The sequence below is a fragment of the Poecilia reticulata genome, linkage group LG22, assembly GCF_000633615.1.
Source record: "Poecilia reticulata strain Guanapo linkage group LG22, Guppy_female_1.0+MT, whole genome shotgun sequence".
NCBI lineage: Eukaryota > Metazoa > Chordata > Actinopteri > Cyprinodontiformes > Poeciliidae > Poecilia > Poecilia reticulata.
In genome coordinates, this window is record NC_024352.1 from 22525688 (window position 1) to 22651505 (window position 125818).

General features: G+C 37.5%; 8 protein-coding genes across 15 annotated transcripts; 2 read left to right on the top strand and 6 right to left on the bottom strand.

The window, feature by feature from the left end:
• Positions 1-10983: 10983 nt before the first annotated feature.
• Positions 10984-32574, bottom strand: rpap1 (RNA polymerase II associated protein 1). 3 transcript variants are annotated; one of them, XM_008399990.1, is made up of 27 exons: positions 32501-32574; positions 31417-31607; positions 31190-31338; positions 30809-30901; positions 30144-30276; positions 29283-29429; positions 28960-29184; positions 28220-28335; positions 27334-27432; positions 27158-27259; positions 26912-27079; positions 25962-26141; positions 25752-25886; positions 25506-25676; positions 24727-24884; positions 23616-23777; positions 23334-23529; positions 22617-22726; positions 22343-22538; positions 21459-21605; positions 21179-21321; positions 20129-20558; positions 19430-19548; positions 18508-18739; positions 18258-18434; positions 14938-14994; positions 10984-11614 (listed from the first exon to the last, which is right to left on the bottom strand). In XM_008399990.1, the coding sequence occupies exons 2-27, from the start codon at positions 31601-31603 to the stop codon at positions 11474-11476; spliced, it is 4173 nt and encodes a 1390-aa protein (XP_008398212.1). In that variant the 5' UTR covers positions 31604-31607; positions 32501-32574; the 3' UTR covers positions 10984-11473. The 3 variants fall into 3 exon arrangements, with proteins under 3 accessions (XP_008398212.1, XP_017158125.1, XP_008398213.1); XM_017302636.1 differs by having other exon boundaries at positions 31417-31604; positions 32501-32565; XM_008399991.2 differs by lacking the exon at positions 32501-32574 and adding an exon at positions 32249-32475.
• An 851-nt stretch (positions 32575-33425) lies between these two features.
• On the top strand, positions 33426-36280 carry iah1 (isoamyl acetate hydrolyzing esterase 1 (putative)). The gene is made up of 6 exons (XM_008399988.2): positions 33426-33541; positions 33643-33695; positions 34488-34639; positions 34728-34889; positions 34969-35090; positions 35347-36280. The coding sequence occupies exons 1-6, from the start codon at positions 33479-33481 to the stop codon at positions 35521-35523; spliced, it is 729 nt and encodes a 242-aa protein (XP_008398210.1). The 5' UTR covers positions 33426-33478; the 3' UTR covers positions 35524-36280.
• A 160-nt stretch (positions 36281-36440) lies between these two features.
• On the bottom strand, positions 36441-55834 carry adam17a (ADAM metallopeptidase domain 17a). 3 transcript variants are annotated; one of them, XM_008399986.2, is made up of 20 exons: positions 55584-55834; positions 55187-55319; positions 54495-54628; positions 54280-54368; positions 53572-53758; positions 50835-50962; positions 49973-50059; positions 48834-48956; positions 47901-48045; positions 47731-47822; positions 47068-47217; positions 45599-45798; positions 45425-45528; positions 45181-45315; positions 44696-44823; positions 43547-43625; positions 43351-43439; positions 43202-43258; positions 41211-41244; positions 36441-38307 (listed from the first exon to the last, which is right to left on the bottom strand). In XM_008399986.2, the coding sequence occupies exons 1-20, from the start codon at positions 55684-55686 to the stop codon at positions 37919-37921; spliced, it is 2586 nt and encodes an 861-aa protein (XP_008398208.1). In that variant the 5' UTR covers positions 55687-55834; the 3' UTR covers positions 36441-37918. The 3 variants fall into 3 exon arrangements, with proteins under 3 accessions (XP_008398208.1, XP_008398207.1, XP_008398209.1); XM_008399985.2 differs by having other exon boundaries at positions 41211-41247; XM_008399987.2 differs by lacking the exon at positions 41211-41244 and having other exon boundaries at positions 55584-55833.
• A 975-nt stretch (positions 55835-56809) lies between these two features.
• Positions 56810-67088, bottom strand: ywhaqb (tyrosine 3-monooxygenase/tryptophan 5-monooxygenase activation protein, theta polypeptide b). Of its 2 annotated transcripts, none has more exons than XM_008399984.1 (6): positions 66982-67088; positions 66197-66582; positions 59667-59790; positions 59387-59550; positions 59203-59298; positions 56810-57713 (listed from the first exon to the last, which is right to left on the bottom strand). In XM_008399984.1, exons 2-6 carry the CDS (start codon positions 66488-66490, stop codon positions 57642-57644), a joined length of 750 nt encoding a protein of 249 aa, XP_008398206.1. In that variant the 5' UTR covers positions 66491-66582; positions 66982-67088; the 3' UTR covers positions 56810-57641. The 2 variants fall into 2 exon arrangements, with proteins under 2 accessions (XP_008398206.1, XP_017158119.1); XM_017302630.1 differs by having other exon boundaries at positions 66197-66513; positions 66982-67067.
• Positions 67089-70027: 2939 nt separating this feature from the next.
• lrr1 (leucine rich repeat protein 1) lies at positions 70028-76032 on the top strand. Its single transcript, XM_008399983.2, has 5 exons — positions 70028-70582; positions 71590-71688; positions 72685-72937; positions 73820-74294; positions 75010-76032. Exons 1-5 carry the CDS (start codon positions 70400-70402, stop codon positions 75263-75265), a joined length of 1266 nt encoding a protein of 421 aa, XP_008398205.1. The 5' UTR covers positions 70028-70399; the 3' UTR covers positions 75266-76032.
• Positions 76033-76965: 933 nt separating this feature from the next.
• Positions 76966-80375, bottom strand: dnaaf2 (dynein axonemal assembly factor 2). Its single transcript, XM_008399982.2, has 2 exons — positions 78438-80375; positions 76966-77813 (listed from the first exon to the last, which is right to left on the bottom strand). The coding sequence occupies exons 1-2, from the start codon at positions 80085-80087 to the stop codon at positions 77448-77450; spliced, it is 2016 nt and encodes a 671-aa protein (XP_008398204.1). The 5' UTR covers positions 80088-80375; the 3' UTR covers positions 76966-77447.
• A 1434-nt stretch (positions 80376-81809) lies between these two features.
• Positions 81810-87369, bottom strand: LOC103458867 (Krueppel-like factor 11). Its single transcript, XM_008399981.2, has 4 exons — positions 87191-87369; positions 86219-86518; positions 83958-84891; positions 81810-83408 (listed from the first exon to the last, which is right to left on the bottom strand). Exons 1-4 carry the CDS (start codon positions 87203-87205, stop codon positions 83107-83109), a joined length of 1551 nt encoding a protein of 516 aa, XP_008398203.1. The 5' UTR covers positions 87206-87369; the 3' UTR covers positions 81810-83106.
• Positions 87370-96614: 9245 nt separating this feature from the next.
• grhl1 (grainyhead-like transcription factor 1) lies at positions 96615-118905 on the bottom strand. 3 transcript variants are annotated; one of them, XM_008399979.2, is made up of 16 exons: positions 118726-118905; positions 115603-115792; positions 115361-115428; positions 114042-114178; positions 112527-112762; positions 111922-112004; positions 110668-110821; positions 110442-110553; positions 109561-109655; positions 107129-107372; positions 105674-105801; positions 101536-101564; positions 101353-101438; positions 99374-99459; positions 98860-98924; positions 96615-97908 (listed from the first exon to the last, which is right to left on the bottom strand). In XM_008399979.2, exons 1-16 carry the CDS (start codon positions 118743-118745, stop codon positions 97794-97796), a joined length of 1848 nt encoding a protein of 615 aa, XP_008398201.1. In that variant the 5' UTR covers positions 118746-118905; the 3' UTR covers positions 96615-97793. The 3 variants fall into 3 exon arrangements, with proteins under 3 accessions (XP_008398201.1, XP_008398200.1, XP_008398202.1); XM_008399978.2 differs by having other exon boundaries at positions 101353-101441; XM_008399980.2 differs by lacking the exon at positions 118726-118905 and adding an exon at positions 118470-118547 and having other exon boundaries at positions 101353-101441.
• Positions 118906-125818: the final 6913 nt, after the last annotated feature.

Genomic DNA, 125818 nt, shown 5'->3' on the forward strand with positions numbered 1-125818 from the left:
CACATACCATGCAACCACATGCACGGAACTTTGATAACAACTTGGGTTATCCTTGTCCTCTCTGGTCCGGATGACGTGGCGTCCCAGTGTTCCATAAAGAACTTCAAATCGAGACTCATCTGACCACAGAACAGTCGTCCATTTTGCCTCACTCCATTTTAAATGAGTTCTGGCCCAGTGCTAACGGCTGAGCTGGTGGAGCTTAGAAATGGCTTCCTCTTTGCACTGTAGAGTTTCAGCTGCAGCAGCGGATGGATTGTGTTAACTGACGATGCTTTCTGGAAGTATTCCTGAGCCCAGGCTGTTATTTCCTTGACAGTGACATTCCTGTTTGAGGTGCAGTGACGTTTAAGGGCCCGGAGATCACGAGCATCCAGTAGAGTTTTACGGGCTTGGCCCTTCGCACAGCGATTGTTCCAGATTCTCTGAATCTTTTGATGATGTTAATCACAGTTGATGATGATAACTTCAAAGTCTTTGCTATTTTACGCTGGGTAGCACCATTCTGGTATTGCTGCACCATCTTTCTGCACACAATGGTGGAATTGGTGATCCTCTTACCATCTTGGCTTCAGAGAGACACCGACACTCTAAGAAGCTCTTTTTATACCCAATCATGTTGTCAATTGACCTAATTAGTGTTAATTGGTCTCCCAGCTGTTTGTTATATGTTCAATTTCCTTTTTCCAGCCACTTATTGCTACTTGTCCCAACTTTTTTGGGATTTGTAGACACTGTGAAATTGTAATCAACATATTTTTCCTTTAAAATGTTACATTTACTCATATTAAACTTTTGATCTGCCTGTTCTATTACAAATAAAATATTGACATTTGCCATCTCCATATCATTGCATTTAATTTTTATTCATAATTTTTTAGTGTCCCGACTTTTTTGGAATCCGGTTTGTACATAGAATAATCACAACATTTGACGCAGTACTTATAATTAGGGCTGCAACTCGTTATTGATTATTTTAGTTATTGATTAATCTATCATTCCTTCAATTAATCTGATTTAAAAAATCACATTCTCTAGCTTTTTAATCAAGCCTTTTTTCATACAGTATAAGAAATGCACTGAAAGATGCAAATAAATATTTAAATTCCTTTTTTAAATAGGAAAATAGACATTTTATTTTATAGCCTAAATGCAATAAAAACATTCAATCATTTAAAATATTTCTAACTTTAACATGTGAAAAGTTAGCTTGACTTAACAACCATGCAGTGTAGGGTTGATTTATTATTAATATTATTATTATTGATTAACCAAATAATATTTGGATATTAAAAGGTGCTTGACTTTTTTCTTTCAGGGGAAGCTAAGCATAAGTTCCTTTTTTTTTTATCTTTCATAATGCTGTGCTGAATGCGATATCCCAATGACGAGGCGGTGAGCAGCGCTGCGCCCCATGCTGGCCAACTGCATCTTTACACCTAAAATAAAATTATTTAGGTCGGGCTGAAAGAAAATGTGTGTTTTTTCCAAAACAACTCAAGCCTACTTTTCTTTGATTATGTTTCTAAATTGCAAATAGCCCTAAAATGCACACAATACTTGGCAGAAAATAACTTTTTTGATTTCCATGTGTTTGCTATCATCTTGGAGTCCATACTTTCAGGATCTGTAAATAATTCAAAATGCCCTGAGTCAACTTTTTCATGGTTTTATTGTGCCCACATTTACAAAACAGCGCCACCCTTCACTTTAGTCCAGTGGTTCTTAACCTGGGTTCGATCGAACTCCAGGGGTTCGGTGAGTCGGTCTCAGGGGTTCGGCGGAGCCTCTGTAGCGGACATAAAGACACACTTGTGTAAAGTCGTGATGACGCCCCGCTTTGCCATCACTTGCTGCAGAGGATCACGTTACATTGCTTAGCCAATCAGAGGATCACGTTACATTGCTTAGCCAATCAGAGGATCACGTTACATTGCTTAGCCAATCAGAGCTGCGGAGGAGCCCTGACTGAAGGAGCTYCTCTCTCAGCATGGATTTGAACTTGTGTCTTTATTTACTTCAGCAAAGCTCCGTTTTTACCACATTCTTTAGCTTTTGGTGTTCTTCTAAATCTGCTCCTTAGTCTCATCTTTTCGGGGTTGCTACTGCCTCTAGTGGCGTGGGGGTGGTAACACAACTAATATAATTACATTACTAAATCAGAATACTGCAAAGTCTTTATTATTTATTATTAATTTTTCCTTCTCTTAAGAATGTAGAGCTAATTAAATGATCTAAACAAAACCTTAAAGTGGTTCCAGTTTCTCTCGATGGCCAACCTGTTGAAACTGTGGCAGATTTTAAATACCTTGGGTCGTTCCTGGACAATCAGCTCAACTTTGCTGAAAACACTGATTATATTTTGAAAAACTGTTCTCAGAGACTCTACCTTTTAAGAAGATTTAGTGATCATGGGGTCACCAAACTAGACTCTAGTTGGTTCACTCCTTTGTCTTGAATTTGGGGGAATAATATTTTATTTATCACTACAGAAGGGTTCAGTGAATGCGCATATGAAACTGGTGGGTTCGGCACCTCAAAAAAGGTTAAGAACCACTGCTATAGGAGGAACAAAGAAAATGAGTTAGAGACTCACATTTTCATTTCGGGATGTATATTTTAAGATGTTGCATTATTGTGGGGCTAATTTCAAGTTTTGTGGTCTGTGAGTGTTTGCTAAATGGTCACTGATGTATAAGAGGGTAAACTTGGACTCATCAGACCAAACGACCTTCTTCTGTTCCCCCAGAGTCCAATCTTTATGTTACATTGCAAACTGATGTCTTTTTCTCCGGTTAACCTCACTGATTAGTGGTTTTCCTACAGCAGTTCAGTCCAAATTCTTTATTTTTACTTTCACTGTAAAAATACCTTCAAGTTCTGCCAATTTCAGCATTTTCTTTCCAAGCTCTTCCTCAAAGATAATGCCACCACTATCCTTCCAGTTTTAACAAGCGTTGGACTCATTCCTGTAATCTAGAAGGTTTTCTCTGCTTGATGCATGCAAACTATTTGGACTTTTCTTTAAACAAAATCATCTTTTCCACGACCGCAGGATGTAAAACGTGTCTTTTTTTAAATCAGATATTCATTGGATCAGTTGGGGATAAATAACTTTAGTCAGCTGGAAGATAGTCACCCTGCAGTAATTATCCAATAAGAGGCTTGTGTCCATTTGCTTAGTTATAACAAATCGGTGACTTGTTTTTTTATCCATTATTGATGAGGCCAACAAAGATAGAAGTGAGACAAATAACAATTTAGATCAATTAACCTTACAGGCAATTATGAACTCTGCTGTATTTTTGTGGATTTTATATAATAGATCATCATAAAGTATTACACAATTAGAGAAATCATTTGTGGAAGTGCATGAAGTGTGGTGTGCCTTTGTTTTTGGCCCCGTTGAGTCAATTTTTTAATAAAACGAAATATTTTTGTTGCTCCAGCTGAAAGCACATCTGCAGACCAAATATTATTTTTTGCAAATGGCCCAAGTCATATTGAATTGAATGCTACTAGGAACATCAGGTTCAAATTTTGAAAAACCTGGACTTGGACAGGATCTTTCTGGGTCATTCTGACACACGGCGATGCTTTAATCCAAAGCATTGTAGCTCTGGCTGTACATTTAGGCCCTTTGACCTGCTGGAAGCTGAATATTCATCCGAGTTTCAAATCCTTTCAGACCCTGAATTAATCTTCCTACTAGACATGCTTTTCAATTCCTACTTGTGTTTGGGAGATTGTTTGTTCTGTCCACGGTGTACTCCACCTCTCACCCAATGACCGCTTGAGAGAAATACCCACAATCCTTCATGGAAATGAAGAAAAACTTCATTTTCTTCCTATTTCTGAATTTTCCACTATTTTATGTAAGTTTGCTACACAGCCTACAAAGATAAATGATTTTTGTTGCAGCATGTAAAAAGTTGGGATCACTAACAGAGTATGAATCCTTTTGGAAAGTATTTTAGATAGTAAGCATTTTTAAAAATACTTTAAAGCAGTACGTAACTTTACAAAAATATGTTTTTTCTCTCACAATGTCGTAGTAGTATGGCATGAGAGGCATTCTGTGGAAAAAAATTAAGTTCCTTCTAGTGCTCAACCAATCAGAGTCAGGAGGCGGGTCTTAGTGCTGTCAATCAACCTCATGTTCGCTGCTCAATATGCTGATGGTGGAAAAACAACTTACCACTAAAGGAAAACTGTTGCTATGCTAACTAGCATTAGCATTTGTGGCAGATTATGTTGTTGTTAACCAGCTGTAGCTTAGCACAGAACAGCGGGAGGAGATGACACGTGAGTGATTGACAGCGCCAAGACCCTCCTCCTGGCTCTGATTGGTTGTTTCTAACTGAGTGGTGTATTTAGTTTGTTAAATTTTTTCACAAATCGTCTGTGAAAAAAATTATCCGTTATATGTAACAAATTACATATTACAACAAATATGCAATTTATTTTTACGTATTTGTAACAAATACATAGCAACATAGTATGTTGTTACAAACATGTAACAACATATTTGTTACAATTATATTGTAACAAATATGTAACAACATATTTGTACACATTTGTTACAACATATTTGTAACAAATTTGTTATCATATGTAACAAATATGCAACATATTTGCTACATATGTAAAAACCATTTTATAAAATCTGCATGCTGTAAGGACTTAAACATCTTCATGAACTGTCTGGGTCTACTTTCCCTTTCTAGAAATGAAAATTCACATATTTCCGTCCTCATTTCGTCAGAACAGCAACATGCTTGTGGTGCCTCCAACTGTCTGGATTGAATTATTTATCTGTAAACAACTGAAAATTACAACAACTGGTCACATCTGTTGGAGTGAAAACTCCCAGCTTATCTGTTATTGGTCAAACATTCAGAGCAGGTGTCAGCGTGGTGTCTTGCTTTTTTTTTTTTTTTTTGAGGGTAATTATTCCGGCAATGAACAGGATGAAAGACAGTCTTTAAATGTTTATTGCTATGTGTGAATCATTACAAACTCTTGCGTTTCCTGCTGTTTTGCAATCATCAAACCAGCAGAGACAGAGTCAATATGTGCTGGGGGGGATATTTTAATATGACGTAGGGGAAACTCTCAGTTGAGTCCTTCATTGGGCACTGAAAGAAACTTCAAGACAGAGAGCAATCACAAGAGCGTCTGCGTCATCCGTAGGTTGTATTGTTGAACATTCGTTTTAAAATGGCTGCAGTTTGGAGAAGAACTAAAATCTTAAAAGCTGCTGTTTTAAGACAAGGTCACCATGACATCGGGCTTTTAGACCACATTTCGTGGAAGTCTTACGCTACCAGCTTTTAAAAATGTGAATGATATGTTGATTAAAATTTCATGAAAAGAACTTAATGTCATAACACAAATATGGTAAATCCAGGGTCAGCAATGATTACTACGTCAGACCAGAGACAACGGCGTTGTAGTTAAGAAGTAGGAATTTCAACATGGCGACGCCCATGAACATCGGCTGTTATGCCTCTTACAAACATAATTTTTAGATAGGACTGCAATTAATGATTATTTTAGTTACCTATTATTATGGTGATTAATCGATTAATCAGATAAAAATATTGGCACATTCTGCAGATATTTTATTTATCATTTCATTTTTATATAGAGTATTAGGGATACATTAAAATGTTCATTTTTCTAGAATAAAAGAATACACATTTTACCACCTGAAATGTCATCACATGCCACTCATTTAGTGTATACGCTTGACCATTTGTAATATCTGCAGTGAAAAAAATACTTCTAACATCAACATGTTACTATTGCGTCTAAAATCACTGTTACATGTAGCGCCTGCAACTATAAAATACTAAAAATTGTGTTTGCTAATGGAAAGTAAAGCTTAAAATGATTAGAGCTGAAACAATTAATCATATTAATAGTCATGATTCAATTATTGAAATTGTTACCTAATTTAGTAATCAATTAATCGTTAACTGGAGAATACAGACTAAGCAAAAGGCAAGGTAGTGAAAGAACAATGTATTTAGAGTATGTATTTAGAGCAGTAATTAAGTAAAAAAAAAAAAATATATATATATACAATTTTCATTTAAGACAAACCCCCACAAAACTTAAATATATTCTACCCAAAACTCAAAGGTAACACTGCTACCAACTGCATCCCTGCTCAGCCTAGAGATGTTTTTTTATTATTATTTTGTTTTTTCTGTGTAGTTTTGTTCTCCTGTAAATTTAGGGAATCGGCCAACTTCAAGTATGACTAATCTGCAGAAAATTCACATGTTAAATCAGTTTTTAAAAAAAATCTAGTATATTTTCAATGCCAATTGTAATTCAATTGAAGCACAATCATCCATCTATTTATTCCTGCACAGCATTGTGATAAAAATAAATTTATTGAGTTCACCTTGCATGCAGCACAGCGGATTTCTGAGGGGGTTTCTGCTTTTTGTCAGCTGTGGGGAAAAAAGGCAGATTAAAATGTGTTTCATGTTATATGCGTTCAGTAGTTTACGTTGATATTCAGCTTGAGTTATCCTTACCTTTTTATGTTGTAGTGCAGTGGTCCCCAAGCTGCGGCCCGCGGGCCGGATCCGGCCCGCAGCCACATTTGGTCCGGCCCCCTGAACAATACCAGAGAGCATTCAGATTTTTTTTCATATATTGTATTTTCCGGTTTATATGTGGATTTTTCTTCAACCACCAGGGGGCTCTTTAGCAGGAAGTGTGTCCTGTAAACTGTGGGCGTTTTGTTTTGCATGAGGCATTGCTGCCATCTGTTGGACTTTTAGGGAACTGCTTGACTTTTATGTTATTTTATCAGTAGGGTTGTTTGCTAGCGGTAGAGCAGATGAACACACGTGTTTGTTATGGACGCCGCATTCCGAGTTTCCCTCAATGAAGTATATACTAGTCAGTCCCAGTGACCGTTTCACTAATGGTTTTTGCCCATGTGCTTTCTGGGTAAAAATCAATTGAGAAACGCGACCCCCTCCCCCCCGCTGAACAGTTTCAACCTTAAAACCCCCCCACCCCCACCCGTCAACAATTTCCGGCAGTGCAGGTGATAAACGTGTCACACTTTTTCTGTTACAAACTGACTCCGGCCCCCTACCAGACCAGAGCAGGGAAAAGTTATGTGGCCCTCACAGAAAAAAGTTTGGGGACCCCTGTTGTAGTGCATTAATGACCATCGGAGGGTGCAGAGATCGACAGCGCTGCTATGGGAACCAGTCCATCATCTGTTCTTCTTTTTGGGTTAAGACATCGATCACCAGCCTTTGAGCGAGCAGATCCAGGAAGTGGTCGACGGGTGGGATTTTAAGAGCTCCGGGAAAAGCCGAAAGCTTGAGGTCAATTAGCAGAAACTGAAGCTGTTCCGACACGTAGTTCGGCTAAATTAGCGCTATTGAGATGTTACATTTTAAAAGTTTGTTGAGTGTTAATATTTCAAAACAGAACCGCTTAAAAGTGAATTTTATATCCCACAACAAACTCTGTTCGAACCGTTTTACTTTCCCGATCTGGATTGGCCCAGCCGCCATATTTGTTCCTGTATGTCGCTCCGTTTAAGGATGACCAGCGGCGCCCTCTGCTGGATGGCGGCCAAACTACAACATTAAAACAAGGTCAAAGCAGATCTTATTAGTTCATCGATTAGAGTCATTTTAATCTATTATTAAACCATTAATTCACAATTAATCAGAGGTCGATTAATTGCTTTTATCCCCACTACCTTTTTACATAATTTATTTATTTATCATGATCACTGAAGCTCAGTTTTATTTATTAAAGAGTTATTTAAATCTTTATTTTGGTCACCTTAATGTGTCTGTCTGCCATTAAGGCCACAGATTTCGCATGTCTGATTAGTTTGTTGGTATCTTATGCCTTTTTTGACCCTAAAGAGGAAGAATTTGAATATATAACACTTGAAATAAATGGTTAAACAATTCCAATGTGGCATCTATTACTGCAACTATATATCCTAACATCTGAAACAGCTGAAATGAAAATATAAATTTGGTTCGTTTTATTGAATTGTAAGCATAAAAAAGTGCATCTTCCCTAAATTAGTGATTTCCCTCAGGGTAAACTTAACAAAAAGGACCAGTGTGCAGAGTGTCACTTCTTTGATATCACTTACAGCCGTTTATAAATTCTCACCATGCTGCAGACAAAATCTCTCTTTGTTTCTCAGTGCCTTCTCGTATTATTGCTTAATTTGCTCCCAGATGTTACCTCTTTGAGATCCTCTAATTCTGTGATCTCTGGATTTCCCCTTTCCCTCTTTTTTCTTGTCAGTAATCGATAAGTTTTTTTTATACCCTTTTCTTTAGAAGTTGGATATCATATATTTTTGTTCATCTTTGAGTGTCGTCTTTCCTCTGTCTCTCATTCAGAAAGCAAAAACACTATCAAAATGTCGGAACATCATATTGCAGGTTGTTTTGCGTTTCTCCTTGCATCACAAGGATGTTTTTCTCACATGAAATTGACATACAGACAGGTATTAAAGTAATTAAAATTTTGTGCAACAACAGTACATGCTGAATTCTTTTAATTTACAAAACTCTCCAAGGTTTTGTTCTTCTAATTGTCTTGTAAAAAGTTGTCTTCACTCGGAGAAAATACAGACAAACGGAAACCAAATGGACCCAAAGCAGGAAAAGCATCATGTTTCTTTTTTAATATGTCAACACAGATTAGTTTAAAATTTCTGACACTTGCTCAGAGCGGCATTAGAAATGGGGTCAAAATCACCAAAAAGCATAAAACTTACGCTTCAGTTCCCCTTCAACAACTTTTTTTTATTAACTTTAAACAAGTTTAAGCAACGTCGAGATGGTTCCTCATGCTTTATTTTGAAAATAAGGAAAATATTTTAAATGTTTTGTGTATAATTGTGCAAAGAATTTATTTTATTTCTTGTACTTTGTATTAGTTGTGGCGTGGCACAAATATAGATGCTTATTTTAAACATGTTTTTTAAATCATACACTGTAATCTGCACTGCAAAAATGCAAAATCTTACTAGTCTGGTGCAAATATCTTTAACCTAAAAGTGAAATAATCTGCAGTGCAATACTTTTTCTTCAATATTAAGGAATTATTGACTCTCATGTTGTAAATTTATCCTCATTGTACATTAAATTCTTTTACCTAATATTAAATATGCATTCTTCCATTTAATTTTAAACAGATCGATCACTCATTTAAATATGAGTTAAGGTACTATTAGAAAATATTCATGTCCACAAACTAAACTCTACTTGTATTTCCAATAATTTTAAGTAGTCTTCAGGTTTTACATGAACATTTAAAGAAGCTTAGCATCATATTTGACAGCTTCAACCCTCTGAGTCAAACACACATTTATGCATTAACCAGTTGTACTTTATAAGAAGAGAAAACTTTACAGTTTCTACATAGAAATGTTCTTTTCCGAGTTGCACTGGACCTCTTTGGGGGTTAAGTTAAAGCAGATTCCTCGCTTATCATCTGCGGACCAGTTTTACGTGTTTCACCCAGTTTATGGGGCCAAATTAAGACCAGATGTGGAGCGAAGCTTGTGATCAGCATTAGCATCCACAGGCTGTCTTTGTCTTTAACCAGATATAAAATAATTACACAGCAGTCTGGACAAAACATATACATACCAAGAATTTATAGAAATAAGTGAAAACAGACTTGAAAGAGAAGTGAGTTTTTTTAAGTATTGGCATTGACTTATAGCTCATAAATTAATTTATAAGCATTTTTACTTTGTTTATTTACTGCTCACATACCAACACAGCATATAAACACAGAACACACCAGAAAGTCACCAAGTAAGCTTTTTATAATGTTGTTTTGATAATTAAAAATAAAGTCAGAAATTTCTAAACATATGAACATTTATGTTGTATGAAAAAAGCTCTCGTAACCCAGATAAATAATAATAAACAGATTACTGAAGTAATTAATTATGGCAACAATGTAAACAAAACACTTAAATAATTTTAGATCTATTTAATCTGGCATAAAGTTACAAAAACATTTATTTCACCCTTATATTCATTTCAATAATTCAATATTTAAATTTGATCATTTGAATAAAACTGGATATTGATACAAACATTTTAATCTATTAAATGTGAAAATAAAAAACGTTTTGTAATATATTTTGTGTTGAATACTGAGTATTTATTTTAGCATTAGTTAAAATTATTACAGCACAAGAAGAAATATTAGAATTATACATGTTTTTTAAAATGCTTAAAATTTTAATACTATGCATATAATTACACATAAAATTATTTAATTATTTAAAACTTTAATTGACCATTTAATAAATTGATATATGGAAACATTCACTATACATATATTTTGTAATTATTTAACACAATTATTTCATTTAAATTAACATGTCGATTTAACAGATTATTTATTAGATAGTGGCAATTTTGGCCTTCAGATTTATTTATTTTAGGAAGATGAAAATACAAAAAAAGGAAGAAAAAATAGGAATGAAACTCAGAAATAAAAAATATATATGCATATTTTTATTTCAGTACATTTTCACAGTTCACAATGAAAAATATCTAACTTTTTTGACTTGTAATTATTATAGAATTTGTGTTTTATTTATTGAGCCAGATGTTGATTAAGGCAGCGATGGGCCTCCATACTTCCATCTGAGAGGTTTTTAATGGCTAAACTGAACATAAAATGGCTTTAAAGGGTGTTTCCTTCTTTATTATGTGATAAGACGTTAAAGCCACGTAACCAAACTGAACTTTAATCAAAAACACGTGGCCAAGCTGGAGCCTGAAGCTGCATTTTAAAACGTGGGTCAGTGAAGTTTTATGAATTTAGTTCAAACAGCTGCTTTCCAGAGTTTCTTTTTCTGCCAGTTTTCACTTTGGTTTCAATTCAAATAAATGTGTTTGATAAGGTTGTAGCACAGACGTTGAATAAAAACAAAATCTCCCATTATGGTCGTCGGAGAGGGACGTTTTATTCACAGATAATAAGAACATTTCAGGCACTTGCAGAGCAGGATATCAGACACCAAACTCTGTCCTGGGCGGCTTTTCAAGTGCAAGAAACCCTTTAGCAAAAAGCTGAAGTCACATGGGGACGAGGACTGCAGCACCTCCGCTCTGTCCCATCTGCATTTCATTTCTCGGCGTTTGTATTTGGCCTTTGGCTGTCATTGAAAAGGGATTTTTCTACTTTGGTGTTCCCTGAATTATTTGCACAGCTGGGCCGGGTCCGGATAGGATTTGATTTGATTCTTCTCTTGCTCGGCTGCTGGAGCAGGACGCAGAAAAATCTCGGTGACCGTGCCATTTCCAGGGCGATTGACATCACACAATCTCCCACTGCTAGCTTTTCCTCCCAACATGCAACCTCACATGTTTACAGCTTCGTCCCGTCTCTTTTTATTCCAACTCCCCTCACGTTACTGGTGTGCATCCAGTCAGGCTCCACTGTCGTCCTGCAGACCGAGAACGGTCTCTAAACGCTTCGCCCTGATGGCGGGAAGCTGTTCATACATGTCAAAGCCGAGCTGGAGGTGCTGTTGGGTCAGACGGAAAAGAAGCAAGTGGTTCTTCAACACCTGGAAATGAAAAACAGAGTGAGGAGGATGTGAGGAAAGCAGCAGGTGTTCGTCTTTATCTGCTTTTCCCTGCATGAGGCGAAGGAGGACAGAGACTTAAAGTGACCTCCTGAAATAACAAACTTCTCCACACAAATTGGTAAATCCACCACACCGGGGAAAATACATATTGAATACTTACAAGATTTTTCTCAGTTAAAGCTGCAGCAACGTTTATAAAGAATTCAGTTTTTACAGTATAATGTGAGAGAAATAATCTAAAAAAAAAAGAAAAGAAAAACAATCTCCTCAACTTCTTCCCTGTGCTACTATTGCCGTCTGAAGAAATTCAGTGCTCCCGACCAAAAACAACCAATCAGGAGCAGGAGGGGGGTCTTAGCGCTGTTAATCAACTTGTGTACATGCTGCTAAACAAATTACCGTTACAGGAAAACAGTTTATCTGCCGTCAGTAGCGGCTATGCTAGCTGCAGAGTAGCAGAAGTCAAATGAGAGAATAAAATGGGGTGATGTGCAGCGCCACACGAGGGTGATTGGCAGCGTTATGACCCTCCTCCTGGATCTGAATAATTATTAAGTAAATAGTTTCCTTTTTTTAATACTAATAAGACATTTTACCCATGGCTTGTGTAAAATAATCTGAAAAATAATCTGACAGTGGAACTAGTAGTTTTTCATCAATATTAAGGCATTATTGGTTTAAAACAAGAGCCTAAATAGATACTTCCAAGTTAACTTTGTCTTATTTCAAGTGTACTGAGATATTTGCACTAGAAACTAGATCAAATATAGATGCATCTTTTAAACATGGTTTTTAAAATCATACTAAAATATGCACTACAAAAACCCAACATTTTACCAAGTATTTTTGGTCTAGTGCAAACCAATCATATCCACTTATAACATGAAAAAATGTCGTTATAAGTGAAATAATCTGCCAGTGGAACTTTTTATATGAATTAGTTACTTTAAATGAGCTCTTAAATCTTCCTGAAAAGTTACTTGTAAGTTAGTTTTGTCTTACTTTGAGATATTTGCACTAGAAGCTGGACTGTTTTTGCAGTGTGGTGAACATTTCAGCAGAAAATCACCACCTTTTCACTCATCCTCGGATCAAAATGTCTGACATCAACCTCTTTCATTTCTCAGACGTGACTTTTATCTCACTTGTCCTCAGCGTCCTTCTGCACATCGCTCTCCCCTCTCTGAGCTTCAACTCTTGTTTTACATGTTTTTGTCCGGCTGAAGACTCAAACGCCTTTTACAAATCACTTCACCCAAACACTTCTGCACTCTTCCTGATTCTCACACGAACGCTTGAACGCATCAGGAAGACGTGAGCTTCGGTGCTTCAACCAAGGACGACAACAAGCGGAACGGATACGCTCCGACTCGAGCCACGGGCGTTTTTTACCCACAACGGCAAAAATAATCAGCATCATGTCGGCTGAGTTACTGTTTATTTATAATAATTAGTTTCAATAGGCTTTCCAAATGCGGTTTGAATCTGATTTTCATAAAATACTGAATCGGCTGAGAGGCCAGAAGCCGTCTAGGACGAATAAATTCTTTCAGTCAGTCACTAAATGTGATTACAGCGGGACCTAATGAGATGTTATGGAGGAGCTGGGGCATAAAAAGAGGCAAATTAATTAAAAGTTTCTGCATTAAAATAACTATTCTTACATCATAACCTTCTCTAACCACGCACAGGTCCGTCTAAATAAATCAGAATTTAATCACAAAGTTAATTTCTTTCAGCTCAAAAAGTGAAAACTCGCATTCATTAAACACAGAGCGACATATTTCAAGTGTTTATTTTTGTTAATTTTGATGTTTATGCTCTATAGTTAATTAAAATCTGGAATCTTATTTCTTTTTCAAGTAAAGTATTACATAAGACCAATAAAACGTTTATATAGAAATGGACCTTGGCGACTAAATTAAAGGCAAAACTTTGATCTGAACAGTAAAAGTTTGGACCACTGAGTAACAGTTCAAGTTTTTTTTTTTTTATCTCTGCTCTAAATAAGATGCAACACCAGGAATGTGGCAGTTCTGGATCATGACCCTGTTCTGTCCAAGTGCAGTTTAGACATGCTCCACTTTTTCCTTCCTCTCAACTTTCCCATAATATGATTGGATGCAGCATTCTGTGAACTTAGGTGAACTTTTGTGGTTTTAACACATTTCTCTTTTGAAAACCCTTTTTAAGTGTTTTTATATAATTTATATTATATTCTTTTCATATGGAAGACGATCAGAGCAAATCTAGACTTAAATCTCAAATCTACCAAATTAATTTGGGACGGGCTTTGAATGTGTATAAAGTTTACAAATCCTACAAAAAATAAAAAACTGTTGTGATTATTTTGCCAGCAACATAATTGACATGAATATGTTTTGTTTTTTGTTTGGAGTTTTATATATATATAAAAATTATTGGAAATTAACCATCCATCCATCCATTTTCTTCCGCTTATCCGGGGTCGGGTGGCGGGGGCAGCAGCTTCAGAAGGGAGTCCCAGACTTCCCTCTCCCCAGCCACTTCTTCCAGCTCCTCCGGGGGAACCCCAAGGCGTTCCCAGGCCAGCCGAGAGACATAGTCCCTCCAGCGTGTCCTGGGTCTTCCCCGAGGCCTCCTCCCGGTGGGACCTGAACACCTCACCAGGGAGGCGTCCAGGAGGCATCCTGACCATTTGCCCGAGCCTCAACTGGCTCCTCTCGACGTGGAGGAGCAGCGGCTCTACTCTGAGTCCCTCCCGGATGACCGAGCTTCTCACCCTATCTCTAAGGGAGAGCCCAGAATTTTTAAAATTCAGAAATTTCCAAGTTTTTTTCTAAAAACATTTCTGAGATTAATCTAAAAAATTGTGAATGTTCAACATTCAAAACTCTTCCGTAATTTCCTTATGGAAAAATCATCAGATTAAATACTTCAAATCTATCACTTAATGTTATAAATCTGTACAGTGTATTAATTCGGATTGAATTACTAAAATAAACGTTTTGATCGTATCCTAAGTCAGTTTGCTTTCACTGCAGAACTAAAGAGACCAGCAAACAAACCGTAGGTGCGACATAATGAGTAAAACTAAGCTGTGATATCAACACACAGCAAGAAAAACTGTTCAGCGAACTGAAAGAAATGAGAAGTGAGCTCAACAAGCTGAGAAACGTTTCAAAACAAACTCGTTTTCCACAAATGTGGGGAGAAACTGAGAGGCCAGAGTCGATGAAATCAATGAACACCTAAAGGCGGAGGAAGAGCAGAGCGAATAAAAACAAGGAGACGAGCAGCGAGTGCAGGGAGAGTAGGAGTACCTCATCAGCCAGGTAGTAGATCTTCCTCAGCATACTCAGTCGAGCTGCTTCGACCTCCTGGAAACAAAACATTTGAATCCAAGTCACAAAGAGTCGTCATCATAAACCGGAGAAATGTCGGCCAAATTTAACAACAGGAAACAAACCGGTGCAGCAAAACTACAGGGCAGCTTCCTTAAAAATCACATTATTCTATTGATTAATCAGAAACACAAAGGGCATTCTGCTAATCTTCCATCTAACCATCTGGGCGTTTTTTAAACAATATTGGAACTGAAAGATATAATTAAACAACTAAATTCATTATTTTAAACAAAAGAAATTAACATTTTATTGTCTACAATGCAATAAAATACCATTCCTGTAGTGAAGACTTGATCATTTGCAGCAAAAGATGCATCTAGACTTAAAAAAAACTTCTAACACGTGAAAAGCTCGGGTCTTTCTGCTTGACTTAAAATCAAGGAATTATCTATTGATTATTGTTTTCCTTAAACTGCTTAATTGGAAAGCAAAAGGTCCTTAATAGGAGATTTTTCTTTGTTAGCAGACTTTAAACCAGGTGAAGATAAAACTGAAGATTTTTGCACCTCAAATGCAAAATGTTGAACAGTTTTGACTTATTTACTGCTTTTGAGCCAAACTGCTGTGTGATGTTTTCCTTCCACTTCACACTCACGCTGTGTCGCATAAAATTAAAAGTTTGCATTCCAGAGGTGTGAATACTTTTTCAAGAGGCTGTAGAAACCCAGTTGGAAAGACCAGAAACAGGATCGAACCGACCAATGAGGTGAGCTCTGTCTGAGACAGCCAGGTGCAAGACAAACTATTATCACTCCTGGACAGCAGCTCTCACCCTTCATTTGGTACAGAGCAACACTGAAACGCTGCAGGAAAACACATCAGCATGCGTTCTTCCTCAGGCAAACCTACAGCCGCAATATCTTTTAATAAAACACGTAAAAATTTACTTTACATTTGTTTTAATTGAGTTTTTGATTATTTGTTTCCTCTTAAACACTGTTAATATCTTTCTTGTTGTAACGATTTGTTTATATATATTAATATTAAAACATTTTTTTTAAACTTTCATCCTGAATGTTTAACCCTGTAGCAGCAAAAGATAATTTATACGTGAGTTTTTTAATAGCGTCACGTATAAATTTGTATATTTATATTGGTGCCCTCTGGTGGACGATTTTAAAACTACAAGTGGAAAAAAGATTTTTGCGTGAAATTTGAGTTTTCTGGGAGTAAAAATTCACTTTTCTGGAATAGTTAGAAAAACATAAAAAGCCAAAACATCAATAACTTAATGATATAGAAAAATGGGTAAAATGTGGAATGTGTAATATTTTAGGTATATAATTGAAATTGAATGAATTTACAAAGTGATTAGATTTGAATGTATTAATGATACATATTTTGATTAGATTTTGAAATCAATTACTGTTGCATATTGTTTATTTAACTACGTACTACAGCGACAATCATGCTATTAAAGCATTTTTTTTCAAGAAACAGCTGTTTTGACGTATTTTTCAGATTTTAAATGAGATTCTCTCCGTGTCTGATTTGGAAAAAGTTGATCAATGATGGAGCAGCTAAGAAAACTGAAGGCAGTATCAGTGGGAAACTTAAACCCAAATGGAGAAACATTCCAAGAAACGACGCACGTTTAAAGGCTTGAAGAGCCACCGAACGCCAGGATATGAAGAAGTCGTTATCAGCAACAGGAAGAAGACATTAAAACTCATCTAAATGTCGACTCTGTGAGTTTTTAATTTGGTGACATCATGTAAAATCCCTGAGGTCTGATCCAGCCTCTGATTCACTGCAGCAACAGCACCCACTGGATCGGAAATAATTACACGGTTTGCTTTTAGCTCACCTCACCGTGGCGTGTAAAAATAACCAAATTAAAACCTGGATCATGCGGCGACACGACTAAGACATGCTCCCTTTCAAAGGGAAATAAAGATTTTTAGCCCAGTCTGGGATGCAAATAACTCAATTTAAATTTATTCCAATTGATTAGTTGATAACGTCCACTTAGTCTTTCTGCTAGTGTGGCAGTTTGGCCTCCATCCAGCAGAGGGCGCCCTAAGGGGATCCAGTTGATACAGAAACAAAGCTGGCGGTCATACCTGATCAGTTTGGGATTAAAAATGCACTTTATGCAGTTTTGATTTGAAATACAAACACTCAACAAGCTCCTTAAGTTAAGTTTCACTCCAAATAGTGCTCATTAATATTTTATTATATACATTTACATGAATACTTTTATTATTATTTATTTATTGTTGGAGCCTGACAACAAAATTTCATTTAATTTGTAAATTTTTTTAAACATACAACTGAATGACAAAAAACTATGTCTATTTAGTGCCACCTTCTCATTCAAAAATGACTGATGTGCTATGAAAACAAAGATGTAAAGACAGAAAAGTGGAGGAAACATTACAGAAAAATTGTAACATGATAGAAAAAAAAAACATGGTTTTGAAGGATGTGGAGCTTTAATGCACTGGAGTGAGCAATATTCAACTGTATGAATATTTCCGATCGTGGGGAATCATGTGCATTTTATTCTTTTCATGTTTTATTTTTCTATTCAGCAACTTAAGAAATTCTTGTTTTGTTATATTTTATAAATATGTCTAGGTTTAATAACATGAGAAAACAAATTTCTGCTTATTTAGTTAGTATTTAAAACTACTGAAAATAATAATATGAAAAATTTGGCCCTTCTTGATACAAGAAAAAACTCAATTATTAGTCGACGAGATCAATCGACTTTAGATTAACTCAATCGATAACTCACAGATCTATCCCATGTAGAGACTAAACTACCATAGACATAGAAAAGAGTAGACACCACACTGGCTGCTCTGGCAGGAAATATGGCGGCCATCTTGGAGCGGTCGTCCCTCCTAATTGGCTAAACCAAAACAGCAGAAGAAACCTCAGCACTGCTGGATATTTTTGTTCAAATCAACAGAATATTGACGTGACGACTCCGGTGATAACTTTTATATATTAGATGAACAAATTATTGTTTATATTTTGTGAATAGAATATTACTATACTGTATTTATGTCCACCAGCAAAACGCCAGCTAATGTTAGCTATAGTGCTTGGTGTAATACACAATGAAGGCTAACTATTTCCTAACATTGAGTTAGATTATCTGACACAAGAGCGCCACCTTAGAAAAACAATAATATTATATATATTACTATAAATATGACCAAAATGTCATCAACAATAGGCAAGAGCATCTATTCTTTATTATGTCTGTGGACTAAAATGCGCTGTACCTGCACCGCGGCATCCTGGGAGAAGACGAAGGAGTTGATGTGAGACACGGCAACCACATAAAAGACGGGACACCAGGACAACTTCAGGGTTCCCGTCACTAAAGCGCGAAAGTACAGACGAAGAAGAGGGAGGGAGTCTTCAGGCGGCGAGGTGAACCGCTCGATGGGGACGGACAGCTTCAGGTCAGGAGAGAAAACATCAGGTTCCAGCAGGTTGTTTTCACATTTAAAAAGCAGGTGGTGACCATACCTGGTCCAGAGTGACACCCAGCGATCTCAGCATCCCCACATGTTCTCCAAAAACAGCCAGCCTCATGGAGGCGCTGTACCTCCTCTGCAGAGGCAGCAGAACCCAGCAGCCAAACAGCCGGTCTCCAAACGACACGGCTTCGTACTGGGCCAGGAGGGCCGAGTACAGGTCCTGGAAGGAGGCCAGGCCTGGAGGAGGCACGTCCAGGTCCAAGGAGTCCAACCTGGACCCCCTGGAAGCAAAGAGAGAAACTCTAAGGCTGCGACTCACGATTATTTGAGAAATCAATTGATCTATAAAGTAATGAGATTGGAAGTTATATTCTACAGATTTTTCATTTGAGCATATTTTATACAATATGAGAGATAAATTAAAGACTCAAATCAATAGATAATACTGTTGCTTTCTTAAATAAGAAAATAAACATTTTAGGAAGATTTTCCCTTTATTTCATGTTTCATTTTTGTAATCCATTTGTAACCTGTGTTTTATATTCCACTGATCGGTGGAGAAAAGACTCCTTGGAGCTTCAGTTCGCCGAATCGTTCGGATGTTTTTGTTCAACTGATTTGTTTGGCTGTACTGATGTTTGTGACTTAATGTGCTAATCATTGAATTTGAATGCAGGACTAACAAAATAAAGTCTTTGTTCAAAACAAATAAATAAATAAAAGCCACGTTAAAGTCCAGAACCCTCCCAAAAAATAAAATAAAATAAAATAAACATTTCATTACCTAACTGAAGTTTTTTCTTTCACCAAATGGTCTTTTTTTGAGTCTATATCCTCCAGTTAACAATCAATTCATTGCTAAATTAATTAACACTTATTTCAATAATTGATTAATCACGATTAATCCGATCAATCGTTTCAGCTCTTGTTTATTCGGAGACTGCAGTGTATTCCAGGTGAGTCGCTCTCACCTGGTGAGCAGCCTGAACAGACCCCAGGTCAGCCTCTGAACGGGTCTCTCCAGGAACAGGTCGCTGGAACAGAGGAAGACGCAGGAAAGGCGGGCGAGTTTGGCGACAGGAAGGACGACCTGCAGATGAAGAGAAGCACCAGAACTGGTCAGTATTGAAGACAACAACTTTACATGAACTGAACTACTGGCTGTGCACTTCAAAGATGATATAAAGATGTAAAATATTTATTTTCTTATTTTAAAAAGAAATGTCATTTATTTGTATCCTATTAATTAGGGGTTGCACTGATTTATTAGCGCCGATTTCCTGATCGGCCGATATTTACATGTGAAGTCGATCGTATCCACTGATCTTATCTACCTCAGCAAACATCTAAAAATCAACCTGCTTTCCTTTGAGAGAGCTTTGACTGACAGACCGGCCCACCGGGTGGGTCATGTCTGCATGTTTATATTTAACAAGTCACTCCGCTGTTACCAACACAGCGACTTTCTTGCTATATTTGGTGACATTTCAGACAAAGAAATGGCATCAGTCGGGCTTTTAAAGATTGGTAACCGGCGGTGGTCAAAAAACTGCAATCGGTGCACCCCTACTCTTAATCAGAAGCTGTATCTAAAGCCTGAATTTTGACCAAAATATGAAAATCCTTTCAAGTCTTTTTAATAAAAATTGTTATTAAGATTTGACTTGTACCTTCAGAGCTTCTTCCCTCCAGACCTCCAGCAGCAGCAGCCACTGCAGACAGTGGGTCACCGCCTGCAGAGATCCATGAGGCAGCTCCTCCACCGCCAGCCCTCCGCCGTCAGACGCCCCGGCCCGCTCGTACAGCCCGATCAGCGGGATGAACGGCCAGTCAGACGGGAGCGTGGGGCCGGTGAGCTCCGGGAGCAGATGGGACCCGATCCAAGGGTTGCGCCCCAGGAAGACGTCCCGGGATGTGATTACTGATTGCTCCAGGTGGGCCAGGTGGGTGAGGTAGCAGCCTCGTATGGAGGGCAGCTGGGTGCAGGCTTCTCTCAGGAGAGCGCCGACAGTCTGGAGGGAGGGAGACGTCTGATGAAGCTGCGTGTGGAGCTTCAGTTCCCCGAGCTCCACAGCCTCTGGTCCGCCGCTGTGGCCCTCCCTGCAAACCAACACAGAAACTAAAGTCACTAGTCATTACCTAAATGCTGAAATCAGACGGGTTTGGATCTAGTTACTAGAGCTGAAACAATTAATCTGACTAATTGTTTCTGAGCTGATTATTTAAATAATCTTTAACCGGAATAATCAGACTCTAATTTCACTAATATATCTCCTGAAAACCCTGAAAACTGTTGATTTCGACTTTATAACAAAATAAAGCCGAGCTGCTGCTGTCACTTTAACCGATGGTTTAATTTGGCCTCTAATTTGTTGTTGCTCCTCCACTGCTTTAAGCTACGTTAATAAGCTGCAGCTTCTGGTCATTATTTCCACCACATTTGAGTCAAATAAATTCAAAGTGCTTATTGAAAATACTGGAGCTCTAGGTGAAGAAATGCTCTTTGTTAGAATCTCATAAGCATGAGAATCTTAATTTAACAAGGAAAAGATAAATGAATCCAGACTGAACTCTGCAATGCAGCTTTATACTTCTCCAAAAGTAATCATGCCTTCTTTTTTAACGACTCTGCTCATTTAAAGACGGTCAGACAGCGAACGAATGAGGCTTCCTGGAAGCTTTTCAATGATTAAACTGAGAAAATTAAAGGTTTGGCTTACGATAGAAAGTCCTTGCTGAAGATAACAGTGGAAAGCAGCTCGTGTGCCAGGTATTCACTGCCTGGAAGTAACCAGGGAAGAAGCACCAGCGCCACCTGGTGGTAAAGTGAGGCATGTTTGGCAACTTCCGGCTCAACTGGAACCTGAAAACAGAAAAATAAAGAGCAGAAATACCTAAAATATATGAATCTCATGTGCAAACTATTTGTCCTGCAGGTTCAGACTTTGTTTTCACTCAACAGTTGAGCAGGAGTTGGTTTTAAATTGAATCCAGACTCACCAGTCTGTGCGCCAGCCGGAGCAGCAGGTACAGGAAGTGATGTTCGTGGCGAAACAGCCAGGACCTGCTGTGGGACAGAGTGGGCGTGGCCTGGCTGCAGCTGCGCAGGTAACCAATCACAGGCTCTGACAGCAGGAGGCCTGAGAACTGCAGAGGTGAGGAATGGATCAGAGCTGAAAGCATTGTTAAAACTGAGGCCCAAAACAGAGAAAACATGAACCAGAATAAGTAATATTGAAGAAATAAAATGAAATTTCAGATTTTTCATACTAGATGTGATTTTAATTCACTTTCTTCTCTAAAAAAGAGATTAAAAATGACAGAAAATATTTGCAAAAGTGGCTTTCCTTTCAATCATCCTCTCTGTGAGTTGCATGATGGAATATTAGAGACAGGCTCCGAGAATTTTTAATTTCGAAAAGGAATTAGCAAAAAAAAGAAGGAAAAAAGTTGTTTTTCTGAGAAAAAAGATTCAATAGAGTTACGAGAATCCGACCTTTCAACAAAATGGACTCAGTTGTTTGCACAGTTTTTAAAAGTCCTACTAGTGATAATAATTTGATGCTGATGTGTTAAAAGATTAAGTATTTCTATTGAGCATTATCTTTAAATCTTATACCAAAGTACAACTTCACAAGATGCTATTTTTTGTTCTCATCCATCCATCTATCTTCTTCCACTTATCCGGATTCATTAATTTACTACTTTATTCTAACATCAGAACTTTATTCTTGTAATATTTTAACTTCTGTCTTCTGTTGGGCTCAATCAAGTATTTTGAATTTGAGAAAAATTCAGATTTTCCAAAAGTTAATCTTAAAAGAACTCAATCGAAGTCAATTTACCGCCAACACGAATGTGTAGATAACATGACATAGATCTACCTTCCTACTGAGACCTTTATGGATCTCTGTGATGGTTTCAAAGACGAGTCCCAGTCCCGTCAGGAGAGGGAAGGGAGAGCCGGGAGCCGCCAGTCCTGGACGATCCCTCCATCCCGAACACGCCAAACCAGGGAGGCTGGGCGCGACCTCTGGGCTCTGAGGACTGGACTGAAGGTTACACACAACCGAGGACGACCTAGAGTAAACACAAGAGCGTGTTGAATAAAAACATTCTTAAAGAGCCGTTTCTGTGTGGTCGCTACTTGAGCCTTACCTGAGATTCTTCATCAGGTTTTGCACAACATCGTGACACAAGAGAGGCAGAAGAACCTCCGACGTCAGGAGCTCCAAGTCCTGAAGCGTCTCCACTGGCTTGAAGCAGGTCTGAGGAAAACAGTGTTAGTATTAACTGTACAAATACAGGCAGTCTATAGTCTGTATAGATCATTTTCATAAGAGAAAAACTCTGAATGACTTGAAACACCCAGTTCTTGTTTCTAAAAATAATAACTGTATGTTGTGAAATTGCGACAGAGTATTAAAGCCATGCTGGTAGGTTTCTTATTACGAGAAGCCATAATGTGAGGATAAAGTCATATTACCAGAATAAAGTTGTAATATTATGAGAATAAATTCATAATAATACAAGAATAAAGTTGTAATATAATCAGAGTGAAGTAGTCGTTTCATAAAAACTCCTACACAAATAATAATTCAAAAATGACTGAGTTTATTTTGAAGAAAGACCCTGAACTTGCCAAGCTTATCACATCAGATCTTGATAAGCTTTTTTATCATAAAAACAACTCTTTTCTTGTAATATTAGGAAGTTTTTTTTGTGAAATTGAATCTTTATTATTATTATAAATTATTGACATAATTTAAAAAAGTCTTCCTAATACTTCATGGAACATAAAAATGTTAAATAAATAATTAAAACCCCAAATTTCCAACGAGCACACACGTTTTCACAGCTTCCAGGTAAGCGTACCTGTCTGGAGAGCTGCTGGTAGTGAGCTTGTAGGTAGACTAGATAAGCAGGTATCAGAGTCAGGACGCCGTCTCTCTGAACTGGATTATCGAGGCCTTTGACTACGCCCTTCAAATGTCCCAAAAGGAGCGGCTGCAAACCAGTAACGTGACTCCAGGACACGGGCGGCGGAGGCGGACACTCCTCTCCCTGAGCTCTGTGGAAACAACAGAGACAGCAGCATGCAGATGTGGGACTTTCATCAAATAAGGTCAATGTTGCCGCCTTGTCCCTCCTCGGTACCTGACCATGCCGGCCTGCAGCTCCTGATGGCAGCCAGCCGTGTGTGTGACCTGTGTGAGCAGAGACAGCAGAGCAGAGAGACGATGCAGCTGCAGAGGATCTGAGGTTGACAGGATGCTGTTGAGAGCCTGCAACGTCCGCACCAAGGCTGGGTACAGGTCTCTGGAGAGAAAAATAAAATGGCCGACATCTTCAAACAACTTACGATTAATTGTTGATTAATAGTTTATCGGATTAAAATTAGTTCCAATCAAGGCTCTGATTGGCTTAGAGCTTCTTTTAATGTTGTAGTTTGGCCACCATCCAGTAGAGGCCACCACTGGTCACCCTTAAGCGGAGAAACAAAGAAATATAAACACTCAACAAGCTCAAGCTGTTTCTGTCGTACAGTCTGCCGACCTTAATATCTTCCTGTTCAATTTTCATCTTTTCTTTTTCTATTCAGCTGCCAAAGAGGTTTACATTTTGCTACATTTTCTAAATATGTCTAAGTTAAATAATGTGAAACCCCCCCCACCCCACAATTTTCTATTACTTCCATCAGCACTTAATAGATTTGACAATTAAAAAAGAAAAAAATATATATATACATGTGTTTTTTTTTTATTTTTATTCAGCATATTATGAAAAATTAGTCCTTTGTGTTTTGAAATGACGGTCTCTTAGAATTCTTCCGGGGTTGCTAGGTAAATATGGTTGCTAGGTAACTATGGTTGCTAGGTAACAGCGAAGTGCGCAAAGAATGTGACTTAACTATTAGGAGGCTTTTTGAAATGGCTCATTTTCCAGACACCAAAACACATCAACTTATAACCAAAAACCATCTGGGTGGTTTTTTTTAAGCGTTTGGGTTGTTTTTAAAAGCAGTTGAGTCCTAAACGCAGAACAAAAAATGACTTTTTCTTTTAACTTTTCCAAATTTTACTCTGACAGGTTCCACTAATTGACGTTTTCCATTGGACATTAATTTAGTTCTGTGGTTACCTTTATGATGACTGGATTATTACACTGAATTTTCATAAAATACACAGCAAAAAAAAAAAAAAACAATTGTAGCATTTCTGCAAAGATTTGTACCTGAAGCAGCCACTATAAACAGAAAGTTGCTCACATGTACAGTTGGCAGGCTTGTCCGTAGGCGGCTGCTGCGGCCCACAGCCTGTAGGCCTCCGTGGAGATCCGGAGGGCCTCGTTTGGCTCCATCAGCAGCTCACTGGGCTCGGCACTCAGGAGGCAGGACAGGCGTTCCCGCACTCCCAGGGAGTTTAACTGGAGAAGAAGAGCAGACGCGACGCATTCAAAATCAAGGCAAACTCATCAAAGGTGAAAAATATTAAAATAAGAAACAAATTTAAGTCACTCGTAAGAAGGAAAGTATTAAAATTCTAACTTTAAAGCAGTAAAAATGTAACTGATGAAGCATTCATCTTTGACGTTTATGCAGGGTTTGTAGACTTTTCAAGCATTTTCAAGGTAAATTTTCAAACTTTTCCAGAAGCAGAAAAACGATTTTCAATTCACTATTATATGACATCATTTATTACTGTTATTTAATGCATTTTGATATTTTTCTACATTCTACAGGGGGAACTAAACTACAACAAAATCTTATGTTTTGATGTGTCTCTCACAGAGACCTGACCGGTCTGAGAAAGTTACAAAAAAATCTAAAAAGAAAATGTTCTCGCTACGTTTTCTGGCATTCAGCAAATAGAAATAATTTTAGTAATTCTAACAAACCCAAAACGAGAGAAATTTGATCAGTTTTAACTTCAAACAGTGAGAAAAATTATCTTCAAATATCTGGTTTCAGCTGTAAATAACGTTTTCAGGGTTTGGAGATTAAACACTTTCCAAACCTTGAAATCCGAGCATTTTGATTTGACTTACCAATCTGGCGCATGCATGTCTCCCAGACGTCGCCAAAACCCTCAACAGCTTCATGGCGTCGGCCACAGGACGTCCGTAAACAGACGGAGAACTGAGGGACGATGGAGACGTCCAGGAAGTGGGAAGGAACTCGGACATCAGCGTCTCCATCAGGCGAGGACAGTCCAACACCTGAGTGAGACGCAGCACGGCGTGATCCAAACGTCCCGTGTGTGACTCGCTTTCTGTTGCTCATGTTCGTCTTACCTGGGCGGCAGACCATGAGGAGTGCCGTGCGACGCGCGTCAGGACGTGCAGGACGTCCTGCACCGTGAGCGGGGACGGTCGGACCACTTCCAGAATGTAGCGCAGCCTGGGCAGGAGCCTCATCCTCAACAAACCCTGAAACACGGATAGATTTTATCTGCAGAACATAAAAACGTTACTAAGATAAGATAAGGCAAAGCAGAGTGTTACCTTAACGACATCCTGTCTGGCAACATCATAATCACTCTTCCTTTCTTCTTTCTCCTTGGCTGTCTCCCTCATGCTTTCATCCAGCCCTTCGTCCTCCTCATCTTCCTCCTCCTGTGAGGATGGCAGCAGCGGGAAACACGCCAGGCCACGAAACCAGGAGAAGGTGCAGTCCAAGCACTCCTGAAACAAACCGGAGCGTCGAAAAGTAAAAATAAAATCCCAGATCCTATTTTTCTTATCTAAAAAAATTTATTACAAATGATGGAAAATATTTTCCATCCAATCATCCATTCTGTGAGTTTGGCTACGAGAATTTTTGTGTAATTATGAGAATAAAGTCTAGTATCAGTAGTAGTATCAGAAAAAAAATCAGTTTTACCAGAAAAAACGTCTTAAAATTAAAAGAAGCTCAGAGTTATCAGGACCAGAACAATCATTGCAATGTCCTGCTACTGACAATAATTTGATGCTGATGCGTTAAAAGATTAAGTATTTCTATTGTGTTATCTGTAAAACTTATACCAAAGTATGACTTAAGATGCTCCTCATTTTAATTTCTTATTTTTCATCTCAGAGTTCTCATAAAATTACTCATTCACCTAATATTACGACTTTAATCTGGTTATATTGGGACTTTATTCTTGTAATAATATGACTTGTAGTATTTCAAATATTATGTAATACAACACTGTAATAAAAAAAACACAGTCCAAGTAAATACAAGCTGTAAACAAGATGACGTGATGAAATCTCTGTGAACCATGGAGACCCAAGGAGTGAATGGGTGAAAAATAAATCCCAATTTTCCACAAATTAAATCTTCAAAACACCAAATTCAATTAACTGATCAAATCAATTTATCACCCTACCCTGAGTACTTAAAACTCAAAGATGCATTATGACTGAGCCAGGACGATGTTTGCAGTAATCACTGTGCATCTGGATCTTACTTCATCTTCTGCACACACAAGCAGGGCTTTGAGTGCATGAACGGCTGCAGACATCACTCCTTCGATGCTGTCGTCCAGCGCAAAGCGGAGCAGGAAGAGCAGACCGGCATCGAGCAGCGTGGACGTCACGCTGCCTTTCAGAACCGACTGGTACGCTCCACCTCGCGCCTGCAGGATAAAAAATAAAACTGGGTCTCTGCAGGTTTCCCTGTAGCTATTAATCACTCCATGTGCTGGTTTTTATACTTTAGTCAGGATGCAGGCGAGAGTGTTGAGAGCCAGACTTCTTTGCTGGATGAGCTGACTGCGAGACAGAAGGAAGAGCTCCTGCAGGGAGTAACCGGCTCGCTGGGGGAAGAGCCATAAGTCATTGTCAGCGCGACACAGATAAATATAGTAGTTGTATGTTTAATGCCGCAGACCTCGGGCTCGTCTCCATGGTGGTGCAGGCCTAAGTGGGTCGGCAGATCTTCTGAGGGAGGAATTAAGGTCCCAGTGAAGTCAAAACGAGCCTGCATGGCCTTTAGGACACAGGAAAAGCAAACAAGTCGACTAGTACACACCAGGGCTGAAACAATTAATCGGAATAATTGTGATTAATTGATGACTAAAAGAAGAGTCGACTAATTTAGTAATAGATTAATCATTAACTGAAGTATACAGACTCAAAAAACGAAATTTGCTTTAAAAAACAACATTTTTAGAGCAACATTTAAGCCAAAACTGTACAAACCCATATATATTTAGCATTTAAGATTATAAAAAAAACTTTGTCTTATAAAAATGTTCAACCAAGTTTTAGCTTCTCCTGGTTCAAATTCTGAATTAAGCACCTTTAGCTGTCCAATTATTAAGAAGTTAATCCAAAACACAATCAACAGATCAGCCCTACTGATGCTCAGTCAAATAGAAAGGATCGAGCCTTAAACATTCAGTTAGAAGTGTTTTTAACTGCAGATGCATCCTTTCCATCAAGTGTCAAATGAATTCTACGCTATTCTAGTATAACATACTTGTTTATTTGCATCTTTGATTTATAATATTACGTTAAAATATTATATTATGCTAAAAAGGGTAATTGTTGGTAAGAAATCTGCAGAATGTGCAATTTTTTCAATCCAATTAATTGATAAAATATTCAAAAAGAATTTGATTACAACAATAAAATCATTTATTTCAAGACAGCACTTCCATACCAATATCCCCTAAGTGAAACAAATAGCAATAAAAACGCTAAACATGTGAATGTCCGCACATTTGAATGAATAAATCGATAAATAAAGGAGTTCAGTGGAGGACATTGATCACCTGTTTGGTTCCTTTCTTTCTGGGTGAAGGCAAATCTCTCATCCACTCCAACTTCTCCGGCTCTAAGGTGTCCATGTGGATCCATTCCTTCTGGGGTTTCACCGGCAGGTCATCCTCTGAATTCAAACATACCAACACAAAATGAACCAAAAAAGCCCAGCAGTCAAAAAACATTTAATATACAAGAGGAGCTTTTTCTAAATGAAGCAGATACTTTAAAAACAAGCTGATTTGTTGTTTAGCTAACTAGTGAACCCCTAGCAGCTTAGTTAACGTTTGCTGGTAGGTTGTGATGTCAGTAAAGAAAAATCAACCTGTAATGATTTAATAATGATTAGGGCTGGAACGATTAATCGGATTAATCATAATGAACTAATTTAGTAATCGATTAATCATTAACTGTTTACAGACTCATAAGAAACACAACATATTCAGTGCAGTATTTAAGCTAAAACTACAAAATACAAGAACATTTTGCATTTCAGATAAAAAAAACACCTTCATGTCAATTAATTGTCAGAATAACCAACATAATAATCGATTATTTAAATAATCATTATAACTAACTATTATTACTTGCTGCACTAGTAATAATGATAATAATAATGTATTAGATGCACAATAAGGTAATTAAAATTATAACATACATATTATTAATTTTGCAACCTACTCCTTTAGTGAATTTTGGTATTTTGGACCTTATTAGTGGGAGATTATTTAACTAAAACGTAAAACCTTACCAGTTAAAGGTGGTGATTTGACCTCGGTTTCCTCCTCCATCTCCGCCTCCGGTGGACTCTGACCCGACCCGGCAGCGGTTCTGCAGGATTCTCCACTCTCTGCGCCTTCAGCAGGAGGACCTTCTTCGCTGCATGTACCTGCTGCTGCTGCGTGTTCAGACGGGGAACCAGGCGACACGGCACTCTGAGATTTACGAGATCTGATGAACTCCACCAGCCTGGGATCTGGGAAGGACGTTTAGCCGTCAATAAAATCTGTTTCAGTTCTGGAAACTAATTCAATGCAGACGATATTTTTATTTCAAGAGAATTTAACTTCTCACCAAGCTGAGAAAAAAGCTTCTTTTGCTCCTCTAGAATCTCAGATTTGGACATCGCTTGGAGCTTCGCCTGGTTCTCCTGGTGGATCCTCAGGGTTTCTCCAGAACTGTCCGGACCCTGAAGGCCTTCACCGGACACCAACCTAGAACCTGAACACAAATGCATTTACACCTGCACCTTCTTACACTAATCTCACAGTAAATTTCAAGCCCTTTTCAAGCATTTTCAAGGTACGTTTTCAAACTTTTCCAGCACCACACTTTGAAGGTAAAAAAACATTATTTATAATTATTATTAGCAATAATGTTTTGTTGTAGTATTTTACAGTAAAACTAAAACATAACATTTTGAGTTTGAAGTCTCCCACACTTCCTGTACACTAACGAGGTCTGAAAATAAAATAAATGTAACAACAAAAAAAATCCCGCAACTTCAATAATGTTGTTTAGCATACAAAATATAATCCAATCTCATGTTTAATTACATAAATCAAATATTCAAAAATAAAATTGTATAAAACTTTCTCACTCATTTTTATTTTCAAATAGAAATAACCTAAAATAAGAACATTTTAGTCTGATTTAATTTCAGACAGTGAGGTTAAATCAGTCTTTTTATCCGGTGGTTGTAAATATCTGTTCTCAACTGTAAATAATGCTTCACATATTTAGGCTTTTAATCAAACAGTAGATTGAACTTTATTACAAAACTGTGCAGTTTGAATATCAAGCACTTTCAAGGAGAAATGCAAACATTTGTAAGGGTTTCAAGCTCCCATACAAACCTTGATAACAGGAATGTCAAAGGAGAGATTTAGTGAAAGAAAGCAGCTTTTAGAGGAGTTACATTTTAATGCTTCTCACCAGCATCAGAACGGAGGATCTGATCTCTGGGTTCAGCTGAAGATGCTTTCAGTGTTTTGTCCTCTTTTAGTCTCTGAGCTGCAATCTGACGAGCAAAGATGCTCCTCTTCCCTTTGGATGACGAAGACGGAACCTGGAGGTCCATCAGAACAGAACCACATCCGCTTTATTTGTGTAAATATGCTTTGCAAAAATACTTAGTCCAAATTAACTTCTACACATTCTGGCAACTCATTTACAGAAGCTATGGTATTTATTTACAAAATATTCATCTCTAGTGAATACATTTCAATTTTGTTTGGGAATATATCACTCAAGTTTCATTTACCAGCCAGTAAATGTGTTAAGAAACAAAGAAAAATTACTTCAAACTGATGAATGCACTGCAAAACCAAGTAGTTTCTACTGCAAATATCTATAATGATAAAAAATAAGGTACTGGTTCCACTGGCAGATTATTTCACTTATAACATTTTTTTAAAATCAATACTACAGAGTTATTGACTAAAAACAAAATCCTATATCTTGCTGAAAAGTTACTTATTATTAGTTTCATGTTACTTCAAGAATACAAAGATATTTGAAAAACTAGACCAAAAATACTTGGTAAGATCATGTGTTTTTGCAGTGTGAATTTATGTGTTTATAATAAATTGGGACAATACCTGAGAGCTGGTTTCTGAGCGGTGCAGAACTTTTGGAAAAGCCAGGCCTGTAACCGCTGGCAGAGATATTTGAGCACAGCTGGTGTCTCTCTCCTTCAAGTAAACAACAACTTCATGAGGCCCAAAGCAAAAACACTGATGCTTTTATTTAATTTATTAAACTTGGAGAGTGTTGTTACTGAAATTATATTTATTCAGTTGAGCCCAAAAGAATTTAAAAACTACAGCAGATGCCTTTTTTTAATACAAATATGTCCAAAATCCTTACATTTTTTATTTTGACCCAACGATTTTGGCCTACATGACAAAAACTTTGGACACTGATGGCTCATGGTTTCTTATTCAAACCTTTCAGTTGGATGATTTTTCAAGAAAACTCACCACAATCCTGGAGAGAACAGCACTGATGTGGGTATCGTGTCTGTCCAGCCTTTCTCCAGCATCCTCATCCTCAAAAGTCACACGACTGGCTTTAAATCGAGACTTCTTCGGAGGGGCTGGTGTTAAAGACGGCAGCTGGTCTGGAAGATCTGCAGCAGTTACATTCAGAAGTTTAATATTTCTACCGATAGAACTTTAAATATTGATAGCAAACGCTCGTTTTCAACCTTCTATGGTGACTACGTCCTTCTGATTCTCGCTGCTGTCCGCTCCCTCGGCGTCTCCAGCCTCTCCCCTCCTCTTGTCAGGACGGCGGACCATAGAGGCGGCTGACGGCGCTCCAGAGGTCAGGAAGCGTTCCTGCTCCCTCAGGAGGTCCGCCTCAGAGTCGGTCGGTTTGGGACGTCGCAGCATCCTGCTAAAACACACAGAACATGGCATTAAACAGCTTTCTCTGGAAATTATTTCACATTAATCAGGCATACATACAGTAAAGAGATTCTTAAATATGTATGTAAAGAATTTAAAATAAAAGTTGACAGCAAAAAGTAACACACCATGTCTTAATGCAGCAGAACAGTGCTTTCTACACCCTTGATCCCAATTTATATGCATTATTCAGAACTGAACTGAAAGCAGTACAGACATGTCCTGTCATGTATTTTAAATATCTATATTGCCTTTTGTTTTACAGCATTAATTTCCCCACTTTTAGGCCATGTACCACATAATATGTGGCAAAAAAGGAAAACAGTGAACTAAATCGGTTTAAAGCAAACGATAAACTACATAACTACAAAGATTGCTCACTTGTTTCCGTTATAATTATTAAAATAAATAGGTACCAGTAACACCTCTCTTTGCAAAAAGTCTAATTCATGTCCAATATATTGTTGACTGTCATAAATGGTAGTTTTGGACATTAAGCGTTGCGTCTGCTTCTTTAAATGAGCTGAAGCCAGTAAAAACAGTTCCTTGCTTTTAATTAAATGTAAAAGTTTCGGATCATCGTTCCGTTCCGTTCCGAAATGATGTTACAGTTCATCAAGGTTCACGTACAATATGTGGTAGAAAAACCCAGAAGCTCAATCTGATCGGGTTAAAAAAACAAATTCTCTTTTTAAAATGATGTTGATGATGTTGTTTTCACGTGCAGCTTTCATCTGAGCGCGAGAGTAAACGTTGGGCGAACGTTAGCTTTAAATCCTAAAGAATTTCCGGTTAAAGACAAAACACCCCACAACTATACTCCAGTTCATCAAGTAAAAACACCCATTCATGATGTTTCTGATTAATATAGTGCCAGCTAACCTTTATTAAGAGTTAAATCCTGGAGGATCCTAACCGAGGTTGCTAGTTCACACGGAAGGTTTTTAGTGTAGGACAACAGGAGCCTCCTTCAAAATAAAAGCACAATACAGAATATATTTAATAAAAAAAGAAATAGATAACCCATGGTATTTTCTCTCCCTTTTTTGTTTTTTCTATAATGTGTGGGTGTGTTCTAGTTAGTTATTCAAACAATTAAATCTTAATAATCAAAACAGTTATTTAATGGGGTAAATTAATTGAAAATAAAAGAAAAAAGAAGAATTTAACTGGATGATTTGAAAAATAATTATTGATAATTCGTGATTATTATTTGTCCACTGTAATCTTTTATTTATTTATTTATTTATTTATTTATTTATTTATTTATTTATTTATTTTTTATTTACCTTTAAACATACATTAAAATTTTGATCTAAAGTTTGTCTTAAAACCCAAACAGCACAGTGATGGTTTGGGGCATGAGCAGCTTAGTTCGCTTAGGCCTTGGGCACTATTAGATAATAACAAGTTATTATTATTATCATTAGTATTAGTAGTAGTAGTAGTATTCTATCAGTAGAAATGTAATCAAAAATAATTGTAGTAGTGGTGAAAACGTGGTAATAACACTGACACAGTTGTTACTATATTTTTTCACATAACGATTAAAGTTTGATCAAACAATTCTTGACTTTAATTTTTTACATAGCAGGGAAGAGTCACATGAAAAAAGTCTTCAATAAAGTGCACAGAACGGATTCCAACTACATAAAGACACATACAGAGGCATCTGAATGGTCAGATTACAGAACATAGAATTTATTGTTCCAGATTATAACGTTTATAACATTTAATTTGCGCAAAGTTTTGTTAAAACTCCAATACACACTTTAATCCACAAGGTGGCGGTGGTTCGCCTGTTAGCTGTTTGCCAACCCCCAGAGAGGAAGAAGAAAATAAAAGGAGAAGCTTTGAATCATGTCTAAGTTCAGCACAGTAATTTGGCCTAAAGTCGTTTTATTTGGTGACTCCATCACACAGGTCGGTTTTCTGCGGTGAAGACGCAAAGTGTCATTCTGGTTGCTGTCTAATCAGCGTCACCTGCAACATTCCTGTAACATTTATGTCCGTGACTGTTTCAGTTTTCCTTTCAACCCAATGGATGGGGAGCAGAAACTGCAAATAAACTTGCAAGGTGAGGAGATGACAGATTCAGTGATTTCATTTATTTCCAGAATCAGCGATTTATTCTGTATAAAATCAGTTTGTCACAACAGAATGCCACTTGCGAATAATGATAAACCAGGAAGCTTGATTCCTGGTTTATCAGACTTTTACCAGACTTTTCCTTTATAAAATCTTCAGATGCATATTTTATACATGTAAATGTTTACATTTTGGTGAGAAGTCTGCCGTTTCCCCCACCATTTCTGTTTGGACATTGCACTTCTACACGGTGTTTTACGGTGACATCGACAACCTTGTGGCGCGTTCAAGCACACCTCGTACACTACAAAACAATTTTTTAGTGACTGATTTACGATAAAATGTCCCCGAGGTTGTGTAGTACTTTTAAGGTATCCATATCGATTTTCAAGTAGCTTCGCTGTTTTTTTGTTTCATTAAATTGTAAAATATGCTTAAATAAAGGTACTCTTCAATTATGTTTTACACATAATGAAATCAAATATAAATGTTCACATTTTTGTGATGAGTTCGCTATTTTCCCCTCCACTTCTGTTTCTTAGTGTTTTACAGTCACAGCGTAATGCTCATGGTGCATTCAAGTACACCTCGTAAACTTGATAACCAATGTTAAAATACGTTTGTCGTGATTGGTTTATGCAAAAAAATTAAGGATTAAGGAAAAAAATTACTTGACCTGATTGCATTATGGAAATCGCTTAATTTATAAGTTATAAATTTCAACAAATCTTGTTAGTTACATGTTTGATGGATCTGTGAATCTGAATCATTCTGTTTTTAGGAAATGTGACGTTGTGAACAGAGGATTGTCTGGCTATAACTCCAGATGGGCAAAGATGGTCCTTCCTCGCCTCATCAGCAGCCAGAATGCAGCAGAAAATAACATAGCAGCTGTCACCGTATTCTTTGGAGCAAACGATGCTTCGCTGGAAGGTACATCCAACTCCCATCTACTTTCTTCAGGTTTACTACTTTATAAAATACAGAAGTTTAGTGTACAGAGGTTTTCTGTCTCCTTTAGATAAGAACCCACAGCAGCACGTCCCCCTAACGGAGTATTCAGAGAACCTGAAGGAGATCAGCAGGTTTCTGACCTCAGCTGGCGTTCCGGCAGACAAAGTCATCTTCATCACTCCTCCTCCGATTCACGAGCCGGCCTGGGAGAAGGAGTGCGTCCTGAAAGGTAACCTCCGGACCTCTGGGTCGTCCTCTTCCTGGTTTCCTGTGTTGACCCCGACTGCTTCCTGTTGTGTCTCCACCAGGATGTCCTCTCAATCGGCACAACTCGGTGGCCGGACAGTACGCTCAGGCCTGCGTTCAGGCGGCTGGTCAGTGTGGGTCGGACGTCCTGGACCTCTGGACGCTCATGCAGAAAGACGGACAAGTGAGTGCAATCTTGGACATGTAGTACATTTTTCCACATTATCTCATTAGAGTCACAAACGGTTAATGGTTTATTGGACTAAAATTAGCTGCAATTGATGATCTAATAGCCTCATATTCTTCTTTTAGTGTTTTAGTTTGGCTGCCACCCAGCAGAAGGCAGCACTGGTCATCCCTAAGAGGAGCCAGTTGATACAGAAACAAAGATGGCGGGACCATACCACAATAAATTACTGAATTATTTAAATGTTGTCCAGGACTTTACCGCCTACCTGTCTGACGGGCTGCACCTCTCCGAGAAGGGAAACCAGTTTGTGGCGCAGCATCTCTGGAGCATACTGGAGAGCCGCGTGGCTCACCTGCCCTTCATTCTGGCTTACTGGGGAGACGTGGACACCAGCAGCCCAGAGAGCAGCCTCCTCTGCTACTCATGAAGAAGAGGACGTCTCGAAAGCTTAAAAACAAGCAGTGGACTTTAGACTTCCCAAAGTATTAGTTTGTTTTTGGGAATTACAGCAACTGGAGTCCAAACTCTCCTGTGAAGTATTAGGACTACTGTAGGGATAAGGGGAAAAGGACTCTGAAATTTTTAGATTAATCTCAGAAATTCTCTAGAAAAAACAAAAACATTTTTGCTAGAAAGAAAAAAAAATCAGAAACTCAGAATCTCAAATTTTCTAGAAAATGGCTTTAAAATCTCCTAGATTTTAAAAGTAGAAATTTTGGTAGAAAAAAAATCAAATTCAAGAAAAAAAAAAGTACGTTTTTGAGTTTGAAAAATTGCAAATTTGCTAGCAAAATAAGAAATTAAGGATTTCAAATTTCCTAGGAAATGGTTTTAAAAATTGAGTTTTAAAAGTTGAAAATTTGGTAGAAAAAAAAGTATTTTTTTTTTAATTGAGTTTGAAAAGTTGTAAGTTTGCTTAAAAAAAAAAAAAAAAAAAAAAATCAAAAAATTGAGGATCTCACATTTCCGAGCTTGAAATTTTGATAGAAAAATTCAGAAATTTTCTAGAAAAAACTTGGACAATTGAGAATTTATTTTTCAGGCAAGTTTGACTTATAAAAGTTTTTTAGAACATTTCTGAGATTAAATTTAAAAAAACCTAAACTTTTTTTTAATTTCAAACTTAGAATTTTCCAAAAGTTCCTGAAAATTTCTAAGATTAATTAAAAATATTTCTGAATTGTTGGGTGAACATTTCCTTATTTCTTTCTACAATGTTTGTAATACACTTGTAAAAATCAACGTTTAACATGTACATTTTTTCTTACCAAAATCTCATTCATACAAACAAAAACACTCAAATGTGTTTGAGTGTTTTTGAGACAAAAAAAAGAGACAAAATAATTAATGCAAAATGTTTTATTTTTACACACAATAAAATGTTGTACAGCATTACAACAGCAGGTAACTGTGACGAGTCTGCAAACAGATGAATGTGCAGAGCTCTCATTGGCACGAGTTTATAAAACCAAACAGAAGATCTGAGCACAAGCAGCGCTCAGCAGGAAACTCATGAAGGAATGAGGGAAAAAAAGGTTTTATTTTTACTAACTTAAAGCAAAAACGCCACAAGATCAGTGAAATACTTGCTGCTGCTGATATACATGTAAAAGGCTCAAATACACAACCTCAGAAAAACGACTGTGTGCAAAACGTAAATTCTCCAGTGTTTAAAAAAAGTGCTTTTATTAAAAAACAAACCTCAAAATAAGACCAACAATCGGATTCCCCATTCACAGAGTGACTGATATGTAACATGATAAGAGGATGTAGGAGCACACAAATACAGAGAAAAGCTTTTGTTTTTTAGAGATGAACAATCTTAATGCATAAAGATACGTTGGGAAGATTCAGTGAAGGTTTGCAACCAGACGTTAAAAGTATTACCTAAATTATGTTTAATGCAAAAAAAAAATTCATTTTGTAATGTTGCAACTAAAAACCTTAGTGTATTTTAATGGGATTTTATGTAATCGACAAGGTTTATAAATCTGAAAAGTGTGGCATGCGTTTATATTCAGAAACTGCCAGAAAGATCAGAGTTTATTTTAGACTGCTACATTTTCCGTCAGCTTTTATCTTCTTGTTTTTATGTTTGTGTTTTTGTGAAGCACTTTCACTGCAAAAAGAAAATCTCACCAAGTGTTTTTGGTCTGGTGAAAACATCTTAGTACACTTGAAATCAGACATTTCAAAACTGACAAGTGACTTTTCCGGAACATGTAGCAGCTTGTTTTAGGTTAACTCTCTTTCACAGTTATCACAGGCAGTGATGTGCGCCATGTTCCACTTTACTTGGTTAAAAGTGGCTGAACACACATGGATGCAACACCTTTTCTATTTCTCAAATTATTTTTATAAAATAAAAAATGATGCATAATTTAGTGTTGGTTTGTCACATAAAAACCCAGTGAAACGCATCAAAGCTTGTGGTTATGATGGGACGAAATGTGGAAAAGTTTAGTGACAGGTTGTCCAAATCTGGTCCTTAATCTACGGCCACTGAAAAAAATAGACAAAAAAAGAATTCTGACTTTTTCCTCTGAATTCCGACTTTTGATATTAGAATTCTGATTTCACATAATTCTGACTTTTGATCTCATCATATTAAAATCTGAATAACTTTCATTCCCCCAGCGGCCATAATCCTGTTTAAGGTTCTTGATGTAAATCATAAAAAGGCACAGAAAAGGAACCCACAGCTTCAAAGAAGTGGTTCTGTTCAACAAATCTAACCTACATGATTCCACGTGCTTTTTGAGGTTTTCTAAATCAAGATGGCGGCGGCAGCGGCGCCGTCGTTCTCTCAGCACTCCGTCTCCTTACTGTTGAGGCGCTCCTGCCTCTGTAGGCGCCGCCGCTCCTTCGCTGATGGGTTCTGCTCGGTCAGATCCTCGTAGGAGGATTTCGTAGCCGACGAGGAGACTCCTGCGGTTGTGAAATCGCCCGGCCGCGCCTCCTCGGCCAGGTGAGAGTCGTTGCTGGTGTCCTCCGGGATGGTGGCCATCCGCAGGTCCCCGGCGCTGTCCAGGCTGGCGCCGCAGCTCGGGCCGGGGTCCGGGGTACTGCTGGCCGCGGCCGGGGCCAGAGGCCGGACCTGCGTCGGCGGCTGCGGGGGCTGGAAGAAGGGCGCGGTCCGGCCGGCGGAGGAGGAGGGAGGCTGATGATGCTTGACGATGCGGACGGACGTTGACTCGAGCATGTCTTGAGTCTGCAGAGCGACAACAGAAAGGTGAGGATGAAAGTTCACCAGGAGTCTCTGCTGCAGACTGAGGTGGGTCCATTCCTTGTTTACTCCATTCTGCTCACAGAACTTTCCCGAACTCCAAACTTTATGGCAAATATGAGTTTATGATCATAATCCTTATGTTTTAACCTCATATTCAGGTTGGAATGAGTAAAGCAAACCTTTCTGCTTATGGACATTTTGAGTTGACAAACATTCAGTGATGTGGAAAGTATTTGCTCCATGTACACCTTTTCTGTTTTAACTATTTGTCACACTAAAATTTTTTAATCTATTTTCAATTAAAAATGTATTTCCCTCTCTTTTTAGGGTGTTTTCACCTATGGACTCAGTTCGCAGTTCGATTTGGTACAAAAGTTGCAACATTTGTTACATTTTCACACTGAACTGTATCAAATGAGCTAAACTAATTAGAAACCGAGGCTGTACAGTGGTGCAGTTGGTAGAGCTGTTGCCTTGCAGCAAGAAGGTTCTGGGTTCGATTCCCGGTCTTTCTGCATGGAGTTTGCATGTTCTCCCTGTGGATGGTGGGTTTTCTCCGGGTACTCCGGTTTCCTCCCACAGTCCAAAAACATGACTGTCAAGGTTAATTGGTCTCTCCAAATTGTCCCTAGGTGTGTGTGTGTGTGTGTGTCTCTGTGTTGCCCTGCGACAGACTGGCAACCTGTCCAGGGTGACCCCGCCTCTCGCTCGGAACGTTAGCTGGAGAGGAACCAGCAACCCTCCCGATCCCACTGAGGGATAAGGGTGTAAGAAAATGGATGGATGGATGGATAATTAGAAACCTGTTCCCCTCCTCGCCTGTGGGGGCGCTGCACCATGAACTACTGAAGGAAACGACTCAAAAACCTTCGAAGAAGACACTGCCTTTTTGAAATGTTAACAAAAATGAAGAGCCGTCAAATTTTAGCTATTGTAGGATTTCTCTTTTGTCTTTAAAAAAAAAAAAAGCCGTTGCTCCCGCTACTGGTTGTATTTACCCAGAATGCTCTGGGTTTTGGATTGGTGCCCTTTGAATGCGATTTAACAATCGAGAAAGTTTTGAAACTGCCAAAAAAGCATAAACTTAATGCCAAAAACCATCTAGGTGTGTTTTTAGAAGCAGCTGAAACCCAAATGGAAAATTAAAAACAAACAAAAAGTAAATTTTTCATAATGGGTCCCAATTAAAAGCTACTCGAGATGCCAGGCCGTTACTTAAAACAAGCCCATCAAAGCATCCAACATGGCGGAATTAAAATAATCCTACAAAGACGCCCAACCAGATTTTAAGTTACATTCAGTTTTTGTTTATATTGCAGTTTTCAACATTAGTAAATACAAAAAAATATTTAAAACTACATTAGTCTGTTATTTTCTTTGTTATTAGATCTGAATTCAATTATTACAACTAAAAACCAGCGATCAGGCCCGAAACCTGGGAGTAGTGATGGACTACATTAAGACAGTCACAAAGTCGGCCTTCTATCACCTGAAGAACATCTCTAGGATTAGAGGACTGATGTCTCAGCACGATCTAGAGAARCTCATCCATGCGTTTATCTTTAGCCGCATTGATTACTGCARCAGCGTCTTCACAGGTCTGACTAATAAATCAATCAAACAGCTGCAGCTGATCCAGAAGCTGCTGCTGSTGTTCTCACTAAAACCAGGAAGATAGAGACATAACACCAGTTTTAAAGTCCCTACACTGGCTCCCTGTAGCTCAGAGAATAGACTTTAAAATACTGATGATAGTTTATAAATCACTGAACGGTTTGGCACCACAACACATTAAAGATCTGTTATTACTGTACCAACCGTCTAGACCCCTCAGATCTTCTGGTTCTGGTTCTGCTCTGCATCCCCAGAACCAGAACCAGACGAGGAGAAGCAGCATTCAGTTTCTATGCACCACAGATTTGGAACAAACTTCCAGAAAACTGTAAAACAGCTGAAACACTGGGTGCTTTTAAATCTCAACTTAAAACCCACCTGTTTAGAGTTGATTATGGCTAAATTAGGGTTAGAGTGCGGGTTTTGATGTCTTCCATGTTTTTATGTCTTTAATGTTTTTAATTTCTTCTTCTTTCTTTTCGACGTTTTAATGATGTAATGTTTTTTGTTTTTTTTGTTTTTATTTTTTTTTTTTTTTTAAATCTCTCTCTTTCTCACTGATTATTTCTGTTTTAATTTTAATTATGTAAAACACTTTGAAATGCCTTGCTGCTGAAATGTGCTATACAAATAAAATTTGATTGATTGATTGATTGATTGATTGATTGAAACATGTAAGTGTGACAGAAAAGTAAAAGCAGAAGAAATCTACAAGGGAGCAAATACTTTGTGTTGCTGTGGGTTCTATTGGGTCTTTGGATCCAGAAAACATCTGAATCAAATAGAGTCACTATAAACATCATCAAGCTGTGCTTATTGTGAACTGGTGGGTCAAAATGTCAACAAAAAGAAAGGCCACAGAGGAATGTTGCCTCAGTCTCGACACTGATCCAATCAAGCCTAAAGTCAGACAACAAATCCATAAAAATAAAGTCTCATAAATAAAAAAAAAAAGTACTTTTTCTTGTAGCTTTAACAGAACCAGATGCAAACTTAAAATGGCGACACACTCCACCTGATACCACAAAAAGACAACATGTTCCAGTTCTCTTTGCTCTCAGAAAACTCCTAAAATCCAGTCTTGCTTCCTTGAAGTAATTCCTGATCAGATCAGCCTTTGTCTACGTGTCGGACGAAGTGGAGTTCGATCCGGCGGATCAGTGATTACGTCAAAGAGAGCGTGAGTCCAGGAGCATCCCGAACCGGGGCCACTGACCATGCACTCAATGGCAACACATGGCAACACCAGGCAGTGGCACAGAGTCACTCACCTGCAGCAGGAGCTTTATTACAAACCTCCACCATCTGCTGCAGCGGCGGGGCAGAGAGCGATGGACAGGTCATTCAGAAAGCCCGGCATTATCTGACCCAGGTTCCAACTACCTCAGGCACTCTCTTTTTAGACAGCGGGGGGGGTTATTTCCAAAGTTTTGACACTTTAAAGTGAGCAATAACAAAATAAAAGTGTATATTTTTAAATTTTTATTTTTAAAAAAATAAAAATTTAAATATTTTTTAATTTTCCGCACTATAAGGTGCACCTAAAAACCTTCAATTTCCTCAAAAGCCGACAGTGCGCCTTATAACCCGGCGCGCCTTATATATGGACCAATATTGAGCCACAACAGGTCTAGCAACTACGGTAAGCAGCCGCCAACTTCATTTTTGCCTGTAAAAGAAGAAGCGCCCGGTGCATGCTGGGATAGTTGTCAGAACGCTGGTTTGTTAATAAAGTTTGACTGAATGAAGTTTGATAATCAGGTCGTCTGCAGGTCATTTAGCACCACGTTCTCCACCAACATGCTGTGGGCGAACGGAGACGGGTGACCATCGTCCGGCCCCGGCCCAGTAGCAGAAGGCTCTCCTCGCCGACCCGAGTCGGACTGTTTTTAACATTCTTTATGTCAACAAAGTAGCTTTAGGCATTCATCCGGGTGCTTCGACTAGGGTTACCAAGGGACCAGCCCCTATACACTTAAAGCCGGGGGGAAGAGAGACGGAGACTGTGGCGGCAGCGTGTCGGTTGGTCTGTGTTACCCAGAAAGCAGTTGGGCACAATATTGCAGCACCAACACTGTGAGTGAAACAACGACTGGGGCAGCTACTATATAAAGCACTAGGGGACCACTTCTTTACAAATGTAGATGTGTAATAATAGAGAACGGAACAAATTGGCAACCCAAACTGAAGCGTCTATTCTATGCGCCTTATATATGAAAAAAGTATTAAAATAGGTCATTCATTGAAGGTGCGCCTTATAATCCGGTGCGCCTTATAGTACGGAAAATACGGTGTATATAAGCCGTTAACCAGTTCTTAGCCGGTTAGTTTGGATTTGCAGTGATAAAAAGCAACTTTATTAAGTGTTTAGGCTGACTTTACACCAGATTAAAACCATCTTTTTTTGTTTTTATTTATCCTTCTGTCATTTTTAACATTTTCATCAAGTCAAAGAAGAAAAAACACAATTTCTAAATTTCTGTCAATTGTAAGGACACAAAGTTTAAACAGAAAAAAAAATTATTAGAAGAGTTAAATCTTCCTTAAAAATAAAATCTGATTTTGTTTTTCATACCAGATTTATTAAAAAAGGAATTGGAAATTAATTTCAATCCTGCGTTCTGTGATTTGTACCACACAAGCTATGAGAACTTTTATTTAATTTCAACATCGGCAGAATATTAGCAGAATAAAAACACAACTTTACCAGAAAAAAGTCTTGAAATTGCGAGAATTTTTTTTTATTCTAATACCATCATAGAGTGTAAATGATAAACTGTGCAGTGTAAGCAGTTATTTATAACCTTGACTAATTTTTATTTACTGTTTTTTATTAAATTTTTTCTGTATCCACGTTAATTAATATGCACTGTCCCTTTAAATGCATTCAAATTCAGAGAATGGATATGCTTCTCAATCATAACCATAAATAATCTGCCTACATGCAAGAATTGTTCAAAAACATTGCCAAAAACCTGTGAAGAGCATCGTAATTTGGTCTTAATCTGGTGTGAAAGGGGCCCAACTATTAAACGCTCACAAAATCCACTCAGTTTTGTCCAAAAAATGAAATAAATAAACAAGATTTAATAAACGAATTAAAAACAAAACTGATTTCTCAACAGCTGCATGCACTCTTTCCTTGCTTAGTAAAGAAGTCGGGGTTTGAAAAGGCATTTTTGACTTTGATTAGTTTGGTTAGTGTGGCAACAAGGCGAGTGCACAAGACTGCAAACAATCATTGAAAAGATGAGGAGCTTACGCTGGGAGCAAAGTAAATCTTTGTGCTTTCTTCGTACTGCTGATCAAGCCGTTTGTCCTTCAGAGAGAAACAAAAAACAAGGTGAGACAAACGGCGATTTCAATTTGGAACGGAGGATTCACATCTAACTCAGATTAAGAGTTTCCTACCACACAGTGAACCAGGATGCTGAGAGGAATCCAGAAAACGAGGGAAAACACGATGACTGACCCCACGATGTTGTCAGCCAAGAACTTCCCTGATGGAACGGATAGAAACAAAAGAAGAGTTAAAATACTCAAAGATGTAAAACTTATTTAACTCACTAGTGGAAATATTCTCATTTTGATCTCATAACCGGCTTACCAAACGTGTTGATGTCCAGCTTGTCAATGAAATCCCACAATCTCTCTATTACATCCTGCACCTGCTTCATGCATTTGCCCTGTTTTATCAAAGAACGAAATCAGTTGAATAAAGATGAAGCTAATCTGGTATTAAAATAAATGTTTTCTTTAGGACATGTTGGAAAAAAAAAGAAAAAAAAGATTAAGAGATTTTCAACAAAATCAGTAGGACTAAAACGATTAATCATGATTAGTCATGATTAATCAATTATAGAAATAATTGTAAACTAATTAAGAACTAATTTAATCACGCTTAACCGCGATAAATTATGATCAAATTACTACTAAATTAGTTGACGATTATTTTAATAATTGATTAATAATGATAAAGTATAATTGATTAATTGTGCCTGATTATGGAAAAACGATTAATCACAATTAATCATGAACATTTCAATTATGATTAATCAATTATTGAAATAATCGTCATCTAATTTAGTAATTGTTTAACCATGACAAAGTGCGATTAGTCACAATTAATTATGTGTGATTATGCAAAAACGTTTTTGCTTCAGGACATTTTAGAAAAACTAAACAAAGAAGTTAATCAATTAATCAATTATTGAATTAATCGTCAACTAACTTAGTAATAGTTTAATTGTTAACTGCAGCACACAGCCTACAAAAAAGGCTATTAGCTGAAAGAACCACATAGACAGAGCAGTAATTAAGCCAAAACTGTACAAAAAGTTAATACATTTTGCATTTAAGATTGAAAAGCAGCTTTTAACTAAATATATCCCATCCAGAAATAATAAAGTGGCAGTTTAAGCAAATTCTGTAGAAAAAAAATCTCCTAAGCACCTTTTGCTATTCAATTAAATGTTTAACTCAAAAAACAATCAATAGATCAGCACTACACTGCTGTTAGAAGTATTTTATTTTGCTGAAAACGATCAAGAAATGCAACATTGCAAAAAAGTTTAATTTTCTTATTTAAAAAGGAATTTCATTATTCGTTTATTTGCATCTTTCTAATATTGTATAAAGAATATTAGCAGCTAATCTCTTTTTGTCTGATTAATCGTCAGAATAATCGATATATTAATTACTGAAATAAATTAGACTTGTCCATGCAGCTGGCAAACATGCAGATTTTCCCACTCACGTTTCCGTCACAGAAGCCCACAGTGCAGGGTTTGCCTTTGCGAAGGAAAAGGAAAGTGCCATCCTTCTGCGTGAACGGAGAGCAGATCCCGTCTTTCTTGCAGCACACCTTGCAGGAATCACTCGTCTCTGCAAGAGAAAAAACATCCAAATAAAGATGATTTAAACTTTCTCAGCACAACAAACACAACAAGGATGCCTGGCAAAAACAATCACAGTGAAGAGTTTGGCCTCATCAAAGCTTGAAAACTACACAGACGAGCGACAAATGATGAATATAAATAAGTAAATAAATAAATAAGTAACATCAAGAAGATGCAAATATGTTCATCTATAAATGAGAGCAGAGAAAATCTGATTTAAGTTACTCAGACTTGGGGGAAATTACTACTAATTATGTATTCATTATTAATAATAATGGTACAGTAACATTTAACTCACATTGTTAGCCACCGTGTTTTTACTGAACTCAAATCAAACATTTACCGTTGCAGGCGCACGACTGTAGTTTCTGCTCCGCCTCGCAAAACGGGTTACACTCTCCGTTGCGGCAGCGGCCTTTGTCCACACACTCCGTGTTGTCAGGAGCATTTTCAGGCGGCGGACAATCGCTGCTGTTACCTGTGAAAAGAAGGAAATTATTAGGAAACATAATTTTACACAAAATATAGTACCACAGCTGGGATGTGAATGCTGCAGTTCTGCAGCGAGACCAGCAGGGGGCGATCACCTGTGCAGAACGACATCCCTTTACAGGTGGCACTGATGGGCTCCTGGCACTTTGTTCTTGCCGCCTCATACTGGCAGTTCTTGCAGCAGGGGCTGTTTCTGTCGCTGTGGAGACGCAACGTTTATCCCACTACCACAGGCTCTTCTGAAGAATTTCACTTTTCTGATAACTTACCAGCAAATGGCACCAGGATTGAACTTGCAATCTGAAGAGCAACATCTGTCATTGCCGAGATGCAGGAGCCCAGGATCGCAGTCTTCCCCTTCCTCCACTCTGGAGTTCCCACAGACTTTACTGTTCCTCTCCTTGAAGCATTTCGAAGCCTTCAGACTCAACGTCTTTGCCACCGAGTCCCTGCTGCATCTGGAGAAACGCTAAGGGGAAGGAAGAGACGACAAGTCAGATTTAAAGCTACAATTTAATGTTTTATTTGTGCAAATATAGTAAAGCAGTTATTAAAATGACAAAAACAACTGATATTTAAACAATTTTCTGACATTGCCTGTAATTTTTCTACATTTCCTGTTGATGTTTCTGCTCAGTGACACGATTTAAAAAACATTAAGTTTAAATTTAAATGCAACTTTTACAAAAATGTGTTTTTTCATATTTATGAAAACTGTCACCATGTTGTGACAGGATGCTATGAGACAGATAATCTGTAAAAAAATTTTTAAAATAAATCGAGTTCCTCCTCCTCTTCCTGGTGCTACTGGAAAAATGCACCGCTCCCGGTCAAAAACAACCAATCAGAGCCAGGAGGCGGGTTTTAGTGCTGTCAATCAACACCCTGTACATCTTTGTGAACTAATGATAAAATTTGTTAAATCAAATTGATTTTTGTTTCACTATTAGCATTTCCTTTATTATTGTTAATTAGCGAGTGACTCAGATTGTCAGATGCCACAAACTCAACTTATAAAAGAATCCTTATCTCCACCCACGGCTTGAGCCCTTCTTTGAGTTTGATTCAAAAAGAGGCAGGCCCCACAAAACAGGAAACAGAAAAGCTGCTCTAAAACTAGCAAAAATAGAGAAGGTTGCTCTCGTTCTTCATCATTATGCCACTTTCAACAAAAATCAGCCCATACATACGTTTAATTAAAACCTCTGAAAAATGTGCCAAACTGCTAAATTGCTCTGAAAACGGTTCATCATTTCTGCTACTGTTTCTGTCCGTTAACGTCTTTGCAACAGTCGAGACACGTCCTGACTTGAAACTGATGCATCAGAGTCTCCACAGGCTAATCCAGTCTTACGTCTTTCTTGAAACGGTCCAGAAAAAAAACACCGAAGGATTCGAAGTCGACACCAAAACCCTCAGCTTGTGCAGGTTATCAGGAAGCAGGCGAGCGTAAGGAAACGTGGTTCTGCCTGCGACGTGCTGTGGAGGCTGTTCACATTTCTATGTGTCATATTTCACAGGAACAAACGCGACTCAGCAGTCTAGCTTTGTGAAACGTTTTGAAAGAAATTTAAACCAGTGAAATGGACTCGGACACGCAGCGGCTAGCAGAAGTGTTTGTACTCCTACAACTTTGTCACAACACAATAGGACTTAAAGTAAAAGCAGAGCAGATTTATTAGGATACAGATGCATTCAGCCTCCCTGAGTGGATAATGGTTACAGAGCTGTGATGTACCTTGTTGTTGTCATGATCGCCACTGACAGCTATGGGGTACATGACGAACTTGCCGCCTTTCTCGTCGCTGGGAGCGCAGTCGTTGTTGTCGGGGTCGTGTTCTGCTCCGAAGTTATGGCCCAGCTCATGAGTGGTGACCAGGTCCGCTTCCTGCAGAGGAACCAGGCCATCAGGGGAGGAGAACATGGGGTTAAAAATGAAATAAATGAAAATGCTGCTTATATTTAATGATTTGAACATCTACACTGTAAAAGCTCATCATCTTACTGAATAATTTTGCTTAGTTTTTAGAGCAAATATCTTAATACACTTGAAATAAGACAAAACTTACTTAAAAGTAACATTTTAGCAAAAGAAAAGTTTGTTTCAAGTCAATAATTCCTTAATAAGGATTGAAAAAAATAATAGTCTCATTACATTATATATTTCTCATGTTACAAGTAAAACAATCTACCAGTGGAATAAGTACTTTTCCCATCAATGATAAGGAATTACAAGCTTTTATGTTTTGCTGAAGTTACTTGTGTGTTAGTTTTGCCTCATTTCAGCTGTACTGAGATATTTGCACTAGAACCTGGATTAAAAAAAAAACTTTCTGCAACCAAAAAAAGTTAAAATTCAAATGATAAAAGTGAAAAAAGCCAGCAGAAAAGCCCAACAGACCTTTGTGAGAATAGTTTTGCCGTAGTTCTTGGTGCTGGTCAGGCCTGTGTTGAGGTAACTGGCCTTCTTGGCGGTGTGAGATGGGTAGTAAGCTAAAACACAAACCACAGAAATGTCTCACGGTTAACGTTTGTCACTCCGGATGTAAATGTGAAACAGAAGCGACTTGCCTTCTGAGCAGATGCCGCCGAGGGGATGAGGCCTGGGAGGGGCGACGTAGGCCAGGCCCAGCGTCCCCTTGTCGAAATCCTGGTAGGTGAACAGGTGAGCCAGACACACTTTGGAGGCGGAGTCGGCGATATCTGAGCTGAATTGCTGTTGGACGCAATTTAAATTATTTGAGTAAATCGAGTTTTCCATCAATTATACTGATGATTAATCGGTTAACCGGATGAATAAAAATTACCGCATTCTGCAGAGTTTTCATTTAGCTACAGCTTATTTCACACAATATTAGAAATACACAAAAAATGCAAATTCAATTTCTTTTTTTAAAATAAGCACTTTTTTGCCTTGCATTCCTTTAGTGTTTGCTTGATTGATTGTGGCAAAGTTTACATCTGCAGCTAAATACAAACGGGAAAATGTAAGCTTTTTCTGCTAAATTTATCAATACAGCGAATTGTTAATCTGTAGATAGTATTTTTTTATTTATAGAAAAATTTAAAAAATTTGATTTTCCATCTTAAAATGTTAATTTTTGTAGTTTTGGATTAATTACTGCTCCAACTTTATTGTTCTTTCAGCAAATAACCTTTTTAGAGTGTTTAGACCGTTAATGATTAATCAATTACTAATTAAATAAATAATCGATTAATCTGATTAATCGTTTCCGCCCTGCTCTCAGTAATTCTATGGTTTTAATAACTGCACAGTAACATTTAATTCACGTTTAGCCTCAATGTTTTTACTGCAAAGCAAATATTTACAAAAATTAGTTGACAATTATTCCAATAATTGATTAATCACGATTAATTTGATACATAGTTTCAATTATAACCTGCTTCAATAACTGCTTCAGTTCGATTCAAAGTTCTTCAGATTTCACATTTTAAATGCGATCCGATGTATTTATACGCTGACGGAAAGCGTTTGCTTCCCACCTCCAGAAGCTTCTTCACGTCCCAGACTTCCTGGTCCTTCGCTGGGCTGTTCTTCATGTTGTAATGGACCCATCCAGAACCGGCGTCGGAGGGCGGCTGCGTTGGAGCTTTGTTAATGATGATCTGACAACACAAACCAAACAAGTAAGAACAGCTCAGAAAATGTAGCGCAGTTATATTCAGTTAATCGAAATATTATTGACGTTTGTTTAATTCATCATTTAGGTGAGTTACACAGTTTTATGCTTTTTAGCCTTTATTTCTGTTAATTTGGATGATTTTCTTCTTACAGCAGATGGAAAAAACATTTACTATTAGAATATTACATCAGATACCAAAATAAAAACTGCACATTAATTAAAAATCTTGGTATTTCTTAACAGATTTGTACTACAGTGTGACTTTAAGGTCTACTGTAATTGATTATTTTTAAATTTAAAATATAACTGTCTGACAAACATTATTTTTGCTACATATTAAATTTCTTTTATCAGGCTTTCTCAATTATATTCCTGTTTTGACTAAGTGTAATTAATTTTGATTGATGCTAATTAACCTCCAAGCTTCATTAAATGTGTAATGAAACTTTAATAAGCATTGAAATCTTTAAAAGATGAGACTTTTATAGCCATGATTTAGGATTATTAAACAGAACTGATGCCATAAATCCGTCTCTCTAAAATGTTTCTTCCATCACATCATCCACTGGATTCCCAGAAATAACCTACCAGAGAACTGTGGCAACACAGAAAACAAGATTAAAACAGACAAAGAATCCATTCATTCGGTGACATATTCTGGGTTAGACTGCGGTTCTGTCGGACAGAACACAAATTCTTCACATCTACGGGTCAGAATACAAAAAAGATAAGTAAATGCATAATTCTACTATGAGAAAGCGCCAGACTTACAGCAGCAAAACAGAGTTTCTATTCATTCGCAGAGCAAATTAATCCGCGCCTCAGGGGTGCATAAAAAGCTCACAGTTCCTCCTGTTCACACACTAAACAGCCTTTTAATTCGGAACCGGGTTTCCAGGAGTGACGCTACATAAAACGAAGATATTATGCAGCTGAGACAACAAGCGTTTAAAGCCGCACAACACGGCACGGTGGGAAAAATCAAACCGAGCCGCATACCTGTTGGATCTGGACTCCGTAGCCTGTGAACTCCGAGTTCCAGGTTGTGTTTCTGTAAATGTCATCGACTCGATCCATCAGCTCAATCTGGGAAATAACAAAACGCACTGATCAGGATGGAAATCCTTCCCTCCAGGATGTTGAAACATTGATTTTTTTATTTTTTTGGGATTATTGCTGCCTAAAATTACAGATTTTTCAAAAATCTTTAAAAAAAAAAAGTCAGAATTGCTGCACAAAAAAAGATATTTCAAGTTGCAATTAGTGCCGTTAATTGATTAAAGAAAGTAAATCAGATTAATCACGATTAAAGCCCAACTTTGTTAGCATGAAATATGAAAATGCACGAGGTTGTGCAGGTTCCTGCCATGAACAACTCTGTCCTTCTGCTGCACTCCAGCCAATAAAAAGCAAATAATTATCAGATTTTTATTTATTTCGGAGCAGAAAGCAGGTAATTAGAATAACTTAGGGAAATAGAATCGACCAGACATGCAAAGAAATGGAAGCAAATTTGTTCAGGGTACAACTAACATAAAATCTATATTTTATTTTCTAGTTCTTGGCTGCCCCATCCCTTTCTGATGTCGCCCTGGGCAAGTGCCCACATCAAAAACCGCCACTGTATAATGCACGTTTTCAAAAAATGTCTTACCGTCTCAAACCAAACACATTGGAAGATGATCAGTTTTCCAGGAAGCCATTTTGTTTTTAAACATTAATTTAAATTAATACAGATAAAAATTACAAAAAAAAGAAGAAAATGGAGATAGTAGCCTCCTGGAGGGACTGATAAATACCAAATATAATGCTTTCCTGCAGATTAAAGGAAATAAAAGCAGAATAACTGAGGACGTCCCACCAGGTAGTTGATCGTGGTGCTTTCCTGGCCGCGGCCCATGTGTTCGTAGAAGCGGTAATCTGCTACCAGCAGCATGTGGCAGGTGTTCTTCTTGTGGTCGGGATTCTCTCGTTTCACTCTGTGAGGGTCTGCAAGAAAAACCAGGGAGGACAGTACAGTCCAGCTTCAGGCAGAAGCTTCCATCAGAGCCGCTGTGATACAGACTGCTACAGCAAAACTGTCCAGCCAAAAGCCATCAGCATTTACAACAAAGAAGAAGAAAAACTACGATGAACTGTGATAGATGAAGTATTTTCACTGCAAAAACACAAAATATTTCCAAATATGTTAGTTCACTTAAACTAAGACAAAAATAACTTAAAAGTAACTTTTGAGCAAATTTAAAGCCTTGTTTTATATAAATAGTTCCTTAGTATTGATGAAAAAGTAGATAAATTAACTTATAACATCGGAAATGAAATTTAACAAATTCTAATTCAATTCAAATTCAATAATAGTTTATTGATCCCAAAGGAAAATTAAATAACAAGTAGGTATTTATTAATATTAGGGAATTATTTACTTGAATCAAGCCTCTATATCTGGCTAAAGAGTTATTTGTAAGTTAATTTGATCTTATTTCAAAAGCACTAAGATATTTTCACTAGAAACTACACAAAAATTACTTTGTAAGATTGTTTTTGCAGTGTATGGATTGAATAAATATGCTCATATAACAATAAAATGACTTTAAATATGTGAAAATAATGTTCCACAGGAAAAAATATACTGTGTGTGTTTAATGCTGTTAAACACAAACCGTCATCAAGCAAACAGATTTATTATAATCGTCAGATAAAATATCAACTTTGTCATATTTCACCAACTTTATTCTGCAGAAAAGCTTTTGTTTTAAATATAAAAACGCTTTGAGGCGCAACGAAAGCTCCTTGAACAGCAGAGGAACAAAAGGACTCCATTCTGAGCGTTACATCACACACCTGCCTCCACATTATTCAGACGAGTGGGAGCGATCGGCTCCGGCCTCCGCAGCAAGCTGTGGGAGACCAGAGCTGACTCACTGAGCGCCGGGCTGCCGGCCGCGTCCTTATGAATCTTAATGCTTCCTCCACACGAACCCTCACCTCAGCTCAGCTCCTCTGTGGGCGATTTTCTACCAGATTACAGTGGAGTGGTTTACATCTCCTCGGATACATAAACACGCCGTCATGTGACTCTTGCATAATAACGACTCCTCTGAAGCAGAAGCTTACCACTTCTTACTGGAGCCTTTAAACAAAACGTGAATATTTCGTTGGACCGCCTTTAGCTTTGATTACAGCATTCGTTTCAAATCTTGCAAGAGTATAAACTACTGCGATAAATTATAGCATTGTTGCTTTGAGACCATTTTCAAGTAATATATTGGTAATGACATAATAATGCAAGAAAATATTCTCAAAGATCAATAAACTTTAAATTAGGGATGCACTGATTTACTGTTTCACTTCCAATACCGGCACCGATATCTAAGATTTATCATCGGCCGAAAAGTTTCTGATCCGAAACAGAAAAATTGATGAACTGACTTAAAACACTTTTTTTTGTAAACACATAAATAAATGTACTGAATTATACATTTATCTGATATCTCTGCACCAGAACATTACGCTTAAATCCACCAGTAACTTCACCAGCTTGATCAAACATGTACAAACAGATTAGGAGAAAAACAGCCAATATAAAACAAATAATGAAAAAAACTGAAACTGGCAAAACGAAACATGTAAAAAATAAACTGCAACTTCTTTCAAATGGTTCAGAAAGCGTAATTATGAATTCTAAACATGATGTGAAATAAATAATAAAGGACTCAGAAAACAACGTGGAATCACACTGAATAGATCTGCCTTTATATATAAGGCATGTTGTCACTGATGCCTATCAATATTAGGACCGATACAGATATTTATATTGGATCTGTGCATCTCTACTTTAAATTCTAATAAATATTTAACACAAAAACTGGAAGGAATTTTAAATATCCAAAATAAAGAAATAAATAAAAGAAATCAAGCAACAAATGAATTATGAAGTTTCTGCAAATAAATTTGTTCTTAAAAAGTGTTTAATTGAGACCAAAATGCCAGAGAAAAGAGAAACGACAAATCATGCAAATGGAAATTATTTATCTCATTTTATTTTATCATGTAATTAATTCATTTGTTACGTATTGTGACAGGCCTACTCTTGAAAAAATTACCTTGAAATAAGGCTAAACTAAGATATTTTCACAATAAACTAGTCAAAAATGTGTGTTTTTGCAGTGAACTGTCATAATTCTTCAACTTGATTTTACCGAAACTTGAGACGATTCCCAAAGACGACGGTTCCCCTCTTTCTATTAAAGTTGGACAATTCTTAACATTTCAATTCTTTAATTATTTAAAATGCTTTTATTCATAAAATGTCATCTTCCAGAAACAGAAGAACTTTTTAGAGAATTAATAAATAGACAGTATAATCAATTTAATTTTAGTAATTAATCTCTTAATCCCTAATTGCTGCTAGATGAATCTTAATCTGATAAATAGACAGTAATCTACTCCCTTCTTAAAACAGGATTAAGGCTGATTATTAGGCTGATTTATTTATAGATGCTCTCATAGTTTATCACATTTCATCTCTTTTCACCGACTACTCACCAATTTGACCAGATTTAATCCATAATCTGAGCAAACTGGGCAGCAGAACTCACCGTTTTCAGGAACCAGACGCTTGTGCTCTTCCTGTCTCCTGGCAGAAAGAGGTAAAATGTCATCAGCCTCTGCGTGGATGTAGCCACAAACTTCAGGAGAAGCAATCCGGCTCAGGTTCTTGATGTCCTGCGATCGGTAGACCAGCAACCTGCCGTCAACCTGGGAATTTGTGAACCTCCACAGGGGCTGAAACGGAAAAATAGGAAAATAAATTAATTAGAGAAGTTCCCACTGCTAAAAGAAGAAGTAAATAAACCAAATTATCATCTTGTATCTTTAAATAAATGTCAACAAATGACTGCAGACTTGAAATAATCAACATATTTATCTAAAAATGTCATTTAAAGCTACTCAGATTATAATGCACAACATTTATACTGTTCAGACTTATTATAGACTTTAAATAAATTAATCTTTAATAATTTCACTGGAAATATATATTAAAAAATCCACTGAAAAGCAGTTAATGTTTGTAACCAATTTTTAGAAATAGCACCAGCCTTTGTTTCTTCATTTCACTTCATAAGGTTGGACCAAACATTCATGTTTTAAATAAACATTCTTGAATTAACAGATATTTTAATTGCTTGTTTTCATGGGTGTGACTTTACTACTATTAACCATTTTCTGTAATTTGCTGTAAATTATATGTTGTGTGTCTCACTTGTTTTTGAAAATCTATTAATAAAAGTTTAAACATTTCATACCTCTACGTTGTATTCTGCTTCATCCGTCAGGATATGAGCAGAAAACTCGTCTCCGTCGATGTGTGCCTGCACACGCGAGTTTTCCTCTCCTGGGAAGCAAATCGTGAATCTGAAATGGCTCCTCAATCAGTTAGTTTTAACTGTCGGGAGTTAATCTGGGTAATTCTGCACAAACGGAAAGTACATTTTAATTAAAAGCGCCTCCACCAACTCACCAACAACATGCCCAGTGAAATAGTTCTGAAGTGAGACGTCGTATTTCTGCTCCTCCCCGTTTTTATCAACGAACACGGCTTTGAAGTCGTCAGTGAAGAGGGCAGTGTTTGTGGTCAAATAAAGCTTGAAATTTCTGAAGATAAAAGTAAAAAGGACAACAAAAAAAACTGTAGTAAGTTTAATGTATTTGAAATTAAAGATACAGTCTCAAAAGTACCGGCTATAAAACTTAAAAACCTGAAGAGCTTTTCTCTTTTTTCCAGAAATCAATGGTGAAAGAGAAACGGAACAAAATAAATTTAAAAGGCCTAAAATATGTTATGTTATTGCATTTTAGGCAATATAATGTTCAGTAAGTGGTTAAATGAAAAATCTACAGAATGAGCCAAATGTTTTATCTGATCGATGTCAGAATAACTAATTACTAAAATAATCTTTCGCTGCAAACCAAATTCAAACTGAGGGACTTAAATCACTGAGAATTTCCCACTTTTTAAACAATTTGCCTTTGTTTTCAGGTACTTTCTACCTGCAGAAATGAGTTTTGGTTTATTTGGACATCCTTTTAATGCTTCTTCATGTGAAATAGTTAAACCCTTAAAAACTAAAGGCACCAATTACAAATGAGGGTGGAACATTTCTGATGATCTGAAAGAGGACAGGTGTTGGTGTCCATCGGTCAATCCTGTACCTCTGCAGGGCTCTGAAGCTAACCAGGCGCTCCAGGTTGGACTGGGTGTGGACGTCCCTCTTTCTCACAGAGTGCAGCTGGAAGCCTGACACAGGCAGCACCTCATAGTCCGACAGCATGGAGTCCAGAGTTCCTGGAATGTGTGAACAGAAAACAGCCGCTATGAAATAAATAGGGAAGCAGCGAGAGTATCACAGAGCTCCCGGGTCTGATCACAGAAAGACTTAAATATTTAAAACAAATCTCAGAACTCGGAATTAAAGACAGTAAACCTATGTTTTAACTGTGTTTAATAACAACTTCCACTTAATCTGAAAGTGGGAGTAAATCCATTTCAAACCATTAAAATAGCGGTTTGAAATTAGCTAATGGTAGCTAAAGCCACTGCTATATTTACCAAACTCCGGCTCATTTTCGTGATTTTCCTCCGAGGTAATCCTTGATATTACACTGTTCACCGAAAAACAAGCAAAAAAGACTGCTAATAAAACTTTCATCATATTGAAGCAGCTATGTCACACTTAAAAGTTGAAAATTGTGCTGATTGATTGTAAGGATAGCAGAGGAGCTATCCGGAAGTGCTCTCAGTGGAAAACATCCGCCCGAAAGAAATGGGTTCGCTCGTTCACGTTTCGCCGGACAGTGAAGCGGCGGGAGATCACGAGCAGCGGCAGGGAGGAGTTTGTTCACGGAAATACGATTGACGATTGAGATTGATGGCTAATGAAATCTAAAAATAAGAGAGAATAAACTCTTGTATCACATTATATAATTAGGTGTTCTATAAAATTTATTTTTTAACTGAGCTACTTTGAATAACGTTTAAACTATATAGGTATTTATGGCGATACACCGGATATAAACTCAAATTGTCTTTAAATAGTTCTAAATCCAAAATAATATCAAAACATTCACACACTTACGGATAACAGCTTTTAGATACCTTCTAACACTGAAACATCAACAGCCACTAAAGCAAGTTTAGATATTTTTCTGTCTTTTCACAAAATACATGAATTTTGGCTCCTTCAGCCGCTTCTTAAACGTCACTCTGACTGGATGGTTAGAAAGCTGCAGAGAGACACCTGAGTCAGGGATTTGATCCTTTCCCATTATGATTAATGGAAGAAATGGTTTAAATTTCCTTCCTTATTTCTACTGTGTGGTTCAGCTCTGCAGCCATAAAGCATATTTTTCCCCAACTCCTTGTTGCCATGGTGACACATCATGACAACCGTTCAAAAAAAAAAACAAAAACGAGCAAAAATACCTTCAGCCACACGGCATCTAAAACCAAATGGGAATATTCGACCAAAAGAAGCAATGTCTTAACTAAAATGAATGAACAAGTTTACAAAGGCTTCTTTTTTAAAAATGCATATATATATATATAAAGAGTTGTAATATGACTATTTTTGTAATTTTATTTTTTAAATGTTAGTGTAGCCCTAATATTCTATCATACTCTGCAGTTTATTTAGGACATAACAAAATGACTTCCATTTTAAAAGTCATTTAAAGCTGCAATGAAATATGTAAACAAATAAAAATAAGGCAGTGATGCTTTGTGCTTTTAAATTAAAGATAAATCCTAAATCCAAAAGTATAAATAAAGAACGAACATTGACGTGGCTTATAAAATGTTTTATTCATGTTAACATAGTGGATGCATCAGGATTCAACAGTTCCACGAGGCGTTTAAGGACTACCAACTGAATTCATTAGAAAACAAAAAAGTGGTCCAAATCTCAACAAAAAAAAACCCAAAACAAAAACAAAACAAAACATGGTACATCACCAAACAGACCAACAAATTTCACTTCTGTAGAGTGGCTAAAAATAAATTTGTTCCCATTCCAGTGTAAAATTTCAAGAGAAGTGAAGGATCAGGAATGGCTTCTCTCCACTGACAAACTAATTGGCATCAGTAAGTTCACCCCAAGCAGACGTCAGCGAACGCATCACTGGGATCAGGACTGGCAGGGAGTGAACGTTCAAACCACTGGGCAGTACTTGGCTGTGTTCAAACATCTTCAGCCAGCAAGTGAAAGTGCACCGGCTTTTCCCTGAAGAATAAAAAAATTACATTTAGTTCAAATTAAACCCAGAGCAAAAGTAACAGTACCACGTAATCTGGTAGAAAAACTGCGAAACGATGCAATGAGATGATCAGGTTTTCAACTTTCCAGGGATCGGGGTCTCATAAATCAGCTTCCGATTTACTTTTCTACAGCTGAACCTGCACAAGATGGGAAGGCCGAGAGAAAAACTACAGGAATGGAAGGAAGTCTCCAAATCTGATCTGTTGAAAGACTTTATTTCGGTTGTTTAAGATCATTTTTCAGCAATGGAATGTAGCAGTGGAGTGTTATGGAGCATATAACGAGGAAAGTTGATTTATTCGTAATTTCTTTTTTAAAATCATCGTTTTCCCAGCAGTGGGGGCATGCATGCTCTAGTTCTCCGTCTCGCCGGCTTCTCCTTCTCCGGCGTTGCCCTCTTCAGGAGCGTTATCCGATGTCCATAGCTGTGGAGACGCAAAAAATATCTGATTAAAGATCTAAACAGGAGCACAGGAAGTGTTTTATTTTTGAATTTTCTAATGCAATCGTGTGTTTTCAGGATTTCAGGGACTGTTGGACTAAAAAAAAAAAAAAAAAAAATCTTACCAGGTCTAGTTTCTTAGTTCACTAGAAATGAGAACATTTACTTATTTGAAATAGAGAAACTAACTTACAAGTAACTTTTCAGCAACATAAGAGCTTTTTTTTAAGCTAATAATTTCTTAATATTGATGAAAAAGTACCAATTCCACTGGAAAAACAAGACAATTGTTATAAATTAAATAAATCTGCCAGTAGAACTATTACTATCAAGGAATTATTAACTTAAAACAAGCTCATATATTTTGCTAAAAAGTTACCTCTAAGTTAGTTTTGATGAAATAAGTCACATTTTCTTAGTATCCAGAGGAAATATAATTGCGGTAGAAATTAGACCAAAAATACTTGGTAAGATTTAATGGTTTTGCAGAGTGTTGCTATAGACAACCCACCAAAGGTTTTCCAGTGAACGGTTTTCAGGCCAGTGATGACGGGCAGATAACAGTGAATTAAAGAACGAGGAAATAAAAAGATGGAAGTGAAACCGGAAGGAAAACTTCACATGTAAGCAGCGTTCATGTGACCTCGATACAAAGCACATACTGCTGTATGTTACTTTTTTAACCAACAAGTCCCAAGTAACTCAAAATAAATGGATATGATTGAAAAGTATTTAATGCCAGTTACTTAAATCAAAAGGTGAAACTCCTAATATAGATTCACTACCCTTTAAAGCTTTATCTTTATTTATATTTATGACTGCCACAAAATGGTAATTGCTAAATACATTTCTGCATCCAATCATATTGATGGAAGGTTTAGTGGAAGGAAAAAAAAATCTAGCACACGCAGACATATCCAGGATATAATATACAATCTATTCCTTGAGTTGAGTCTTTTTTTTTTCCAGAAATCAATGTCACAAAGTTTGGAAAGGCTCATAATCCAAGTCACTTCAGGTGAAGCTTTCACAATCAGACGTCTGAAGTAAAAAAAAGTCAGACATTTTTATTTATTTATTTTTTTTAAGTGGAATAATCCTCTTCTGTCGGGTTATCTTGAGATATATCCAAATTAAAAGATAAAACACTTTGAGTATGACTCTCTAAAATATTATTTTCCATTTTAACGGTTATTATTTATTGATTTGCCTATTTAAGACACCTGTGTCGGCATATTAGGGTCACTGAACTGTCAAATCTGGCTTTTCATAAATGCTGAAATTTCTATGTTCTTTCTAGATTTTTTTTTTTAGATTAAGTTTCCACAAGCAAATTTTCAAGTTTTCATACTCAGAATTTAACCCTTATTTTTTTTCTAGAAAATTAATTAATCTAAACATTTCTTGGTTTTTAGGGCCGTTCTAGGCACCTCAATGTAATTAAACAGAGTTCATTTGAAAGCAGCGCTTACTGTCAGGTTGTCTCTGAGCAGCTGCATGATGAGGGTGCTGTCCTTGTAGGACTCTTCATGAAGCTGGTCCAGCTCTGCAATCGCGTCGTCAAACGCCTGGAAAAGAAAAGATGCACGGTCAAGCGTTTACATCTGACGTAGCGGAGAGACGGCGGCGGCGGCGGCGTTCGGGAAGCATGCCGACCTTCTTGGCCAGCTCGCAGGCCTTATCTGGGGAGTTCAGGATCTCGTAGAAGAAGACTGAGAAGTTGAGGGCCAGTCCCAGGCGGATGGGGTGTGTGGGCTCCATCTCAGTCTTGCTGATGTCAAACGCAGACTGGTACGCTTGCTGTGAGTTTTCAATAGTTTCTAAAACAAACCAAGAAGATTAAAAGCATTAACCGTTATGCAACTTGGTAAATAACGTTTAGAAGCAGATTAAAATGAAACGGATTACTGAAATTAAAGAAATTTTGTGGTCTTACTCGATTTGTTGTCTCCAGAGGCGACTTCTGCCAGGTATCTGTAGTAGTCTCCCTTCATCTTTAGATAGAAGACTTTGCTCTCTGGGTTTTTGGAGTTGGTGATTAAATAATTATCCAGCAGTTTCTGCAAGAAAGACAGAAATATTTTAATATCAAATTGTACAAAATGCATATCATCACTGAAATAGATGACAAAAATAAAGTTATGATGTGGAAGATCCAACATAAAGCTTTTCAGTATTTAAACCACTGGCTTGATCAGATTTATACGATTTATATTCTTCAGAAAACAAAAGGAGGGGAAAAAGGCAAGAAAAATAAAAAATGTTTTACCAATTTTAACCTAGAAAATGATCAAATTCAACAATAGTTCAGACGGCGTAGGAATCCAGAGCAAGTTTTAGAAAACTGTCAAATTGAAAGTATTTGTAGGAATATTTTATTCCATTTTTATCTGCTCAACAATAAATTAAACGCATATTTCAACAAAACACGCAATCTGTTAATAATTATTGATGCAAAATATATAAAGGGTCTTGCAGGTTTAAAAAAAAAAAAGACAAATAAACTGAATAAAATGTCCTAAACGCCGATTTAGATTTGGTTTCATTTGCATTTTCAGCAACAAGACCAGGATTTGGTTCATTTTTTATTTATTTAGCTCAACATGCAGTTGAACCCAACTGTGTTTTTCAGTAAAAGTCCTATTTACCATTCAATTTAAATAAAAGCGACTTTGTGGTGCATCTTACATTTTCCACTTTAAGACGACTCTGATTTGAATTCATCATTCTTTTAATTGCATCATGTTACATGTTTTCATCAAATTCATGTCAATCTTGAATTGTGAATCTCAAACTCTAAACTTGCCAGGGAAGTTTTGAGTTTGTAGATTTTGTAGTTTCAGAAAAATGCTGAATGTACAAAAACAAAAACTGTACCGCAGCTTTAAGAGACGCCTTGACAGCAGCTAATGTAAATCTAAAGGCTTTAAATAGTAAAATTTGCTGTTTTGGTACAAAATCACAAATCACATGAGGACTTAATCACTTCCTGAAATATCATTTATGCAAGAGTTTCCTTGAACTTGCATGTGAAACTGTATCCAATACAGAAGTTAAATAACTTCAACAAAAGAGAAAAATCAGTTGATTTGGGCAGATCACAGAGCTGAGATACAAAACATAACACAGAGAAAATGTTATCCTTTTTTACAGTTTCAGAAATGTGAAATTATTTAAAAAAGGATTTTGAAGCATTGATGAGGGAGGCAATTACTTTAGGTAGTTTATATAAAACAAGAACATTTCATTTTAACTATGAAGTTACTAAAAGCTTTTTCAACACCAACTCAACAGTAAATTTGTCAGGTTAGCTGCAGCATGGCGAGAGAGTGACATGCAACTCATGTAAATGTCCTGGTATGTCTGGTATGCAGCTGTGCATGCGAAGAAAGCCAGGCTGCAGTTTGACGCTGTTGCTTCACAGCAGGAAGGTCTTCGGTTCAAAACCAAGTCAAAGCGTTTCTGAGAGTTTAGATGTCAGTCAAGTGTTGGGACTCTCCAGGTTTCACAATAATCCAAATTCCCCTCAAACTCTGTTAAATGGTCACTGTGTTGTTTTCCAAACTATTTCTGTCTCTACACGGTTCCACTCTGAACGTTTGGTCCCTTTATTGGATGCCATGGTTCAATTTTAGAAATGCAACATGCCGTTTGTTTGATTTTTTTAATACAGAAATCTTTTCCTGAACAGGAAAGACAACGTTTAGGTGTGAACATAATTTCCGGTTGCTTGCTTTTGAATGTACAAAACTAAATAGTGCTGCCATGAAATAAATATAAAGGACATGTATTTGAATTTTGATGAACTGAAGACTTGATTTATCTCACAGTCATAAATCTTAATTTTTTTTAAGCATCTTTAACTGAATTTAAGAATTTTAAACAGGAGAATTACTGTCACTCATCTTTATTTTCTCACTCCATATGTATCAAAATACTAAATAAATTACTCAGAAAATACCACAACTTGTTTTTTGTTGTGCATTTCTTCTGCTTCCAGGTGACTTTACAATGACTAGGTTTGAATGTTTCCACTTTATAATAGCGCTAATTTACTCATCAAAAAATTAAATAGAAACTAAGTTTGAAGCTGATGCAGGTAATTCCATTTAACTAAAACTAATGAGAACTGAAACTGAGAAAACATTTATGTTTTCTGCAATTATATTGTGAGTTTATAAAACATAGAGAAAGTTGGGAGAAAACACCAGTCATTTGGTTGGTTTTGAAAATATCCATCCATCCATCCATCCATTTTCGTACACCCTTGTCTCTTATTGGGGTCGGGAGGGTTGCTGGTTCCTCTCCAGCTAACGTTCCGGGCGAGAGGCGGGGTCACCTGGACAGGTCGCCAGTCTGTCGCAGGGCAACACAGAGACACACAGGACACACAACCATGCACACACACACTCACACCCAGGGGCAATTTACAGACCAATTAACCTGACAGTCATGTTTTTGGACTGTGGGAGGAAACCGGAGTACCCGGAGAAAACCCACCATGCACAGGGAGAACATGCAAACTCCATGCAGAAAGACCGGGGCCGGGAATCGAACCCAGGACCTTCTTGCTGCAAGGCAACAGCTCAACCAACCACTGTGCAGTCCTGGTTTTGAAAATAGTACTACCAAATCCAAATCAACACATGTATAATCAAAATACTGTGACATTTTTTAATTATGCACCTAAAAATCTTAAAACTTCTGCTATAACTAAAAAAAAACAATACTTAAGTAAACAAAAACTAGCAAACACTCTAAAAACTAAATCTAACTGAATTAGTTACAAAAAAGTAAATCAAACTGCATTACAATGAAAAACAAAATGATCATAACCCTGCTGGAGACCAAAGCACCTCTGCAACATCTGGCTGCAGGAAATCAACACAGACGGTGGAGAACCAGTAGTTTCTCCAACTGAGGGTTAAAAGTCAACTTGTCAAGCCTCTGAGAGCCGACACACCCTCTTCTTCTCTCCACACACACACACACACACACACACACACACACACACACACACACACACACACACACACACACACACACACACACACACACACACACAGATGGGATGAGCCGAGTCACAGGCAGCCCAGACGACATTCTCAGGTGTTGCTTGACGACAGCCGAACCAAACATCTTTTCTGGGTTTTCTAAAATCCAGATTATCCTGATCCTACAGATACGTTTCCATGCAGATTTACTCAGACTGACACTCAGCAGGCAGAGGTGGGTAAAGTACAAAAACTGTACTCAAGTAAGAGTAGCACTACTCCATCATATTTTTACTCAACAGTAAAAAAAAAAAGTATTTGGTAAAAAGTCTCCTCTAGTGCTGAGTAACTGATCAAATTATCAATTATTTCATATTTAAAAATTACATATTCAGGTGAACCAAAATATAAAGTGGAATTTTTTGCATTTTAAGGACCAAAATGATAATTATTCATATAAGTAACAAAAAAGAATAAAAAATTATTTCAATAAAAATGTATGAAATTTAACAAAAACTGCAGGTGTGTGTGTGTGTCTGGTGAATTTTTGGTTAAAACATGTTTACTTTTCATTCAGTGGACAGAAAACAGAAATTTTACTCAAGCAAAAAATACTCAAGTAAAAGTAAAAAGTACAGCATAGTAAAAATACTCCTAAAAGTTTGTTTTTTTTAAGCTACTTACTTGAGTAACCCAACTCTGACAGCAGGAATAATATAAAGTCTGGGCTTTTTAAATCCAGCCAGGAGTGAAAATGCATCATCTGGTGATCCATCACAGCTAAATCTTGAAATGAAGGCTTCAGGAGGGCGTTGCACTGGTGCGACGTGTGAAACTGCTCTGACTCATTTCTACATGTGAATTCTTGCAATGGGGCAACCGCAAGAGGCTTGTGTCTGCCAGATGGGGCCCTGAGTGTCTTACACTTCTTGTGTGTGTGTGTGTGTGTGTGCTCAATTCACTCAGTCTATTCAGACACACCTTGCTGACTCGGTACCACAACCCATTGTCAGTTCACACCCAAAAAAAAAAAGCTTCATTGTTCTAAATCCAGATTCCCAACAGGCAGGAACGGGAGAGGGAAGGACTCTGTAGTGCTTCCTTATCCTGTCCGGATTCACACACTTTATTTATACAACAGGGGAGAAGTCACAGGAAACACACTCAATACTATTTAACCTTACAAACAGGACATGAAAAATGAGCTACAGGTTAATCGATGTAGGTTGTATGTTTAACCCAACAAAAATAAAGAAATTACAAGATTATGTTTTAAAGCAAATGCTTTTCTAGAACTGAGTGTCAGCACATTGGAGTAGCTCGGTACTTTCATTGAGATTTTTTCTTTTTTCAAAACTTTCTCTGAGCAAAACTGCTATTTTTTTGGACAACAACTGTGATATTTGGTAATATTTTTCATACTTTCATACATTTTTATGATGCGTAACTATAGCAACAGGGTGGTTTACAACAGGAAGCAGCTGATTAAGATTGGAGAATTTATTTAATTTTCCTTTGGGATGGAAAAAGTATTTTTTTGAATTTGAACCTTTAAATGATTTTTAATAAACTTTAAAAAATGTGGATTATTCTTGGTTACTGCCTCTTTAAAGTGAAAACTTTGGGAGTTTTTAGCAATTAGTCCGTTTTCGGCCAATATTTTTACATCTTCTGATACAAAGAAGAGTCATATTTTACTCTAAGAATAAGGGAGGTAGATAAACCGGCCTTTTCTGATTCATCTTCTGTTTTAAATGCGTATAATTTTACATATCTGATGGCTCTCATAGCGCTCACATGCTTAGTGCGCTGATTAAGTTCAGCATTTGTTCAGTAAAGATCAACATTTATAAAGTTATTGGTGATTTCATTCAATCATCTACTCAGGAGTATCTATAATAAACTGTATGTATAAAGTACAAGTTGATCTCAGTTGATTTTAATATAATCAATAGGTTATTTATAAAATTCAAAGAACGTTAAACTCTGATATACATATATATTTTATGTTTCAAGACTATTTATGCTGATTTAGTCTTATGAAAACCCAAAATACAATTTCTAAAAGTTCTAAATATTGCGTAGATCTAGACTTATGGAAGCTCCAGATGTCTGCCATCTTCTCCATGTTGGTGCAAACAACATCATTCAACTCAAATTCAAAAATGGTTTATTGATCTCAAATTGAAATTGGGAGGTGCAAGTCATTTCATCCAAAAAAAATTTTTTTTTTTAAATTGGTGATGCTGACAGCTGTATTCAAGAAGGATCTCCTGTAGCAGTCAGTATTACACTGAATCTGGAGAAGCCTCTGACTGAAGAAACCCTGTTGTTACCCAGAAAATAATAAGGAAAATCACATTTCTTTTGCCATTAGTCATATTTAAATTTTCTGAGATACTTAAAGCTGCAGAATGTGACTTTTACTTTAAATAAATGTTAGTTTGTTTTTTTACATATTTATTAAAATTGTCACCATTTTGTGACAGTTTGAGATGGATAATCTGTGAAACGATCAATCTCCTCCACCTCCTCCCTGAGCTGTTAGTGCCGTCTGGAGAAATGCACCGCTCCCAATCAAAAACAACCAATCACAGCCAGGAGGAGGGTCTTAGCGCTGTCAATCAACCTTAGTGTACTCACTGTTCAATAAAATAATGGTGGAGAAACAACTCACGGTTAGAATAAAACTGTTTATTGATGGCCATGCTAACTAACCTAGCATTCTTGACAAACTGCCCTACCAGGAAGAAATGAGCAGATGCATGTGAGAGTGATTGACAGCGCTAAGACCCGCCTCCAGCTCTGATTGGTCGTTTCGTACAAGCACTGGGGGAAGACAGTGGAGCTTGATTTTTTTTCACAGATTATCTACCTTATTGTCAAGACATAGTGACAATTTCAACCAATATATATATTTATATACACATACAATTGTAATAAAAAGTTATACTGTAGCTTTAAGGTTTTGTTTTCATTAGCAGTAACTGTACAAAAGTTTTAAACATATCTCTGCGTTTAATGAAAACCGCTTATCTGTTATCACTGGTGGCCATGCTAACTAGCCTAGCATTCACAGCAGGCTCTCCTATCAGGAAGAAATGAGCAAGTGCACGAGGTTGATTGACAGCGCTAAGACCCGCCTCAAGGAGCTTGATTTTTTTCACAGATCTGTCACATACAATACTGTCAAGGCATAGTGACAGTTTCTATAAATATGTTAAGAAAAAAAATATATATATATATACTTTTTTTTTAAAGTTATACTGTAGCTTTAAGGTTAGGCTTCCCTTAGCAGTAACTGTAAAATCTAAAGATTTTAGACATATTTTTGTATTTAAAGAAAATTAAAAAAAATTTCCCCTTACAAAATTACTAATATAAATGTACTTTTGAAATCTAACAAGACCCTAAATAAAGGACTTTCAACACAGGTGGGTTTTCCGGTAAGCAGCACATTCGCAGCACTCACCAAAACATTGTTGCAAATGTCTTCCAGCTCCTTCTCCACCTTTTCCCGGTACTCCTTGACCATCTGCTGCTTCTTCTCGCTGCTCTCGGTCTTCAGGCCGATGCTGGACATCACCCTCCAGGCGGACCGCCGCGCCCCGACCACGTTTTTGTAAGCGACAGAGAGCAGGTTCCTCTCCTCGTTTGACAGCTCGCCTCCCATCTCCGTCACCTCCCTCATGCAGTCTGCCATGTCGTCATAGCGCTCAGCCTGCTCCGCCAGCTTGGCCTTCTGGATCAGATCCGTCCTGTCCATTATTTTATGTTCAGGGGGGTTTTCTAAGGTGGAGAAATCCCGGTGTCGCTGACAGTCAGTGGGGGGGTGGATGAGGATTTTTTCTACACAAGCTGTAAATGACATTTAGCCATCTTTAAGAGTGGACATTTCAAAGAAAGAATTTTGTTATGTAAAATTAAAACGCATATCTGTTATGTAAATGGCATAAATTAATGATAAATAAATAAATCCATTTGGTTTAGCTTCACTTTAATCATAATCGCCACAATGAAATATTAGACTATTCATCTGTATGTAAAGCAGTGTGCTAGCTGACAGCATCAGATCTATAAGCAGCAGCAGCTAAATCTGTATGCGGCGGCTAACGTTAGCTCCATCAGCCACTCCTTTCCTTTTTAAATATCATGTCAGCTGCTCGTTAATTAAATCTCTGAACAGACCGATACTTTATTAACTCTACGGTAAGCCAATAAATGTGAATAAAACATATAATATGCGTTGTTTCTCACCGAATCGAGTCCAAATTCGCTCCCCGAACTGATCCGCGCTGAGGGATTGGTCAAACAAGCACAAAACCGTAGTAGCCGAAAAAAAAAACCCCGAAGTGATTGTGCTAAAAAAGAAGGAGGCTCATCTGGATTCTAATCCTCCAATCAGAAAGCGGGGTTTGGTTTGATTGACAGAGACAGTTGTTGATTTGAGCCAATCGTGCTTTAGAGCGGGGGAAGTAGGCGGGTCTTGGTTTGTAGGCGGAATCATGACCGGAGCATAGATATTGAAGACCAGACAGTGCTTTGGCTTCGTTGCCCCTTAGGAATTTTATGTCAGAGCGTCCGCCATGTTGTGAGTGGTAAAGGTCTCAATGCAAACCTTTAAGTCTTCCTGGGAATTTGGGTTTCTGGATAAACCGAACACATAACTTACTTACCTTCCCGCTAGAGATATGTGGCATGTTTTTGGGGCTTTCTTTGTTCCGGTTTGCCCTTTAAACATTGGTATCATCGTCAAAAACGTGCAGTAGTGCTTGATAACGGCCAGATACTGAAAGTTTCATTGAAAAAAGCAGTGGAGCATCCACTTTATGCACTTTTTTCGTAATTAAACCATTTATTTATTTGTTGGTCCTTGACAAATTCTATGGACCAAACATTAAAAGAAATTCAAGTTGTCTGCATTTATTTCTGTCATTAAGGTTTCTTGTGGTTTTCTAGAATTGCAAGATATTAAAGAGTACAAAAAATGAGCTACATGTACCGTTAAATAATTTTTAATAAACTCAAAACAGTACATTGGTGTACGTGGTGCTGGTTGATGCCCCTTTAAACTGAAAATAGTGGGAATTCTTAGTGATATAAACCAGTTAAGGGAAAATTAGCTCAGTTCCAGTCTCTGGTCAACATCTGTACATCTTATGATCCCAAGAAGAGCCATATTTAATTTTATATAGAGAACAGTGGAGGTACATAAACCTTTGTTGGCTCATCTCCAGATGTTCTTGTGAGTATAAAAAATGTTTATATATCTAATTACTCTTATTGTAGGACCAAGCTTAGCATGCTGATTAAGTTCAGCACATGTTATTTGCCAGCAAAGATTGGCCTTTATGAAGCAAATTGTACTCCTCTGTACCATTTGGTCCATCTATGAAGGTGAGGAACTGAGACAAACTGAATATCTGCAAATAATAAGACTTCAAACATTAAACTGTGTTTAGAGTGACTTTAAATTACCTTTAAAAACATTTAAACACTAAGCTTAATTCAGTTACAGTTGGTAATTTGTCAAGGTAAGTAAAATAAATGTTATTTGAGAAAACCCTCTTTTTAAATAATAAAAATATCTGCTAATTAGAATATGACTTCTGATGGGCATTGTTTATTAGATTAAAACTACTTTTTGAAAACAATCTTTAAAGCTTCAAGTTTTTTATTGATTCTATGTAATATTCTAATTTTACATGATTTTTTATTAACTGTAAGCACAAAAATCATAATTAATTGAAATACGGTCTTGAAAATATCAGCATGTATGTAATTAATGTATAGAACATGTTTAAGTAGTGAATTGAATTACTGTAATAAATTAACTTTACTAGCAATGTTTCAAATTTACTGAATATGGCTCCATACTGACGGTCATGCGGCGTCTATTCTTCAAATATCTATAAACCGCAATTCTGCAGAGAACGAGGACCGCGGGGTTTCCTCCAATCAGAGCGACGTATGGAGACGTCATCGTATTGCCATGGTGAGTCTCTTCCCTGCTCAAACACGCTGCAATAAATAGACATTAGCGTAATAAAAAGACACGTCAAAGCCTCCTCCATATTAAGAGTGGAGCGTTTAAAAACGTGCGCCATAAATCAAGGCTTCCCGCATAAAAGAGACTCTGAAGTAACGTACAAAACATTTCAAGCAACTTAGATGTTTTTTTTGTTTGTTTTTTTAACCAAAACAAACAAAAAAAGTTTATAACGCAACTATACTTGCTGCAGGTGTCTCTTTGGATCTTCCAATGGCTACTGGTAACTTTGGCTAAACATGATGAGCAAACAACTGTTTTTAAAAATCGATAATAAAAATATCTATTTTTACAAATAGTTTAGCTTTTTCACAATAAAATGGCATGGCAAGTACCAGTAATATTTGTTTAAATTTTTCTTGTAATTAGGTTCAAAAATATGCTTTTTCTACATAATTTCCCACTTACTGAAGTAAAACGCATCAAACCCCTTTTGGCTAAAGAGAAACAGAAATATTATGGTGCTTCAGTTGAAAATAACACATTTCCTATAGTTCATATTTTAAATATGTGACATACGATTTTTTTTAGGTCAAATTGAATTTTATTTAGCTGAACTAAGAACAAAAATGTCTCTTTTGACTATAAAGGTTGCAGACCCCTGAGTTAGAACTAGATAGAATAAAACAAAAACAAAAATTTCATTGGAACACATAACCATAAAGAGTAAAATCAGAGAAAGTCTTAACAAGTGAACATCCTCCTCATGTATTGTATGTTTTGTTTTGTCAACATATCTGCCAGCTCTGAATGTCTTGTTGTCAAACATTGAATTTGTATAAATATGTGTAAATATGACATGAATACATGACATACAGCAGAAGTTTTTCCCCTTTGTTATTGTGTTCTTTTTCTTCTCTTCCTCTTATGCAATGTGATGTAACAGTATGATGTATAATTATATATTCTTTTGTTGGTTAAACTAATAAAACTGTCATTTAAAAAAATCTGAGAAACTGACATTTGGCTTTATATTGGTGTATATGAAAATATTGCTGCTTGTTGGTAACAAACCTATAAGTTATTGCACTGTAAGTCATCACCTCTGAAGGTAACTGGTTGCACTCTGTTTTGTTTTAAGGTTATCAGAGTAAATAGGCTTAATACAAAACCACGCCACACTTTTCAGATTTTAATTTGTAAAAAAAAAAAAAAAAAAAAAAAGCAAGCCAAGTGTTTGCAACGAGAACTTCCTGGTGCCTCTCTGCCGCCCTCTTGTGGCGTGTAACGCGCCTAGCCTACGTACTGAACGAGCCTCTCTGACGTCACTTCCCTCGCGCGGGATTACGCTAAAACTGCTGCTATCCAGCTGACAGGCGAGAACAATCCCGAACCCTAAAACAGCTTTTCGGTGTCAGCAGGCAACCCGGAGCTGTTCGGGAGTTTCTGGTCGCTCTTCTCACAAATGAAGCTTTTCTCCATTGCTTCTCGATGAAGGAGGCTGCTAGCTGTTGACATCGTAGCACATCGGATGCTTGTTGTTAGCAGAGTCCGCGGCTAGACTTTTACTGCTTTTTTTGTTTATTTTATTTATTTATTTTTTCTCTTCTTTTTTTTTTGACGGAAGTTTTCCTCTGGTATGCGCCTAACCCTGCATGCTCGACCTGCCCTCAGCCTTCTGGAGCCATGAAGCTGCAGTGCGATGTGGAGGTGGTGAACCGGATGCTCCCGTCGTTCGGGATGAAAAGCAGGGGAAAGGGCGTGAGAGCGGTGGTCTCCATCGGGAAGCATTTGGACAAGTCGAGTCAGCGCAGTAACATCTACATGATGATATGCACGGCCAAAGACAGAACTGGGTCAAAATATAAGGTCGGTGAGTTGTTACTTTCGCAGGGTACAGAGTGTTCTGACAGTCCTCTGATTCCAATACCTAAAACTTTCCAGCTTTCTTTGTACCGCAGTGGAACGTCTCACATATTGTTCAGTTAAAATCAGGTTGTGTTTATCACAATCTGACAGGAAATGAGAAAACCTTTCCTGTTTTAAGTCCGTCAGTAAAAAAAAATCTTTGTATGTACGTGTTTGCATTTACCGTATCTTTTATTATTTATCGTGATACATTTCTTATAAGAATTGTGATTTATTATTGTCAGGATGAATTCCAATTGAGGTTTAAAATCTCCCGCAGCTGTTCCTGTTGTCGAGATTATTAAATTTATTGTTTTCTACACTGTTTGTACAATGAGAGTATCAATAAATGTGCAGTTACTGTTTTAAAAGTCACACTTCTTTTAGCCAAAGTCTCCAATTACTTTAACTTTGAAGCTTTTTGTATCGTAGGAAGGTTATTTTCTCTCCTAATGGAAAATGTTGCATATTCTACAATTGAAATCAAATATTTGCATACCTTGCATTTTTAAAAAAAGAGTTTATTCACCACAATTTGACGTTAAATAAGACAAAACTTTTCCTGTTTTAAGTCAGGTAAGACTATCAAACCTATGTGTATATAGTTGTGGGCAGTTGTGGTTTGTTATTGTTTTCCATTTCTTTGGACATTGTTCTTGACCATGTGCTTGGGGTACAGATCTAAATAATTTCAAGGTCCACTAATGGCCCCTGGGCCACATGATTTACACCCTTAATTAATTATTAATATGTAAATTCTATAACTAGGATTTAAATGATATAACCTTTATCTACGGCTCCATAAACCCCTGATCTGATGAATGAAATGGGCGAAACACGTCTTAATTTGTTTGTTGACGTAAATTCAACACTTGTCTGGTCTTGTTCAAGGAGTGATTCACTGTGATGTAATTATGATGCTTTGTTTTGTTGTCTGTCATACGGATGTTTTGCGATTTTTCTTTCAGCTGAGAAACAACATAGAGAAGTTCTTCACTTGGTTTGTGGAGGAGGGCAAAGCAACTGTGAGGCTAAAGGAACCAGCTGTTGACGTTTGTCTGAGCAAGGTATGACACCAACAGTTTGAGGAAGAAAGTCTTTCTTGGGGCGATTTTTTCTTTGTTCCTTTTTTTTTTCTTGAATAGGGCTTTTTAAAAATATTTTCTATGCATCATAACTTCTTTCTAGGTGCCCAGCATCCAAAACCAGAGAGAATAATTGTCCAAACATGCAACAACTCAGCCCCCCCCAAAAATTAGGAACACAAGTGTCCAGCATAAAATGTCTTCAAAAAGAACAAATCAGATCAATAGTCAGTATTACAAATTTGGCTTCTGGTGAGAGAAAGATGCATCCAGAGGATGCATCTTTCTCCTCTGGAGTAGGTCCACTCCAGAGGAGTGGACCTACTTTTCCTTAATCCACTCTCAAGATAAAATGTCTCGCTTTTATTCAAAACTATTAAAGGCATCAAACTAAAATTATTTACCATTTTTGGTCTGTAAACACATCAACCAACAGCATTCTGAGTTTAAAAAGTCAAAACGTTGTGAGAAAAACTCAAAATATTCTGGATTATTTCAAATTTTCTAGAAAGATTTGCTAGAGAAAACTCTGAAAATTAGTAGAAAAAGTAGAAAATTCCAGGGTTTCAAAAGTTTAAAATGTTCTACTTTTGAAACTCAGAAATGTCCTTTTAAAAAAAAAAAAAATAAATTCTGAGATTAATCTTAAAATTTGAGTTTTTTCTAACAAAATATAAAGGTTACTTTTAAAACTCAGAAATGTTCTTGTTTTTTTTTCTAGAAAATGTCTGAGATTTATCTAAAAATATCAGTTTTTATGGTGGAAATTTAGTCTTTTTTTCCCTATCTACATGCTTTACTCAGTAAAAATGGTTTTAAAAGAACTGTGTCAGGATATTACTGTCCAACAAAATCAGGCCACTTATTTTAAGGAATTCGGTCAAACACAACCAACGTCACAAGAATACATCCGTCTGCTTTGTGTGTCATCTGGCCCATATCCTGACAGACCTGAACCTCGTTCATTTTTTATTTCAGGCCGATGCAAACAGTTTGAAGAACTTCCTGTCAGCAGCACGTTTGGCCGACCGAGGGAGCGACGCGAGCAGCCTTCCTCTGTCCACGCTTACTCCGGTTCGAGCCAGAGATGTGGAGCAGCCGAAGAAGAAGCTGGCAGTCATGTCCAAGAAGGATTACCCGCTCACCTCCAACTTCCCGTATTCTCTGGAGCAGCTGCAGGTGTCCTACTGCAAACTGTCCCGGGTGGACATGCGCATGCTGTCCCTCAAAGGTGCATCTGTCGTTTGTTACCTGAAGCTCATTTTTGTTTTAAGTCATTTTCATTGCAGGCCACACCAAGATCACGAATACCCACTAACTTACTGGTTGTGGACAAATTCCTTAATTAAAACTAACTATTAAACTTTTAATTCTATAGCTTTCTTTGTATTCAGTGAATATGTCTTAAAATTAAAAATATTCAACATCTTTTCATATGGATGTTCAGTATTATGCAAATACCTCAATGCCTAAATTCGAAAAGCATTATTTAGAGTTGAAACCAGATATTTAAAGATGATAAAAAGACACATACATATTTTTTTCTCACTGTCTGAAGTTAAATCAGATCAAACTTTTTTCTTTAGGTCAGTTAGAATTACTAAAATTAATACTATTTGTTAAATGACAGAAAACTTTGCAAGAACATTTTTTTTATTTTATTTTTTGAATATCTATTAATCCGAATGACTAAATAACTTATTGATCTGTGTGTTGAAATGAAGGTTAATTTATTGAAATAATTATTTTTGTTAAATTCATGTTTTCTTCTCAGACCAGTCAGGTGTGAGAGTCTTTCAACACATAAAATGTAGTTATATTTTAGTTTTTCTTGCTGTTGAATGTTGAATACTATCGCAAGATTTTACCAATAACACTAAAAATAATGTTGTATAATAGTGAATTGAAGTTGTCATGTTTTATCTTCAAGCAGTGAGAGGTGTTGGGAAAATTACTATGAAAATGCTTGAAAAGTGCTTGAATTTTACTGTGTGCTCTTAATGAAAAGTATATTTAAGACCTGCTTAAATGCTGTTATTTTTTAAAAGTGCTTATAATCTGACAAACAGGCTTCATCTGAACACATATTCTAACTTATTGAATATGACTTTAGCTCTCTGCAGGCTGGATCTGAGCAACAACCACATCAAGAAGCTGCCCGCCACCATCGGCGACCTCGGCTGCCTCTCTGAACTCATCCTCCACAACAACCACCTGGAGGCCTTCAGCGAAGCCCTGTGCTTGTCCACGCTGCAGCAGACCCTCCAGGTGCTGGACCTCAGCCAGAACCGGCTGCAGTCCCTCCCCGCCCGGTTCTGTCAGCTCAGAGAACTGATGAACCTCAAGCTGGACGACAATAAACTCGCGGGTTTGCCGCTCCAAATCGGCCGGCTCTCGAAGCTGAGGTTCCTGTCCGCGGCTCACAACCAGCTGACAGTTCTGCCTGCAGATTTCTTTAAGCTGAGTCTGGAGAACTTGGATCTGTTTGGGAATCCGTTTATCCAGCCCAACCCTTTGGACCACACCATGCAACTCGCCTTCCCCCTTCCACTACAGGAGATCGCCTCCAGAGCTGTAGCTGATCTCAGGTGAGGTTATAACTCTGTTGCTTTGTTAGATCTTACATCTCTGTTGTTCCGTTTTAACACTGTTGACCATGATACACCATGGTGTTCATGCATCCTTAAAAAATCTCATGATCTAAACTTAATTAACTTTTTTTTTTTACTTCTGTTTGAGTCTCATCTGCTTCTAAAAACAGCCCAAACTTTAAAAAAAAAAAAAAAAAACATCCAGCTGTTATTTTGGCAATAAGTTTGTTTTTTGGTGTCTAGAAAATTAGCCATTAAAAAAAAAAGAAGAAATTTAATGTCACAAATGAGCAGTCACTACCCATCGCCTAGCAACCCCGGCAGAGCCCGGCCCGTTACCTAGCAACCCGAACGGAACTCCAACACATTTGGTCTGCTGGTTTTACCGTCGTTTGTGCTCATTACAGGAGCTACTTCTCAGTGCAATGCTGGTAGAAACGTTGTTAAAGAGGAGCCATGTTGTGATGGCTCAAGTCATATTTTACATTTATAGCATTTTTAAACTAACTGAAGGTAATGTAACCTTATTTCACTTTAAAATGATACTATGTGACTGGAAAACACATAATGCCATCCCTTAAAATCAAGGCTTAAAATTATTTATCATTACTGTATTATGTTTTTATGGTGTAAAGCACTTTAAACTGCCTTGTTGCTGAGATTTTCTGTACAAACAAACTTGACTCGACCCGCTCTTTGATTCCCCTCCCAGAATCCCGTACGGCCCTCACCTCATCCCGGCCCACTTGTGTGGAGAACTCGAAGCGGCCAAGACGTGCGAGTGCGGGCGCGTCTGCGTCAGCTTCCACATCAAGACGGCAGTGAGCATGAACCTGCACCAAGTGTCTCACACGGTCGTGTTGGTGGACGACATGGGAGGCACGGACGCGCCGGTGCAGCAGCACTTCTGCTCTCTCTCCTGCTACTCCGAGTTTTTAGACGGCTGTCTTCAGCGAGGCCTGAGATGAGGAAAGACACCTTAAGTGGTCAAAAACATTACAAAACTCTGCAGAAGACCTTGTTACATTGTTTTAGAGGATGTATGGAGGCAGCTGGGGTAGTTACAGCCTAGAATCTTCCTGACGATGGCTTTAGATTACTCGTTTGTTTTTAAAAGCGCTTTGTTCAGCTGGTTTTACACCTTCATGCTCGGTTTTATTAGAGTAGTGTTGAGTATTAGAAACAATGCATTTCTACTGCACTGCTGTGAAAATCTCAAACATTATCCTTCTCTCCTCCTCATATGTGAGACTTCAGGTTCCTCTACTGACCTACATCTGCGAGACGGGGGAATAAAGAAATAAGCACAGCACATCAGGGTCCAACAAGGAGGCTATTATCAAAGCTGCACTCGTCAGGCTTTTCCTGATTGATTTTTTTTAAAATTATTTTTTAAGGTCAATTACACATAAAGGAGGAAAACAAATGCTCTGCAGTTTTTTTTATATATATATATGGAGTGTTGACCTTTTACTGGTTTTTACCAAACCCAAAAAGTGCCTCAAAGTTCATGCTGTTGGTTTATGTTGTGAAGACAGAAAAATAGAGGAGTTTCTTGGCTTTGATCCATTTAATAATTAGATAAAAGTTTCATATTTTTCCATATTTGACATGCCCAACAAGGGGAAATTGGTCACTCCAGTATTTGAATGATTCGTTGGTGCATCTCTAGTGATTAACCTTGTAAAGTCCATGAATTTTTTATAAAGAATAAAAGTATTTGTTGTTATATGTATGTGTGCCTTATTCTTTAACATTTTAATTATGTGGGAATAAAAATGTAAAGTTTTATGATAAACCATTTAGTCACTCAGTGGTCTCTAAAGTTTGTCCCATAAACTTGTATTATATAAATTATTTTCAGCTTTTTATGCTTTTCTCCTGCACTTCCTGTCTAATAGTAGAAGATGAAAAAGAATTCACCCCCTGGGATGATTTCCTGTTTTATTAATTTTATAAATCATTTGTGATCAATAAAATCTGGGTTTTAGGTCTCTTTTTTTAATTAAAAAATGAAGAAATAGCTAAACATTTAAGGAATAAACATTTAAATATACATTTATAACAAGATCAATTTTTTATTTTTACGTATCCTCTCCGACAGAATTGTTTGAGTGTCAAAGTGAGGTCCAATAGATTTCTTTCACAAGTGGAGCATTACAGCTTTTCCCATGACGCTTCACTTGACACATATGGAACTTTATTATAAATTGCTTTTGGTTTATTTCAAATGTAATTAACACAGATGGAAAAAATAAATGAGGAAAAAACGTAAAGAAGCAGAGAGAATCCAAATCCACACCGTGGGAGTCTGCCTCTACACCTGCAGAAAGAGAAAACTCCCAAGAAACCAAAACTAACAATCTATACATGTATAACAATTAAGACATAGTTGCATTTAGTGGTAGCTGCATCCCAACTTAGAGTGTATCTGAAAACCATCTATCTGAACAGCAGTGTGTTTGTTTGGTTCTGTCCTTGGGGCGACTGGAACATCTGGAGATTATTGATAAACGAATGCTCATAAAATCAGGGACATTGCAGACAACACTGCGCATCCTCTTCATGAGACTGTAACAAAGTCAGAAGCTCCTTCAGAACCGCGGAAATGCTGACCTCTACAGGAGAGCCTGTGTAAAAAAAATTGCTTAACATGATTTACATTTAATTTGTCTCTGATTCAAAAAGTATTTTTTTATTTAAATGAAATATCTAACTTTATCAGGATCAGCTGCCTCCACCGATACCAACAGGAATATGATGTGATGTAAAGTTTTTAAATAATCACACAAGCTCACCCAAAGTCACTTAACCTGCATGGTAGCAGTGATTTGTTCCAAGCTTGAGCTTCTTTGGTAAATAAGAAATTATTTTGTACAGATAAAATGTGCAAGTTAGGATTTTTGATACGTCACATGTTCCAGTTGTTTTTATAATCAGGTAATTATTATTCGCAGAATAATAACATTTAGAATTTACATATTCAGACACAGTTTTCTTATGAATATGTATTATTAGATTGGTATTAATTTATTAACTTTGGGAGAAAACTATTAAAATCTCACAGAACAATTGCATATCTTTGAAAACATCTACAGTATAGTAGGAAAAAAAAACATTAAAAGTCATTCTTTTTAAAAACACAGCTTATCAGTCCAGCTCGTAAATAAAATTGTTCTGGAAGTTGAAACCTGCAGACGTGGAGTGATCAGTGATCAGCGTCTCTTTTCCATCAGCACCGATCTCCCTCAGTGGCCAGGCTGCTGCGTCTGCTGCTGGCTTGTTGCTTTGCTCCAATGTTTGGAGAACTTGATGTGCTGGCAGGTCATCTTCATCTGTTTCTCTTCCTTTTTCTGCTGCGTCTGTGGCAAACACCTGGTGAGACTCCATTTTCTCCCCTGAAGTAATGTCTCTGCTGTGGTTCTGAGCGGCCTCAGTTGGTGGGAAAGACACTTCAGGAGAAATCTGGGATTCCTCGATGGGTGGAAGTTGCTGGAGTGAAGCATCTTCTTCAGTCTGATGCATGAAAACGAAGAGGAGAAACAAAGTCAACGTTATTTTTTGTTGCTCCAACTTGACTTTACATAATTGGAGTCCTGATATAATTTCGGAAATATATCTTTTTTTGAGTTCTTGTGAGTGTGTAAACTTTATAGACTCTCTTGCAAATTAATTGCCCCAAAGTATTTCAATTTGATTCAAATAGTAACTTTTCTCCCTTAATGAAAAATGAAAACTATACTTTGTATGATATTTGATGATCAAAAACAATCTGCAAGAGGGCAAATATATTTTTCACAGTGCTATATATGTTTAGTGGCCTGGTTAATTGCTAGCTAATAACAATGTATTTTTCTGAATTTTGTAAAAGTGATGAGATAATGACTGCCTGACATGCATGTACTGTTTTTGTTGCAGTAGTTTTCCTATGGAAGGTGGCCATATTGGTTTTTAAAGACAGAATTGGTGACAGTTCTTCATGTTTTCCAACCTATTTTAACTTATTTTTTCCAACTTAAACATTATGCTCCAACCAAAAATGCAGCATCTACTACAAACCAACTGAAAACGTTCTGACAGTGTTTTAAAATGTCAGTGTGGCACTACGTCTGAGAATTGTTGACCAAAAATGGTTCCTACCTGCATATTTTCCTGTGCAGGTTTTGCCTCCTGCAGTTCTGAAGTTGTTGTTTTAGCCGTAGACTCCAGACTTGAGGTCAGTTTAGCTTCTTTTTCCTCTTCCGAGGAGCTAATCTGTCCATCAGACATTAAAGCATCCTGGTTTTCCATTGCAGGAGAGGCAGCTGAAGTTTCCTGTGAATAAACTTCTGGATCGTCTCCTTTCTGATAGTAATATTTATCCAGAGATGATCCTTCCTCAGAATCTTGGTTCTGGTTTTCATTCATCGTCATTAGTCCACCTTCCTCATCATTCTTTTCCTTGCTCACTTGTAATCTCTGTTGCTGTTTGTCCAAATCCCAGTTTGGGAGCTCTGTTCCTGGCTTTTCCTCCTCTTTTTCATGCTTTCTTTTTATTTCCTGACACTTTTCCTCCTCTTCTCCACTTTTCTGTTCTTCATCACCATTTTCGACCTGATTTATTTCTTTCTGCTCACCTCTTTGAACCTCTTGCTTGGTCTTCTCACAAATCTCTTTCTCCCCTTGCTCTTCTTCAACTTCATCTTCTCCTTGAAGATCGCTCACTAAAGGATAAGGTCCCACAGATTGATGAAGAGATTCATCAGGTGGACGGACCGGCAGGGTGACGGTGAGCTGTCCTGTGTATTTGTTGAACTTGGCCTCTCCTTGGTCTTCATCCACAGGGTAGGCTAAAGGCAGATGTAGCCTGTAGGCAGGTTGTTTGGACTCTAGCAGCAGAGTTTTCTCCATTACTTCAAGGTTTGTGTCTCTAACTGACTTCAGAAGAGGCAGATCAATAGTAATCTCAATTTCCTTAGGTCTGGGGCCCTGGACGGAGTCTCTAGAACATCTGAAGTCCTGTAAATCAACCTTAGATCGATATTTTACTCTGTATTTTGGCTTTTCTGGCTCCTGCTTGTTCTGCGATTGGATTTGTTGCTGAACATCTCCGCCGTTTGTTAATGTAGGCGACTCTTCAGACTTCATTCGTGGCTCAGGAACCTCTAACAATGGCAAGGGAGAACTGAGGTTCTCGGCATTGACTCCAGGTATGGGTCTTCGGATGAGACATGTCTGAGGGGTACCTTTGTATTTCGTCTTCATTTCTCTCACGTTGTTTTTGTCTAGCTTGACTTTATAAGCTTTTTGGACTCCATCAATTGCTGTGTCATTCACCATATCCATGAATGGTTTGTTTTTAGAGGCCATGTGCAGCGTGTCAGGGTGGAAAATAACATCATAGATCATGAATGTGCTGCCTTTAGGGTCTTTCTCTGTCCTCCCAGGATAAAGAATGTAAGGCAGAGTCCAATACTGCCCCCTGCGGCCATCATCTGATACTCCAATCTTTACTTCAGGTTTTTGGATTTTATCATTGGCACATATGTTGATGAAGCATTTCTGTTTTCCAGCTCCGGTCGTTCTGATCACCCTGAACGGTGTCGGCTGGATGAAATCCACACTGTTTCCTCTCTCCTGCTCCAACTGTCGGATTTCCTCTTCGTACTTTTTCCTGTTTTCAGGTTCAGATAGTTCTTGGACGTATTCGCAGAACATCTCCCTAAATTTACTGTCTTTGAAGGCTTTGGTAAATCTGCCCATCTCCTCCGACGACAAATTTAGCTCTTTGAGTTTATCGCTGATGTCCATTTTGAATATTTCGAGAAACAGACTAGTTGAAATAAACTTTAAATGTTCTGAAAAAATTACCTCAGTTTAAACACATCAACTGACACAAGCTATGAAAGCGAGTTGCTGTCGTTTCAGACCCAGTAAAAGTCCTTAGAAAGCGGGCGTTAGTGTTGTTGATGTCACCATGGTAACACAGAGGCGAAGGGAGGGCAAAGAACGTCCGGGTCGTACGTCAACGTCGCCGCCATATTGCACGTGGCATTTTTAGTTGAAGCAGATCTTAAAAGCTACACTAGCCAGTTCTTTAAACCCGTTTATTCAGCTCAGATATGCTGTTTTTCAGTTAATCAAAAGATTAAGCCTTAGAATTTTTTTTTATAAATGTGTCCATTAATTACGGAAGAGGTTTAGGGCCACTGAAGGGGGGAAGGGAGTGGTTTTTTTTCTGTTGTTTAATCAGATTAATACCAAATTCACTGTAATGGTCGGTTATTATTATACTTTTCATCAATCATGTCTTCACTTAAATTTTTTTGGTTGTAGCTACAGTGATGACTTGCTCAGGGCAGCAGGTGTCGCTGTGGATCACACTTCTTGTGGCATTCGGCCAGTAAGTAAGTCGGTCAGTGAGGCAGGTGGGCGGGGTTGCCGGGAAGAGCGCTGATTGGTCGCGCCCCCAGTGGTCCATATTTCCAAGAGTGTGATTGGAGGAAGATGCTGTTAATGGTTGTGGTTCGACTGCTGATAAATGTGCGTGAGAGACACGGAAACTAAGGAAGACCTGACGTTTACCTGGAGCTATCCTAGTTTTGTTGTATCTTATCCCTACTGGGACCCTGGGAACGTTTGTTTGGTGTGTTTTTAACTTTCTTTTTGCATAATTTTAGCTGTGTTTATTAAAACGGAATCAAATTTGACCAGCTTGTGTATTTAGTTGAAATTAATTCATTTATTTATTTTTTTCCAACTCTTACATCTGCCTTTTAAAATGAATTGAGTAGTCTGTGTTCCTTACTTTTTGGTTCTTTCATTAAGCACTACTTAAAATTTACTTTTTTGATCAGAATCAATGCGGAATGCCTAAAGGTCCAGAAAAATAAATTTTTCTTTTCCTCAAAACAGCAAGGGGTTAAAAAAATCCCACATTGCATGATTGTATGTTGCTTATAATAGCATTCATAAGAAAATTAGAAAAAAATCTGTCAATACTTAATATTTTTTTCATCACGTTTATAATTATAAAGTCTCATGAAAGGATAGTGTTTAAATTCTACCGGTTTGTGTGGCTAAAATGTGAAAAAATGTCTCAATTTAATAAATTTGAGTGTTTTAAACTCAGATAACAGCTTCATCTCCTTCTTTCCTCCAGACTGAACCAAAAAGTCCCAAAAGATTGGTTAATAAAAAGCAAACTTCTCACCAGTCTCTTCTGACTCAACCATTCTGGCCCGGAGGTAATCCGGAGAACACAATGTTCCCGACAGAACTGCTTGCAGAGCTTTTATAACACACTCGCACAGAAATCAGTTTAGGCCAACAGGAAGCTACCCACGGGGTAGTAAGCTCATTTGGAAGAACATGAGTGAGGCTCAGCTGACCAGAGAAGGCCGTGGTGAAGAAGGAGGTAGTGACACACAGAGGATGTGGGCTGACACCACTCAGTCTGTTTCTGAATCATTCGGCTGGAAAACACTGCTGACTACGCCTCGTTTCCACTCAGAAATAACACAACAATACAGCTCATTTAGGTGTTTTTTTTAATTACAAACATGATATTAAATAATATGAAAAATTAGGTGGGCAGATATATTTGACGTAGAATCAAAGTACTCATGATTAGCTTTAAAATGTACACTTTTTGTCATGTTTTACCCCTCAAATAAGACAAAAAAATGCATTTTATACTCGATACATTCACACTGACATCAGTATTATGACAAAGATAATGTCTTGTAGGAGAGGTGGACAAAATGAAACGTCAACAACTGAGTCAATACAAAAGCTTTGGCAAGGATGCATACAAATTATCAATAATAAAAAAAAGTAAACTATCTTTTAGAGAAAACCCATGTACAAAATGAGCAGTAGAGAAGAAGAGTCCAGTGCATGTTCAGTCTTTTTTAGGTAAAATGCAAGCAGCCATGTTTGCTGCTCACTTTGTCCCTCTGGTGTCTCAGGAGTGAGAAAGGTCCATGCATATTTTTTTTTAGGTAAATTGATTTTCTTATTAGAAACCAGCAATAATTTTAAAAAGTATTTTTAAAATACAAAATATTCAATTGAAATAAAGCCATTTTCCCGATTTTGTAGTCAAAAATGATCTGAAACAAACCTTTGTCTCATATTCTGACATGATTCACCATGTGACATCACTGCCCATATATGGTAAGGGTGAGTGTTTTAGAGTATGTGCCTCATCCTGTGACATCAATGCCCATATATGGTACGGGTCAGCCAGTTGAAGTAGATGTTTTAGACATTCATCAGCATGTAATCCTGTTTCTCTGGATTAGCCATTTTGGTGAAATGTGGAGCTAAATATCTGTGGGGAGAAATAATGCTAACTTGTAACAAAAAAAAACAACTTAACTCCATGCAGATTACTTTTGCGCTTTGGCCTCAAACCATTTCCAATCCCACTAATGCCAGTTGATGCATATTTCACACATACTGAGGATCTTACTAGAAGCACTTTTCTGCCACCTAGTGGTCAGAGCTATGCCTAATTAGGCCTAATTTTGCTAATTTGATAACAAAACACTTAAACTGGCTAGAAAGACAAGAGGAAACGAAACAGTACCTTCTGGACTAGGTTATAAAAATGGGTCAAGTGATTTTTTTGAAATCTTAGACATGAAAGAATATCAAACTAATTTGTCAACTCGCCTGTTGTTGACCTCAAAAAGGCGGAATGGCTCATGATTCAATTTAATACTTTGAAATCAAAATATTACTTGGTTTTCATTACTTGTTTCCAATGAGAGCATCCACATACCAAAGTATGCACAGAATGAGAAAGATGGCATTTGTTCAGTGTCTACTTGGAGCTGGCAGGTACTAGCATGCTCAGCGTGCCAATGGCAGCTTTAGGGGGAGGAGTTTTGTCTGCAGCCATTTTGCTTAGATTGCGAACATCCGCCTGCCAGGTGGGGATCTTCTTTGTGGTCATGTGACGGCGAGCATGTTTGGTCAGGTGGTCGCTGCGCATGAATCGCCGATCGCATACCGGACAGACAAATTTCTTCTCGCCCGTGTGCGTGCGCCGGTGTCGGGACAGCTCATCGGAGCGGGCGAACCTCTTATCACACCCGTCCCAGCTGCAGCTGAATGGTTTCTCACCTTCGGGAGGAAAACAGAAGGACAGACAGGAAAAACAAATGAGTCACGATGTTGACATCAAAACTCAACACGTCGATTCTCATATGATGATCTCAATCGTGTTTCTCTATGAAATACCCGGACACACAAGCTATGTTTCCATGAACAATAAAATTGCGCAAATTGGAATTCTAAAAATAAACTTGCTTAATTGAAAAAAGCCAATAGCATTAGAATTAGGTGGTGTTTTGACTGTATCAAAAATAAAAGGAGACACTTTTTTTCACATCACACTAGTCATGAGATCAATAACCAGATGTTACTACTGGCGGAAAAAACGAAAAAGACAACAGGAAGTGGCAGGAGGATGATGGCCTAGTATATTTTTAAACAACTTATAGGGGGAACAAACTTATTTGCGTGTAATATCAATTGCATTTCTTATTTAATGGAAAAACCACAATTGAGAAATTGTGTTTTTTCAACTTTGCTGGAATATCAACAAAGTTTTGCGCACATTTGTAATGGAAACACAGCTTGTGCCAGCCACCAATCAAGAAAGGGCCTCACCTGTGTGTGTCCGTAAATGAGCCTTGAGGTGTGAGCTCTTGAAGTAAGTTTTTCTGCAACCTGTAAAGCTGCAGATGTAGTTTCTCCTGCGAGAAAAGTCCATTTTTGTGGCTGCCGTGTTGCTGCAGGGCCCAGCCGGCATGTACACGGGGGCTGGGGCTAGAGGTAGCAGTTTGGTGTTGCCCAGAGTCATGACAGTCTGTTGGCCCTGAGAGGCCTGGGGGACCGAGGAATGAGGGAGGACCAGCATTACCGTGGCCTGTGGCACTGCTGAGCCCACAATAAGGGGCTGCTGGAGGGAGGGGCTGTTGGCTGAAGCGGGATGGGGGAGGATGGGTGTTGTGGCAGTCCGAATTCCAGTACCGGAGGTCTGACCTGGACTGGGGATGAACGCTGAGATTATTCCCGATTGGCTGCAGATGGGGAACATCTGGCAGATGATTTGTGGACTGGTCACTGAAGTAGGAGAGAGGGTGGTTGGGGGGCCTGTGGGTGGGTTTTGTGGTTGGGTGTAGACAGTGGAGGTGGCGACAATGTCCAAGGAAGGTTTAGAGGGACTGACAGGGTGCTGTGTTGCTACTGCAGGAGGAGACGGAGGTGTGTTTGTGATGCATTCCTGTTGCTGCTGCATGCACACTATTGTTCCTGTTGCAGTCACTGTGCTCGCAGTTTTCTGTGAAATGGAGGTGACTGGAATGTGGCGCTGCTGGCACAGGTCTCTGTCCGCAGTGTGCCTGATGACACTGGTCGCCATGGCTCTGCAGGGGTGCGGCGGAGCAGGCAGGGACAGGGTCCTTTCAGGAGTGTGGGCCAGGTTGGGTTGATGGAGCTCAGGTCCAGAGAATGCCGTGGACACGGTGGGTGCCGGGGAAGACTGGACCGTGCCGCTTGAAGAGATCTCAACAAAGCTGGGGCTGTGGGGAGGTGTCATACACTGGAAAGAAATGAGGAAGGATTAATGCTATAAAAACTCTTTACAGAAACACAGTCCAATGAAATCAATTGTATTATCAGACAAAGATAGCCAAACTAAATGTGTTTAGAGTTTGAAGACCCTATTTAAGTTAATTCTACGCCAATTAAAGGAGATGATTTTGACTAGGCCAGTCTAAAACTTCATTTTTATTCTTTTTAACCACTCAGACGTGGACTTGCTGGGTCATTTTCTTGCTGCTTAACCCAAGTTTGGATGAGGATTTATAGTTTCACAGACATGAAGCAACAAAACAGCCCAAGACAACATACTACCAATACCTTGTGGTGAATCCAGAGTATGCATGATGATTTTCTAAACAACAGATCTAGTTTTCACCTTCCACCTGGCATTGCACAGAATATTTTCCCAAAAAGGAGGTTTTCTGCAAAAATGTAAGAGAGACTTGGTGTTCTTAGAACTCTCCCATGGGTTTAATTTTGTTATTAAATCATGAGTACTACCCTGGATGAGTCGTAATTTTGGTAGGTCGACCAGTCCTGGGAGGGTTCACCACTGCATAGTATTTTTTTCCACCACCATCATTAACTGGAGTCCCAAAATGTGGAAAGAACCGAGACTTTGTAGCCAATTTACTGTTGTCAGGCAGATTCAATGTAAGTGTTTCTAGAGTTCTTACTTCATGAACAATTTCCCTGGATGGTTTGAAAATAGGACTGGCCATTTATTGTATAGTTTATCATTTATTGTGATACATTTTTATCATGATAAGAATTTTGATTTATGGTTTTCACAATAAATTCCCATTAATGATGTTTAAAAAAACCTAAACTATTGTCAGTTTCTATACTGTTTGTTAAATGTGAGTATCAATGAATACCGATACATTTGAAAAGTACAAATCACACTTTTCTGTCCTGAAGAAGAGCATTACAAATGGGAAGGTTTTTCAACAGTACTAATTTGTGTTTGTGGGTCTTTGATTGCCATACAATTACCTCAAAAAGAAGTTATAAATAGTTCTTACTGTCACTTTTATCAATATCAAAATAGTACCACAAAATATTGCAATAAAACTTTAAGTACATATTGCCCACCTCTATTTTAAGTTTTTTTCTTGAACTTCATAAATAAAATATGTGTTTGTAAACTGTTTCTTGTAGTTTTTCAAGTTGCCTAAGCATGACAAAAACCAAAAATCAAGGAACTACGTACTTTTTCACCACACTGAAAGTATCACATAAAATATCCAGGTGCATAAGTGACGCAGCTGAACTATAAACTGTGATTCTATGGGTTTGCATCGCACTGTTTGACAAGCTCTTACCAGAGAGGAGAGGGACACAAAGTCCCGTGGGGACTCCTGGAGCTCCAGCGGCAGGAGGGAGTCGCAGGAATCAGAAGCCGGAGTGAGGGGCCGGGGCTTGCAGGGGTTCAGCTTGTTGCTGCCGCCGCCGCCGAGAAACACAGGTTGACCCCAGGAGCTCATACACACCAGAGCTTCAGCCGCCTCCAGATCAGTGTACTCCAAAGCAGAAGAACAGCTGCTGGTTCCACTGGAGACAAATTGTTCGTTGTCGTGCCTTCTTCTCTTCAGGCACGGCCCGCACTGATCCATATGTACAGCCTAGGAGGAACAAAGAAACAAAGCTGTGTTTTTAACCCACTATTATGCCGTAGTGGTTGAGTTTAATCAGTTATGACTGACTAAAGGAAACTGAGTCTTGTACTGTAAAATACAGCAGCTGTATCTGCTCAGTATGGCTGAATTTCCCGGGCCAAACTGGATGATGCTACCACTGTGGGAGAGAGGGGGGTTGTTGGTGACTACACCCTAACCCTGCATGCACTCCCTCTGGATTGAAGCCAGAACGCCTCCCCTTCCCAAATATAGACCCAGCAGTGACGTGCTGCCAGATCAGCCATGTGAAATCCCCATAAAGCGGTTCGCATCAGGAAGTAGTCTTGGCAATGAAACAACTTTGTCTTATCATTTATCAAGAAACACAAATTATTTTACTGAGTCACCAACCACTTTGATCAGACTGCCTTCCGGCTATTTTTTTTTATTTTTATTTTTTAAATTTATACAATAATACATTTTGTATTAAAGACAGAAAAAAAGTTCCTTAAATAAATACATAGTTCAACTATGATCAGTATAAAATATATCATTAAAAACTTTGACAATGTGTGTAAATTAGTTCCTGACAAGGGTTTTATAGCAGGGAGTAAGCAAGAGAACATTATGTGACTGTTTGGAAAACAAAATAAACAAAGATTTTTAAAATCAACTCACCTCTTGTAAGTCCATGTCATTAATATTTCCTGACGCCTCTGAAGCAAACAGAGAGAAAAAATGTCCCGTTAATTTTGTTGAAGCCAGTGTGGAACAAAGGGAGCTTCAGCCTGGTCCAGGATGGACTTCAGATCGTCTCTCTTTTTTTCCTCTCAGCTGAGCTGTGTGTGTAAAACATGGGTAGGGACAGAAAAACAAAACTCACAACACGTATTCACGGGTGGCAACACTCAGCCAATCGCCGTACGGCGAGTGCGGCGCGCTGACCAATGGGAGAGCAGAAAGCGCGTGAACAGTGCGTGCTCGCTGGACGGTTGGAGGAAATAGGGTGCGTGGCCGTTGGTGGGCGTGGCCACAGAGTCAGCAGTGTCAGGGTGAACCCAGTGAACTGGCAGTCGCTGAAGTGGGCGAAAGGTCGGCTCGGTCTATGCTGCGTTTGAGGATAGTTGGAATAAATTTAGAAATGAATTCAGTTTAGTTGTCAGGCGAAGTTTATCAATTTAGCTGAGCTGTGAACAAGTATTTGCACCCTTAATGATTTTTCACTTTGTAAAGGTGAAAAACAACTTTTACTATCAAGTCAAACATTACCTGACTAACTTAGAATACAGGTTTTGAAATAATTATTTTATTTAAAAAGGAAGATAAGGATAAGGAATGCGGAAAATAAATTATCCAAACAAACCTAACCTGTATTTGGCCACCAGCTGCCAACATTTCCTTAGCAATTTTGTCAAAATTGACAACAGACAAATAACTAAATGACAAAATAAATGAGTACATAAATAAATAAGAAATGTTTTAAAATACACGCAAATTGTTTAATTAAATATTTAAAACACATATAAGTTGAGCATCACTTTAAACACATATAAGTTGAGCATCACTTTCCCTTGTTACTAAAGTTCTATTGAAAGTGTTGTTATGAAAGAGATTCTTGAACTTTCAAATTGCCCCTGAACGCAACACTGACAGCAAGCAAAGCGCGGGTTTCTGACTCGTTTTGATGTTTGTGCAGCTCTCTAACAGCGGAAAGCGGGAAATCAGCTGGTTTGCAGTTAATTGCACCACCAAATATGATATATTGTTGAAGCATGTACGTTACAAACTGTACAAGTCATAATATTTTATGTTGTTTTAAATTTCTGTTAGAATAAAAATGGGATAAATATACTGAGGGTTTGAGAAGACAGAGCAGACACACATCTGTTATGTTTTCTGCATGATATTGCAGAAAACATAAAAACATAATTAGTGTTTTGTTTCTCGTTCTTTTTCTTTCTTTTAATAATTTCTTTAGTGTAAATTAGTCTGTCCTGTACTTTTAGTGTAACTATAACATATAGTGTTCAATGTCACACTTCATCATGGGTACATATACAAATGGCATCGCATACTATTTTTCATACATATGTTTTTCTCTATTTATTATTTCAATATACCCTTTCTGTTTCATGATTTTGCATGATCACAATTCATATGTTATTATTTTATCTGTAATTTACTTGTTTTTAAGTATGTGAAATAATGCCAAAATATTAAAGCTTTTATGTAGATGTTACAATGCATTTTGAGGTTTTTATGGCCTAATGTCAGATCATTTTTATTATGGGCCCAATTCTGGGTTATAAAGTTTTTGTCCTTGGAGAGTTTATGGATGTTTGAAACATAAATCACATGGCCGACCTACATAAGCACCAATAACTGCATGTGGATAAACATAGCGTGTCATATGTTAGACTTCAGCAGTAGCCCAGGACCACAATTTCCCTAATTTTTGGGGCCCCAAAGACTTTTTTTTTTATGAACACGCTTAGCATTGTATGCTATACTGTATAAACTCATTGGCCTATATCAGATGAATTAGAGACAAACAAAATCCAAAAATATTAGGGTATATGCATGATATATTGATACTAATGTTGGTATCGGCCAATATTACTCATTTTTTAAACGTATAGATATCAATCCAACAAAGAAATGTCATAAATATTTAAAAAATAATGTATACAATATTGGCAAAAATCGTTTATCGGCCATAACAGCATCGTTTATTGATATCAACCCAAAATTATGAAGATATTGTAATTTTTTTTAGGATGCTCAGGGAACATATTAAACCTGCCTTGTACCAGTTCATTGAGGACTACCTATTAATGTATTGTAATTTGTATCAGTAAAGTCATTTTTCTGTAACGGATAGGACACCAGCACTGGCTATAGCCCAGGAGCCAAAAGCCTGTAAATCCGGCCCTGGTCAAATGTTCCTTAAAATGCCAAACTGGTGGAAAATGAATCTTTATTCACCCAAAATGAACTCTTCATGTGTAACTAAAGAAAATAACATCTGTATCTGACCGTAACAAAGAACTCAACAACCCATGTGTGGACTTTATGAGCGCGGACTTGTGCTGCTTTTGCTATTTTTCAGAGAGAAACCCGACTACGTCTTATGTCTGTCTTATTGTTGACCTGTTGTTTTGTTAGCAGCTTGCCTGCAGCAAAAAGGGGGAGTTCAGTAGGTGTGTTTTCCCGGCCCTGGCAGCGCCCGGATGCGAAGGAAGGCCATACCCAGGTATGACTCACATAAGCATGACCTCAGTTAGCATGGAGGACGGTTTCAGTGCCAGCTGTTAGCGAGCAGTTGAGGGAGGAGCTACGGGGAAAACCAGTTAGCTCAGAGGAATGACAAGAAGTTGGGACTGAGTACAGCAGTCTGTTTGTCATATAAGTGGGGCAGGCCATTTAGACGAGCCGGGGAATCTGGAGGAAAGGTTACACCGGCCCTAATGTGGGCCTCTGCGTGCACACCTCCCCCATCTGGTCCACACCCCCAGTTCAGGAACTCCAGGACCTAGAAAAGGCTCAGTGGGACGTGAGTGGTTAAATATAACAGAGTCCAGACAGACAAACAGTGACCATAAAGGCACAAATGTCCAGCATCACATTTCACTTGTTCCAACGAGATCAATACATGGACTTTATCTGATACCTTCCTCACAGATTATGAGGCACATTTAAAATAAAATGTAATGGGTTTACAGTTTAAAAAAAGGAAGAGTCATCATGGGAAATTCTGCACAGTCATTATTGCTCATCATATTGGTCTTTTTATTTTGCCTGATCTTATTCTATATCAATGTTTTTTTTTTTCACAGATATTAAACATGAAGTGTTGAAAGCATATAAGATGACTGAGAAAGCAGCCTCCGTTACAATTAAGGTCAAAGGTCATGGAAAGAACAGCTTGCATCCATGCTTCTTTTGATTTGGGTTACAGCTCTGGTCAGAAGTTTCCACCCACTTATCATGGTCAGATTAGTAATAATTTTAGCTTTTTGAACTGTTCTGCTTCCAGGATTTAATTATTACCCAACATGAAACTTTATGGATTTTGGAAAGCGAACAAGTTTGTATTTATTTCAGATTTTTTTTCTAATTAACAGGCTCTATATAGAAAACATATAGAGTCAGACAAGTATTTGGTTCAGTCTTTTTCAACAAGTTGCACCATGACCTCACTGTTTTTGTATCCATCAACAACCTCCTGCCATCTTTCTGTCTGGATATTGGTCCACTCTTTGTCACAGAATCATTTAAATTGGTTGATTTGCCTTTCACAAATCTAACTTTTATGCACAATTCTTCAATTTTTAACTGCATATGATGTCTGGACTTTTCAAAGACCTAATATTCACTTTTATTAATGTATTTATTCCAAAACCAATTTAGATGTGCCTTCTAGGAACAACCATACAGCTGTTAAATTGAGGTAACTTTGAATAATTTGAATTTTTTATTGTTTAATCCAACATTTTTGTTCTCCTCTGTATTTGAGTAATGCTTGACAATGGTTTCCTTGGTTCACTTTGACTCCTCCTAACATTCTTCTTGTCACTATGAACAAACATCTTTGTCTCGTCTCACCATCAAACCTTCCTTTTTGAAGACATTTGGCTTGTCCATGTTGGAATATTGGAAACATTATTCCACCATGGACACACACATGAACTAGTGTATAATGGATAAAGCAGGCTGACATTAAACTTTCGGTCTTCTGTAAAAAAAGCAACATCTATGCCAGTAAACAAACCAATAAAATGAACTCTACCGGTGGTCAAATATCCTCAATGCTCCCTTGTAAAGGCTACAAAATGCAAGTGGCCAATATTTATTATTGACACCAAAGGTTCCCAAACTTTTCCATACCATGGATAGCGTTAGCTTCTGGACTGGGATACCCTTTCCCAACTCAATATTTAAATAAACGTTTTGGTTTTATCTGTAGCAGGAAGGTTTTTCTTAAACCGTTTTTCTTGTCAGAAACTCGTCACATTGCGCTTCCTACACTGGCTTGAGGAAAGCAGTTTGATAAATTTGGTAATCAGCCAATGAGAAAAATGAGCAAAAAACATTTCAGTAAGTTGATGAAATGATAATGATAAAAATTTATTAGAAATGTTTTATTTTTGCGTGTTTTTTCTCATCTTCCCTTAAACTTTCTGCGGCAGCCCATAGTGACACCCCACTTTAAAAAACACAATACTATCAGGGAAGTGTCAATGTATATGAGACTTTATGTATAATTAATTGATTGAATCAGAGAAAAACACACAAGAACTTCAAACTTATGCATCAAATTCTTGCTTTTAAAACTCATTGACCTTGTTTGTTGTATCATTATAATTTTGCTAAACATCAGTTTAAAAAAATTCAGAAAAATGTTTGAAATTCAAGACGATGTGACAGCGTAGCAGGCAACAGTTCAGTAAAATTACTGATAAAAACAAAACATAAAAGAGTCGGTTAACTTAAGCTTGATCTAATAATAAGTGTGCTTAACTAGCATTAGCTTTAACACATTTTTAAAGTTGTACTGCTGTCTGTGAATTTATTCCTGAAATATAAATTTTTGTTTTCCAAGAGTAAAACTAAATCCATTTTGGAAAAGGATGTTGCGTCCAGCATGCTAACAGAGACTGAAAGCGTCCAGCTGGTTATCAGTGCACAGTTGCGTGACAGGATGCAGGATGTTTACACGGCTTTAATAACTTAATCTCCCAAGCCACCATTGATTCTTAATGATTTATACAGTTTTTGGGGGCAACATATGGTGACATCCAGATACGTTTTTGTTTGTACAGAGAGATCCTTGAATATTTGTCCAAATGCAGTTGAGCCAGATATTTACATGCACTGTATAAGAATCCTTTGTTCTCCCTCTCACGTTATATAGCTCATTTATTTCAGTTTGCTGAATGACTAGACTAGTTTACAAACTAAATTGCCTGTAAGCTGAATAACTTTGGACAAACAGTTCAGGTTTTCTTAGAAAGCTCACAACAGTTTGCTGGACGTTTGGCCCATTTCTCCTGACAGCACTGGTTGGATTTTTTACGTCGTCCTGCTTGTATGCACACTTTTTTAGCTCTGCCCTGAAACTTTCTACTGTACTGTGTACAGTAACCTGTGCTTTGTGCACATGTTACTAAGTTGGTGGTATGTTTCGGGCTTTAGAGCTCCAGCTTTAACTTCCCGTTTGACTTATTGCTTATCTTGCTTCATTATTTCCTTATGATGCCATTTATTTTGTGAAGTGCACCAGTCCATCCTGAAGCAAAACACAAAGACAACATGATGCTGCCACCACAGCACTTTACAGGAATAATGATGTTCTCAGGCTTCTCAGCTTCCTTCAAATATAATCAATTTCATTATGGTTGAAAACTTAAATGTTAAACTTGAACTTATGTTTCCCTACTGCATTTGCAAACTGTGGAATATACTTGACTAACATCAGTATTAGTCAAGCTTGATAGCAACCAACATGATGTCCTGCGTATATAGCAGCATGCTTGAGCTATTTTTCCACTGAAAAGCTATTTTAATTCATAATTTTGTAATTTTACATCATGTGCAAGCCTTCTCATACGTCCAGCACTTTGCTGAAGGATGCTTTGTGCACCACGCCACACGTGATTCCACCCCCTCTCCTCCTACACTCCCAAATGGAGAGACAACAGGGATTTCTCTTCAAGTATGCAGCTTCTGATTGGTCGGATAGGGAAACCAATCTGTTGCCATGAGAGCGTGGACTGTGAGTCTGTTGTCTTGTCAACAGGAGACGCAGGAGGCAGGTTTTGAGCGCGCCCTGCATGAGCTTCCCAGGAGGCGGTCTGATGGTGGTTAATAAAATCTACACTTTGTGTCACATCTTGTCAACCCGTCTGGTCACCTAAATATGTGGAGAAATGGAAATGGATCGTCAACATGTAGTGAACTAATAAACCTCGTTAACGGTGGGTCAATAGCTGTAGGAAAAGATTGGCTTTTTAGTTATAACAAAACTTATATCAGTCCAATCAGGGCTGGATTTACAAGGATAGAAACTGTTCAGATACCCTATCCACTAAAGAAATAAATATTTCACTAATGCAAATGACAGTATATTAATAGTTCTTTATATAAAGAACTAATGGTGGTAGGTTTAATGCATCCATTGGTCAATAATTCCTTGTTGTTCCCCCAAAAATTATTATAGTGTCATAATTTTCAAATACTTGATTGTTGTATATATTCATAAAAATCCTAAAATCTTACTGGCCTATGACTAATTAAATTACAATATCTGCAAACATGCATTCATAAAAAAAAGCTAATCTTTGAGGCACCTCCCAAAATTTATATAAAATTTATTATTTTAATTGCCTCAAATCTTAGCATATTTTCTTCTTATAATCACTATACTTCAAATGTAAATCGAATAATTGCAACGTACCTAATCACTAAAAAGAATTAATATCAAACCTATTAGTTATCAAATTAAAATATTTAATGATTGATTAAGTTAAAAATAGTAGAAACAAACACAAAAACACACTATTTCATGTAACTGAACTTGATCGGTTAGACTATCTTTAACTGATCAAAGCTTTTACTTCATCAAATTGTTTTTCTATCTCTGGAAAGTGAACTTGGGGACTTTTTGGCGCATAATTTAGATTCTCTAAATACTGAACTAATCTTTAAAGATTGCAAAATAAACACAGAGGAATTCAGAGGAATTGGTCCGGCACATCCTAATCTCTAGAAACGTGGAAGAGGAAGGCATCTCTCCAGTTGGGTCCGGTCCAGACTGTCAGCCTGCGCTCACGCAGCGGCTGTCTGTAAGGGGAGGCAACTCTGAGGTTCAAAGGTTGTTGGACGTTTGGCGCAATCTGGATGTCCACATGGTTGACCTGTCTGGATTCAGAACCAACTCGCTAGCAGTTTGAAAAACTTTGGCGAATAGATAAAAACTTTCTCTGTGAATTAAGCTGGTCTCATAATGGTGACGTCGTAGCCTGTGGTGATGCACAGCAACTCAACCTGGAAGTTGATTGGACTTTCTTATAACAAACAAAGCAAAACATCAATCATTTTTACAAAAAATATTGCATATTGGCTTTAGCATTTAACATTTTGTGTGTGTGTGTGTGTGTGAAACTACTTTAATTACATGTTTTTACTCAGGAACTGGCTAAAAATGACCTTCATGTCAGAATTGATGTGTTTTTGTATTATTTTTGTCATTTTGTTTAAAGATAAAAATGTTATAACACTTTTGACATTTGAACAGTAAGATTTTATAATGTTAAATTGTTGCATGTTTTTAAAGTATCATTAATGTGTAAAGCAACTCATACAAGTTAGAAAGGAAAACATTTTATTTGTGACCTTTCAGATGCCACAGAGAAACATTTTTATCAGCGTGTTTGTTATGCTAAGCTAATTGACCTTTAAGTGTTAATTTTTGTATTTTACGCTCAGTTTAGACCTGTTTTTGAGCCTTCATGTACGTCTGCAGACATTTAAGGCCTCTGGACGTCATTTGGATGAGAAAAGAGTTTGTTTTGGCCCAACCTGTGGCTCTACAAGGTTATTTTGAATTAAAAAAGAACAGCAGGTCTTGTAGGTGAGAGGTTGACTGTGATGTGTTTGAGAGCAACAAATACATGTGAGGAATCAAAAATACTCTGATAAAAATCAAACAAGACAATAAAATAAAGCAGATGCCACACTGAAGCACTGCTCATGGCAACGATGACGGAGAGTTAGTTAAACTGTAACCAAAAGAGATTCTCTCCTGATTGTTTAGGATTATGGCTGTACGCAGATAACAAGGTGTTTGACATTGAAATCACATAAAAAATGTTTATTGCAACTGAAACTTACCTTTGATTAATATGCAGAATACCTAAAAATACTTCAACATATTTTTGCCCAAGTAAAAGTAAAAAGTAGTCATCCAAGAGTGAAAAACTATTGGGTAAAAAGTCTACTAAAGTACTGAGTGACTGACCAAATTATAATTTAATATTTAAAAATTACATCATCAAATGGACCAAAATATAGAAATATGGAAATTTTGGTACTTTTTAATGACCAAAATGACAATAATTCATATAACAAAAAACAAAACAAAAATCAAATCAAATCAGTTTCTTTCAATAAAAAACTTAGAAAACTTTAAACAAAAACTGCAGGTGTGTGTCTGTCTCTGGTGAGGTTTTGGTTAAAACATGTTTGTTCTTCATCAGTGGGTAGAAAATATAGAAATTTTACTCAAGTAAGAGTAGAGATACTTCATAATAAAATTACTCAAGCAAAAGTAAAAGGTATATTTTTTCAAAAAAGTCACTCAAATAAATCTGAGCACAGACTCTGTTAATATGTGGAGTTTGGTATTTCGCATTGTTGGCTCCTGGTTAGAAGATGTGTGTGTTTTCTGTCCATGTCCAAAAACTGCATGTTACGTTCAGTGCAGATTTAAAATCTATTCAGTCTAATTCTATGATTTGCACTCAGAGCAATGTCATGCTTTATTATTTATTTTATATTTGGAATTCATAATTTCACTTTCTGAACCTTTTGAAAGAAGTTGATTTAGTTTTTACATCTTTGACCAAGGTAGTCAACTGATTGTCAGTTTCAGTTTATATTACATTGACTGTTAAGCTCCTAATTGTACTGACTGAACAAATTAAAGTTGTGTTTTTATAAGCTTGTGAAACTTTTGTTGTATTTAAATGTGCTTTACTAGTGCAGAGTTATTTATGTCTGTTTTTTTGCTTGTTTTTTAAAGTCAATTCAATGTTTTTCTGTATCAAAAACTTGAGATATTGGTATCGGAAGTGAGAAAGGTGGATTGATGTAAAGCCTGTGGTTCCTTAAAAAAAAAGCTTGTATAATTTTATAATGTGGATCATTTTATAATCATGACTGAAACTGTAAGGGATGCATATTTTGGCTTTGAAAATCTGTTTTATTTCCTAGTTTGTGCACATGCACCAGGAATTTGACCTCATTTCTGCTTTGCTCTTAATACAGACATATGAATATATTAAAAAAAAGTGTTTTGTTTTTGTAACAGACAAAAAAAAGATTGAATTTGTGCAAATATTTATTAGAAAGACAGCATGTGGCTTGTATTTGGAAATCGTACTTTCTAGCACTGAAAGTAAACGTTTAAATGTTTCATCAGATCATTTCTGCAGAGAAAGAATCAAACAATTTAATGGTGTTGAGCTTTTATTGGGCACTTTGTGACACCCTCGACATGTCGCATTGCAGTGGTCATACTGAAGTAGTCATAATGGAGAAGTCATACAAAAAGCACATGAACAATAATAGGAATGATAGAAAACTGGTTATATATGAAGAACCCACATCCATATTCTTAATAAATATATACACAATAAGTACTAAGATATAAAAAAGTGATTACACAGATCCTTTTCCAAATATTATGTACAATATTTCCATAAAAAAACAACAGAGATCAGAATGTATCTTATGGCAATAGAGGATTATTTTCTGGATTTGCCTGAGCCTGATTATTATTGCACTGCCAGGTCAGCCGGAAGAGGCTGCTAGAAAGATACTAGATATGAACTGATCTACAGACATTCAGCATCAACACAAACTATGTAATACTCAACAAAACCTCTTATTCAAACTAATTTGAAGAAAAAAAAACTGACTCCTACTCTAAAAAAAAACAAATATTTACAGTATTCTACGAATTGGTGACATTCGAAATACTGCCATACTGTTTAGTAAATAATACACATTTTTGAGTGCGAATTTTCCAACTTTGCAGGCTCTAGTCATCAGTGCTATGACTTTATGGAAAGAAAAAAGGGAAGTTAATTTTTTATATGATTAAATTGAAAACCTCTGAATAAAAAAAACTCTGCTGCTTGTATAGCTTGAGGTATAGCAGCTACCAAACTGTTCTGCAACCACCAACAGTTTGCATAAAGCTAGGCAGTAATATATAGGCTCCAGCTCGTAATCTCATAAAACACAAATGCACATATATCCTTATTTGCTGTTTTTTTATGCACAGAAAAAGCTTTGTAGTAAATGGCATGTTTAACTTATGTTTTTTTTTAAACCATCATTGTTCTCTTTTAAAGGCTCCGGCTTCGATGTACCAATTTCAGGGCTTTTTATTTCATTTTTTACATGACGTTATTGGAGTTTTATATCAAGTCCATAATCCCTGCAAAGCCAGGAGTGTAAACCTGACAGCTACAATCATCTTCCACCTCTGTGTGTATCAGATTTCTGTGAGCGTTAGCTTGTACACGCCGCCCTGCTCCTCCATGGTGATCTGGAAGGTGTCTTCATTGGAGTAGTGCTTGATGATGTTGTCGTCCATGTGGACCAGAATACTAGCAAGAAAATGGGTAACGAAATTTGTTAATCACTTCCAATCTGTGCAAATATGTAGCTAGATAATAAATTCTGACATTTATAATGCAAAAAGTATTATTATCCTTTTAAACTTTAATAATTTTGTTAGTTACAGCCACAAATTTCAATGTATTTTATTGGGATTTTATGCGATGTACTATAAAAAGCCAAGGTTTTCAGGATTTGTGTCGTCTCTTTTTTTGTTCTTTAACCTGATGTGAAATAGGATTATGGAAGAAATAACTTCATTTGAGTCAGACTTATTTTTAGAAATTGAATTTATAGCACTGAATATTCATCATGTGCAATTACGTATGTCATTATTTTATTTAAATTTACCAGCAAAAAAAAAAAATCAACCTCAAAAAATTTATATTAAAAACTTCAACTGCAGAAATTTGCCTGCAAACGTAACTTTCTCGTGACCTAAGCCAAAGTGATCAGGATGAGTTCAACTAAAACTTTGAAGGCAAACTAACCTACACAAGTTTTCTTTTGCTTTTTCACCAATGCATCTTGTAATGTGATGTCTAATAAATAAAATAAGCTAATTTTCACAAATGATGTCCATCCAATATGATTGAGGTTCAGCTTTTAAGTAAAGAAAACAGGAAAATGTGAGTCTGTAGCTGCGCAAAAGTGGTAGAGACACTGAAAAAAATCTCTACCGTCTTTTCAGAATTTTGCTTGTGAAAATGTTGAATATTTGTTTCCCCTTCATATTCATGCACTAACTGCCCTTTAATGATGTGTCATGTTGTTAACCGTCCATCATGCAGAAAGACTGCTCTGTCAAATAAAATCCCAATAAATTACATGCAAGTTTTTGTTGTAATGTGATAAAATGTTGAACTAACATTTTTTCTGTCCATCAGACAAATTCATTGTTATTTTCTGGATTTTTTTGTGTAGTTTCGGGATTCACTCACCCTTTCTTGCACTTCTTGTAGACTTTTCCAATCTTATCCAGAGCAAGATCGTACTTCTCTGAAATCTGGTTCAGAAGAAAACGTGTTAGGTCGTTATTCTGCACACACATCCTTTTTTAACCACATTATGTGCTGATCTTACTTTGACCTTTTTAACCCAATTCTGGCCCTTAAACTCTCAAACACTCTGCAAGACTGTTGGGCCTCAAATGTACAAACCTCAAGAATGCAGAAAAACCAGAACACAAACAAACTCAAGAACAAGACGTTCCTGCGCTAAACCTGTTGAAAAAACTCTTCAAACTCAAATGCTTTACATAACCTCTTTAGCGCTGATAACATCTAAACTGACTTCACTGTTTGTTCCGACGTACATATCTTTTTCCAGCCCTTTCTCCCAGCCAGCATGTGTGTGAGTGCTGGGCCTCTGGCTACTCTGAGTAAACTCTACACCAGCAACATGACACAGGAACATGTAGTCCAGTGCAAGCCGGACAAACCGAGAAGCACTCACAGCTTCCACCAGGCCCTGCAGCGTGGGATTCTTCAGCATGAGGGCGTCGAACACCTCGTCTGATTCCTTGCGCACGTACAGTAGAACTGTGAGATCGAAAAAAAATGAAGAGAAACATTAAAAATAAGGCGGCAGGATGTTTACTGGATGCATTTGTTTGACATTTTATTGATTAATTTGGAATATACACAGTTTTAAGCTCAGAACTGAAGAGATTAATCGTTTACTGAAGTAAAGTTCAACTAATTTAGTAACCGATTAATCATTAATTTGAGTATACAGACTAAAAAAAAGAGGCCATTTGGTTAAAGAAAAGCCTATTCAGTCATTAAATTGTACAAAAAATATTTACATTTGGATGCAAGATAAAAAATAAAAACATTTCAAGTATGTTTTAACCAGAACTCCTCAATAATTAGATTCTAATTATTAATTGGTCTTGCAAAATTTAATCAATGACTTTATAAATGAACAAGCACTAACATAATGTTATGGTATTGTGTTTTTGGCAATAAAAATGTTTATTTTCTTCTTTAAAATGTGATTAATTATTTTCTTATTTGCATCTTTTAATACATTTCTCGTATACAAAAAGGCTAATGGGGCTAAATGAAAAATATTCATAAAGTGCCAATTATTTTATCAGATTAATCAGTGTAATCAATAGATTAATCAGTTACTAATAAAATATTTATTTGCAGCCCCATTTGTGTCATTATATAAACAAGAGAACAGATGCAGAAACAGCATGATAGGAAAAGAAGATGAATTAACTAATACAGAAGAAAATGAAGAATGATTTATTTCTGTGTATGAAGAAGGTGTATGCATGTGATATTAAAACAGCATCCATCCATCCATCCATCCATCCATCCATCCATCCATCCATCCATCCATCCATCCATCCATCCATCCATCCATCCATCCGACCCAAATGAACGAGGGCTGGCCCAGAGCATCATGTTCCTCTCAAGAACAGTCTGTTCTTTTGGAGATTCAAAGGCCACTAGCTTTATTTTTTCTGTTTAAAAATATTACTTTGTGCAATTGTACAAGTATATTACTTTCTAACTTGATTGTTTTTAGATTTCTGTTTGAAATTAATCACCAATAGGAGACCTGAGGACTTGTATGAGTCTCCCAGACTGTCAGTCTGCAGTGAACCTGTTTGTTTGGCCTCCAAACCCTGGTGACCAGAGGAAAGGCAAGAAAGCAAAAATCACATTCACCAAATACAGAAAAGTGTAAGGATAATGTTGGATATTCAACTTAGTGCATGAAAAAAGTTGTTTCTAGTCCAAGTTAGTGGGGATCTGTAAAAAATACTTCTAAGTTTGTGTTGTATTATTTAAAGTGAACCGAGATATTTTCACTGGAAACTAGAAAAAATAAGATACTTGGTGACACTTTATGTTTTTGCAGGGCAGGACTTCAGGTCTAAACAAAGTAATTTCATCTTTTAAAATCTGTACTTTATGATTATTTTCATACATAGAATGATTTGTCCAAAAAATAAGAAAAAGCCACATTTTGCTTTTCTTCATGAAGATCTAAACCTGCATATCCTATTTCGAAACATTATCTTCATACCTAACCAGTTCAGTTACTCTCTCCAATTTAAAACTAATCTCTTGATAGCTTGAATTTACAAAACTAGATGAATCTTTTCGGTTTCATAAAATTCTGCATTCTCATTACGAGCTGCTGAATGTAGGATAAAGGTCGCCAGCTTGTTTCCTGCTGCGTGTTCACCGGGTGATGGCGATATTTGTTGGGTCACTGAAGGTCTCAGACCCATGTGTGTTTTGAAAGACCTGGAACAAACAAATGGCCCAGAGCGTACACGTGCACAGGAGAGGGGTGGCGGAAGGGAACATCAGAGGCTGACTGCAGCAAACGCACACAAAGACTTGCATGTGCCAACAGTTTCATAATTTAGTCGCAGAGAAAAACATCACAGGAAAACGCTAATCTGGTACCTTTCTTGGGCTCGTCCGCTCTCGCCATCTTGTTCGGCGGTGACCCGAACTCATCATCGCTGAAGGGTAATCTCCTCATACCTGAACTGCTTTGGGAACAGACACATGTAGCAAACGGTACTTAGTGGGTAAAAGGTCAAAAAGGGGCACAGAGTTCAACAAGTGTGAAATTAGGAAACGTACCCATCTTCTCCCTCCTCTGCGGGGAAAGCCTACAGGAAACAAAAAAGATATTTACTCAAATATGTCCGTTCATAATGGTAGTTTTATATGTGCTTTTAACTGTGCAAACACTTGTTGTAACCCATCATGGATGGAGCTAAATCAGTCACTTTGGTCAAAGGGAAGAGTAAACACCGGAATCATGTGTTGACCCATTTACTCCCTACCGCCATCAGCAGCAAACAGCCGGCATGCAGACATAAAAACTGCTGGTTTTTACATAACTTAGCTTCTTCCAAGTCAATAGTTCAGGAATATATGTACAGGAAGTACTAGTTCCACTTAAAACAGGAAAATGTCTCATTATCTAGATCTATACTTAAGCATTGTTGATTTAAAACAAGCTGGTATATCTTGCTGAAAAGGTAATTTTAAGTTAGATTTGCATTCTTTCTAGTGTACTAAGATATTTGCACTAGAAACTAGACAACAATAATTGGTAAGATTTTGAGTTTTTACAGTGCAAGACATGCAAAACTATGAAAAATGGTGGTGGTGCTTTTTTCAGAGAGTTGATACAACGATGGATGAAACTAGATGCAGGACAATCCTTGGAAAAAAAACCCTTTTAGATTAGAGCTATGGTGGAGTCATAACTAGAGGTGTGCCGATTGATCGGCCACCGATCATAATCGGCCGATTTCCGTGAAAAAGTGTATGATCGGTAATCGCCGATCATGGTCTCTTGTTGCCGATACCGATTACCTGCATCTCATTTCGCAGCCTGCCTGTGCAGCTGGTCTCCTCTTTCCTTCACTCTGCGCAAACGCGCAGCAACAAATCCTAAGCGATGTGGAACTATAACGCACTGAGTGAATGGGGAAGTTTGCATGTTGCAGCGGAAAATTGAAGCACGTCAAAATGCATCAACACAATGAATCTCATATGGCATAAAAACAATGTCATACTTGACAGAGTTTGGCTACTTCGAGGCTCACTGCAGTAAAAAAGACATATGGAGGATCAAATAGCAGGTAAAGCAGCGCACAGCTACAAACACTCACCCGGATTAGCATGACGGTCAGAAAGCTAAACAAATAACCCGCAAAATTATTTAAGTCTTCGAGCTGCGATGTAAGACGCTGGTTCTGCTCTCGCTGTTGAACCGCGGCTACGCTACAGGTAGTAATATTTCACAGACGGAGCGCCGCTTCTGCTCCACCTGGTAGTGACCCTCACACCGAACCTCTGCTTAAAGCTGCAGCATCTAACCTAAAAAAATACATTTTACATACGTATTAAAACTTTTGCTGTCCTAACATGAGACAGATCATCTCTGAAAAATAATCGATCTCCTCCCTGCTCTGCATAATTACTCCGCTCAGTCAGAAACAGCCACTCAGAACTAGCAGTAATCAGCTAGCCACCATGCTATCAGGAAGTTTTCCTTCAGTAACTCTGGATTGTTTATTGTAATGGATCCTGTATTTGCCTTTGAATGTTAAGTTTTATACTTGAATTTTTTGGCAATGTTGAGAGGTTTTATTTTGACTCTTTGCATTATTTAGCCTCTTCAGAGCCTCCATATGTTTTTAGTCTGTTAAAGATAGTATTACTGATAGCAGTACAATTTGCACAATGCCCGTTTTGTTTTTTTTCTTGGAAAAATTTATTAAAAACAAGTTTTTGTCTAAATTAAAGTGAATTCATGGTTCCTTTTTCCACATAATGTAACCAGTAGTGCTTATGATTAAAAAAAATAATAATTATGTGAACGGTATCGGTGATCGGCCCTCATGGGTGATCGGAATCGGCAGGAAAAAACCTGATCGGCACATCTCTAGTCATAACATATCAATGTGTTAGAATGGCCTAGTCAAAGTTTTGCAGATGCTGTACATCCAACGTGATGACCAGTTTTGCAACAAAAAAGTGGATAAAACGTTTTCATGTAGGGATTTGCAAAGCTAAAATAAGAACTGCAACTTAAAGGAATACAAATGCACTCCGCACTAATCAAATTTTTCCAGGTGAAAAATGATAAAAACTTTGAGTCATTTCCTTCCTACTTCACAATTAAATACTTTGTGGTGCATCACATGAAATACCAATGAAAAGCATTAAAGTTTGTGGTTGTTACATGACAACATGAAAATACTTCTTCTTATTAAAGGTTTGAAAATGGCAATAATTAGTAAAGCATTATCTTTTTTTTCTTGGAAAACTGCTGGGTTGGATAATGTGACTTTGCGTGTGTGTGTGTGTGTGTGTGTGTGTGTTGGCATTGATCGTCGGCACTGCTGATAAACTTTCTATTCTGGGAGCAAAGACATGAACTCAGCTTATCGGATGCAAATGTTTGGACACCGTTTGTCAAGTTCCCTCTCATCAGCGTCGCAAAAAATACCTGCAACCTTTCCCACCATTAAAGCAAACAGCAAAAACAGAAAATATTTATTTGAGCTTTGATCGACTTTCTTAATAAAAACGACCAGCAGGGGGCAATCATGGTAAAACATCTATCGTTTCTAGTTAATTATCCACACTGGGTTGTGAGTAGAAGAAGGTAAAATATGCAAAAAGATTATTCTAATGAGAGAAAGAAGCAGTCATCCAAGAAATTAAAATGAACTCAGTAATTTCCAGTCTAATTTTTAATATTTTTTGAAGGGTAATTTTATTAATGGAGACATCATAAATAATTTTACTTATTGTTTGGGTTGTGTGTGATTCTTATTTCCATTTTTATTTATTTTTGAGTGCGTTTTATTAGAATATCTTCCAGTTCCAGTTAATTTTTTAAGTTTATCTGTTTTCCATCTTTATACCGTTTTCAATATATTACTCTCAATACAATATCATTTATCGCAACTGGGGCAATTTATCATCCAGTAAAACCTGACCTACAGGCCAGTTCCACTAGCCGATTATTTCACTTGTAACAAGACATTTTCTCCATGTTATAAATTAAATAATCTGCAAGTGGAACTACTAGTTTTCCATTTATTTAGTTATTTTGAACAGACAAAAAGTAAAAACAAAAAAATTTAAATTAAAACAAATTATAATGACATGCAATTTTACCGTATCTGTTCAAAAAGGAGCAGGCAGAAGATCTGATGATTTTCTGACCATCTCATATTCATCAACTTACAAACATTTAAATCTTCAAACACCAGATAAACTTAAATTATTTCCACATTGACTTAAATCTCATTCTCATCCTTAGATGTACAAATATTTATACATTTTTAATATCACCAGTAGCATTTTTGATCGTTGAGACACCCTTCCTATATTTCCATCAATATTAAGGAATTATTTACTTAAAAAAAGCTTCTATATCTTGCTGAAAAGCTACTTATACATTAGTTTTATGTTATTTATTTGTACTAAAGTATTTACACTATAAACAAGATGAAAATTACCTGGTAAAATTTTGTGTTTTTGCAGTGTCACTGTGCAGCATATAGTTAAAGAGAAAAGTCAAATTTGTCAGTAATTAATAAAAGAAAAACCAATTTATTAGAAATCTGCAGGCTCTTTATACATCCCAGAATAACTCCAAGAGTGCAGGTCAGGTGTGCATCCTCTCATCGTGCTGTACGTGCTGCACCAAGGGTTCACTCTGGCTGCTGGAAGCAAAGCTCAGAGTCCATGCACGTGGAAAAGACGTGCTGAAAGCTGATAAACCCCTCATCCATGCCCACAGCCTCTTAGGGCTGAACATCCTGGATAACCTGTTTGCAAATCAGTAAGAAAGCTGCACTGCTCCCCTTCCCTTTAAGAGCGTCTATTCTCTACCATCGCACATTGGGTTTTTTTTACGACGGGAACTTTGTTTTTCACTTGTGGTTTGTTTTGAGTCACTGGTGAATGATTCATCTTATGAATAAGCAGTCTGAAACTCTGCCATCATCGTGCAGGCCTCCTATCAAAGCTGCAAAGCAGAACTCTGCGTTCCTGCCAACATGCCGCAGGCGGGTCACCTCGACCCAGCTGGCAGATGGGGCGGGCTGAGGCGGACAAACAAACTGTTTATGGACCACCAGAATCGTGCTTATGTTTGGGAACACCATAAAAAAAAAAAAAAAAAAAAAAAAAAGGGACGGGTTTATTTAGCTGTTGATTAAAACAGAAGTATAGCAGAGGGACTCACGTGGCGCTGGAAGGTGGAGAAGTGGATGTCAGGAATGAACAGGACGGGTTGGGTCTCAAGGTCGCCCAACGTCTTGAAGATGGTCACATCGTTTCTCTTCTGAAGCAGGGGAACTTTAACATCTGGAACTGATTGGGAAAGATGGAAAAATGTGCTTTGGTACAAAAAATAAGAGCAAAGTTTTTAAGTTTCTGCCTTTTCTGACCAATAGTTGGAAACATAAGCAATAAAAAACACTTTAAATGTCCATAAAATGTCCTGTTCACATATTTCTATACAATGTTATTCTGCGTAGTGCATTTTTTATATCTGATATCGTAGTTTATATATTTTGCATTCTGCGTTGGTTAGCTGAATTTATTTTTAAAGGTGCAAAGAAATAAAGAACTAGGCATTTGTGCTTGGTTAGAGCACCCCCTGCTGGCCATTTTGATGCATCATTTCTATGGATGCATTTCAAAGGAAGCATATTATTTACACTCTGATTTATTCAAGTAAAAAAAAAAAAACACACACAAAATAGTGTTTTTTCTGAAAAGTTGTCATGCAATCATCAGGGAAATGACTGATGGGTTTCAACTGCATGTACAATAAAAGGTCATTGCTAAAGACCTTACTCTTCTCAGTGGGGTCAGGCCATTTTTGACCTAATCAAGCACAATAATAACTGCTGTAAAATGAAATCAGCATATCCATAAAGCTCATCAGCAGAAAGAAACATGAAGAACTTCAAAATGTCTGATTAATTAAAACTACACTGCAAAAATACAAAATCTTACCAACAATTTTTGGTCTAATTTCTAGTGCAAATATCTTAGTACACTTGAAATAAGATAAAACTAACATACAATGAACTTCACGGCAAGTTTTAAGTCATTAATTGTTTAATATTGATGAAAAAGTGCTAGTTCCAGTGACAGATTATTTTACTTAATATATGGAGAAAACATCTTGTTATAGATTAAATAATCTGCCAGAGGAATTAGGACTTTTTCATTAATATTAAGAAATTATTAACTTTCAACCAAAATAGATAAATCACATTTGGATCCAGTGATTTTTCTCTTTTGTCCTGTTAAGATGCTCCTGATGTGTCGGGTTCAGAATAATTAAAAAAACACTAATTTTGATTGAGTTGTTTCAAAATTGGCGCAAAATTTATTCCAATTTGTGCAATTTTATGGTAATTGGAAATGCAGCTAATGATCGCTGCATAAATGTCAAGTTTTCTCCAGTTTTCCTCCTTGTTATGCAGGTCAAAACTTAACATTTTGTCTTAGAAAGACTAGAGTCTATTTAATAAACAATTACTGAAGTAAAACCACATTTTCAATAACATTCTAGTTATTTTATAGTGCTTTTAGAAAGGATTCTCGTCTCGTTTCCTTTATTCTCCACATGTCTGGATTTCTCTGTGAAGTTGTTGGTGGACATGAGCTTTAAAGCAGAACTCACAGGCCAGGCTCTGGCTGAGATCCGGGACCTTCCCTTTCCGGCGGGACTGCTTCCGCTCCTCATCGCGGATCTTCCTCTCCGCTCCCTTGTCGCAGAAGACTTTGATCTGGCAGAAGGCGCGGTGGATGGGCTTGTTGCTGCGGTTGTTGTAGCTGTAGGTGTCGATCTGCAGGTTCAGAGGAAGACCCTTCACCCCCTTCTGAGAGGAGAAGTCGGTGCTCAGACAGTTGACGGAGATGAAGATCTGTGGAGAGAAGAAGTGTGAGAGATGAGAAAACAGAAGCTTTAGGAGGAGAGATGCAACTAATTAAAAAAAAAAATTTGCTTGCTTTTTTGGATAAGAAAAATAGACGTTTTACTTTAAGGCCTAAAATGTAATGAAAGCTTTTTCTGTGTACATTTGATAATTTGCAGCTAAAAAAAAAACTCTTCAAACATCAACATATAAAAACTAATTTCTGCATGAGTTATCAATACAGTGATCTGTTAATTATTACAAATTGGATGGGAAAGGAGCCTAATATGAGAATTTAAAAAGAATTTGAACCAGGTGAAGCTAAAACTGCCACTTGAGGAGTTCTGGGTTGAAAGTTGATGGAGGATGCAGGATGAAACTGCTGGTTTAGATTAATAGTTACTGGAGAACTTAAATATTTTGCTCAAAATAAAAACTTTTCCTTTTGCATCAGAAATAAAGATTAAAATCTGTCTGCAGTTCCTCTGTGCTGCCCTCTTCTGGTGAATTTAAAAACATTAATTTCGCTTCTTTGTCCGGATGCTTTTACTAAAAACAGGTTCTCATTGTGTAAACAGAACCCGTAATCACAACACAGGGTCTGAAAGCAGCTAATGGAGAGGATCAGTGAGTTTACCAGAGCTCAGAGCACTTACCTTTCAGATAATTTAAGAAAAATACATTCAGTATGTTGTCTGCAAGAACATAAATTCATGCCAATTCTTATTAGCATGAAAGATTTTATTTTTAAATTGTTCTACAAAGAGTATTTTAAAACATTTTCTGGTTTTACTGTGCATTTTAAAAGCTCCACCATCATTCTTTGGGACTTTTGTTTAGGAACGATAACGTACATCAGAGAGGAGGAGAAATTAAACCCCATGAAGACAAAACAGTCAGACAAAAAGCATACGAGGGGCTGCCCTTCGCAAATACACCACAAATACCCGTATCATGCTTTATTATCGCCCTGAGGGCAAACCACACAAACACACACCTGCACGTCTCAACTTACTTCAGCGCAACTTTATCAACTTGATGCCTAAACCCTGAATTTTACCGTCAACCTTCCATCATTGGAAAGTGAGCAGAAACCAAAACGCTCTCCTCTCTCATGTGTGAAACTGAGACACAAGGCAGCGTCAAACATACATTTAGGACGTCCATTTAGACGCGTCGTCGTCTGAAAGCTAACCTCCAACTGAAGCGTGTTAAAAACAACACGACAGCGCAGAGGTTAAACACATCACAAGGTGACAAAAACAAACAAGGATGAACATCCTTTAAACAGACTTCAAGTCAACATCCTGGATTCTGCAGAAAGCGAAGCCTTCATGTGACTTTGTGTTTTCAGCAGGTAAAGGTGATGAGCTGCAGGTTTGTTGTCTGTTTACTGCTGCTTTATGCCACCCAGGGCTGTTTCTAGCTATTTGGGGGCCCAAACCGAGATGCTCATTGGGGGGCCCCAATAAGTTTATCAATAAAATTTGAATAAATAGGTCTGGAGTCAGTCAGTCAGCGCAGACTGTTGCATGTAGAGAAAACTTTTATGGAGCAACACTAAAGCTGAGTTTATGCTGAAGAAATTCTAGATAGCTAAATAATGCAAAAACAAACAAACAAAAAATTGCAAAAACCAACAATTCTATTAATCAAAAAATATGTTCATCACTCAGGTCTAATTTCAGGTGATTGTTTTTTAACCCATTTGGTCAAATTAAAGTGCCAGCTTTGCAATATTTGGTAAATAATGACACTTTAATGCAAAGTTGGCACTTTCAGGGCAACTTTTAAAGCAACTGCATTAAAAGTGCTGCCATTATTTACTGAATGACAGTTCATGAGAACAGTCATAAACATTCATAAAGACTCCTTCATGTTCATGGCAGGTGTTAAGTCAAGTTTATGGTGGTGTCATGTCAGTCTTATGCACACCTGTTCAGATAAAGTGTTACCACAAATTCTAGATAGCTAAATAATTATCTGAGGCTACGCTGCAAAGACACAAAAAATTTTACAAAGTGATTTTTTTTCCCCCATGTTATAAGTGAAATAATCTGCCAACAAAATTACTGCTTTTTCAAAGTCAAACAAGATGGCCGCCATGGGCAAGGAGGACAACAAAACCTCTAAAGTTTATCACCCATACAGGGAATTGTCATTTTAACCTTGGTGCTTAAGTGTCTCACTGTCTTACTTTGGCTTCCTCGTTCGTGTCCCACGTGAAGGAAATGGCGTTGTAGGAAATCTCCTCGATGTTGCCGATGGTGTTGAAGCTCTCTTTGTAGTCGGCTGAAAAATTGGACATCAGTTTATTGATTACTCAAAAGGTAAATGGTAGGAAATGGCTGCCAGGTTCAGCAATGACTTAAATTGAATCCAATTGGGTGATGATTAATTTAAAATAATGCCATAGACATGTTTGTCAATTGGTCCCAGACTCTGAAATTTCAGTTTGCTCAATTTAAAATGGAAAATACACTGAGGTTAAATTCACTTTTAATGGTAGATTTTTCTTCACAATATCTACCATGGAACAAATATGAAAAAAAAAAAATTAATTAAAAAAAGGAAGGAAGGAAAGGATTATACAAAAATTACAGAAGAGATTCACGAAAGAAGGATGGGATAGGAAGAAGGAAAGAGCATGAGGAAAGGAAAAAGGTTAGGAAACAAGGAAGAACAAAATAGAGATGCTATAAATGCACAAGAAAGAAAAGACCAAAGGACACATGGAAAGACGGACAGAAGTCAGCAAGTAAGGACATAAAATGACCAAAACTGCAAAGATTTAAAAAGGTAGAATTGGAAAAATAAAGTACGAAAGTCTTTACAGCCAACTTCACGACAAGTTTATCAGGTTTTAATCAATTCTCAAAAGAACTTCTTGCTTTCGAGTTGCTTTCTTTGCTGCTATGCATACAGAGGCTGATTGAAATGATTGGAAAGTTTCATAAACTTAAACTTTTGTCTACTTCAGTTTACCAGAACACAGGATCGTCCTTTAAACAAGATGAGCATAAACCAGTGATGTTTTGCTTCCTTATTGCTCAACGAAGCTGCAGCTGGGAATCTTACCGATGTCGAGACACCGCTGCTTGGCCGTGTGCTGCCTGGAGTGCCAGTACTTCCAGTGCTTCAGCTGATCATCCCTGCACTTCTCCTCTCCGAACACGACCATCACCACACTCTGACAAAGAAACATTAATGGGTTTGAACATTTATTTCAGTAATAATAATAATAACACAAACAGCTGTTGCAGTTTTGTTTTGTGCACCATGTATATGTTTTAGTCATTCTTACCCTGACTTTTGTGATGGGTTGCTGAATGCTCTTGTTGTCAACCTCCCTGAGTGTGATGGGGTAAAACTGTCCCTTGTTGAGGTACGTCATCGTCCCGTCACCAGTCTTCTGACGCAGAGATTTGGATGCCTCAAGAGAGTACTCAAAGTTGCTCCTAGAGGACGAAACGACAGGATGCATTCATGACATAAAGCTTATTAAAGGTAGCAACAAACAGGAAGACTTGTGCTTTTCTTGTGAACCACTTTCAGACTGATCTGATGTTTATTGATCATTCTCATGACAAATACCAACTCAACAAGATCCCTGAAGTGTGTGTGTGTTCAGAACATGCAGCTGGTATTGTAGAACCAAAGGGGCGTGGCCTATTGATGCTTTGTGTCCCATTACTATTATTTCACACCTCCATACTCCTGTCTTTCCCTTTCAGCTCAGAGCTGTTGAAGGTTTGTTTGTGTAGATCGTGGTTTGGAAGGAGGATCTCAAAAAGGCTGATGTTAGCCTTCGTTAGCATAAATATGGTATTTGAAATGACGAACAGAGAGCCAGAGTTTTGGTGGACGACTATAAGGCTGATCAGAATACAGTAAATTGACCTTTGGGCTTCCAAATTAAAGACTCCAAATTAAAAATCTAATGATTTTGGTTTTTTGGAAATCTCAGAGCAATGGGAAGTGTTTACATTCTTCAGAGAATAAAAGCAAATGCAAGCCACACAAACAGTGCTATTCACCATGATGCTAAATCTAACTTTAATGTCCATTATTCAACAAACCTGTTGAATAATAACTGCTTTCTGACACACAGTGTGACATCACCTCTACTTCTAATACAAGTAATTAAATTCTCACTGAATGGAGGCTAAAAAAATATCTTACAGCTAACTTATATGCAACTTTTCATAAAGATATAGGAACTTGTTTTATTCTTTAATATTGATGAAAAAGTACTAGTTCCATTGGCAGATTATTTTTTCCACGTTACAAGTTAAAAAAATATTTTAGTGGAATTAGCACTTTAAAAAAATAATTAAATATTCAAGAATTATTTACTCGTACATCTTGGTGAAAAGTTACTTGTTAGTTAATTTAGTCTTTTTTCAAGCGTGCTGAGATATGTCACCAGACAGACACAGGCAGTAAGACTTTGTTTCTGCAGTGTGGAACTGGCTAAAATCAGCACATGAAACTGAGATCTGAAACTGGGCTCAAAATTCTGATCGGTGGATCCGTCATCGAAAGCAGAGCGCCTTACCCCGGTGCCGTGTCAAACTGAGTGTAGTCCTCGGGGGTCATGGTGGCCATGCGTAACTGGAGATCTCCAGGGAAGGCAAACATCTGCAACACACAAAGAGGAAAGAAGTAAAGCAAAGGAAACACACAACGTGCTCTACCATTTGATATACAGTAAATAATCATTATTTTGTTTGTGTCGTTCTTTTTCATCTATATTTAGTGGGGGTTTTTGTTTTATAACTCCCTGTTGGTACAGAAATGTAGAGGGGTTTGTTGGTATCCTCTTTTCTGAGGTAATTCCCCTCCAGGATAAACTAGAGAAAGAGGAGGTTGAAAAGACTTTGGCTATTGTACGAGAAAAGTACAGCACTTTATTGTGTTGGTGAGACAATGACATAATAACACACTGGCCACTATTTTGGCATGTTCAAATAAAAACCAGGGAAGGTTGAGCCCACCGCTGGCTCCCTGGGATCGGGTGAATATCCCATTGTTCGATGGGAGAGATCTGACAGAGGAGAGGGAAGTGGAGGAAAGTAATGAAGAGGTGGAGAGGAGGAGGGAGGGGGCTAGCAGGGAAACCATTAGGAGCACATGGAAGGAGGGGAGAATCGAAACACTCGCCTCCTGGGAACCATCCTTGAAGCTTTCGGAGAAGGTGGAGTCGGGGGGAGTGCGGGACTGGGCGCTGGAGTTGCACTGCACCACGGTCTGGGCCAGATGGCGCTCGAAGACGCCAACGTGACCGTCCGTTTCGCTGCAGTTGTTCGGCACCGTGACAGAGAAGCCGTGGGCCGGCACCTCCGTCTTTACGGGTGTGTAGTTCGGCACAGTGGCGATGGAGACGGTGACGGTGGTGTCTGGAGGAACAGAGTACGGTTAGCGGGAAAGTTTTTTTTCTCGTTACATGCCGTTTTCACGCATAATTTAAAATTTAGGACTAAATTGCAACATTTTGCATTTTCAGCTGTTGTGGTTCGCTTTCACACTGCACTAAGTCAAGCGATCCAGAATATTAAAAACCTGTTCCCCTCCTTGCCTGTGGTGGCGCTGCACCAAGGACTACTGAAGGAAACGACACAAAAACCTCTGAAGAAGACCAGACAGCTACTTCTTTCTTCACAAAATGTAAACCAAAATGGGGTAGCGGGAGATTTTAGTGGCTGTAGAATGTCTCTCTTATCTTTGATTTAAAAAAAACCCCAAAACACCACCATCCATTTCTCCCACTAATCCTTGACTTGATGGTTTGTTTTGGTTGAATTTACCCAGAATGCCATGCGCTATAGTCCGCTTCTTGCTTTTGGAGCAGCCTCTGGTTCGCTTGCATCCACATATGCAATAGAACCGCAACAAACTTCACTTTAATAGAACAGAGACAGAGGTTTTTAGGAGGAGAGTTCACTTTTTAGGTTCACATCGGAGTTTGATTGCACATTCACACCTCCTCAAATGAACCAGACTTTCTAGAAAAATGAACTGGAGTTCAATTAAAGTATACTAAACTTAGCTGGTGTGAATGCAAACATAAGATGATCTATTATGCTTCCTGGATCAGGTTAGGATAGGTGGTCAGTTCTGCCTATTTTGTACTCCTTCCAGAATAATCTGTTTTAGGGCCTTTTGTTACTTTAAATCTAAATAAGCTCCATACTCAGCGTTTACACAAAATAGCTGCACACAGATGCAATTATACAACTATAAATCATTGAAAAGCAGAAGTAGAACCTCCTTCACAAACAACAAGAAAGCATCAAGTCGTTTCTGAATGTTATTTCAACCCGTCTTTTCCAGCAGCCATTGTACAGCGCATACAGTGGTATAACCAGCTGACCAAATGCACTGGAGCTCCACTTGGGTTGCTAGGTAAAGAGGCTGGGCTTCTGGAGTTGCTAGGTAATGGTCCAGTTCCCTGAGGACAGTGACTCAACAGTAAGGAGGTTTTTTTTTGAAAAGGCTCATTTTCCAGACACCAAAAAACAGAAACTTATTGCCAAAAACTGTCTGGGTGTTTTCTTTTTTTTTTTTTTATTTGCTTGGACTGTTTCTAAAAGCAGCTGAGAATCAGATAGAGGTACAAAAAAATGTCCCAGATGTGAATCTGGAATCACAATTCCCCTCTAATGAGTGTGAACAGACCTGGTGAAGGAAAATGAGCCCTCGTCTTGTCCTGGGTCAGCTGAAGAATGTTGACGGGCGTTTTGAGGACCTGGATCCTGTTCTCCATACCAGCTTCCGGCAGAGGAACTATTGGATGTCTGGCCTGGATCTGGTGCCTGCAACAAAGGAACGGAGATTTCTACTGTATCTGTGGGGCTTTGTCCTGATAACGCTGTGTGAAATGTAGCATCTTACAACATTCCGCAATAGATTTTTAACGCCTGTATCTTTCTTAAGGTGTAACTAACGCCCTTGTGAAAACATAACCCCGCCCCTGACAAATTTAGAAAAATTCCAGCCTCAGTGACTATTGGGCAGAGCCAACAGTCACTGAGGCAAAATAAAGCAGAACAGAACAAATTTACACAAAAAGGTCAAAGACTGCACAAAAAACCTAAACAACCTTTTTTAGTTTAACAGCAAAAAAAGTTGATATGGGGGTTAGTAACACTTTAAAGGGGATGTTTTAAATTTTACAGTGCTTTTGATCGATGCAGTCCTTCTAATTAGTCAGTCTGGAAATGGAACCAAAGCAGATTCTAGTTCTTATCTACAGATTCAGAAAATATGGAATAATGCTGAATATTCCCAGGAGTTTCCAGCCTCCCAAAATCTGAAAAAAATATTCTATGGACTGATGAGACAAAAGTGGGACTTTTGGAAGATGTATATCCTCTTACGTCTGGAAAAAGAACATTATACAAATAGCCAAGCATGGTGGTGGTAGTGTGATGATCTGGGCCAGCTGTGCTGGACAACTTGCAGTAATTTATGAAGCAATGTATTCTACTTAGTAACAGGAAAGTATATTTTCAAGCCATCAGTTCATCATCTGAAGCTCATCAGTTCTTTGATTACATCGCAAAAAGCAATTAATTGATTAATCACATGATAAATTTTAATGAGCTCAACGATTTCCATTCTTATGATTAATCATTTTGAAGGGTAAATTTGTTTACAGACATCATAATCCATTTTATATATGGTTTCGGTTGCATTTGGTTTTTGTTTCCGTTTTATTCATCACTTTTTGTGTTTATTTGGAATATTTAAAATGTCTCCCAGTTTGCAAAATTACTGTTTATTGGTTTCTGAGAGGGCAAAAATATTATTGTTTATTGCAGTAACTTCTGGGACAAATTACCTAATTGTTGCCGCCATCTATCTGCTAGAACGCCATTTGGCTATAAGTGGATCCAAATATCTTTTCTCAAAATACTCAAAGTGGGATGTGTGCTTTCGGCTGCTGTTGTGCTTTTATTCTTATAGGGTGGTATTAGGAGAGGTCCGCCGCTCACCTTTTGTTTGGATCCACATCAGAGACCAGCGACTCTGTCTTGGGTATTGTTCTCTTCTCCCTGGGCACCTGCATACGAAGGTAAACACAGCCGCTCACCACATCACATCCAACAACGCGGGTCACCCTGCTGCCTATATGAGCAGCTAGATCAGTTACCAACTCAAGCTCTGCCTGGCAGATGTTCCACAATGGTCAGGCGTCGGTACAAACGGTACCAGACTGTAAAAAGTTTAGTTTTACCTCATAGTAGTCGTAGAGGAAGCCGAGAGCTGCAGCGCTGTCCTCGTCTCCGTTTATGCTCATCATGGCCTTGGTGGCGACTGTCAGCGGGTTCTCCAGAAAGGACTTCCAGGCTTCATCCTCTGTGGTGAAGGGACGACGCTGGCCTCCATACCCCTGCTTGTTCTGGAGAACCAAGACCGCACGCTTACTGCGAAAGAGAGGCACAATTTTAGTTAAAGGTGACCAACAATGCTTCCCTGAGAATGTCCAATACATTGTTTGCACAAAATAATTCTCAGATCTGGTCAGTTCTGCCTATTTTCAGCTGCTGGTCACGCCCCCCAACTCAATCTTTACACTCGCATACATCTTTGAAAAGCAGAAGTGGAGCCTTCTGCACAACAAACAAGAATGCAGCAAGCTGTTTCTGAATTGTAATTGAAATTAAAAAAATACTTTACTTATCCCAAAAGGAAAGTAAATAAATAATAAGTCAACAAAAAAAAAAAAAAACACTCACTTTTGAAACGTCTTTTCTAGCAGCCATTGTACAGCAGTAAAACCAGCTGACCGAATGCGCTGGATCTTGGCTTGGGTTGCTAGGTAACGAGCTAGACTTTGCTGGGGTTACTACATGAGGGGCAGTGCTTGCTGATTTGTGACATTACATTTGGAAGGTTTTTAAAATGGCTCATTTTCCAGACAGTAAAAAGTTAACTTATTGCTAAAAAAAAACAGCTGAGCATTTTTTTTAATGCTTGGGCTGTTTTTAGAAGCAGCTAAGACCCAAATGGCAGCACAAAAAAAGCCCCAAATGTGAATGTTGAATAACAGGTCCCATTTAATCTGCACAGATCAGTAATTAAAGGGTTGATGTTTCTTTTGAAAACTTTCCATGCTGCTAATTGGAGTCACATTTAACACAGTGCTTCTAACAGGTACTTAAAAAAAAAAAAATCACAGCTTCGGTAAAAACCGACAAACAGGTTGTAAGTGTGACAAATCGGCTGTAGGGAGGCTGTTTATGCGAAGGACTTGTTGTTCAGGCTTTGCAACGGTTGTGCAACAAATCTCAGCCATCACACCACAGATTTGGCTCAGAGAAAAAAGAGAAAAGACGCGATACAGGCTCGTCCAGTGGGACGACTCTGCGGCTGGGATCGTCATTGGCGGACGAGCCGATCGAAGGTGACGCAGCTGACCCTGCTGCATTCCTGCACTTCAACAACACTTTGCTTCTGTTGTTTTACTGTGACAGAACCTGTTTCTGAAAAAATAATGATGAGTTCTGGTGAAACAGTTGGCACCAGTGACTTTTTTCCACTTCTTCTTCAACAACTTTAAGAGCGGAAACAAGGAGTTTTACCATTTCTTTTTATCCATATGTTACATTTTACTATTATTTTTCATTTATTTTTCTGTAAATCACATTGAATTGCCTTTTGTGTGACTGTTGCAGCACAAATAAACTTTCTTTGCTTCCCGTTTTGTGCCTTCTTTGTGGAATAATCCTCAGATTGCGCTGAAGATTAAGGCTTTTGGGAGAGTTTCAAGACTTATTCAAATGAAGAGTGAAACTGTTTCAGCTGGACCTTGTCCCCTTTTTATGTTGGCTTTAACATTTACATTACAGAAGTAAAAGTATCATGTTTGTATCATCAAGGTATTGCTTTAAAATCCTGCTGCATCTAGCAACCATGTCATACTTTCATACTTAGGAGTGCTTTTGTTAATCAGTTATGATACAATAAATAAATAAATCAATTATGTTTGAAAATGTTTATGTTGTTTTGTTAAAGGCACGTAAGAATTTTGTACCACATTTTAAAGATGCAAATCAATCTTTTCGCCTTTTACAGCTTCATCTTCTTCAAAAAAAAGTGAAGAAATTAATCCAAATCAAATAAATATGAATTTCAATATTTAAAAGAATCTTATTTTATGTTTATAATAAATGTCCTCTAAGCACTAAAACCTGAATAAAGGGTAACTTTTAAAGAAGACTCAGCAGCTACGTAAACGAAACGGCTCAGCGTCCCGAGGTTGGCTGTTTACTGTAAATCTGAATGTTTACGCTCCTCCTTATTTTACTTAAACCCCAGAAAACACATCATGAAATAAACCTCCTGATTGTCCTTCACAACCAATTAATTATAAAAAGCATCTACAAAATAGTCAGCTTTCCCCACATCAGAGTAATAATTTGTAATCCAATAGCTGATTGTGTTATTCTGTAAAACAGACCACTAAGATCAATTTGGACTTAAGTGGAGAAAACTGGTCAGATGTACTTTTTTGGAGTTCTATATAAAGACAAAAACCATGTTTTTAACTTAAAGGTAGCAGAGCGTCTATTTCTTCGTGTTTCAAGCCTTTGGGATGACACAACATTTGTTTTTTGTAGTAAAACCCACCTGAGCTTGTGACAGTGCGCTGCTTGCTTACATTGTCTGTGCGGGGCCAACGCCTTACAGGTGTTCAGTTTCACTCCTTTAAAAAGTCTCTGTTTTGCTGCACTCAAAATTCATACAGCGAGCTGTTTAATCAAGTCAAACATAAAAAAATAAAATAAATAAGAATCCAACTTTCTTTTTTTTAAATTATATTTTATTTTGGTTTTCCCTTTTTTTTTTTTCCTCGATGAACCTCTAAAGTCACTTTCTGTTACTGATCGCATATTCTTGAGCAAATACCACCGAGACAGTTAAGTCCAACTAAACCGCCCATCCAACACGCTTTCCAACAGGCGCCTTTTGCTCTCACGACAGGTGGAGATACACCTGTACGGGCTTGAACATGACAGGTGAAATACGCGTCACACCATGGGAAACTATGAGCTCTAGTTATCTCAGCGCCTGGCAAGCCAAACGATTGGGAAAACTTACCCATGGAAAAAAAAAGAGAGAAGCTGATTTATGGTTATTCCTAATAAAATGATGCTTAGCAGTGCCAGAAATTTAAAAAATAATAATCAGACAGGAGGTCCAGGGTAGAAATTAATCCTTAAAAATTCACAAAGCCAGAACGAATCTGCAAAAATGCTGCGAACATCCCTCAAAATATTAAGAGTTGGTATTTAGAAGAAAATACTGTCAACATGGTCGTTGAGCAGGCTCGGAGTGGAGAGTCAGGACAACTTACTTGTCATGCTCCTGTGACATCTTGGTCGGTCGAACTGGACTTTCGAGTTGGTACTGAAAATCCGACCCGTCTTCTTTAGGCTGGAAAACTCCTCGGCTACCGCTGGATGAGGGCCGCAGCAACAAACACAGTATCCCCTACTGAGAGAACGGGTTTTGTCGGCTTTTCTCGCTTTTTTTGAGGAACTGAGGCCGGTTTTACCTGTGATAAGGCCGCGGATTGGATTACAGGTGCAGAGGTGGGCGGGGCCTCGCTGTAAAATACCCCGATATTGGCGCTGATTGGCTCTTGTTTTGGCCTATACCTGGAGCTGTGAGAGACTACAGGTAAACCAGTTAAACAATACTCTTAAAAAACTGTGATTTATGTTATCGAGTCGTGTTAATATGGGAAGTTATTGTTAAAACGCCAGTTTAGAAGTTAATATTTTTTTAATTTGTTCTGAAATTATTTGTTTGTTAATGTATGCAACAGGTCTGTATCGCTGTGAATTTCCCACTAAGATTTATTTTGCTATATTTTATATTTTTTATATATTTCTTTGTTGTTTTCTAGCATGTCTGTTGGAATTGAGACAATTTCTCAGTAACATTTACACATTTCTTGTGCACAGTTTTGGAAAAACATGAAAAGAGTTGGGATAAAAAAAAAACTTTTTTGTTTTTTGTCACATTTAACTTTTCAGATTACTGAGTTATCAAAACCAACCTGTGAAAAACTGACTAAACATATTTTTGTTTCAAAATCTGAAACCTACACCCAGATCGGATTATGTTCAGTCAAACAGAACCAGAGTGGCAACATGAAGTAGGCTGTAAGATAAAAAAAAGCATCTCATTATGCCCAGATCTCAGATGAAAAACAAAGTTGTTGACATTTATGTGTTGATATTTTAAAAATTTCATAATTTTTCTTAGCACTCTTATTTTTATAAGTGCGAGCACAGAGGCTGTTATTCAGGAGATCTTTTTGGCATTCTTGTTGTTTGCAGATTTCCAGAAACACTCTATAAAATCTTACAGTAAATATTGTTTAGATGAAATGAGGATTTGACTACAACAGATGTGAACTTTAAATGGCTCCATTCCAAAATTACAGCAGGAAACTTACCAATTCCTTTACATTTTACATTTAAATTTTAAACAATTTAATTGATCTATGATTAAATCAAATAGTATTCCCATTCACAGTAAGTAAATGTAAAAGTTTTGGATCTGTGTTAGTCTTTGCAATAGCAAAACTTTGCCTTCAACGCTAACTTCTGACTAATATTTGAAGCTAAATGTTGTCAAACTGATGTGGAAAATTTGTTTTAATGCATAAAGTTAATGTCTAAAGGAGGTTGCTACTTCAAAGACTTAAAAAAGAGAGAAAACGTGTAAAAAAACTTTTCTTTTCCAAAAGAAAACATTTGTAAGTATGATTTACAAAGTATTAGTGTTAGTAGATGGAGCCTCAGTGTGGAAAAATTTGGAATTTTGAAAATGAAATTGTGGAAAAGTCTGGTTTTACCTGTTCAAATGTTCAAAATACTATTAACATGTAATTTAACAATATAATTTGGAGGAAAAAAAATGATAATTTAGGCTGCAAGGGGTGGAAACTAAACAAATGTTCCTATTAGTACCCATGCAATATTTAAGTTTAAAATTTTCTTTGAATATCTGATTTTTTTAATGACTTCTGAACATTTTAAACCATAGCACTGCTGCAAATGAAGCATTAATTATGCAATATTATGAATGCATATAAAAACCTGAGCCAGACTGTAAGAAGGAGTAACCAGGGGATTAAAACCACAAGGTTTTCTTAAAATAAATCTCCATTTTCATACGTTTCCTATGGAAAACCAAAGTATTGGGAGACAATGATGTCAAAACCAACCTCTGACCAAACCCTTGACCCCAAGCAAGTCTTAAAAACAGCTGCAAGCTGGAAGAGCACGCTCCACTGCTTCCTTTTGTGTTTTTGGTGAGCTGCGATGACGACATAACGCCGGCCAGTGGCAGTTCTTGCATAATTAGTTGTCTGGGCGAGCCCCTCTTTGTGCTGCCAGTTTCACATTTTATTAATTCAAATAGCAATGCAGTATTAAAATGAGATCTGCTTCAGTTCTGTTGGGCGGCCATGATGTGCCGCCATATTTTTACTGGTAAAAAGTTCATTTTAATTCGTTTTTTAACTGAAATGCAACATAGTTTTGGTCAAATCTATCCAAGATGACAAAGTTTTGCTACATTTCATTGGCTAAATTTAGTAATCTCAGCTTTAGTTTAGGTATATCTTAATGAAATGTTTATTCTGAAATGAAATACATTTATTTTCATAGTTTTATCCAGAAACACACAGAATTTCTGATTTAAAAACAACTTGTGATTTGATCTCATTGGCTATTTTTATTCAACTTCTTCCTTCCCACATGAATCAATATTGTACATTTTTGATCTCTTTTTATTGGCTGATAAAAATACCAATCATTTGTTATAGTTTCAGATAGAAATAAATCATTGAAGTTTGTTGAAAAACTTTTCAAAAAGAGAAAACTTTCTCATTTTAACGATATTAGAAAAACTCGTTACATCGAGATTCATATCTCATTTAAACCAAAATATTTTTTCTTTTGAATAAGAAAGATCATAAAACTGAAGCAGAAACAAATTTTGGTATTTTTAGACGTTGTCTAGAGGAAACAACATGAGGAAAGTCATTACCTTTATGTAATCTTGTAAATAAGTGTATTTTTATATCTCGTTATAACGAGAAACCTTCTTATTTTAGCAAGTTTTGTATCTTATGACAAGAATTTTTTCTCGTTTTAATGAGAAACTTTCACGTCATAACAAAATTTATTTCCAAGCTTCGACAGTCAAATACTTCTATGAGTCTGTACAGAAACTAGTTTCTAATTAGTTTTTGTACAGAAAAATGCTGAATGAAAGATTTTTGGCCACCAAATGAGGACTGCTGGTGAAAGAACCAGTAGGAATCCAAATCAGAGAGCAACTGGGAGATAAGTCCTGTTTTATCAGAGCTGTTGCCGCTCCGCAGTGCTTGCCGTCCTGGTTGGGGAGCCATATTATATCAAAACCAACCACAGAGATCAGCATCAGGCCTTTACTGTAACATTTTGGGTCATTTTTCTGAGCGAATTAAGGGATTTGTACAAATAATACTGCGTTTCAGAGGGACCTTCTAGAAAAGAAAAAATACAAATCAATTATGAAACATTATGTTTTCATTGGGCAATGTCTATAAACACTGGAGTATCAGTCTACACTCAAAACCACAAAATCTTATCAAGGGTTTTTGGACTATTTCTAATGCAAATACATTAGTACACTGGAAATAAGACAAAAACTTTCAAACTTAGTGGAAAAGTATTTAACTTATAACATGAAAAAACGTTTTGTGAAACTAGAACTTTTCCATCAATATTAAATAATTATTGACTTATAACAAGCTCCTATATCCTCCTGAAAAATCACTTATAATTTAGTTTTGTATTATTTCAAGTGCACTAGAAGCTAAATCCAAAACACTTGAAAAGATTTTGTGGTTTTGCAGGTATTGCAATTTGCATTTGTAGAGAGTCACCAAAACTTGTATTTTTCAGCCATGAAAATATTTCTGAGTGTGGGGGCTTACAGGCTCTCTTCAGTTACTACATCTGCAGGCAAATTAGTCCTGAAATGTTCATAAATTGTAAATTAGCATGCAAACCGATCAGGGGGTCAACAGTCTACAACATCCTGCAGCTCCTGGTGGAAACACGGAGGTCTGCAAGTTTAAGCTGATTATCTGTCAGCTTCTATCTTTCTGCTTTGACTTTAAAGAATCAAAATCCATGACGATGGTGTGATCTGCCTGTAAAACACACTACGATGAGATGAAATGAAACACTGAATGAAAACAAGCAGCTTTAGTTGGAGGCTTAGGAGATGCTATCAGCTTTATTCAAAGTTTCTCCACTCACTCAGACAGAAACTGACAGAGCCGCCCACCCTCCCCCCGAACAAACCAACCTGCAGACACAACCTCCTCCTCCTGGATCCTGCTTTCTGTTGATCTATCCCGGTACAGGGACACCTGCTTCTATTGGATCTTGTTTGTGTTTGCACTGAGGACGTGGGATAATGAGGATATGCGTGTGTATGTGTGTGTGTGTGTGTGTGTGTGTGTGTGTGTGTGTGTGTGTGTGTGTGTGTGTGTGCGCGTGTGTGTGTGGTGGGGGGAAGAAATGGGAGTTTGGGAATACGTGGCAGGGTTGCTGATGCTGATTCAGCAGCACATGGAGGGGAAACCAAACAAAAGAAGAAGCCGTTCACGGATCAAACATCGGGATGAAGCATGAGGCTAATCAGTTAGCTCCTCAAATAAAGTGGATTTAAAAAGTCTGTTGAGAGGTAAAAAAAAAAACAAACCAATATAAGAAGTTTCTGAACTTTTTCAAACTTTAATGTGACCTAAAGTCTGTAAACTCAATTAATATCTAGGTGGATAAAATAAGCTAAAAGCTTGGACACAACCATTATGATGTTTTTGAAGAACAGTTTGACAGTCACTTTTTTTTGGCACTTTACAAAAAAAAACCAAAAAACATTCCAATATAGCGTTGCACGTCCCAAATTGCCCATATTTATCCACTTTTAATTGAAAAAGTGATCCAAATCTGTCAGATTGTGAACTTTTTTTTACTTCACGCTGAAAGATGAAGCTTGTCTTTGTCTTTTGCTTCCTAGCAAAGTTTTCTGACATTAACTGGTATATGAAACTGTTTCCAACTCTCTCCACATTAAATGCAAACAAACCAAAGCATGATGGTGCCACCACCATGCTTCACTGTGTATGTGGTGTTTCTTTGACCTGCTGAAAGTTTGAAATTATGGCAAAAAAAAATAAAAAATTCCCTCATTAGTTCAATTTATTAATAAAAATTCAAAGATGTTTTTTTTTTTTTTAAACATTGTACTTTATTTAATATTTTAAAAGGTGTCTTATATGTCACTGTCTTTAACTTAAGTATCAGCTTTTGGTTATTTAGTCATAATGTTTTCCTTTCTCGATAAATGTTCACATGCCAGTTTGTCAATACAGAAGAGGACTGAGGCATTCTTCAACAGGAAGATTCAACAAACAGTCAGAAAACAGGTTGTTCCTGAAAATGAGATGCTGTGTAAATAAAATTGAAATAAAATGTAATAAAATATGATCTTTAACTATGTTGTGAGAACAAACATGTTTGGTAAACCTGCTGAATTGTGTTTTTAATCGTGTTTAATTTTATGTTCATTGACTTTCCTTGTTATTGTCCCTGTTTATATGAAAGCTGCCAACAAATGTGACAAAACCAATAAAATACAGAGTACTTCCTGGTGTTTATGAGGGTTAGCGACCACAACTAACCCTTAAACCAGCCTACTTTAGTGGTTCAAACACCAAATAAACCTTAATATGCATTAATATGCACAGTGGAAACCGTTTTGGCGCTTCCAGAGCAGCTAATATCTACAGGCTTCATCATCAGCCAATCAGCTCCAAGGAAAATGAATTCTGCTCCTTGATTGGTTGATTTGTGTCTAGACGTTTCAGATTCCCAAGCAGGATTTTCTTTGGAATCTTTTAGATATGGTTGAATCTGTGAATAGGTGAATTTTCCATAAATGATTTGAATGTTTTATAGAAAGAATACCAGAAGGACATGAGTGAACTTATTTTACTAAAATGAAACATTCAGGGTTTAGGTTTAGATATCAGTGACTGATCTCTTCAGTTTGTGAATTTCTTTAATTCAGGGGACGACGTGTTGCTGTTTCTGACATTGGTTTGCCTACTTCAGGTTGTCAGGCAGGTTCTGTTGAAGAATCTTCTTTTATTCTGCAGCTCTAGGGTTTATCAGACAGGGTGTGGCTACTGAAACCGAATTTAAAATGCAGCTGAAATGCAGTTTATTCATGATTTGAAGGGACAGGTTGGTGTTTAGGTTATGCTGCTTTTTGTACTTTGTCAGGTTTTATAATTTGTTTTTAGGATCTGAAACATTTAGGTGCGACTAAAAAAAGCAAAACAAGAAGAAATCTAAGTTGTTTTTTTTATTTTTTTTGTATATTTCTTACAGGAATATCACACTTGAAAAATTAGGGCCAGAAAAAATGAGTAAATTTCCCCCAGAAAAAACGAATAAATCTTTAGATTAACCTTCAAAATTTTCTGAAAGAGAAAAAAAACTTGGAAATTGTCTGATTCAAAAGTAAAGACATTCAGACTTTATAAACTTAGAACTTATAAACTTTTGCTTTTCTAGAAATCACAACTCACAAACAAGAACTTAAATAAAACTAAAGAGGTGGTAAAAAAAGGTATTTGCTCTCTAGCCTGGGGCAAATACATCATCTTATAAGTCAATTGTTCTCATTGGAAACAAGAAGAAAATCAGTTCAGATTCAGTTATCTACAGGAGGCTTTTCGTCTCTCTTTCCTCTCCTCCCCTTTCACCTCCAACATCGTAGAAGGCAGTTAATTCAGTCCCGCCTCACTCCAGGCATGAAACCGGGATGGAAATGAGATGCAAATCCTCCCCCGCTTGCCCAGCGTGTGTGCACTTGTTGGAGCTCACAGTAATCGTAACTGTTTGAGGTCGGAGTGACGCTGGACCATCAGCCTGCTTCCAGGATCTCATGTTGAAGCTTGCTTTGTTGGGTAAACAAGCCTACATGAACAATAAAACAGTGTTGTGAAGTGTTGCACAGATCATTATCGTGTTGCTGGTCCCTCTGAATGCTAACTGACATCACATATGCGCACGTGGGATGTTTTAAGAGAAGATCTGAGCTTGAAATTACATTTTGTTGCAGTTATTTCTTCCTTTTTTTTGGGGGGGGGGGTTGCCAGTTTCTCCCTGAGGAGAGATCCAGAATCTGCAAACAGCAACGTGGTCATAATGTTTGGCAGCGTTTTGCTGAGGTCGAGGTTAGATGCCATCTCTCTGTTTCCCACTGATTACAGTAAAAACACGTCTAAACACCGAGGGCAGAGGAGACCCGCATGGAGCTCCACACACACACACACACACACACACACACACACACACACACAC

Excerpts from the sequence above, each read along its gene's own strand:
- LOC103458867 (XM_008399981.2), bottom strand. Across the intron at positions 84,892-86,218 it reads TTGTGTCCCTCTCCTCTCTG|TGTATGACACCTCCCCACAG; the intron begins GTAAGAGCTTGT and ends ATTTCTTTCCAG. Across the intron at positions 83,409-83,957 it reads TCATTTACGGACACACACAG|GTGAGAAACCATTCAGCTGC; the intron begins GTGAGGCCCTTT and ends TTCCTCCCGAAG.
- lrr1 (XM_008399983.2), top strand. The coding sequence starts at position 70,400 with ATGAAGCTGCAGTGCGATGTGGAGGTGGTGAACCGGATGCTCCCGTCG. Across the intron at positions 71,689-72,684 it reads TTGACGTTTGTCTGAGCAAG|GCCGATGCAAACAGTTTGAA; the intron begins GTATGACACCAA and ends TTTTTATTTCAG. Across the intron at positions 74,295-75,009 it reads AGAGCTGTAGCTGATCTCAG|AATCCCGTACGGCCCTCACC; the intron begins GTGAGGTTATAA and ends TTCCCCTCCCAG.
- dnaaf2 (XM_008399982.2), bottom strand. The coding sequence starts at position 80,087 with ATGGACATCAGCGATAAACTCAAAGAGCTAAATTTGTCGTCGGAGGAG. Across the intron at positions 77,814-78,437 it reads CTGCACAGGAAAATATGCAG|ACTGAAGAAGATGCTTCACT; the intron begins GTAGGAACCATT and ends TTCATGCATCAG.
- iah1 (XM_008399988.2), top strand. The coding sequence starts at position 33,479 with ATGTCTAAGTTCAGCACAGTAATTTGGCCTAAAGTCGTTTTATTTGGT. Across the intron at positions 33,542-33,642 it reads TTGGTGACTCCATCACACAG|TTTTCCTTTCAACCCAATGG; the intron begins GTCGGTTTTCTG and ends TGACTGTTTCAG. Across the intron at positions 34,640-34,727 it reads AAACGATGCTTCGCTGGAAG|ATAAGAACCCACAGCAGCAC; the intron begins GTACATCCAACT and ends TGTCTCCTTTAG.
- grhl1 (XM_008399978.2), bottom strand. The coding sequence starts at position 118,745 with ATGTCACAGGAGCATGACAA. Across the intron at positions 112,005-112,526 it reads TCAAGGATGGTTCCCAGGAG|ATGTTTGCCTTCCCTGGAGA; the intron begins GCGAGTGTTTCG and ends TGTGTGTTGCAG. Across the intron at positions 101,442-101,535 it reads GCAGAGGAGGGAGAAGATGG|CAGTTCAGGTATGAGGAGAT; the intron begins GTACGTTTCCTA and ends CTGTTCCCAAAG.
- adam17a (XM_008399985.2), bottom strand. The coding sequence starts at position 55,686 with ATGATGAAAGTTTTATTAGCAGTCTTTTTTGCTTGTTTTTCGGTGAAC. Across the intron at positions 47,823-47,900 it reads CGGCGGCATCTGCTCAGAAG|CTTACTACCCATCTCACACC; the intron begins GCAAGTCGCTTC and ends TTTGTGTTTTAG. Across the intron at positions 43,626-44,695 it reads TGGGCTTCTGTGACGGAAAC|GGCAAATGCATGAAGCAGGT; the intron begins GTGAGTGGGAAA and ends TTGATAAAACAG.
- ywhaqb (XM_008399984.1), bottom strand. The coding sequence starts at position 66,490 with ATGGACAGGACGGATCTGATCCAGAAGGCCAAGCTGGCGGAGCAGGCT. Across the intron at positions 59,551-59,666 it reads CTCTGGAGACAACAAATCGA|AAACTATTGAAAACTCACAG; the intron begins GTAAGACCACAA and ends GGTTTGTTTTAG. Across the intron at positions 57,714-59,202 it reads TGCTCAGAGACAACCTGACA|CTATGGACATCGGATAACGC; the intron begins GTAAGCGCTGCT and ends GCGTCTCCACAG.
- rpap1 (XM_008399990.1), bottom strand. The coding sequence starts at position 31,603 with ATGCTGCGACGTCCCAAACCGACCGACTCTGAGGCGGACCTCCTGAGG. Across the intron at positions 30,902-31,189 it reads CTGTTCTCTCCAGGATTGTG|GAGAGAGACACCAGCTGTGC; the intron begins GTGAGTTTTCTT and ends GTTTACTTGAAG. Across the intron at positions 26,142-26,911 it reads TTGTGTGTGCAGAAGATGAA|GAGTGCTTGGACTGCACCTT; the intron begins GTAAGATCCAGA and ends GGTTTGTTTCAG.